General features: G+C 37.8%; 4 protein-coding genes and 1 long non-coding RNA gene across 7 annotated transcripts in view; 3 read left to right on the top strand and 2 right to left on the bottom strand.

Moving 5' to 3' along the window:
• The window catches only part of LOC134203613 (KAT8 regulatory NSL complex subunit 3-like), a 5,056-nt gene extending 578 nt beyond the window's left edge, over positions 1-4,478 (top strand). Inside the window, 6 exon segments of the mRNA XM_062678498.1 lie at positions 56-336; positions 456-1,280; positions 2,001-2,550; positions 2,965-3,403; positions 3,406-3,747; positions 3,750-4,478. Of these exon segments, the coding sequence (XP_062534482.1) occupies positions 62-336; positions 456-1,280; positions 2,001-2,550; positions 2,965-3,403; positions 3,406-3,747; positions 3,750-4,381 (3,063 nt within the window). The 5' untranslated portion in view covers positions 56-61 and the 3' untranslated portion in view covers positions 4,382-4,478.
• Positions 4,479-5,945: 1,467 nt separating this feature from the next.
• Positions 5,946-6,478, top strand: LOC134203616 (uncharacterized). Its single transcript, XR_009977654.1, has 2 exons — positions 5,946-6,082; positions 6,159-6,478. It is a non-coding gene; the product is annotated as an uncharacterized LOC134203616 (long non-coding RNA).
• A 16,548-nt stretch (positions 6,479-23,026) lies between these two features.
• LOC134203612 (ATP synthase subunit s, mitochondrial-like) lies at positions 23,027-23,918 on the bottom strand. Of its 3 annotated transcripts, none has more exons than XM_062678494.1 (2): positions 23,842-23,918; positions 23,027-23,752 (listed from the first exon to the last, which is right to left on the bottom strand). In XM_062678494.1, exon 2 carries the CDS (start codon positions 23,736-23,738, stop codon positions 23,136-23,138), a length of 603 nt encoding a protein of 200 aa, XP_062534478.1. In that variant the 5' UTR covers positions 23,739-23,752; positions 23,842-23,918; the 3' UTR covers positions 23,027-23,135. The 3 variants fall into 3 exon arrangements, with proteins under 3 accessions (XP_062534478.1, XP_062534480.1, XP_062534481.1); XM_062678496.1 differs by having other exon boundaries at positions 23,846-23,907; XM_062678497.1 differs by having other exon boundaries at positions 23,838-23,855.
• A 304-nt stretch (positions 23,919-24,222) lies between these two features.
• Positions 24,223-27,276, top strand: LOC134203614 (polyphosphoinositide phosphatase-like). Its single transcript, XM_062678499.1, is given in 7 exon segments — positions 24,223-24,413; positions 24,481-25,042; positions 25,045-25,077; positions 25,080-26,075; positions 26,251-26,842; positions 26,907-26,964; positions 26,966-27,276. Coding segments are annotated over 7 exon segments (2,577 nt in total). The 5' UTR covers positions 24,223-24,341; the 3' UTR covers positions 27,230-27,276.
• Positions 27,277-50,333: 23,057 nt separating this feature from the next.
• On the bottom strand, positions 50,334-122,469 carry LOC134203615 (synaptic vesicular amine transporter-like). The gene is given in 9 exon segments (XM_062678500.1): positions 50,334-50,697; positions 50,699-50,885; positions 52,101-52,297; positions 52,383-52,978; positions 61,708-61,766; positions 61,915-62,053; positions 70,357-70,506; positions 122,224-122,319; positions 122,322-122,469. Coding segments are annotated over 9 exon segments (1,701 nt in total). The 3' UTR covers positions 50,334-50,568.
• Positions 122,470-144,179: the final 21,710 nt, after the last annotated feature.

Below are 144,179 nucleotides of genomic sequence, written 5' to 3'. Positions count from 1 at the left end.
TATACAGGTAGAAGGTCATATTTAAGAATATACTTATATATTTTTAATTCTATAGCCAACAATGGAACACAGTTATTCGCGAGATTTGCGTCCCCCGATGGAAAACAGTCAGACGGCGTCGACAAGGGCGCTAATGGTGCACAGGCCACCACAGTGTCCAGCCTGTCACACACACGGTCATGACGAACGAATTGACCTGGAGGAATCGTACAATCCACCGATTCCTTCATACAACGAGGAGAGCGCCAAGATCGCTATGATGGAGAGCGAGAATGTCACGCAGATGGTGCGCAATCTCAACTCCGAGGACATTGACTGGGAGGAGAAGATCAATAAGTAAGCATAGCCATTGTTAATGCCACAGTAAGAAGTCGGAAGTACATTTGATAGGAAATTATTATCTAGGGGAATTCTAATACTAACAGTAATAACCCAGACCTAATTTTGTCTTTCAGGCTTGGTTGGTCCATACAACAAATTCGTTTGTTCAGTAAAATAACAAAGCTACTTGATATGGATCGGTTGGCGCGATTAACAATCGCTGACAAACAGCACGAACCGGTCCACCGGCGAATGGTTATTGATAAATCCGTGGGGCGTTTACGACAGGCCCTGTCTAGTGTAACCTGGGATCCTCGATTGACGCAGTGGATTCACGGATTGCTAGTGGAAAGCTTGCCTCCGAGCTACCTGGCCGCTTACATTGATATTCTGCAGACTTTGAAGGCGAAGCTGCCCAATCTAGTGGACAAGATGATTTTTGGAAGACCGATAAACATGCATCAGGAGCTGCTTGGTCCGGTACTCAAGAAACCCTGGGAACCGATCGTCGCCCACAAGAACAGAAAACTTCCAGGTCAGCCGTACATCGTGGTGGTGCCATCGGGACCGAATATGACCTCACCGAGCACTCGGCTGCAGAAGTGGTACTCACTTTTTGCAACTATGGCGTCCGTTATTCCAATCACGATGCCACCGCAGGGGAATGCCGTGTTGAAGCAATCGATTCAGAATGTGTCGGAACAGATGGTTGCGGTGACACGCACCAAGATACAGGAAGTTAGGCAAGAAGCGCCCAATAGGCCTATAATTTTGGTGGGATTCAACGCTGGGGCAGCATTGGCCATTCAGATTGGTCTGGTTGAGGCGGTCAGCTGTATTGTGTGCCTCGGGTTCGCCTACAATACAGTGAATGGAACCAGAGGCGCACCGGATGATCACATTACGGACATTACAGCTCCGGTGTTGTTCGTTATCGGACAGATGTCGGCGAGGTCGAGGTAATTGTAAATTGTAGTGTTTTGTTACATTTAATGAACTTGATCAAGTGGCAATTAGTTTGGACGCGGTTTGTATCGTGACGTGGAGAGAATTAACAATTCATTCAGTTTATCAATTCATCAATGCATGACCCGTAATAAGCGTGCTTCACATCATAGCTCAATTCATTACACCGGTATGCTGTACATTTGTCACTGCATAACTGGAGTTTTGTTTTGTTTTGCTTTTTTGTTACATATGTCGGTTTGAGTTCCTATATGTTAAAGCGACGTATGTAACGTATGTGTGAGACTTTAAATTCAATTTATCTCAAATTTCTATATACGTCGATTCGTAAAAAAAAAAAAAATTTAAGAATTTTAAGAACTTGAATCAGTCAAATCGATGTGTATTAGAGAGTCGTCCGTGATTGTCTTGTTGTATTAAAAACCTCGTTTTTGTTCACTTTTGTTACATACGTCGTTATGAAAAATACGCCTATAATGCTAAATTTGCCAGAATAATAAATCTGTTGCTCAAGATTCAAGGAGAATATAAATCTCAATGTTGATCGCGACGATCGATCAAAGTCTATCAGTTGTTGGAATATTTTAAAAGAACAGAACTAAACTTCTAAACAAGACTAATATTTCGTGAAGATTGTGAATAGAATACCCAAACACTCAAATATCATACAACATGATTGATACCATTAAAAAAACAAATGTTCTTTATTACAGCCAAGAAGAAATCGAATTGCTTCGCGAACGAATGATCGCACAAACCTCGCTGGTAGTGGTCGGATCTGCCGACGACTGCCTACGGGTGTGTAAGTCCAAACGCAAAATCGAAGGCGTAACTCAATCGATGGTGGACAACATGGTGATGGATGAGGTGGCCGAATTCGCAACCAATAGCTTGCTGAATCCCCCAAGACCCAAGCAAACCATCAAGGACCCCAACGGACAGAAGTCCAATCTGCTATTGTCTAACAATAGCAGTAACTTGGCCGCCACTGGCGGGCCACCGCCAATTTCGTCGGTTGGAGGAGCACCGAAAGCCCCTCCGCTTCCGGTTACTGGTGGTTACATTCGGAAAAGAAAGATGAGTCAGTCCGCTGATGGCAACGATCCATCGAAAGCAGCACGATTCAATAAACAGCCGCCACAAGCGACTCAACGAAAAACTACCAAAACTCAAAAACAATCGCGAGCAGAAAAGTTGTTACTGCAGCAGAATCAGCAAGCATTGGATGCTGCTATTCAAAGTATTCTACCATCAACGGACAAGGTGAGACTTATTATCTGTCAGAATGTCGGTGCTTTTTTTTCATATTATTTGTTTTAATTCTATTTTTTCATATTTGCATTTTTTAAGTTTTTTGTTTGTTATTTAATTTTCACTGCTTAAAGTATGTCTTTTATATTATTTACATAGTTTTCATTTACTAGTTAGTTTCTTAAACTTCCTTTTGTTTTATCCTATTAAAATGAATCGAAGTTTGGATTTGAATTTTCCAAGTTTTTGGAAAACCAATTAAATGAAAAATGTATAGGCGCCAAGAGATATTAAACAGATTATTTGCAATACGAAGTTTATATTTTCATAAATAGTTTAGATATTTACTTTTAGAGATTTTGCTAAAAACTTTTAAATGAAAATATTTTTACATTATCAATCATTAAAAAATGATATTTGTTCCAGCCATCCCCTGTACCCAATGCGAGTAAACCTCCACCGCACATGACTAATTATCAGGTTAGCAGCGGAAATAATTTGGAACTTCGTAGTTCGCAAGTCGTGTCCGGCATGGGCAACTCCCCCATTGTATTACCCATGCTGAAGCGAGAAGGTTCAACCCATACACAGCCGCCAATTCCGGCTACAACCCCAGCAGCTTCATCCACTCCTGAGATTAAAGTGATTCCCGCCAATCAGTTCATTCAATTGAAACCATCAGGATCTACGCAAAAGTTTGTAACCCTGAAGTCATCGTCAAAGCCAGTCGTGTCGGTGATTCCGAAGCCACCAACGCCTTTGGCTCCCGGTCCATTGGTGAAGCAAACAACACTCCAATCTCCAATCGTGTCCCAGCAGCATTCATTCAGCCCTACCAAATTTACTATTGTTCGAAGTCCTGTCGGTGTGCCAATGACTCCACGACCCCAACAACCATACCCATAAAAACGTTAAAATCGCCGCCAACCCCAGATCTATCAAATACGAGCATTTTCGATATGCCTATAGTATTTGCCGACAGTGAAGGCAATATTCAAGAGAGTTCGCCGCAAAAACCGATCGACACAATTAAAACGCCACCCAACATTATAACCATCGGACCAGTAGTGGGCAATCATCCCCAAATTGTGAAAACGGAAACCATGAACCGCCTCATCACACTACAACCTTCGATGAAACCCAATAAGGTTGTTGTCATCAACAAAGGAAACATGAAACAAGTTCCACCAAACTTGCTATCATCCGTTACCTCAACAAATCAACCTCCATCACCCCGACTGGAGTGAAGTTCGCCAAAGTGGTTATCTCCAACCCACTCAATAAGGCTACAACTTCTACGACACCCACCACAACCATTCTCCCCCAGAAACTTACCCAAATCCTGCCCAACCAAAAAATAGAAATCATAAACAACACCGTTGTTAAGTCGGCCCCAATCACCACCACTACCACATCCCAGCAGCAAAAGTTCCAACCAGTCATCTTGAACGTGGATCCCACCAAGACCACCACAATGAAGAATTTCGTCCGGGTTGGCGAAACACAGATCCGACCGATAACCGGCACTTCGAACGTGTCCATTCCCGCCAAGATCCCCACCTCGGGTACGAGTGTAACCACGACCAGTCCTGCTGCCCAACTGGGACCCGGGATTCCCGGCACGAACAAAATTCTCATCAAAACGAACTCCCTAGTCCAGTTCGCCAACCGGAAACCGACCATCCTGAATCGCAGCATCACGGTTCGGAAGGTCAACATTTTGCCTCAGTCCCAGGCAAGCAGTGGAGTCAACCCGGTAGCGGTCGGAAACTCTGTTGTGATTTCATCTGCACCCAAGCCGGTTACCAGCGTGCAGCAACAACAACAACCAAGGGCGCCATGAAGTGCAAACTATGCAAACATAGAGGATATAAGTTTTATCATGTGAGAAGTTTATTGATTGTTTTATGGAATAAAACACAGAATATCAAGTATGGTAAGTACCGTTTATAAATGTATTCGATTGTCAAAGTGAACAACAACCATAATATATTGACAGTAATTTAACTAGAACGATTATATTATGAACCACTATAAATCTAGAGTGCTTTGAGAATAGGTCGTATGTGCAAAAGAGAGCCTCTCTTCGGTTACATTCTCTTTCGATTATTACAAAGCTATACACAAATTTATGTTGGATTTTTTGGCAGATATCTAAAGATAATAACTTTGTCTAGCGTGCTAAAGTGAAAATGTAGCAGAAAATGCTAAACTTGCCGATCTATTGGCGAAAGAGAGCGTGAACAAAGAGAATCTCTCTTTTGCACATACGACCTATTCTCAAAGCAATCTAGAAATATGAATGCCTTAGACGATCCCCACCGGTGTGTATCCAAATGAGTGTCTAGTATAAGAACAAATTGCGTTCATATTTTATTTACGCACTTGTTCTCGCACCGGTTGTTTCTATCAAGGTTGTTGAAGTGCAATCATGTTCCGCACCGGTGGTGAATATCCGCGGTTGCTATAACAAACACGGAATAAAAAAATCAGAAAATATATTTATAAATATTTATTATTCTCAAATTTCAGAATACGAGATATCTAACCTATCACGTAATTTCACGTAATAGCGCCGTCAAGCGGTTATATTTCGAACTATACTTGCTTTCGTCATGATGGTTTAGACCACCCGAACAACTTTGTAGAAGACAGAAAAAATCTAAAAATGTCAGAATTCGAGATATCTAACCTATCACGTAATTTCATACACACTAGCGCCGCCAATCAGTTGAAATCCAAACTAAACTGACCACCATCACAATGGTTTTGATGATAAATAACCGAACAATTTTTCAGAAGACGGCAAATTTTTCATTTATGAGTTACTTTATTTTTCCGTGTGATGGTTTGGCAACGGTTGGAGCGGGTCGCTAAATTTGCCAACTCGCTATTCACCGAAGGTTGCGTTTACATTTCCCAAACCCGTTTACCAACGACCGGTGCGAGTTCGCGTCATGATAGAGGTTGCTATTTTGGCTTTATTCACGCACTGGTGGGGATCGTCTTATCGACGACGTATGTCTGTAGGTTAGTTATTATTCGTCCAAAATACCCCTATATACATTCTACCTACTATTGTGAACTACGTAAGGCTTTCAGCAACACAAAAAATACCATAGGAAATAGAATAAAACATATCTAGACTGCTTTTTGAATAGGTCGTATGTACCAAAATAAGACAATTTGAGTTGATTACATCATTCAATAGAGAATTTACAGTTGATTTTGTGTAATAAAAATTATTTCGATATTTTAATAATTTTTGAAAATATTATTCCGAAATGATTCGACGTATCCGACGAACCCTTACGAACGACGAAAATCGATTATTCGACCTCTTGTCACAAAAAGCCTTTTCAACTAAAAATGATTAAATTTGAAATTCAGTGCATACGACCTTCTGTCAAAAAAGGTCGCATGTACTGAAAGTGTCAAAATAAAAATAAATGCACATAAGACTCTTTGTGGTCAGCCTATAAATTTGAATGTTAGCTTAATTTTAAGTTATTTTTGTACTTAAGTGTATGGAATACCATGTGAGGTAAGTAAATCTAACTCTAAGTGAATTCTTCGCTCTTTTCTATCAATATTTCCAAGATTTTTTTTTAAATTTTCAGGTGCTGCGTATCGGTTGAGTATTTTATGTGCTCGTTCCAAATGTAATGAAGGTATATGCTAATCTATACGATTCCACTCCGTCTTCGTGTTGGCCTACAAACAGACCACTGGATACTAGATGTAGATTCCATCAGATAATCCCGATTTATGGAACGAGAATGTCTAGTGAACTTCGAAAAGCTTTTGTTCCCTGCTTGCTTATCAGATGGACATAGACAATGTTCCGAAATTCTTTGAATTGGATACTCTCGTCGTCATGGACATTTGATGACATCATGGGTATAGTATCCGAGGCCGCCGAATCGGCCATGACAATTACCTACGATACCGTAAAGAAAAAATGACTGTTCGTCACTAAAATCGTCACAAGCAACTACAGGCAGTGGCGTAGCTATTGGGGTGGTTTTGGACATAAAACTCCCCCAAAGACAACATTTTCAGAACAATTTTTTTTTTCGAAAAGAAAAATGTTTGGATAGCCCCCCCCCCCCTCCCGACCAATTTTCTGGCTACGAAACTGACTACAGGATACTATTAGTATAATATCATGGTGTACATCGTGAAATAAAATGTTATAGAAATGGTGTATGAATGTGAAAATAAATATATAATATATGTATATAATGAGGATTAATGTATTTTTTTTTATACCACGATGATTCAGCCAACGTTCCTAAACTATTTACTGTATTGCTTCAATGTGTATGTATCTGAGTTGAAAACACATGTCTCGTAAACGTGACTTTATGACATACATCGTCAAATAAAGGTTTTGAATAATGAATAAGGTAAATCCAAGGGTAAATCTTGTTGAGCGGAGTTATCTATGAATCTGATTAGATACGTAGGTTTATTCGATAAATCACATATAACATTAATGTAATTCAATGGGAGAGAAAATCTTATATCATTAAATAAACGGCATAATGTTAGATATACATTAAGCATTTTGAGAGCTTTTAGGCATAGGATTGCCAATCAGAGGATTGTAAGTTTGATTCTCAGTCCGGTCTAAAATATTTTCGGATGAGAGACGACTTCCTTGACCTACGTGTATTGTATACATAGTACGAGCCACACAGCAACAAAGTCATGTATAATAGTAGGCATAGAATATCCTTCGCTTAATAACTGTAAATGTTGATGTAAAAGTGTAAAAGCAGACCATGTTCCAAATGGAATGTAGAGCCATTGAAGACGAAGAATTCAAAATTGGGTGTAATAATTTAAACTGTAGACTATCATCATGTGTATAAATACCACGAATTACAATGGATCGGATGGGGCCCTCCTTAGCCGTGCGGTAAGACGCGCGGCTACAAAGCAAGACCATGCTGAGGGTGGCTGGGTTCGATTCCCGTTGCCGGTTTAGACAATGCTCGGATTGGAAATTGTCTCGACTAATAATAAAAGTATCATCGTGTCAGCCTCATGATATACGAATGCACAAATGGTAACCTGGCTTAGAAACCTCGCAGTTAATAACTGTGGAAGTGCTTAATGAACACTAAGCTGCGAGGCGGCTCTGTCCCAGTGTGGGATGTAATGCCAATAAGAAGAAGAAGACAATGGATCGGCAACAAAAGTAGCAGGATATCACCGTTAGTTCGTACACTTTGTGTTTAATACTACTTATTTCGTCAATGGTCTGCAGCATTCCGTTCAAAACTTTATATTAAGGACTTGGGCTAAGGACAGGCATTCGTATCATGGTAGAGGATAACAGAACATAATTTCAAAGCTATCTTTGTTAAATACAATATTGTACGTTTATTTGCTAGGTGGACACGGTCGGTTAGAGCCGTTCCACCAAGTGTTCGTTAAAGTAGTCGCTGCGACTGTAATATTGAAGAATTGATTTCATTTGATTAAATATTTGTAATCATTAAAATTAAGTTTTATAAGACATTAACATTGCCGTTCCCCTCGATTTTTTGCGCTTACTCTGAGTAGCCGTAAAAGTAATGGGAAAAATCTTGATAGCGAGTAAATCCACAATAGTTGGCATTGTATTAAAATTTAAAGTTGTATACCGTAGTACGAATACCAGAGATCATATGTATTAAGCTTCAGAGCGACAATGCTGGGCAATGCGGGGCAATGTAGTGCCAATAAATGTTGTTCCGGTTATTCGATTAAATTTGTAAAGGCTAGTTATATAAAAAAGAATAATTTATTGCTACTAAATAATGCATATTTACACGTGATTGCATTAGTGAATTTCAGTTAAATCAAGCAGATCAGTATTCAATGTCTTGCTGGTAGGGGCTGGTAATATTGTGGTGTACCACTGATCACACAATCTTGCATGTTTTTCTCCTCCAGGTGTAAGTAAGGCAACATGCCTATTTTATTTTTTATTATTCCGGAATTATTGGGTAGATGCTATTCAGGTGCGTTCTAATCTCGGCTCTAATTGGGAAGAGCCTGAAACAAAAAGCAAAAAAAAGGTCACTGAAGTTATATAGTCAGAAGATACTAAGATATACATTCACGTCTAATGGGTCTCAGATTCACACTATTTGAATATATACTTATACAAACCTCCATTATAATAGCTTAACTAGGAACACATTCGAAATTGTAAATGTTGTCCAAAAAATACTAGATTTAATTCAAAAACATTTTTTAAAATCACTTCACATGACATGGGTCGTATGTAAAATAACACCCACCAACCGGTCATATCTAACAGGTCGCATGAACAAGGAAGTTGACAGAATGACGGAACATACTAGTCGAAAGTAACATGGTGACCGATTTTAGGTCGCAGCGATTAGGTCGAATGTTCGCATGAAATCGTGAAAATGACTTAAAATAGTATTTATCCTAAAAATTAAGTATTTAGCAGTAAGAGCTACTGATTCTGAAATACAATCCAAAATTATAATTTTTATCAAATTTATGACGTGATATTTGAATGCTTTTGATGCTTTTGTGTAAAATAGCAATTGATTTTATTTTGGGAAACTTTGAACATCGATTACTCTGTTTCATGAAAATGACACATAGGACCTATTCAAAAAGCAGTCTAGATATATTCTAATGCTAAATAATATAGGTTTGATTCAGCGGAAAATATTGGCAGTCAGCAGCTCTACCTCGAAGAAACAATTGTGATTATTGAATGTCTAAACATATTCTTTGTGTTTCCAAAAATGTATCTTTGTCAAATATAACAAACCCTCAACTTGGCGGATACTCACACCTCACACGGATCAGATGACTTGATGAAAGTTCTCCAGACACCAGAACACTTGGACGAGTTTTACGGACAATTAATTTTATGTGAATTCGACGGGTTTGGTTTCGTTCCAATCGATTTGTAAGGCCTTGAAGAATATTCACTTTCTCAAAACTTGATACTCAATTTGAGGAGACCGGTAAACAAGTATTCTCTACGTCTGAGAGAGTCCGCCCATTCGAAACGAATAAGGCATTTTATGAGACGTTTCGCGGTGGCCCGTTTATTTACTTCTAATGTTTTGTTTTGGTATGATTCTGCGTGAACATTCCGTTAGGTCCGAACACAAAATAATGTTTGTAACGTTTTACTTTTCATTCGTGTTTTCTTCAGCATTTCATGCTTAGAATGCAATTATATGAATTATCTAACGATACATTTTAAGAATCATATGAAAAACTATGTTCTAAAACCCTGGTAGACGAAAAGTAAAACAGGCAGAATTGATGATGGGACCCATCGGAATGTTCGGCGCGAAATTACCAAACAAACGGGCTCCCACTAATTGTCAAAGTAGATAAACACGAGAAAAGCAGCTGTTTCGATCTGTCTCATAAAATGCCTTATTGTTTGCCAAGTTCTTTTTTATAGTATAGGAAAGTTTGCCTGTGTCTGCATTATTGAACTGCCTATGATCACATAGTTGACGTATAAGCCAAAATGACTAAAACACACTTTTTTGCGGATATGGTCATAAGTCATATGCTCCATGCAAAAATATTCATGTCTTGTTCGGAAACATTCGAGTTATGGCGATAATTGTTTTTGGAAAAACGGTCATTTGATCGCATAAGTTGACGTACCTCCATTACCTGCTGCAATATGGAGCAAAAACCTGTCTCATATTTTTTCGACATACACAATCCACTAATTAAGCACAACATACACTCAAAATATTATTCATGTTCAATTTATTAGCAAAAACATATAGATTTTTTCCATAATGGTTTTCATTTGATTATTATTTCAGAATCATATAGATTATGTTTATTATATTAATCATATAACTTTTATATAAAATAAATATATAAATTGAGAGCAATGTTTGTTCCAATCATATACCAATTCAATAAATTTTATCTTATTTGACTTTTAAAACCATATAAATTTCCAATAAAATTTATAAGCACATCTGAAATACCATTCAAAAAAATAAAATTGTTACTCCAGTTATCACAATATATATCAAATGTTCCAGATTCATTATGTTGTTTCGAAAACAACATTCTGAATTTAGTCCACTTGATATAGATTGCGCGAAAACAGAAGCAAATCTATTTCTAAGTTAAAAACCCAAATTAATCCACCTAGCGGTGACGATGCCTTTCTCGATTAAATCAAGATATACTGAAAGTGGTAACTTCGTTTTTTTCCAATTCCTATCGACCAAAAATGTTGGCAATTTAGTTTTCTGTAAAATAAGCATAATACATTATGTCATAATCAAGTTATGACGATCGTGAAATTTTCTTTCATCCATTTTTGACAGAGAATTTATATCAAAATTATTTCAAGTAGGGGAACAGACGGCTTTGGCAGGTTTTGTTCTATTATTGGCAGGGGGGGTTTTATCGACCGAATTTTATGAAATTTGGCCACAATATTCTTTGATATGCAAAAAATGTTTGGGCCAAATTTGAGCATAATCAGTCATAAAAAACCCCCCTGCCAATAATAGAACAAAACCTGCCAAAGCCGTCATTACCCCTACTTCTATAAAAGGTTCGATTTCGGAGTGAAATGTAAACGAACATTTTGAAAATTAAGCCAATAATTCTCAAGGCCGACTTAAATATGACGTCAAATACATTTAAGATTATTCAACCAACGACACCCCCACCCCCTTCGCCAAGGCCACGATGCCATTTTTGAACGATTCCTAAATATAAATAGAAGACAAACAAAACCGAATACATAATATAATATGGAAATAAGGAGATGTATAAAACAAAAACTATATTCAAATTTGCCCTTGAAATCACCCAAACTTCATCATAACTCCACACCACCCAAACCAAACAGCATGTTGAAGCATCAATGAAACCCCTCTTTTCCCCTTACAATGTATGACACAAAACAAACGCAAACATCACCATGGCCACGAGCGTATGAACCAGCAGTGAATCGTACCGTTATCGAGTGCACACTCTGAAAAATCTTCACGTCATATTTACCTGAAAACAAATGTGATTCTCATCCACCCGACTTTTCACGTAAGAGTGACCTGAATGACAAGTAACCTGAACAAAATTTAGTTTCCTTGAGTTACGTGATTTATCCGGTGACTCTAACTGGATCTTCCAGTAGTAATGACGTGAAGTTTGAAAGTAGTTACGTGTTTGATCAGGTGAACCTGACGTGATTTGTACGTACTGGTTACGTGAAATTTTAGTGAAAGCTACAAGACAGCAGGTAACCACTACATGTTTTGAAATGTATTGCAATAAAGTGATTTTGGAATGAATGAAAAAATGGACAAGGACTGCCCATAAAAGAGAATCTTTTTCGCGTTGTTGATGCATTGATACAGGGCATGCCGTCATTTTGTCATTGCGCTTTGGAGTTATCGCAATGATAATTATCAATGAGAATCGCCAAGAATTTGAAACCAGCTGCTTGCTCGAAAATTGCTAATATTACCGCTGTTAATTAACCAAAAGTAGTGGAACCTAGACTATAAACTTTATACTAACGCGACCAGAAAACTGTAGCTGTAGCCTTCTCTTTCACATAATTTTTCAACGAATCTAATAAATTTTATCCAACCTCCATTGCTTTTTTTCCAAAGAGGAGAAATGCAGGCACGGAAAATATCCGCCTAGATGCACCTGAAATATCACTTACCTTCGCCCGCGAAGCCTCATTATGTTTAGGTTATGTATCATTCATTCTTGTTTACAATGCCGGTTCTGCAATCACACTAACACAATCTCACTTAAATTGTTTACGTGGATATACAGTCATATTCACCAAGATTTTTAGTAAAAGTTACGTGGATTTCAGGTGAGCATTACTAACGTCACGTAACAATCGTCGTTTGTTCAAGACAGATCAGTTACGTGATTTTTCACGTGAATATGACGTGATGATTTTTTAGAGTGCAATTTCTGTTGCCAACGATGAAACTGTGTTGGTGCGAATAAAAGATATTTTAGTTACTAGATAAAGATTGTCGCTGTCGTCGCTGTCCGGAACATCTTTTGCTGGCGAGGATAGGGGAGCTAAATGTCAAAGATGGAAAATCCATACGATTTGACAGGTATGTACCACACATGTTTCGGACAGCAGAACAAAGGGAACAGTAGCGACAATCTTTATCTAGTAACTAAAATATCTTTTGTGCGAATGCTCCGATAAAGTACCTATACCGTCGTGAGGGGCTTCTTTTGACTCCGGGGGCTACTTTGGATTTTTGATTTTTTGAAAAAAATAAATGGAAAAAATACCAAATTTGAAACAGAAAGTTGCCATCCAACTATCAACAAGACACCCGATTGGTGATAATGACAATTTTATAGTTATTTTCGTTGTAATTATTGTTTTAAATCTCGTTTAACTTTTCAAAAGGACCTAAGTATCATTTTATTCATGAATTAATTTGAATAGCGTTATCAATAGAACAACATGAAAGCCTTTGATTTCAGTGCTCAAATTAATTCATTAAAAAATGTTACTTTGGTCCTTTTGAAAAGTTAAGCGAGAAATGTCCAAAGTAGCCCCTGATTTGTCAAAAGAAGCCCCGCACGACGGTAATGGCAATAATCATCATCGAGTCGGCTCTCAGCCTAAAAGCGCGTGCGTTGTTCGTCGATTAGTTTTCGTGTTCAACACGTTCCACATTGCAAGCTTTGAAAAGCTTTGCTCGTTGCGTTAGCGTTATCGATATTGCCGTAGCGAGGATTCTAACCCATCGAGCGAACGTAATTTATATTACAGCATGGTAGCTGCTCAATGCTCGTAGTCCCGATTATATGGGAAAAAATGGAAAACTGCCTAAACCATTTTCCTTCTCAGCTGCGAACGCATTAATCAATCTTGATGAAATTAAATAGCATGTAATTAGAAGAGTGGCTCTGCGGAATGCAACTTGTTGCGATAAAATCAGTTAAGTCTAAGTACATGAAAATCGTGTGAGTTTTTGAGGTTGAAAAAGTGACCATACAGACACACAAACATACACACACAGACATCATCTCGATTCATAAAAGTGAGTCGAATGGTATAAGAAACTTTACTATCAGATGTTTCTGTAAAAAGTTCGTTTTCAGAGTGAAATGATAGCCTTTCGGTACAACTTTGTTGTACGAGAAAGGCAAAAACAAGTTTTAAAAATACGCTTATCCATGTATTATGCTATAACTTATTTCACTTATGTAGGTACAATTATCTCTTATCCTAGTTATCTATATTAAAACATGATTTATTACGGAAGTAAAAATGACCATCAATATTGTATAACATAACAGGTAGAACATTAAAAGAATCAATTGGAATGAGCTCAACGATCCGAATACTTTCAATTGCCTCATATGCCAAGTAGTGATTGTCAAACATCCCAGTTCTCCAAGCTCGAACAACCAAGTAACAAATATCGCTGTGTTTTACAACATCGCTTTTTCGATCATATCTTTTCCTTCTACGGTAGCTTCCAAGAGCGTAAGAAGAGTGCTTGCTGAAAATACGCTGCTCTGTCTTGCTACATCTAGCTTTGCCACCGGCTTGACTTCCGTATCAGATTCTGTCACCGAAGAAATAGGAGCGACAGGTACTGTAGCCTGCGGAAGGGATTGAGAATGTTTACCGAGATGAAACACCAGCCTGCACTGAACATTCGCCGTTTTCCGCAGATGTTAGCTTGGGACCTTCTGCCGTCTGTTTATCTTTCGAACAAGAATCCGATGGGAAATTGTAACATTCTGCGAGTTCTTCTGAGACACCAGCTACTGTAAACTCGCCGCTTTCCGCAACTGGAGGCACATAAACTTCTGCAGGCTGAGCTGAGTGAGAACATGTATCAACAATTTCGACAACTTCCGCGTTGGCCGGTAATTCCTCCGGTGTTTCGTTGTTTATCACTCTTAATCCGGTGACAGGTATGGATTGAGGTAGAGGTGCCAAATATGCACTAGCGGTTAACGGTTTCGGAACTGTTTGCACAACATACAATTTCTGTAAAAGTAACACCAAATTAATTATATATATGAATATAAATATTTTCGGAAATATTTCACATTTCGCTTCTTCCAACCGTCAATAATATCGAATAGTATCGTCAACTGGGGGGAAGATGATCATTTTTAAGACAAAACATGCAATAACAATGTGTGTTTACATTTTAAATCGAAACAAATATTTTCAAAACATGTACTGCTATACGTTGCAATAATCAACAACTTTAGTTTTCTGAAATGCGTTCGCATTTATTAAAATAAATTAAATTATCACACATTTTTTGAGTAATCTGGTTTGGGGTGAAGTTGATCAAGACAGCTGTACTAAAATCATTATGACCTAGTAGTCAAAATACACTAGGTTATTTGTATAAATGTTGAAATTTATTACGTAAAGAAGTCAACAAAGTCAATATTTGAAACGAAAATAGCGTCATTTATGACTATCTCTCTCTTTCTTCCACAAATTACATTTTCATGATTATAATCGAATAACTCGGATTTCTACCTAGCGGTAACATTACTTGAACGGAGAATATTGTTGACTACCGTTTCATAAAAAAATTTGGCACTTTTGACTGACACATCAAATGATCATCTTCACCTCAATGATCATCTTCCCCCCAGTTGACGGTACTTCATACTTCCATTGAACTGATGTTGTTTCCAATTTGTTTTTAAAATCTTCGAACGATATAGATACCAACTCATACAGAGTGATCCCACATTCTAGAATAACGAACATTAAAGTAATGAATTGGGATTAATATAAAACATGAATTACCTCTGAACACCTCAAGTAAATCGTCAGGAAATCTTAAATCCGCTAGCAAGTTTAGCGCACTGGCTGCCATCTTGATTCTGTGTACACTACAATATTTGCACATTGGGCAATCATATAAAATTTATCTGATTATAAAATGAATCAAAGCATAGGATTTATCAGATAACATCAATTAGAGATTCAAATCTTTCTCATAATGTTATCTTTTAGTTCTTAATCAAGTATCTGATAGGTGTTATTGGACTCAAATAGAATTGATTAAATAGATATCATGAGATGGGTATTATATTTATCATATAAATTTAATCATATTTATTGGTTCAGTGTAGGTTTTTGTTTTACTTTGTCGTATTTATGTTATCGAATGATAACAAAATGGCAATCATTTAGTTTAGGTTACTGCAACTAACGCTATAACTTCGTTACTAGTGGAATTCTAACAATGAACCATTAGGCAGAGTTGTAGAAAAACCTTTGCAATAGAAGTCCACCATATAACACATTTTGAAATTTGGCTTCTGGAATGAATTATTGACAAACTACTAAATGATCGAACGCTTATTACTAAATGATCGATAACATCCTTGGTCCACAAGTCATCATCCATCTGATTGACCCATCTTGCCCGCTACGCACCATACTTTTTTTGTACCCGTTGGATCGTTGTTGTTGGGCCCTTTAGGAGTTTTTCTAGCACGCGTTTTTTTGGTTATGCGAGCTCAAAACTGTAAGTTTTATTTTAGTTAATTTAGGTTTTACAATAATTTTTTTCTTATAAATTCAATTACTCACATTGATCACCTAGTTTTAAATTCAGCTTTACCCAGGATGATTTCACCGATTTCAACAATAGGGCTATTGAACGTATCTTTTAATTTCTACGAGAACTTTAACTCTGCCCTTTTCGTCGTCAAAAAGATGGTTTGAGGAAAAAAGATGATATGTTGAGGAATAATGACATTGACATGTCTATCAACGCTTGACAGCCGACAGTCAATTTGACAGTCAACCGCCAGTCTCCTGAGAGTCTCCGGTCGTTCTGGAATCTGGAGGGGAGGTTGAGTGACGCCTTGCGAGCTCAGTAGCAAAAAATGGTTTGGCGTGAGAGCCTCCTGAGTCTCCGCTTCGAGTGGCACGAACGTCATTGGTCTAGAGTTCACTATTCCTTCTGCCTCGGTCATCAACGTAAGAAGAGAATCGTCGTCCGGATCTCGGTTGGTTGTCAGGGCGGAAAAGGCTTTTTTAATGGACCTGATGAGCTTCTCCCACGATCCGCCCATGTGGGGAGCGGATGGCGGGTTAAACACCCACTTGGTGGTCACATTGGTGAACACCTCGGAGAGTTGTTGATTCATTTGAATATCTGCTGTTGCAACTCACGGCTGGCACCAAGGAAGTTGGTACCGTTGTCGCTCCGGATCTCTAGCGGAGCACCCCTTCGTACCACGAACCGCCGAACTGCCATTTATACGTCAGGTATTGCAGAAATGCCGCGAATACAACGTGCCCACACATCATCTATTTATCGACTTCAAAGCCGCATATGATACAATCGATCGGGACCAGCTATGGCAGCTAATGCACGAAAACGGATTTCCGGATAAACTGATACGGTTGATCAAGGCGACGATGGATCTGGTGATGTACGTAGTTCGAGTTTCAGGGGCATTCTCGAGTCCCTTGAAAACGCGTAGAGGGTTACCGCAAGGTGATGGTCTTTCGTGTCTGCTATTCAACATCGCTTAGGAAGGGGTAAAACGAAGAGCAGGGATTGACACGAGTGGTACGATTTTCTCGAAGTCCATCCAGTTATTGGTTTCGCCGACGACATTGATATCATGCCACGTAACTTTGAGAGGATGGAGGAAGCATACATCAGACTGAAAAGCGAAGCTAAACGGATTGGACTAGTCATCAACACGTCGAAGACGAAGTACATGATAGGAACAGGCTCAAGAGAGGTCAATGTAAGCCACCCACCACGAGTTTCTATCGGTGGTGACGAAATCGAGGTGGTTGAAGAATTCGTGTACTTGGGCTCACTGGTGACCGCCGATAACGATACCAGCAGAGAAATTCGAAAACGCATAGTGGCTGGAAATCGTACGTACTTTGGACTCCGTAAGACGCTCCGATCGAATAGAGTTCGCCGCCGTACCAAACTGACTATCTACAAAACGCTCATAAGACCGGTAGTTCTCTACGGACACGAGACCTGGACGATGCTCGTGGAGGACCAACGCGCACTGGGAGTTTTCGAAAGGAAAGTGCTGCGTACCATCTATGGTGCGGTGCAGATGGCGGACGGTACGTGGAGGAGGCGAATGAATCACGAGTTGCATCAGCTGTTGGGAGAACCATCCATCGTTAACACCCGAAAATCGGACTACTGCGGTGGTCCGGGAACGTAGCCAGAATTTCGGACAGTAATCCGGTGAAAATGGTTCTCGACAACGATCCGAGGGGAGCAAGAAGGCGAGGTGCACAGCGGGCAAGGTGGATCTATCAGGTGGAGGACGATTTGCGGACCCTCCGCAGACTGCGTGGTTGGCCAAGTGCAGCCATGGACCGAGCTGAATGGAGAAGACTTTTATGTGCAGCACAGGCCACTCCGGCCTTAGTCTGATAATAAATAAATAAAATTTTGTTCGGAAAATCATTGAAAACAACGTCTATTTATCCCATTGCTTAGTTTCTACGCATAATTGTCTCGCGGTGTTTAAATTCATCATTATGGCGGATTTTGCTATTTTATGGAGCAACACGCATTGAAATAGCATTCTCTGTCAGATCTTCCAATCTTAGCCTGTCCCACTGGTTTAATGGGGGCAGTTTGTACAATACTCATTCTAAGGTGCCTGCCAGAGTAGACGCGTCTACGCGATGCGGCGCGAAAATTGCACACAAAGGAATAACAATCAATAATAAGGAGCTGTCAAATCGTATGGACGCTTCGCTTCGCTTCGCACTTCGCGTCTACTCTGGCCGCACCCTAAGCGACATAATAATTTCAACCACGTGGTTGGGTCGCTTCCATAGGTAAAGCATGTGGAGACATATGTCAATCGCAGTAGTCAATCACGAAATCATGCACTGAACGGGGCTGATATCCCTAGAAACCACAAAACAAGTGCTCTATTTCTCGGCATAACTGTCCCACCAAACTATTTTAACGATCGTTGTCGCAAATTCTATTTGTGGGTGAAAAATAAGAATGATTTCAATGAATCGACTGCTTTGAGCGTGCTTACAGCGGCATACTAGGAGTTAACTTTCTGAAATCAGTATGGCGAAAGGCATCTAAGGTTCGATTTCTCCAAATTAAGCACTTTAATCGAAAAAATATTTGGTAGGCGTAGTAGCGGACATCATCCCTCATAACCGGTACCAAATAGTTTTTCATGAAAAGTTCCTAATTTTGAGAAAAACAGCGTTAGATGTCTTTCGCCATACAAATTTCTGGCGGTTAACTCTTGCTGGCTATTTTGTGCATATACTATAGCGCCTGGATGTGGCTGCGGCGGGTAGAAAATCAGCCATTGCCAATAATTCATTAAATGAAGTCTTCTGAATGGCTCTGTGATGTAATAATCTTATATTTTATTCAGGTTATACGTCAGCAATGAAAATTAGGGTTTAATTTCATATGCCATTTTCTCATTTGTCCTTTTTTGAATTTGGTACAAGCATGCGTAGAACGGCAGTAATAGTTATATAAAAGCATTGGGAAATATCAATTTGTGCTGAAAAACGTGTAATTTAGGCTTCAAACCTAGAATTATGTAACTACGAAATTATTAGCATTAGCATTAGCATTGAGCATTTCGCACAATTTCGTAGGTGGTACAAGCCTGGACTATTGTATTAGAGTAGCATCACTTTCATCCGTTACACCACAGATATTGATTTGGGGCTAATCACTATCTCTTAGATGGAAGCAATAGTCGAGATCTGTCCTGGCCACGTCTTTGCGAATGCTGAGGAAGGGGAGGGATGGTTATTTGGACATCTACTTAAGAAAAATGCAGAGAAATCTACGACCTCTCATAGGTGCCACAGGAGGTTTTGGATTTGTTAGTGTTGAAGGTTATAACAGTAGGAATCGTTTTGCTAAAACGTGAAACAAAGAAAGAACTGAGATAGAAATACAAAGTAGGAAAGGGACGAGCCTGGAATTGAACCCACGATCTCCTGCTTATAAGGCAGAAGCGGTAGCAACTAGACCACCGAGCTCGTCTCTTTAAATTATTTATTTATTTATCATCAGACTAAGGCCGGAGTGGCCTGTGCTGCACATAAAAGACTCCTCCATTCAGCTCGGTCCATGGCTGCACTTCGCCAACCACGCAGTCTGCGGAGGGTCCGCAAGTCGTCCTCCACCTGATCGATCCACCTTGCCCGCTGTGCACCTCACCTTCTTGTTCCCGTCGGATCGTTGTCGAGAACCATTTTCACCGGATTACTGTCCGACATTCTGGCTACGTGCCCGGCCCACCGTCTTCCGATTTTCGCGGTGTGAACGATGGATTGTTCTCCCAACAGCTGATGCAACTCGTGGTTCATTCGCCTCCTCCACGTACCGTCCGCCATCTGCACCCCACCATAGATGGTATGCATCACTTTACTTTCGAAAACTCCCAGTGCGCGTTGGTCCTCCACGAGCAACGTCCAGGTCTCGTGTCCGTAGAGAACTAACGGTCTTATAAGCGTTTTGTAGATAGTCAGTTTGGTCTCCGAAGCGTCTTGCGGAGTCCAAAGTACGTACGATTTCCAGCCACTATGTGTCTCCGAATTTCTCTGCTGGTATCGTTATCGGCGGTCACCAGTGAGCCCAAGTACACGAATTCTTCAACCACCTCGATTTCGTCACCACCGATAGAAACTGGTGGTGGGTGGCTTACATTGACCTCTCTTGAGCCTCTTCCTATCATGTACTTCGTCTTCGACGTGTTGATGACTAGTCCAATCCGTTTAGCTTCGCTTTTCAGTCTGATGTAGGCTTCCTCCATCCTCTCAAAGTTACGTGCCATGATATCAATGTCGTCGGCGAAACCAAATAACTGGACGGACTTCGTGAAAATCGATCACCCGATCCATCGTCGCCTTAATCAACCGTATCAGTTTATCCGGAAATCCGTTTTCGTGCATTAGCTGCCATAGCTGGTCCCGATCGATTGTATCATATGCGGCTTTGAAGTCGATAAATAGATGATGTGTGGGCACGTTGTATTCGCGGCATTTCTGCAATACCTGACGTATGGCGAACACCTGGTCTGTGGTAGAGCGTTCACCCATAAATCCCGCCTGGTACTGCCCCACGAACTCTCTTGCAATTGGTGTTAGTCGGCGGCATAAAATTTGGGAGAGTACCTTGTAGGCGGCGTTCAGCAATGTGATTGCGCGGTAGTTGCTACAATCCAGCTTATCGCCCTTTTTGTAGATGGGACACACGACACCTTCCATCCACTCCTGCGGCAGAACCTCATCCTCCCAAACCTTGGTAATCACCCAGTGCAGCGCTCTAGCCAGTGCTTCACCACCGTGTTTAAACAGTTCTCCTGGTAGTTGGTCAACTCCAGGGGCTTTGTTGTTTTTCAGCCGGCCGATCTCCTGCTGGATTTCCTGGAGATTCGGAGCCGGAAGTCGCATGTCCTGCACGCGTGCTCCTAGGTTCATTACCATACCGCCACCCTTGTCTGCCATATCGCCATTCAGGTGCTCTTCGTAGTGCTGCCGCCACCTTTGGATCACCTCACGCTCGTTCGTAAGATGGTTCCCGTTTATGTCCTTACACATATCGGGCTGTGGCACGTGGCCCTTACGTGAACGGTTCAACTTCTCATAGAACTTTCGTGCGTTATTAGCGCGGTACAGTTCCTCCGTCTCGTCACGGTCTCGATCTTCCAGCTGGCACTTTTTCCTCCGGAAAATCGAGTTTTGTCTGTTCCGCGCCCGTTTGTATCGTGCCTCGTTCGCCCTCGTGCGGTGTTGTAGCAATCTCGCCCATGCTGCATTCTTCTCCTCAACTAACTGCTCACATTCGCCGTCATACCAGTCGTTTCTCTGATCCGGAGCCACCGTGCCTAGTGCAGCGGTTGCGGTGCTTCCAATGGCGGATCGAATATCTCTCCAGCCATCTTCAAGAGATGATGCGCCTAGCTGCTCTTCCGTTGGGAGTGCCACTTCCAGCTGCTGCGCGTAGTCTTGGGCTAGTCTACCGTCTTGTAGCCGCCCAATGTTAAGCCGCGGCGGACGACTCCGACGCGTGTTGATCACCGTCGAGAGTTTTGAGCGCAGACATACTGCGACGAGGTAGTGGTCGGATTCAATATTCGCACTGCGGTAAGTGCGAACGTTCGTGATATCGGAGAAGAATTTACCGTCGATTAGAACGTGGTCGATTTGGTTTTCCGTTACTTGATTAGGTGATTTCCATGTGGCCTTGTGGATATTCTTACGGGGGAAGAAAGTGCTTCGGACTACCATTCCGCGGGAGGCTGCAAAGTTTATGCATCGTTGGCCGTTGTCGTTCGATACGGTATGCAGACTATCCGGTCCGATGACCGGTCTATACATTTCCTCCTTCCTACCTGAGCGTTCATGTCACCGATGACGATTTTGACGTCCCGCAGTGGGCATCCATCGTATGTCTGCTCCAGCTGCGCATAGAACGCTTCTTTCTCGTCGTCGGATCTCCCTTCGTGTGGGCAGTGCACGTTGATGATGCTATAGTTGAAGAAACGGCCTTTTATCCTCAGCTTGCACATCCTTGCGTTGATTGGCTGCCACCCAATCACGCGTTGGCGCATCTTTCCCAGCACTATGAAGCCGGTTCCCAGCTCGTTGGTGGTGCCACAGCTTTGGTAGAAGGTAGCCGCTCGATGCCCGCTTTTCCACACTTTCTATCCTGTCCAGCAGATTTCCTGCAGCGCTACGACATCGAAGTTGCGGGGATGTAATTCATCGTAGATTATCCTGTCGCAACCTGCGAAGCCTAGCGACTTGCAGTTCCATGTTCCAAGCTTCCAATCGTGATCCTTTATTCGTCGCCTAGGTCGTTGTCGATTGTATCGAGTCGTATTATCTTCTATGTCGTTCGTAATCGTTGTTTTTAAAGGCGGCTTATTGGGCCTGCGCAAACCTCCTGTCTCGTCGGAGGGCCGTCGTGTCAGGGCTGTTTAGCGTCCCACCTAACACCAGGACTTGGGCTTGTGCGCTTTGAGTGGCACACGGTCGCGACCGGTCGCTTTGGCGGAGCCTACTTGCGGATACATGCAGCTTTTATAGAGGTTTAACAGGGCCCACTGTCAAACCCCACCACATCCTAGGCAGGCGCCACAACTCGCAGATGGCCTGGGGAGGGATCGTCAAGTCCTTGGACATAGTCCCTGCTGCCCCTCTTTAAATTATGTAACTACGGAATTATAAGAAAATTCGAATTTCAACTAAACCATTTCAAAATCAATGTTTTAAGAACAAGTAAGGTTGTGAAAGTGCTTTTTTCAGTTAGATAACATTTTTACATTATTTTTAACCATCCCTCGTAATAATAATGTGAATATAATGCTTACTTAAGTCATAATCAACGTTGGCTGTCTTGCCCCATTTTTCCCTACGCTTCAAAAATAGTTTGTTCAAACCATTACAAGAAATAAATTATTGTTTAGTAGGAAAAAAAAAGTTTTATTGAGTACCTATAACATTTTTTGTTGCTTCTCGAAATGACTAGACAATGATGTAGTTAAGGCAAATCCAAATATTTTAGTTTATAATTATTTCACGGTTTCAGATCCATGTTACATTCTGGAAGAGCTTTTCTCAATTCCTCTTCAACTTTTTGAATATTTTTTACATATGGCAAGTTATGTGTACTCAGTTGTTTCAATTTTTTCAAGTCCCTCAAAGCAAGCAAGCCATAATCAGTTACGTTCTTGCAATTTGAGACTTCAAGCACTTCCAGCGTTTGGGCAACGAAGCGAAGCTTGGTCAGGGCCTGATCCTCCAGGTAGACACAATTATGCAGCCTAATCTTTCTAAGGCGGGTCAGGTTCTTGAGGTGATCGAATCCAATGTGCATAATCCCGGAATCTGTTCCATCGAACTCTTCGATCAACACCGGAACATTTTCGTTTGGCAGTAGGTTGTAGTTGACTTGCTCGTGTTGTACGTTAACAAACTTTGCTCTGGCGCCGTTTCGTAATAGCCATTCAGCGCATAAACGGTCCGGGCCGACCGCTTTGAGTCGGGCAGTGTCCACCCGATTGAACATCATGTTAATCCATCCCCATAAGTTTCGATTGGATATTACGGCTGTTGGGGGTGTACGAATCGTCCCGGTATACGTTGAAGCAATGCCTCGAAGGGTTTGAAGTTTCAGCATTTTTGCACAGAATACTGGGTAAACAAATTAATAAAAAATATGAGACTCAGAAAAATATAAAGCTGATGATATCAAAAAATTAATTCACACAAGGACTACCAACCAACCCGAAACCGGTGAATATTTTTCGTTTTTTGTTGTTTTCTGTTGATGGTATCAAAAAATCGTCATCGTGTCATCGTCTGTTGTTCAGATGATTAACACAATAAAGTAAACTTAATGAAATTGGCAAAAAAAAAATCGCTTTTTATGTTGCAAAAGCTCAATGCAACATGTAGACTTGTTTATAAACAATATATTTAATAATAATTGAAGCAAATAAATTAAAATTATTCACTGGAACCAAGCCATTGAATCATCTACCTAACCTTTATTTTAATCTAAACTTACTAAAAAAGCCACTTCAATTTGGAGCACTCCAAATGCATTTTTTTTTCTGTGTATCATCAGTCTGGACAATGTAAACAAAATTGTAGAATCCAACTACAGCTTATCAATCGTTATCGTACATCGTACATTGTTGTTAGATTGTTGTCATTGTTCTTGTTGTAAAAGTAATGCATTTTAGGAGTTTATATTAAAATTACAAGGGGTAATAGTGAAATGGATCCTAACATAAAATTCTATCCTTTGATTAGTTCTATTCAAAAAGTGGCTTTGTTTGAAACCAAATCGGTGAGTATTTTTTCCAAAAGTAAACTGTGTTGCTAAACCGATCGCTAATAGATTTGTCAATTTACAGAAACTTTATCTGATTGGAAGTAATGGCCAGGAGACTCGCTTTCGGTTGTTGGAAATTGATCGCCGGTCACCGGAACTTTCGATTCACGAAAATGCCAACGAACTGGAAAAGAGCGATATTCGCAAGTTCGTCCAATCGAGATCGTTCATACGCTCTATCAGTGCCTACGGTGTGCTGGGATTCATAAAGTTTTTGGAAGGTTACTATCTGATTCTTGTCACTAAGAGGACGCGCTGTGCCTTCATTGGGAAGCACATTATTTACACGATCAAAGACACTGCGATGATTCGGGTCAATGAAGCCCCGGTAGGAAAGCAGATACATCCATTGGAGCAGCGGTATGTGAAGATGTTCAACAGCGTAGATCTGAAGAGCAATTTCTACTTTAGCTACAGTTACGATCTAACACGTAGTTTGCAGTACAACGTCTCGGCACCAAAGTTTGTAGGAAGTCGGAGCGATATTGAACTAGATGAGCCTTTATTGTGGAAGAATAGTTCCGGAGAGAAGACTACCTACGCATTTCGGGGTGTGTCTCGTGCCAGATTTGTTTGGAATACTTATCTTTGAAGCCAATGGATGGAATATTGCATAAAGATTGAAGCTAGAAGTTATACACGGGTTCATCAGTCAATCCAGCATCAGCATATTCGGCCGACCAATATACGTATGCTTGATTGCTAGGAGAAGTACCCGATTCGCTGGTACAAGATTCCTGAAGCGAGGTTCTAATTATTTTGGGGACGTTGCCAACGAGGTAGAAACGGAACAAATAGTTCTAGATGGAACAAGGATGTGTAGCTTCACACAGTTGCGGGGATCCGTTCCTTCTCATTGGTCTCAAGACGTTAGCAAAATGGTCCCCAAACCCCAAATAGCACTTGATCTTTCGGATCCGTACGGGGAGACGTCAGGGAAGCACTATCAACGGCTGATGTTCCATTATGGTGCACCGATAATCATACTCAATCTTGTTAAAAAGCGTGAAAAGCGTCGACATGAGGGTGTTCTTAGTGCTGAGATGCTGGGCAGTGTGGATTATCTCAACCAATTTCTTCCGCCACAGTATCGCATAAAGTATATTGACTTTGATATGGCCCGAAAAAGCAGAGGCAAGGGTAGCGTTATGGAAAGTTTAGCAAAATACGCAGAAAGCGTAATTCAACAAACAGGAATGTTCTTCCTGGATGAAGAAGTTAGTACACAGCAAACGGGACTAGTGAGAGTAAACTGCGTCGACTGTCTGGATCGTACAAATACAGCGCAGTTTGCCATCGGCAAATGTGTTCTCGCTCATCAGCTATACGATTTAGGTTTTCTAAAGGAGAAGAAGTTGGAGTTTGAATCTGACTGCGTTACCATGCTGGAGAATCTGTACGAGGATCATGGTGACACACTGGCTCTGCAATACGGTGGTTCCCAGCTGGTCCATAGGATTAAAACTTACCGTAAGACAGCGGCTTGGGCTTCCCAGGGAAACGACATCATACAGACCATAAGTCGATACTGTAGTAACACGTTCAGCGACACGGAGAAGCAACATAGTATTAACCTGTTTTTGGGCTACTACATTCCTTCGGAATCAGAAGTTAACAGTACGTATCAAGAACCATGAACCATGCCCTTCAAAGAAGATATGCAAGAATTTTCATTTCTTTATCGACTTTGTTAGCCTGCATTAGACGGCCAACTTTACAAAACGAATCATTGAACTAGAGATGTAGTATGTTATATTTAAATCTCATTCAATCTCTTATTACTTTTTTCCAGAATCAACACACATATGGGATTTGGAGACAGATTTCTACATTCACAACTCGCGTGTCGATATAATTCGTGAAATTTCCTCAGAACCACTCACACAATGGGTTCGGCCCTTCGTCATGAAACATTTACCCTACTCCACTAGCGATAACAATCGTGTCGTCAACGAGCTCATCAAAATCCACTCAACCGACGCTGAAATAATCGATTATTACTCCAACTTCTACTACGGATTCAAAATAACTACGTTCGAAGAGAACATTGCATACCAGTTGTCACTGCTGGCTCGAAACTTTGTCCCAACTTTCCGAACTAATTTTAGTCCGTTTGAACCTGTCAGAAGGGGCGAAAGTGCTACTCTTAAAAACCCTTCCTTGACTGGACAGTCATCGACTAGCTCTACCAACAGTTCATCTTCCAGTTTAGACGAAGCTTCCGACTCAGATGAAGATGACCGCAGCCTTCGCAATACCGCTCAAAATAGTAGTACAAACAGCAGCAGAGCGGAGGATCCGGTCACTATCAGTAGCATGTTTCCGATGACCGGAGACGTCTATGGGTTTGAAATCAAAGCCCCAAAGAAAACGGACATGATCAAGTACTCAACATAAAAACGTTACATTTAAGATACCTAAGTTTTTACCAATTCCTTATCATTTCAGGTATCATAAATACGTTCAAATGAATCGAATTTACAATCCACAAAATTATACCGGATTGAAAAAGTGACCCGAATCAATCGCAGTACCAGCAGCCATATTCGTTAGCACACTTGGCAGCGGATGGAATTGTTATACAGAATAATGAAATAAATTTCCGGAGAGATGTAACTCGATCCTCGGAAGTGCAGGAAGACATACCGATTCCTACGGTGAAACCCGAAAGCGTTGCCATCTATGAGAAATATTGCCAAATGAATCGGACTATCATGGATCATAAGGAAGTCGATCCAATTATTCAAAAGTATGTAGATGCTTTCCAATAAATTATCGCACAAACGTATATAATAAAATATCAAGGTTAATCCACATTGCACTGTTTAAAACTACGAGTTTCATTGTTGAATTCATGATAATTTCAAAACGTAGGTATTGTTTGTTTTGTTTTATTTTTGGAAACGTTTAAAAAAATATCAAATTACTCTTTTTCGCGCACTGTGTCTTTAGAAAAATTACAATCCATTCAAACTCTCCTACAACTTTCAAATAGTAAAAATTCTAATATATAACCCTTTCGTTTCTACCCATTTATATAAACAGTTCTAGCGAATAGTTTATAAGTCGACTATTTAGTCAAAGTTTTTACTCGTTTGTCGATAACTCATTAACGGAGATGAATATTGTAACGGGTTGTGGGGTGGACCAGTTGGTAAATGCTAACCCGCGGAGCTAACCTGAGGCACGATGGGATACGTTACCCACCAAATTAAATATTTTCCCTTAAATTAGAAAAAATACGCCAAAAATTTACCCACCAAAGAAAGTTCCAGAAGAATTCATTAAGGAATTTTCTAGTGTTTTTCTAAAAGAATTTCAGATGGAATTCCTTAGAGAATTTCTGAAGGAATTTCTTAATAAATTCTTGGAAGTATGTCCAAAAGATTTTTTTGGAGGAATTTGAGAATATCGGAAATTTCTTTAGAAGCTTCTTCGAAAATTCTTTCAGGGTTTCCCACCAAATTAAAAAAAAAGTTTCGAAATTCCTTAAAATAATCTTAGAGTTTCAGAAAGAATTCAGGGGGAAATTCGAAAGAATTCCTGAAGTAATCACCAAGGATGCTAATTACTAAGGAGACATTTTAAAAGATTTTCTAAAAAATTTCTTTAGGAATTTTAGGAAATATTTTTTTTTAAATTCTTTATTAAAGAGAATTTCAGCGCAAGACTTGTTCATGGGATCTGTACGAGGAGATACGAGGAGTACGAGGAGATGGAGTTCGTTCGAATCGCGCCGGGGATTAAGACAAGGTGATGGACTTTCGTGCCTGTTGTTCAACATTGCGCTAGAAGCTGTCATGCGGAGAGCCGGGTGTAACAGCGGAGTACGGTTCAACAGATCAAGTCAATTTATTTGTTTCGCAGATTACATGGATATTGTCGGCTGAACATTTGCAAAGGTGGCAGAACTGTACACCCACCTGAAACGGGAAGCAACAAAAGTTGGACTGGTGTGGTGGTGAATGCATCGTAGACAAAGTACATGCTTGTGGGCGGAACCGAGCGCGACAGGCCCGCCTTGGAAGCAGTGTTACGATAGACGGGGATACTTTAGAGGCGGTCGAGGAATTCGTCTACCTTGGATCCTTGCTAACGGCTGATAACAATGTTAGTCGTGAAATACGAAGGCGCATCATCTGTGGAAGTCGGGCATACTACGGGCTCCAGAAGAAACTGCGGTCAAAAAAGATACACCACCGCAACAAATGTGTCATGTACAAGACGCTGGTGAGACCGGTTGTCCTCTACGGACATGAAACATGAACAATGCTCGAGGAGGACTTGCAAGAACTCGGAGTATTCGAGAGACGGGTGCTTAGGACATCTTTGGCGGTGTGCAAGAAGACGGTGTGTGGCGGCGAAGAATGAATCACGAGCTCGCCCAGCTCTACGACTGTTGATACATGTAATCGGAGTCAAAGCTACCATTGGTTCTATAGAGTACCACCCTAGCAACCTATTGATTAGAACTAAATAGAAAATTTGTTCATTCCATTACCAATAGTCCCGTTTTCCGGGACTGGATATGAAAATTGGAAATTTCGCGTGGAGAGATATCTGAAGTCCGTTGAGCTATTACGGAGAAAAAGAAAAAATTGGATGGCTCCGCGGAAATAACGCGCAGTGAGCAATCCCCGCAAGGAAGAAGTGTAACAAAGAATGCGTTGATTTCAATTCTTGTTTTGAAAATCCGTGTTTGACAAGTTGATTGTTCTGCAGTTGAACATTGTTGAATTATTGTTCCTAGGAGGTTTGGCGTGAAGTTCGGAAAGCTTTGCGTTTGGAGCTTGTAATCCAGCATAAGGGTTACCGATGTACAGCAATTAGCAAATATCAAATTGATCAACCAATACGCTATCGGAGCTGGCTGCATTGAAATATGTCTAATCCGTATGCAAATTTTTCTCATTTTAGAATAATTATTAACAAGAATAAACAAATTGGTTTAACCTGAGATATCATAACAGCATTATTCTTCCAAATAACCTCTTTTACCTCTCTACCTTTCAAATCTAAAAAGCCCCAAAAACACAGTGAAGAGGCAGTGTAACTAGTTCATAATATATATTTCCCTCCTGTCGATCCATAAGATTGTAATTCTTATTCCTAGGACGATATGACATGCGTACCGAATAGAGTAAAGATAGCATCGTGTTAGCCTCATTATAAACAAAATGCAAAATGGTAATTTGCTTAAAAATCGCAGGGTTAATAACTGTGGAAGAGCTTAATGAACACTAAGCTGCAAGGCGGTAATGTCCTAGTAGGGACAGAGGATTTGAACTATTTTCGATAGTAGAAGCGATTGAGTTAATGTTTAGCATTTTCTAAATTATTCGCTTTCGGTCAACTTCGTGCAGTTATTTCACTGAATGACACATTGAAAGTAAACAATGTTACGATAGTTGGGCATAGCTGTCTTTGATCATTTACTAGGAAAATATCCGCTCAATGCGGTTTGAATTTTCCACTAATCCAAATTTTTCTTGCAACGCGTAATATTAGATGCAACAATTATGGACCCACCAGTAGCTGCGGATGAACTAGCAAAGTTTCAAAAAATGGATAACAAGTCAGCGAACGTAATGATTTCCTTCATTCATGATGACCTTCTGGATCTAATACGCGAGAAAACTACGGCAAAGGAAATCTGGACCGTTCTGGAGAATGTGTATGCCAAAAAGTCGGTGTCCTCTCAAACGTTTGTCCGGAAGCAGCTCGCAAGGCTCAAGATGGCAGAAGGATCATTGATCAAGGATCATTTGAAGGTGTTCGATGAGCTGGTGAGACAACTCAAGTCAGCTGGCGCGAAGTTGGAAGAAGCAGATATGGTCTCTCAACTATTTGTGACATTGCCAGAATCCTACGACCCACTAGTGACAGCGTTGGAGAATCTCGGAGAAAAACAGTTAACTCTGGATGTTGTACGTGAGCGATTGATGGCAGAAGAACTGAAGAAGTCCGATAGAATGGTGGATACGGGTAAAGAGAAACCTGCAGCCTTCGCCGGATTCAAACAGAAGCCACGGAAGTTTAACGGTAAATGCAACAGATGCCAGAAGAAGGGCCATATGGCGAAAGACTGTCGTGTCAAGTTGCATGGAGAAGCCAACGTTGCCACGGATAACAAAGCCGTTGCATTCATGGTTGGAAGAAAAACAACAAAGGATACCCGTAGTATAATAACATTCAAGCTAGATTCCGGGGCAAGTCACCATATACCCAAGTACCCAGAAGTTTCTTTAAGAGTACGTTTTTCGCTTAAGCAGCTCAGTGAAGCTGATTAAGCGCGTACTCTTAAAAGAACTTTTGGTTACTTGGGTAGCTAATGAGAAGAAAGTATTCAAGTCATTAGAGAAACTGGAGCAACCTGTCGTTATTGGTGTGCCGAGGAATGACCAGTCAATGACCGCATGGTATAAAGGTACTATTTGCGGTGTTAACCATCAAGGTGTGGCTATGACAATTTACGACGTGCTGTTTGTGCCGAATTTACGTGCAAACTTGCCATCGGTGAAGCGTATGACCAAGGCTGGTGTGATGGTGAGTTTTGGACCAAAATTTGGAGAAATAAAGCACGATAACTCGGTGATTGCAAAGTACCCGCTAAGAGGCGATTTCCACGAGCTCGATGTTTTCTTCTCTGTTGATGGATTTGGAAACTCGCGCTCTTGAAATTCGATATGGTCACAGGTATTTCAAAGTTGAATGGTAAGCTGGAAATGTGCGATGCTTGTGTTTTTGGGAAGCAATGCCGTGAACCATTCAACGGCACCAGACCTCGCACCCTTCGTCCTTTGAAAAAAAAAATCCATTCTGATGATTGCGGTCCTATCACTCCTGTAGGCTGGGATGGTTCGCGGTATTTCGTCTCATTTGTAGATGATTTTACGCATTTTGCTAGGCCAAGTCCGAGGTTTTCAAGAAGTTTCGCTGTTATGAGGCAATGGCACCTGCAGCAATGGGTCATGCCATATCCAAACTCACGGTTGATCAAGGCCGCGAATATTGTTCCAATGATCAAAAGGAATACTATGAAGAAAAAGGCATTCAAGTTGAAACAATAGCCACATATACACCTCAGCAGAATGGAGTAGCCGAGAGATTGAATCGGACGATAATTGAAAAGGTGCGTTCGATGCTGGTCGAGTCAAGTGTCCCAAAGTCTTTGTGGGGCGAAGCGGTACTTGCTTCCGTCTATCTAATTAATATAAGTCCAACACATGCTATTGTTGATCGTAAAACCCCTGCCGCATTGTGGAAGAAAGAAACAAAAACCGGATTTGGCAAAGCTTTGGGTGTTTGGATGCAAAGCTTATGCATGGATACCGTCGCAGCAAAGGAGAAACTGGATGCGAAGAGCAGAGCGGCAGTGATGGTTGGCTATGCGCCAAATGGCTACCGTTTATGGAACATCGAGTCTAGACAGCTGTTCATATCCAGAGATGTGAAGTTTGATGAATTCTCTTTTCCGTTCGCTAACCAGAAGCAACCGGCGACTCCTTTGATTGTGGTTCCGTACCGTTACCGTTGCCCGGCTATCGCTTTAACCTGTTGCCAGGTTAGATTTCGGTCGACTTCTTTTATTTCTTTATTGAGGCTTCGCCGCCATGAGCCTCTGGGTCTGCCTCTGCTGCGATATCCCGCTGGGTTCCAGTCTAATGCTTGTTTACAGATTTCGTTTCCGCCCCTACGTGGAGTGTGGCCGACCCAGCCCCACTTCCGATCCCGAACTTCTGTCTCTGGCGACAACAACGGCCTCTGGTGACAAAAACGATGGAGCTCGTTGTTTGAGATCCAGTTGTGAGGCCACCAGGCCCGAATTATATACCGCAGGCATCTGTTAATGAACACCTGCAGCCGTTGAGTGTTCTCCACTGATACACATCATGTTTCGTTAGCGTATAACAGCACAGATTTCACGTTAGAGTTGAAATTTCGTATTTTGCGTTCACTTATCTGCCTGTTTTTCCAGATATTTCTTAAACTCGCAAAAGGCAGCCCTTGCTTTCTTGATCCGTGCGCCTATGTCGATCTTGGTACCGCCGTCTGACGCCATTTGGCTACCAAGATATTGGAAGCTTTCAACATTCTCCACTGGTTGCCCGGCTACTGTGAAACTGGAAGGAGTCACCGTGTTTACATCCAACGATTTGGTTTTGTTGACGTTGATGACTAAACCTGCCAAAGAGGAGCGCTCGGCAAGGTCGTTGAGCTTACTCTGCATATCAGAGCGCCGTTGCGCGAGGAGTGCAAACATCATCCGTCAATTCGAAGTCATTTAGGTGCTCCATGGTTATAGGCTGCCATAACAGCCCGCGGTTTGGTTCACGGTCAATCGCATCTACCAGAATCTCGTCGATTACGATGAGGAACAGTAACGGTGATAGAATACATCCTTGCCTCACACCAGCTACGACCCGGAAAGGGTCGGACAGGACCCCATTGTGCAGCACTCTACACGAAAAGGCCTCGTACTGTGCTTCGATGAGGGCCGATGATTTTCTCAGGAACCTCCTTGCGTCTCGGGGCGCCCCACATATTCTGGTGTTTGAGAGGGTCGAAGGTTTTTTCGTAGTAAATAAATACCAAGTAAAGGGACTCTTGAATTCGTTGACCTGCTCCAGAATGATGCGGAGCGTGACAATATAGTCCACACAGGATCTTCCGGCACGGAATCTGGCTTGCTCCCTAACAACCCTGCACTTGAATTCATTTTGAGGTTAAAATGGTTATCCGACATACTTTTATGTTATCTAAGGGCTTCCGCAAGCCCAGGCCCTAGGATCTAGAACAAAGACAGCGTCCTCATTCCTCATTCAATTTCCGCTTTGGCGCAGCCATGCACAATTCACCACACTAACCATCGGAAAGTAGACAAAAATAGATTTTAATACATACATAATATCAGATCTTTCGAATCTTTCCCAAAAAGTTTAGCCAAATTTCTTTTACCCATACATATTTGTTCGGGAGACACTTTACGGAATGAAATTCAACAAGACACCAAAATTTAATTTACAAGCTACAATCAAAACATTTTGAACTGAGCAGCCGCCTCTCCACATCTCAATATTGAAGGGACTATCGAGATAGGAAGAGATCGAGGAATGGAATGAAAAGTGAGATGGATACTAGATCCAAAAAAAGCTCGTTGCTATGAAAAATGACAACAAATCAAATGTTGTTTCATGTTGTTAACGTGTTTGTTATTGTCCAAAGATGGTCTAGTAGCCCAAAAATTTGAACATATCGACATAAGGAGAGTAAATCCTGAACAAAATGTGATCAGAGCACATCGAGATAGGGAGGTTATCGAGATGTAGAAAGCTTAAATATATGTAGATTGAAGGGACTGAGAAAACCATCGACATAGGGAGAGATATCGACATGTAGAACATCGAGATGTAAAGAGTCGACTGTAATTTAGAACTAATATATATGTTAAATTAAAAAAATATGGGCTTCACGAAAATCACGAAAAAAAAATTGAGGTTTTGTCCGGCTTTCCGCCACTGTGCCCCGGTCCAATCCCGTTCGTACATCGCAAGCACAGACATTAAAATCAAGCAACTTGCGAGTTTGGCTTCAATCTTCGCGTCGCATAGCACGTTGCGTTTACTCTGGCTTGCCCCTTAGGTGAAAATTAGGCGAAAACCTACATTGCCTTCACATTAGAATCATATGTTACATCATATACGATCTTGTGTTGACTGGGAAGACGCATGATTAAAAGCAAATCGGTACATTTTACATAAGAAAGGAAGAAGAACCTTTTCAGGACCACCATTTTACACAGAAGAAGATTAGATTTTCCTCAAAAAAAAAACATTATTGAGGGGGTCCACACTATGGGTGGATTAGATCATTCAAGAATTGTGTCATCCAAACAATTACTCATGTCGGGTAAATTTCACCAACAACTTTATTTAGTGTTCCCCTTTTTTGCTTGCAGATTGTACATACATGTTTGTTTTCTTTGTTATCATCTTAAATTTCGATAATATATCAATAACATTTTATAGCCAGTTTCATTACGTGTTGTTTCTCATACACTTGATTTTGTTAGCTTCGTACATCTATCACTTCGTTTTATGTTGTGTGTTTATTTTTCATACCGTATATTATCATTGTAAAACTTGCATTACGACTTGTATACAATTATTGTTTCTTGATTATTGTAGTAGATTTTGTCTATCCGATATAGTTTATTTTTTCTCATTTGTATTTGTATGCTTGTAGATTTCATATGTAAATATTTTGGTCATAGTTCAGCTACTTATTCTAAAACATCGTTTTTTTTTTCATTTCCTGTTCACGCACCCGATTACTATTTTGTGGATACTAACACATAAATGGTTGCATTTCCTCCTTTCGTGTTGCTGCCTATTGTTTGGCAATTTTTACAATAAACATGAGTATGTAAAGCTTTGTTCAAAGGTTCTCTATCATACCAAAATATCATTATGATTATATGATAAACTACTTGCTATAGAGTAGATTTCAGGTCGGGAAGCTTTCGCCCTATGGTTTTTGTGTTTCGTTTCCGTTTTTTGGTTTATTAGCCTCTTTTTGGGTTTATTCATTATACAATCAGACACGCATGTACTTACTAGTGTTGGCAACCTATCGTATGAACCAATAGTTTGTGTGGGCTATAAATAGTCATTTTGATTACACTACTTTAATAAATATTAGGCTAGTGTTATGGTTAAGCGTGTTAATGATTTTGTGTTGTTTAGTGAGATGTATATTTCTAATTTCTACTAATTCCTTGATGTGTGACCCCATACCAGCCTCTGAGTAAGTACAATTGAAGGTTTTCTGCTGCACAAACGCCAGGAAAATGAAAGATTTTGTAGTCTATCAACGGTTTAGATAGAATTTCACATGATGATTCTCATTATTCCAATTGCTTCGTGTCCCGTTCCGTTTTCCGGTTCGGTAACATTTTTAGCCGAAGATAGTAATACAGAATTGTAATGTTTTTATATTGATTCCAGGAAACGTACAGTAGTTATTGTCTAATTCACAATAACACGGCGCGAGTAAGTCCGAATTTTTCTACATTTCCGTACGATGGATCAGCAAAGCTTCATCTTTGACGCGTTACACTTAGGCTCGATTATATTATGCAACAGACAGGGTACTATTGACGAGTACTCGAATAAAGTGTAAGAGAAATTAGTTATAGTTGGATTCAACTTAGGGTAGAGTTCTGTAAATTTCCTGTACAACGCATTTTGATTGAGTCAGCAATTCATGATTGTATATTGAATGATGATAGTTTTTAAAGTAGACTATAAGTTGGTTTCTGTAGATTGTTCCGTATTAAGCCCACATTCAGTGCTAATATAGTTTTGTCTCTTCATAGAATACTTTTGTAATACCTTAGGTGCTAACATCAATTTCCTACACAGTCCATGCTGATATTGTACTTTACACATGTACAAATTCTAGCTTTTCGCAACGGTTCTCCTGCCTTAATAGGAAGTTCCAATTTAAAATGGTTCTGGTCTGGTCCCATTCGAGACGATGAAATTAAAGTGTCTTTGCTATCGCTAGAACCTATAAGAATTTCGTGTCGTATTGCTATGGATACTTGTTTACTTCCTCTATAGAATCATAAACGGAAACAATCATTGCTGTATATCTATTCGAGTGGACGATAGACAGCGAAATTCGCAGCCATTCGAATTTCGCATGAATATCCTCCGAAATGAAAAAACTGGAAACTTTTAGCGCAGATATTTGTTTTGTCTTATACTTTATGTTTTTTAATTCTTATCAGTTTAACTTATCATGTTGCTCAAAGATTGAATACAACCAACTTGCAGCAAGATGTGCTGCTCCGAATGCCAATTGGTAGATTGGCAAGTTTCCTGCACATAATAGATATATTTTTACGTTTTTAGATGATGAATAACTTTATTTTCAGTTAGTATTAATTCAGTGTCCCAATGATAGTGCCTGAACTAAAATTGCAGGATACACGATAGACATGATAAGACGATCCGTGATTGTACAAAAGGGTATGATCATCGTTTCCTGGTTATTTTTGAATAAAATATTCCCATTCTTTGTCAGATTATCCGGTTTATGTTCACAACAATCATGGTGCAGTAATGATAACAATAGTAGCTTTAAAATAGTACGGATGAATCAGGCTTAATTTGTTTAAAGTATTGGACAACGTTTACATTAAATGTTCTAAAATTGATTTTGTCCCTAGCGGTGAGTGCAGTGCAGTGCCATTTAAATCAGGGATCAGGTTTTCCTTTATAATAAGAGCTGTTTTTGGTATTTAAGTGTCCAAATTGTACTCACAGAGAAACATAATTATTTTCCAAGGTATTTGCGGGGTTATTGCACAGTTGTCGATTTCAGTGTTTACCCAATAATAATGCATATATGGAAGCAATCATTATAAGAGTAATCAGAATAATTTACGAAAGATCCCATTGCATTCGGCTCGGAAATAGAAATCACGAAATATGGTGAAATCTGAAAAACTAAAATTAAAATGTGTTTGAGAATTCTGCATGGGCAGATCACAGCGCGCAATCTCCCCTACTATTTATGCAGAGCAACCTCTGTTGGGTCAGCTAGTCTTTATATCTATTTATCTCTATATACAAAAAAAATGAGTTTGCATTTCCTTTGAGGCAATATACCTAACTTACGAACGGGTTGACCGATTCGGTGGGATCCGCAGTGTTTGTATATATGTAAAGATAAAACATTTTGCTGGGAAAGTTGAGCAATTTCATGAGTTCTGAAGAAAACCATCGAACGGAAATCAATCTAGAATGCGACGCTGCAATCTACCTACTAAACGATTGACATGTCGAAAAAATATAGGACAGGTTAATCTAATCTGTATATATAAAAATAAAAAAATGGTCTGCGTTCGTATACTCACAACATGCAAACGGATGGATGGATTTACGTCATTCCTTTAGGAAATCTGTTGCATACAATCTCCGTCTGGAATTCGTGAACAAAATAGACCAATACAATTCAACAATTCTTTTTGCTCTCATCGGAAAACCTGAATTATTTTTCCTTATTTTTGGGTTTCTGCAGTTATCATTTCAGTTTTAATATAATGGTATTCATTATAAAGATAATTTTACAAAATTGAAAAAAAAAATCATTGTAGCGTCCTCAAAATTCATCACAGTTATTGAATCTATTATGTATCTCGGCATTTGATGAAGTTAATTTATGAATATCTGTTTGAACAGCTCCTGAGAGCATGCTTCGTTCGTGGTTTAGACTTATTTCCGTGGTGCACAGGAAAAAGATGTACGCAGCAGAATATGCGGAATGAATCACGAGGTCTCTGGAACCGAGTATCCGAGTAAGAATACTACGTGTGAAGCATTTCACGCAAAATGTTGGGAACGTAAAGCACAACCAGAGAGTACTTTTCACAACCTGTAGAACCAAGAATGATGTTTTGTTTTTTATATACATCGGCCATAGTGTTGTGTCTTTCAGGAAACGTTTGAAAATACTATTCTCGTAAAAAGTCTCAATTCTGCTCTTGGTACGTTGAACGTTAAATCATCGATATTAAATAGTTTTCCAGAAAACCAAAAGTAAAGTACTGAAATATACTTACTTGATACTCCATTGGACTCATTTTAACTAGACGTAATACCCACGTTCTGCGCTCAAAGTTCGTATAAAGATTGATAACAGAAAGCACGATTCAAATCCAACGTTATCATTGAGTCATGAAGCATCGTTCGGTACGGCACGCAATTGTTCTGCATACCTCATCGGCTAGGCTCGTTCGGTTTCAAAGGGAGCTTCGAATGCATTTTATTTTCTATATGAATAAATATATTAGAACACAAACATGTTAATACACAATAAAATATTTCGGGAAAAAAACACAACCATAGCCTAGACATCATTCACAAGAAATATATTTGAATATATATAAAAAATCGGTATAAATGAATACAAAAGAAAATGGATAAAAGTTTTGTTTCGTAAACATTTCTACAAATCAATATTGATGCTTAATTACATTACCGTTTGTTAAAAAACAATCAAAGCTCCCCTGGAAACCGATTGACTTGCGAGTTCGCAGGGAGTAATTCTATATTTTTGATTAAATTTTTGTTTTGTTTGAGCTTCAATTTTCGTCTCCACTAATTCCGGCGGAATAGAGATTTTCCTCTCGGTTTTAGTACCATTTACAGTTTATGTATAGATGTGATAGTGATAAGTTACAGAGTATTCCTTTTCTCCATTTTCATGATCATTTTTCAGCTGCATCCACAATTTGCCTAAATTTACTCATTCTATAGTAATCTTTATCAGTGCTCTATTCAACAAGTGTGGTGCTGGTACATACTAGCGATAGCTATCCAACAATATTTTTTCTGGATAATACCACATCATTCAAAATATTTACTTAATACGTTAAAATCACTTGAGCTCATATGTACTTTTCTCACATAAACCGAGGGCGTACTGCATCTCCCTCCCTCTCAAAACTTCTCCAGCATGAATCTGGCCTCATCCTTCATTGTAAGAAGCGCGTTGTTCGAAATTGGTTCTCCGGGGTTCATTGACTAGCGTATTTCGGAATACTTCAGTGTCTGTAGTAGCTAATCCATACTTACTCATCGTCGTCCTCGTTTTGGTATGTCACGTAACGCACCGATGATCGCTCTCCAACTATCAGAGACTGGAAATTGGAAATAAAGGGGTTGCTTGTTAGATGAAATGGATTACTATGGAACGTCCATCAATCAGGAAACGCTTATATGGCAGTGGGGTTTACGAGAAGTGTAAGGATGCTTCGCTTCAAGTGTGCCAAGGAGAAGTGGTGGGGTTAAAAATGGCGAATATTTGCATGACGTAATGAATGAATCTTGGGGCCCTCCTTAGCCGCGGTAAAACGCGCGGCTACAAAAGCAAGACCATGCTGAGGGTGGCTGGGTTCGATTCCGGTGCCGGTCTAGGCAATTTTCGGATTGGAAATTGTCTCGACTTCCCTGGGCATACAAGTATCATCGTGTTAGCCTCATGATATACGAATGCAGAAATGGTAACTTGGCTTAGAAACCTCGTAGTTAATAACTGTGGATGTGCTTAATGGAACACTAAGCTGTGAGGCGGCAATGTCCCAGTGGGGGATGTAATGCTAACGAAGAAGAAGAAGAATGAATGAATCTTCTTTTATAATTATTTGTTGTAAACGTACACGCAAAAAAAACAAACCTGAAAATTATTATATAAAATCTTGGCATATATGATTCTGTAAGCTCTTTACAGATATTATATTAAAATAATACAAATCTGTGAGATTTCAATAGGGGAAATGACGGCTTTGGCAGGTTTGGTTCTATTTTTGTCAGGGGGGTTTTCAATAACTAATTGTGCTCAAATTTAGCCTAAACATTTTTTGCATATCAAAGAATAATGTGGCCAAATTTCATAAAATTTTGTCAACAAAAACCCCCCTGACAATCATAGAACAAAACCTGCCAAAACCGTAATTTCGTTTACAACAATTGTATTAAAATATTCCGAAATGGTATATGCCAAATTATTATATAGTTTCAGTAAGGTTCTTATGCAGAACTGTATTAAAATCTGCCATCCGCTGCACAGTGGTGCGTTTGGCGAAAATCGTGAATTGTAATGAAAATGTAGTTCCAATTTTACCACAGGTGGCTCTGCAAAATGTAACTTCTTTAATAAACGATTTTAAATATTGTGTCTTTGGCAAAGTTGTAGTGTAATTTATTATGAATTTTATTGCTGAAGACACCGAGTGTCCATCTATCATCGTTTTTGAAATACGGGCGTTTTTATGGACAGTCCCTAAAAAACAGAATTCTAAAGATATTATCGAAACTAACAGCACAGACAACCAGACATAACACTTGTGAAATTGTCATCGTTCACTGATTTACTGGTCAATTTAAATAATTATTAGTTGGTCAATTGCTCACTCGTGGGACGCGCATCGGATTTGCTACACGGAGAAACAAGTTTACTCATTATTGGGTAGAGTAGAGTGGGGCAAGAGTGCGCGTGGGGTAAGAGTACGTTTTCGATTTTTGAAGTAATTAAAAGATAAACTAGCAGCACTGCATCAGTTTGACAGGTATTCAGCCAACTATTATCATGTGTAATTGTAAACGATTTGAATAAACAACAAGAGAGATATGGAGTTAGATAACTTTTGGTAATTTTGCTAAAAATAATTGGGTTTCCGCAACTAGTATTTCATTACCATTTATACGTCTCAATCAGGTGAACATTATACCATTTCGATAACCTATTGTATAGAGTACTTTATGGTACAGAACACCAATCCGGTTGGTTTTCCAAGAAGTCAAAACCATTACTTGAATAATTTTTTGGGAATGTGGGTAAAAGTACGCAGGAACAGGTGGGGCAAGAGTACGCATATGAATCTTCAAGTTATGATGTCAAACCCGTATCTCCGGCCGAAATAAGAGTTCTTCCAAAGCGTAAAGATCCACAACTAAGAAAAAAAGGACATAATTCGAAATTATCACAAGTTTTTAGGATAGGTTGAAGTAATTCGGTGTTAGAAAGGATTTAGCGAACAAAGCACTGAAGCGAAATAATGAAATTGTATTAGGACTTGTTGTACACCTAAACATAGTACGAAAACACAATTTCATCTAAATGATAATTTCATTTAATCAAAAGAAACATTCATAAACTACGCAACGTTTGGCTGGGAGGGGTTGCGAGATGTGTGGAGATCCATATAATTTTTAGAGGATTCATACAAACAGTGTAAGATAGGGGGAGGGGTTATGAAATAGCCAAATTTTACGTTACGTGATTGGTGGACTTTCTTTAAGGAAAATGCCTTTGTATACGCCACACGAAACCTGATATATATTTTTACCTCTGTAGTTTTTTGTATATATAAAAAACAATGGTTTTTCGTATGAAATTGCACATTTTTAGGACCCCCTCCCCCTTTAAGAGTTACGTAATCTTTAAACATTCCCTAATGTATGCTCACCAAACATCAATTAAATGTTATTAACTCTTATTTGTGTTAATATATAGGGTAGGATGGGGCAAGATGGGTCATCTAAAGCGAAGCATCAATGCCTCAGAACAAAAACATTTTAATTTAGCTTTTCAACGTGGATCTATAAGAATAGCTCATAATCTGTAAGCCAGCTGTATGAAATAACAAAAATTCTACTTTTTATTTCATTTTGAGTCATTAAAGTAGAAGTCTATTTTTCTGTCAATCAAAAAATGCCGGGGCAAGATGGGTCAAACAGCGGGGCAAGATGGGTCACCTTTAAATTCTGCAATTAATATTGTTTTCATTCACAATATTTAATTACACACAGATAGATGAGTTTAATGCCAATGATGTTATTGAATAAAAAAGGATTTTAAAGCCTCGGATTAAGAAATGGCACTACATTTAAAAATGTCTGTAATTTCTTATGAAAACAAGCCGTCCGAGTATTGCTTTTTTAAAGAAAAAAAAATACATTTTTAATTAACAAATTAACGTCATTATGCTCAAAAGTAACCTTGAAATGATTACATCAGCAATAAAAAATATGTTTTGAATACGAACTATGTCCTTTAGTATGTGCTGACCCATCTTGCCCCATTTGCAAGTTCGTGTTAGAATGTCTAATTTTCGATCAAATTTATTTATTTCAATGTAGTTAGTACAACATCGCCTACATTACTTATAATACTTTCACTATATTACTAAAAATGTTTTAATTTTAAATTGCTCGACGAGATTACACGTTTTATAGAAAATGTGTTTCGCATAAGAAACAATGCTGAAAAATAATTTACCTTGTCATACACTACCAAAATGAAATTTTATCATCAAATCGCGTGACAATAAAGTAGAAACAAATTATTCCTCCTACAAAGTTATAATCTCCACATTGAAATGTATACGATGCTTAAAAACGGCCCTGACCCATCTTACCCCGTGACCCATCTTGCCCCGCCTAACCCTACTTAAAGCACATGATTGGATAAATGCGTACTCTTACCCCACCCGATGCGCACTTTTACCCCACCGGTGGGGTAAGAGTGCGTTTTTCACTTGTCTTGCAATAAGGGTTCCACTAAAATGAATCTTAATAATTTCAATATGTTTTCCACTGGGCAACATAAAGGAAGAGTATATGAATCATCGACACTGATTTGATATGCAGAAGCTTGCTTCATAAGGGCCACATGATCGATTGAAAACTAAGTGCGTACTCTTGCCCCACTCTACTCTACTATTTATTTGCTATCTCTTTCTCTTTGCTGAAAAACTTACCCATTTTGGGAGAATAAGGGTATCTACTCATTTAAATGAGTAAATCCACTTATTCTCTCAAAATTGGTAAATTTATCAGCGAAGAGAAAAAGATAGAAAAGAAAAAGTACCCATTATTGAGTAAACGATTTTTACCGGGTAGAGTATGACACCACCGCCATCTGGTTCGTGATTTGCTCAACTTAGTGAAAACAACAGATGCCGTTAGTGTGTGAACGACGATGAATTTGATGATCGAATGTTCAATGTTCAACAGTTTCAGGTCAATAGATTGTTCCAAGGATGTTAACGATCATTCAGTAATTTGCGTTCGATCATTTAGTAGTTTGTCAATTACACATTCCAGAAGCTGAATTTCGCAATATGTTGTATGGTGGACTTCTAGTGCAAAGGTTTTTCTAGAACTCTGCCTAATGGTTCGTTGTTAGTATCCACTAGTAACGGAGTTATAGCTATAGTTTCAGTAACTTAGACTAAATGATAACAAAATTCCAATCATTTAGTTTAAATTACTGCAACTAGCGCTCTAACTCCGTTATTAGTTGAATTTTAATAACGAACCATTAGGCAAAGTTGTAGAAAAACCTTCGCACTAGAAGTCCACCATATAACGTATTTTGAAATTCAGCTTCTGGACTGTGTTATTGATAAACTACTAAATAATCGAACGCAAATTACTGAATGATCGTTAACATCCTTGGATTGTTCTACAAAAATGTATATATAATCAAAATAGACCATTTTCTGGAAGATACCAGGAATGTTTTTTGCAAATATGACTTGTTATCGGCGGTTTAAGGTCGAAAATAGTGATATTTGAAGACTTCTTAAACAACAGAGGGGCAAATTGGGGCAAGGAAATCCCCACAGGATTTAAAATATCTGGTCTGTAGTTTCATATGCGTAAAATTATGTCTGTCTCCACGTGTATCCAAACAAGTATTTCTAAATTTTGTAAATCGACATTTTCAACTGATATTTATATAATAATTGAGATTTTACCACGCTGTTGAATGTTAATGTCAAAAGAAGTGCAGCGTGATGCTATTTTTCACACAATGCAAATCTGAAGTCATACGCTAGTAGCGTATGGCCGACTCCTTGTCGGCCATACGCTACTAGCACGGCATACAAAAAACAAGGCAGGCTCAACACGCATGTAAACATTCAGTTTGAATGTAAATATGTGACGCAAGTACTATCTTCGCACAAGCAGAACCGAGACGGTGCTCTACAGTCTCAGCATGCTTGCTTTTGTACTCTAACATGTGGCTATAAAATATGCGTCACTCTTGAAGTGTCATTTTTCTAACGAACCTACCTTGTTGTTTGTATACCGTGCGCTACTAGCAACACGAACACGAAAGGCCGACTCCTTGTCGCTGAAAGCGATGTCTGCTACGATGCGCATAAATCAGGGACGTATGGAGGGGTGCATGAATACTATGCGTTATAAAAAGTTATAAAGCACCCTCTCACAGAAACTTAGAATTTTTGCGGAGGATTGTTCAAAATGTAAAAAAAAATTGGATTTCAATGGAAAATTGTTCGAAATTATTGAATTTCGACGGGAAATTCTACAATTCGTTCGATTACAGCGACCAATTAAGTGTCATGTAATGATATTGCGCTACCAAACGGCTTATACTCACCACCGGTATTTTGCTCGGGAACGAAAACATGTTGCACTTATTGAACGACTAGTGTATTGTCCATAAGAAATTCTTGGGAAATTCCATTGGCCTGAAGCAACATGCGGCCAAACTGGTAATTTGTCCGAAAAAGTCGTTTACCCTAACAGGTCGTTTGGTCGAATAGGTCATCAGCCCGAAAATGCCGTTTGGCTGAAATGGTCGTTTGACAGAGCGGGTGATTTAGAAATTTCGTAACCTCTCTACTTTTTAAGTCGATGTCCGAAACTGTTATCAGGTCGGATACTTGCTCGATGGTTGTTGCAAACTATTGAAGATCGTGCTTGTTTCGGGCGGAACAAAGCGCAATACATGCGCATAATCCACCGAGCACCAGATAGATAATTTATGATTTTCGCGACGACTGAAACACGCACTGTACTTACTTGCTCGATGGCCACTGCAAATTGCATGCCGAACTATGGCCGAAAAAATCGATCACCGAATAGATCATTTGACCGAAAATGCCGTGTGGTAAGAATGGTTATTTGGCTCGAAAATGTCCTTCCTACAAAACGACCCTTTCGGCCAAGCGACATTTTCTTTAAAATGACCAATTCGGCTAAACGCCTTTTTGGCAAAATGATCAATTCAATCGAATGACACTTTTGAAAGAAGGTTGCAGAAAGGGCATTTTTGGTCAATTGATCTATATAACGACTTTACATACTCATGTAATAGCAGGCATAGAAAAGCTTTTTAATTAATCACTGAGGAAATGCTAATAGAATATTACGTTGAAAAGCAGGCCAAGCTTCAGTTGGAATTGAATCAAAGAAGAAAAATTGGCCATTTCGCCAAACGGTTATTACCCGTTCAGTCCGAGGTTTAGTCAGTGACATTTGGCCGTGTGACCCGTTGGACCAAATGACATTTTTGGCCAAATGACCAAAACTATTTTGGCTATAGCCAGACCAGACGATTTGTCAGTGCAAACGGCTTTTTCGGCCAAATTACCAGTTCCGCTGTCTGTCGCTTTCGGTCAATTGAATTTCCCAAGAATTTCTTATCGAAAATAGAAAGAATTTTCTGAAGAAATAAAAAAAAAATCTGTAAATATTCCGAGCATTCTCCGTTGTTTTAAAGTTGGCTATGCCAAACTAGCCATCTAATGATGAACTTACTTCTGCGAAAAATCACAATAAAGGATTTGAACCAATAACAAAATCAGTTTTCAATTAGCTCTCATCGACAGCAGAAATAGTTTTCAATTTGATGTCACAGTAAGATTTGTCTGATATACATTTTGTTATTTTAACCGTTAAAACGACCAAAAGGATATCATCCTGAGTTATCAAAATTAGGCGATTTCACAACAACAAAATAAGTTATCGATTTGCTCTCAAGCTTTGCTCGGGAAGCTATTCAGCCAACCCTTTTTATTCAGCATGAAAACATAATGAGATCAGATAGAAAACATATTTTGATTTTGACATCAAATTCAAATCATACTTGCCATTTTATAGATTTGAAATCATAATTTGTTTTCAAATATGAATCATCATGATTGATACATATACATATTTTGATCTCGTTTTGCTGTAGATTGCTAAATTGAATAAGGGGCCCACGGTTGATTCATTAATTTCTCGCTTAACCTGAATGTTCACAGCTTTTTAAATACCACCTGAATTTTCTTTGATTTGTTGTGTATTTTTTCGTGAGGTTGACTCACAGTTTCAACGACGCTAATGCTACGTTTGGACAAGGCAAGTGAATTGAGCAAGTAGCTTGAATCGAACGCGAACTGAACGTGTAAAGACCTTAATTCAATTCACTTGAACGAAAAGAAAGTTGAACATGTTGAACTTTTGGCAAGTCAATTGAATTCAACTGAGTTGTTCAATTCACTTGCCCTGTCAAAACGTAGCATAAAGGTATTAATCGACTAAAACGCATGAAATTGTATGGAGTTTTCATGGAATTCATTGGTATCTTGTCGAAAATTTCTCTGGAGTTTCAACGTGATGTGGTAGGATCTATCAGGCAATTACACGGAAATTCCACTGAATCTTCGGAATTTCCAGTGAAAATTTTGCAGACTTCTTCAAATTTGAATCGGCGTGGCGTGCCAAATTTTAAACGGCGGCGCGCCGATCACTGATGAGTATTTCAGCCCAAATCCTGGCCAAAAGTAAAACAAAATTTTAGATATCTCCATATTATTTTTCGTTTTTGAACTCTCAGTAATATTAATATGCCATGGGATTTTTTAAACAATATTGTTTACTTGTAAGCTGGTTGTCAAAATTTCATCATAACTTCAATGCTAGTTTTATCGCAAATGTGTATTAACAATTTTCACGCTTTATCATGTTTTCTTGATTTTTAAAGATTTTTAAGATGAATATAAATATAGGTATCAATAATAAGGGTATTTAAAACTTTTTCAAGCATTATTCGATCTGAAACCTTTTTCAGGTTATCTATAATCATGATATTCATTGTTAGCTTTATTCTACCTTTTTACAATAATATGTTTTAGAAAATAAAACTTTTGATTAGGTTCCAAGCCAGTCCAATCAACAAAATTGTCAGCGTTGGAAAGATTGGAGTTTTCTGAATAAGCTCCATAAAAAACATTTCACGCATACTCACGCAATCGTGACTTATTTTAAATTTAATTCAGTGAAGTTTGCTTAAAAATGCTAGAAAAAATCATGGTTTTGAGTGTTAAACCTCACATAAATTATGTTTCGCTTCCAAAGAAGAGTGAGACTGTGATGAACACACCGATCCATAAAAGCATACGCATTTGCCGGATGTTAAGATTATTAAGAAACATAGCGGTTGATTTGCATTTTGGATTTATTAGATCAGTTCCATTTGATATTACAAAATATTATCCAGGGACTTTAACATGATTCGATGACAAATTTATATTGTTGAAGTAAACAAACAAAGTACATCTTTTCAGAAAATTTATTAAGTAATAATCAAATAATGAAGATTAACATAAGGAAGATCATACTCACGGACGAAGCCATATGTGGGCACCATTCGTTGCAAGCACGCTGTAGTTCTCAAAGACAGCGTTCTTGCGCCAAGTGGTCCACTACCAAAAAACAATAACTGACGCCGCCAGTCATATTTCACTGCTAGATGAATGTAAGCAGCATAAAAACAAAAAATATACTTTACTGTTTCTATTGAATGCACATACAGACGACAAAATGATTGACATACTTTTGGCCACGCTTTTATACTGCGTACTCCTATGTGCGATGCAAAAATGTCGGTGGCGGCGGCATGCCAAAAATTGTCGGCGGCGGCGGCGTGGCGCGGCGGCGCACACCTCTAGATGCAGCATATATGGATCTGAAAGCCGCTTTCGATACTGTGGACCATGAAATTCTACTTGCTAAGCTGAATTTACTCGGCATCTCATCAACGGCTGTCGATTGGTTTAGGTCATATTTGCAGAATCGTTCGGTGCGTGTGAAAATTGGCACGTCAGAATCAGAAGTTTTCGCAAACAAATCGGGAGTACCTCAAACCTCAAGGCAGCAATCTACGTAAAAGATATTTTAGTTACTAGATAAAGATTGTCGCTGTCGTCGCTGTCCGGAACATCTTTTGCTGGCGAGGATAGGGGATCTAAATGTCAAAGAAGGAAAAATACATATGATTTGACAGTTTAGTACCACACATGTTTCGGACAGCAGAGCAAAGGGAACCGAAGCGACAATCTTTATCTAGTAACTAAAATATCTTTTATCTGGGCCCTCTACTATTCTCGTATCTTTATTAATGATATTTTCATGATGTTGTTACAAGGCTGCCGTCTTTTCTACGCAGACGATTCCAAAATCTATTACGTTATAAAAAAAAACCTGACAGACTGCAACGAACTGCAAAATATGTTGTGTTTTTTCGCGGACTGGTGCTCAAGAAATCTTATGAACTTGAGTATAGAAAAATGCAACATCATTTCATATCACCGGAAAAACGCACCAATCATCTTCGACTATGTCCTGTGTGGACGATCACTCACTCGCGTTCTGCACATTTAGGGTCTTGGCGTTATCCTGGATAGCGGACTGACATACAGACCTCACTACGATGACATTGTAGCCCGAGCTAATCGTCAATTGGGTTTTATTTTCAAAATTGCCGGCGAATTCCGTGATCCGTTATGCTTTAGATCACTGTACTGTTCCCTTGTGCGATCAATACTGGAATCATCCGCTGTTGTTTGGTGCCCTTTCCAGACCACATGGATCGCTAGAATCGAAGCCGTTCAACGGAAGTTTCTACCAGCAGCACTACTGTCGCAGTTAAATCTATATGCACCTGAAAGACCTCTTCGTCAACGTCTATTTTTGCTTCTAGAACCACAGACTAGCAACTATGCATTACGCGAACCAATTAGATCCATCAGTCGCCGCTTCAACGAATTCTTCGATATTTTTGACTTTAATTTATCAGTTGACGTGTTTTGTCATCGGTTACTAGACTCTTTTCATACCGCTGACCGTAACCAATTAGTTTAACTAGCATTCATTTAGACATTCATTGTCAGTTGAATTATTTTAATAAATAAACAAATAAACAAATAGCTACAAAATTTATGAGTTTATCTTTCGAACGATATGTAAACTTTGTAATTCTGTTGTAATCAGACTCGTAAGTTTTTCTTAACATCCACAGAAGGTTAAATATCTTCAATCTATAGGGGATTTAGACAAAATCAGACACTAGTACTTTGACAGTCAGTTTAGCACAGACTACATGTGATTTTTAGAATAGTCCACAGAATTTGGTAGAATAGAAGAATAAAAGTTTGATCATTTTGAACAATATCCGAGGTATAGGGGAGAGTATATTAAATGAGACACTTGGCGGAGCACTATACGAGCTCTTCTTCTAATTCTCCTCATGATACCACAACAGTCATCATGATTACTAACAATTTTCTTTTTTATTGGTGGGTGGGATCTGATACATTTCAAGATTTTTTTAGGTAATAAGGGAGATCAGTCAAAATCAGACACTAACCATGCATCAACCAGTTGGGCTTAGACACTGTTCGATCCTCTAGAGTGTTTCACAACGATCAGTAGCTTTTTTGACAATCTCGTGTTTTCCATTTGTGTGGCAATAGTGGCAATACCATATCTTCAATATATAGGGGAGTTTATGCAAAATAAGACACTTTATAGTGTTCAAACGAAAATTTGAAGCTACCATACACTATTAACGATGACGATGTCATACAAAACATTGCTTCGTGTAACATGCTCGCAAGATAATGGTTGAGGAGTTGAGCGATGGATTTTTCAGAAATATGTTCAAGTTGTTACGTCTGTTTGTCTGTGCTATTAAGTTCATTTCGATAGTAAAACCAATGTTTAAAACGGCATTAACCCTCAATGTGACCTTATGAATTGAAAGATACTCAATTTATAGGGGAAATTGGTCAAAAAGGGGCACTTCCCACACATTTTCGTCAAAGGGGTCACCACTGTCAGATTCTACGGATTTTTGTGATTTTTTTATGGGTATTACCCTCGATGTACAGGCCTTGGTTGAATTGCGTCCGTTTTTTATCCCGATTTTGCACACTGTGCAGCAGTGGCGTTTTAATCATTTTCGGGGGTGTATGGTCGAGATTTTAAAACAGCTTTGCGTAACATGTAAAACCTCAAGGTTATGTAGAACTTATCAGCTCAGCACAAAAGAGCAGAGCAGCACAGAAATATGTTTATTCATATCGTCACTCTTATGTGTTCGGTACTTGTGGAAGCATTTAGAACAAAAAATAGGTTGAAATGCGGTATACCAAATATCCGGATCGAATAAATTGAATCATAATAGGAAACTCGAAGTAATAAATTAAAAACATAATCAAAATAAAAATGTTAAATTATAACTTTTATTTTCGATGTTTAAAACAATCAAAATTCTCACAATTAATTAAACCTAATTATAATCTATGAGAAGGCACTGCTTTGTAAGGCACATGGTTTTTCTTATGTAAATAATACCTAGAAATTTAAGTTGTCAATTGGAATGCCTTTAGAAACAACATACTTAAACATAAGTCAGATAAAAAAAAAGATCCAAAATACATAAATTAAAATTAGCGTTAAAGCTTTGTCGTGTAGTTTTCCTGAGGAGCATTGCCAATTGGCGTTGCCGGCCGCGTTTGCGTCAGATCCTGAGTGCTATTTGGTTCGTTCGGTGGGGCGGTTCCACCGTTGCGCTCTCCACCACCCCATTATGGTCTGTATCGCTTGTTTGCCATTGTCCAGCGTGAGGCCACCGTTCTCGATGCCGCTTACCTTCTTTTCCTCCTTGGTCGGTGGCGCCCGTAGCAGTGTCAGTAATGGCGCGTACAGGAAGCACAGAATTGCAATTCCCACCAACATCCACTCGAAACCGATGGTGTTTACCAAGGTACCACTAGTGGCGGAGCGTTCCAAATGCAGGATCAGGGAACGGAGTGTTTGTGTTGCCGGCAAAAGGGGAGAAAACAAATAGATTCGTAGGTTAAAATGGGTTAAACGTCGTGGTAATATAGGAATAATGTTGGATAATTTTATGATTCATACTATATTATTAATATCAATAGACTTCTTAATTTTCGTATATATGCAGTTGTTAACAATCTATAACATTTCATCAATATATTTAACTGACAATTTCGGCAAATAAATGCTCTTAGTGTGGGAAACAAGACAACAACAATGTTTATAATGCTTTTAAAATGATTTACCGAATCTTGACAAAAAGTACTGTTTGGCACAACAAAGATATTAAAAGTGGAAAAGAATATTGATCTACGAAATTCTACTTGTTTTGACTATATATTAGTATATTTCATTTGCATTGCTAATGCATCGTAATAAGAAATCCTTCTAGCGAGTAGCGAATCAAAGAATTTTCATTATGTCAAGTTACAGAACATTTTATTGCAAGTACACGTCTTAACATTATTCCTAGATTTCAAAATATGCACAAATATATATTCAATAAAATATAATTTCACAAAAATTTTTTTTTGCAAAAATATATAAATGTTTAATTGAAAACATAAATCAATTTATTACCTACTACACCCAGGTTTTTTTACACGGTTGGAATATCACCTGAATTTTCTTTGATTTTTTGTGAATTTTTTCGTGGGGTTAACTCATTGTTTCATTGACGCTGAAGGTCTTAAACGACTAAAAACAAACCGTGTAAAAAAAAAACTGGGTGTATATAAAATCTGAAGTTGGAGAATATTTAACAAACATTAAAACTTCTAAAATAAAATTATTCATGATGAAGAGAACATTCTGCTCTTGAAATAAATCCATTTTAGTTTTACGATTTATATTTCAATACTACTTTTACTGTTTTAGTATTAGATTCAAACACCGTTGCGACACGACCAAGTGCTATTGTATTTTGGAGTATTTCTTTTTAATTTGATATTTATGTGCACCCTCTATCAAATGTTTGCGACACATCCTATTACGTGTGGAATGGGGTTTTCCTAATGTTGACATAGGATAGCCGAGGTCGACCAACATTTGTTAGCATAGGCAAGGTGAAATAAATCGAGAGAGGGAGGATGAAGTGGACATTTGATTGATAATGATGTATGTCGGTGAGAACAGATTTTTTGCTTACCTCAGAGCGGGTCCGATTGCAAAGCCTAAGCAGAAAGCCACATCTCCGATGGCGTAGACACTGCCGTACACGGCCGAGTGGCGAATATCCACCAAGTAACCCAACTCCGGCATCATGCATGAGTCCACCATACCGATGGCGAACCCGAGACCTGCATTCGGGATGATTAGATGGTGGATCGAGGTGGCCATTGGTATCTTAGGAAGTACAAGAAGAAGGCATTTCAGTGTTAATCACCATTTGTATATGATTTTATGAGATGTTCCGCCAACCAATACTTACACACAGCAGGCACAGACCAATGATAACCAGACCTAGAAGCGCGGCAAGCCACCGTCCAATACGGTGACCCAGTGGTCCAAAGAGATTCGTTCCTATTAGATAACTGATTGATGCTGGCAAGAAGGTCACGCCTTGTTCCCACCGGCTAGCACCCATGTTATCCATCATCCAAATGGGCAATGACGGTTCCAACATGGCAATGCCCATATTGGCAAAGGTGATCGCTCCGGCCGCCACAATAATGTACGGATCCATAACCAACTGTTTCAACGAAGGTGGATCGGATTCCTCAATTACGACCGAAGGTTGCATCATCACCAGCTGCAGGAGTCCATCTCCAAGAGCCAGGGCAGACAACACCAGGAACGGAGCCGACTTTCCAACAAACTCATACATTATTCCTCCGAACGGAGGACCAATTAGTACGCCTAAAGCTAATCCACCTAACGCTATACCCATGGCGTTGCCACGTTCTTTGTCGTCGGTGTATCGATCGGCCAGCATTCCCATGCCGGACACGGACGAACAGGACGAACCTATACCCTGCAATGCTCTAGCCAGGAATAGAACGGGATACGTTCTACCGAATGCAAAAACTGGAAAGATTTAGAAAAATAGATTACTCTCCTCACCCCTAGATTTTTTTTATTCTTCAGAGATTTTCAGCTATTGGCTGGTTAACCTCTAGCGAAAATTGAGATTTCGGGAATATACCGTAATGCGGGAGCAAATGAATCAGTTTTGAATCGAAAGACTTTTTTGAACATTAGCGTAGCCAGGAGTGCCAACTATTTAAAATCTACAGAATAGTAATTTAGGGAACTTCTTATTCTTATTAACATTACATTCCTCAAAACGAATTAAGTACTGTCCATTTAATTCCACCAGTTAATTTTCGTTATCTTTGTAGCGTACTTTGTAGTGTTTTGTATTACTTTTATGACATAATGGACTTGATAGAGTAAATCCGGGTGAGATGCCACACCTTTTTAAAAATCGAAATTTCTTCAAAACAAACCGTTAAATTGGAACTCTAATTATTATTTTTGATAGTTCATGGATCAAACTACATAGTGTAGAAGTCATTTGCAAAACTAAAAGAATCGGACTGCACTATTTACATTAAAAAAAAACTATGGGCTCAGAAGTTATGGCCAAAATATATTTTTTTATACGCAAAACGCGTGCAAAAAGCTCACTTATTTTTCGGGCACTTATCCTTAACCGATTCTTTCGCGACAGGTTGCATTCGATGATCAATCAAGTCCTGAACGATGTATCCATGCATTGCTTAACATCCCAACAGGTCCATTGAGCCGATAGAATTTCACTCAACGCTTTTACAAGCTACTACAGGCCTTTATGGTTCTTCAAACAGGTCTGGGGTTCAGAATGTTCAACGTTCGTTCTCCAGGCCTGAACATTCAACGTTTCACAAGTTACAATAGGCCCTCCATGATTCGATGTTCTACGACTCGATATCGACTCGTGGAAGTAAATGATGCCATACTAAAAATATTTTCTCGTTACTCTCATGGTTCTTTCGAACGATTTTCCAAGGAACTTCTATTCCAGATGTATGCTTAAGTCAATGGTCCTTTCATTAGTGACTCATTGAGGATTGACTCTATTATATACCGTTTTTGGAGCTCGGATCATGTGATCTATCCAATGAACCAACTTATGAATAGTGTATTATATGATATCCCAGTAGGTCCATTGAGTTGATATGACTGCAATCAATCACATTCATGCAGATATGCTTATTGAACCAGATTGGGTGCATACCAACGATGAGGACATTGCCAAAGCCTTGATTGATCTGAAAGATTCCGTGGGCTGAACTTCAGAACGTTTTGAAGTACCTTGAACATCTCGTATTCACGAAAATTGGGTTTTCATCATTCGTATATGCTTATTGAACCAGATTGGGTGTATACCGGCGATGAGGACTGAAGTCCAGAACATTTTGGAATACCATGAGCATCTCGTATTCATGAAAATTGGGTTTGCATCATGCGTGTATGCTTATTGAACCGGATTGAGTGTACACCGACGATAATGACATTGCCAAAGCATTAATTCATCCAGTAGGTACCGTGGGTTGAACTCGAGAACGATTTGGAGTACCTTGAGTATTTTGTAATCCTGAAAATGAATCACTGGTATAACGATCAGGATGGCTTAAGTTGTCCAAGTATTCAGATCTATCAAAAAATGTGATTTAGGATTCGAACATGTCAGATTCATTTGCATGCTCTCAGAAGCGAAATCTGCCCAAGGTTTCGGATATCTGGGTCTTCAAGGTATAGTCAAACTTAACCCCCGATATTTTTCCAGCAAAGCCAACATTCTTGTGAACAGTTTTGCTGAAGAAAGTGGGGCCTATCTTTCTTCTGTGATTTAACACAGCCAATCTAAAAAGCTATATGAAAATATATTTCCGGAATATTGCGTTCAATAAATGAATTATTCCTCTAAAGCATATGTTTGCCTTTCAATATGCCACAAGATACCAAGATACCACCTATAATATGCCTGGCCCTTCGAAATGTTGTACAATGCTGTTGATCGCATTTATGTGGAAATTAATTACTCCAAATAACTCAGTTTTTAGTGCGCAATTAAGTCTTCGACCTATGACTCGATGAAAGAAAGAGATATGGAAACAGTTCAACTCTTGGTATTCTTATTTCCATATAAAATATTTCAATGCGCTTTTTAGTCGATTCGGGTAAATGTTACATTCGGAATTGAATCAATTAGTGCGCGATTATCAAGCAACACGATATATACCAGCATGCCGTTTGTAGCGCCGCATGCCTACCACGAAGATAGTGGCGTCTCAAATAAGCAAATAGTTTTTTTTTTGTGTCTTTATTTAGGAGACTTTTAGCCCGAGAAGCAAATAGTTAGTAGGATCTTTGGTAACATAAATGTCGATAACATTTATAACACTTTCATACGTTACTTTAAATTTATTATTACAAAGGATTAATAACAATCTTCGCATGGCAGCTGCGCTTGAAGAATAATGGTAGGGGAAAGTGGGGCAAGATCGCCATATGGAGCAAGACAGCCAACGTTGATTATGACTTAGGTGAGCATTATATTCACATTATTATTGCAAGGGATAGTTAACGCACTTTGACAACCTTACTTGTTCTTGAAATATTGGTTTTAAGACGGTTTAGTTGAAATTCGAATTTTCTTATAATTTTGTTGTTACATAATTTAAGGTTTGAAGCCAAAATTACTCATTTTTCAGCACAAATTGATATTTACCAAAGCTTTCATATAACTATAGCCTATCTACAATAATAATTTGAGGAGATTTACAGTAATTATCATCGATAGAATTTGAATCTTTGGATGTACGTCGACTTGGGGCGGTATTGCCAACTGTATTAGGAACAAGGTCATCTCCAGGATTAAGAGTCGCCTAACCCTTATAGCCTATTCAGATTGGGCAATTTATGACTTTGTTAAGTGAGAGGGTATCCAATTATTACGAGGTGTTCAGACTGCAGCAAGATAATATATCTTGACGTTTCCATGTTTCCTCATTTGCACGCTAATACAGGGTTGAATTCAAGGGAAGTTTTAAAATTTAATTTGCGAAATCAAGCATTTGTGTGGCGACAATCGAACATTTTTTTCTGAACAAAGTTTCTACGAAAAAAAAAATATAAAAAAAATATGAAAAGGGATTTTCGAAGAATATTTGAAGCTCTCATTAAGGATAATGAGCGAAGCTACATTCATTAGTTGGGTGCGCCGTTCTTCGGGGAATCAGACTATTCCTCAATTTATTTTTAAGTTTAAAAAGTATTTTGATTCTGTACTATGATCGAACGGAGATTTGATAGAAAAATTTAGATACTTTTAGAATTCTCACAAATAAATAAAAAAAGGACGATAGGACCAATTTTCAAGAAATATTATCGAATTAAAATGTACTTCAACCAGTCACTCCATGAATGAAGGGCAACTCAGCAATTTAATTTTTTCAAAAATGGAAACTGAACCATTGCGTTCTACTCGACAATCAATGATACAGCTTCTAACAAAATCGAATCGTGTGAATGTGATATAATTTAAACTGGATTTTGGATGAATTAATGCATTACCAATCCATGTTTTATTTAAGGTTATTATTCTACTTTATATATACATCCAATTCAAATCCTACAGTTGTCCCACGTGAAAAATGTTGAAATCTAAAGTATATTAAGCCATTCAAGGAGCAGAATTGAAACAATTTATGAAATCATGTTTATTCATCAAATATATTCGTTTTACAACCATTCCTACCTTTTAAATTGTCTTCCGCATTGGCCCTTGAACTTTGAAAATTTATTCGATTTGTTCTAGAGAGCATCTGTTTTTTAAACAATTCATGTCGAATAAGTGGAGAATAAATAATTATCATCATTATTTTTCATCATATAAAATGCTTTCCACAAAACCATCACATTCCGAGTTATTCTTCAGCGCTCAGAAGATTCTAATAGCCTATTCAGATTGGGCTATTTATGACTTTGTTAAGTGAGAGGGTATCCAATTATTACGAGGTGTTCAGACTGCAGCAAGATAATATATCTTGACGTTTCCATGTTTCCTCAATTGCACGCTAATACAGGGTTGAATTCAAGGAGAGTTTTAAAATTTAATTTGCGAAATCAAGCATTTGTGTGGCGACAATCGAACATTTTTTTCTGAACAAAGTTTCTAGGAAAAAAAATATAAAAAAAAATATGAAAAGGGAATTCTCACAAATAAATAAAAAAAGGACGATTGGACCAATTTTCAAGAAATATTATCGAACTAAAATGTATTTCCACCAGTATCTCCATGTATGAAGGGCAACTCAGCAATTTATTTTTTTTTAAATGGAAACTGAATCATTGCGTTCTACTCGACAACCAATGATACAGCTTCTAACAAAATCGAATCGTGTGAATGTGATATAATTTAAACTGGATTTTGGATGAATTAATGCATTACCAATCCATGTTTTATTTAAGGTTATTCTACTTTATATATACATCCCATTCAAATCGTACAGTTGTCCCACGTGAAAAATGTTGAAATCCAAAGTATATTAAGCCATTCAAGGAGCAGAATTGAAACAATTTATGAAATCATGTTTATTCATCAAATATATTCGTTTTACAACCATTCCTACGTTTTAAATTGTCTTCCGCATTGGCCCTTGAACTTTGAAAATTTATTCGATTTGTTCTATTAAATCTAGGTTTAAGTTAAATACTTTATGTTAATTCTAGAGAGCATCTGTTTTTTAAACAATTCATGTTGAATAAGTGGAGAATAAATAATTATCATCATTATTTTTCATCATATAAAATGCTTTCCACAAAACCATCACAATCCGAGTTATTCTTCAGCGCTCAGAAGATTTTCATCTAACATGCATTCGACCCTGCTGCGACAGAAAGAGCATGACTGTCAACTACGAAACGAAATGAAAACAGAGAGAATTTCTTCTCTGGCAAAGAGAGCGTGACGCTTTTCAGTTTTGTTTTGTTGAATTTCTCCCTGCATCCCAGCTAGAACGAAAGCTCTCTCGTAATAATTGTTCGTAATAAATTCTTTTTAGGGGGTATCTTTTGACAAAATGTATGGAATATTACGTAAATAATGACATCATAAAGCGTATTTACCCTGAAACGCCAATTATTATGTCATTAATAGCGTAATCTGAATAGGCTATAACATGCATTCGACCCTGCTGCGACAGAAAGAGCATTACTGTCAACTACGAAACGAAATGAAAACAGAGAGAATTTTCTCTCTGGCAAAGAGAGCGTGACGCTTGTCAGTTTTGTTTTGTTGAATTTCTCCCTGCATCCCAGTTAGAACGAAAGCTCTCTCGTAATAATTGTTCGTAATAAATTCTTTATGTCTCTTTTTAGCGGGTATCTTTTGACAGCGCAAAATGTATGGAATATTACGTAAATAATGACATCATAAAGCGTATTTAAGTACCCTGAAACGCCAATTATTATGTCATTAATGGCGTAATCTGAATAGGCTATTAAATGCATTTAAAAAATCATCAAAATATTTTCTGCCTGAATCAGAGATGATTTAAACAACGGATATGGTTTTAATCGTGATAATTAGTTTTAGGCAAATTCAGATATTGTCGTAGAGCCAGTTGTCAACAAATCAACACGACATTTTCAAGCGAAACATCATTTGAACATAATCCCTAGAAGTGCAAGGAATGTGTCACCCGATTCTAAATAAATTCAGCACACTTTTAATATAATTTTTGGTCCTCGCTCGTCTTGTCCCGAGAGGGTGGCCAATTCGCCCCATATGATAAATATAGGCATCATAAAACACTTTTTTAAAACCAGTTTATAAGATACTCAAACGTCATTAATCAACGTTTATTGATACTTATGTCAAAGGCAGGTCAAAGGTGTTTCATGGACAAATCAGTAGAATTCGAAGGAGTATCACTATTCTACAAAGATTACCGCTTAGAGTGGCCGTCTTGCCCCACTTTCCCCTACCAATGAAGTCTCCGTTCTTTGATGACAATTTGGTTGCACGGTTAAAGCTAACGTCGTGCGCGTCATCGACGATGTGTCGAGTAGCAATGAAGACACTATAACTCGTCGCTACTGTGGCATTTCGTGCTGCGACGATGACTATTGTCTGCATTGCTCCCATCCCCTCTATAATCGTTTCCTTAAGATAGACAATACGTGTTACAAATTTGACTTTAATCGACCCAAACGTTTCAAAGTTACACAAAATCTTCGAATCATAAATACTCCTCCCTCCCAGTGTTTCAAGAGCATCATTCTACTCTCAGATTTAAAACAGCATGCATTGATTTCATCCTTATTTTTAAGATTTTTACAAATCTCAATTTTTATAAATCTCAGCATGCAAGATTTATTCTGGGATTTAATCATAGGGATTCAATCTCTGCGTTCGTGTACCTGTCAATCTAAGTGCTTCTCAACCTTTAATCACTGGATAAAATTTGATAAACGACTGATCAACAACACAGAGGTTGCATTCGCTTGTTCTAATCAACATTCCAATAATAATTAAGAAAGGCTGCGTTGAATTTGGTTATAGGTCCACAGAAATTCGCCAATTTAATTTCCACCATTTAAAAAGGTATCACCATTTAAACGGATCCCACGAAGGATTCAACCAATAGCTAAACCAGCTTTTCCTTTTATGGCAGTAAAAGCCGATTTACATAAGGTGTATAGCAAAAATGGCGTTTTATTCGATTAAAGTTACCTAAGTTAAAGCCAAAACGACTTGAAGTATCACAAAGTCTAGAAAGTCTTTCATTTGTCTTAATAATAGAAAACGCTCAAGTGAATCAGCAAAGGACTGGCAATCTGATTATTGAAGAACACAGAATATATGAAATAGAACAAACGTTTCGGCTTTCTCGTATATTTAGATTTTTTATTAAATTTAATTTATTTGATATTATGAAATCATGAGGAATAGCAATGGGACAGATTTCAGATAGACAATTTCAGAGTATTTTGGAAAAATGGGGTCTTGTTGTTGATGTTTCCAGCTGTTTTTTGGTGCAGGGAGATGTAGCCAAACTGTTCCACGACATTACTGTTTTGAGAACCGCACTCGCTTGATGGCTAGTTTTTGATTGGCTGAAGATTAGTGATTGTTCTGTATAGGGCTCAAACCAATAACCGTAGAATTTGGTCTAAAAATTGTACAGCACAAAATAAGTTATAACACTGTAAGTATCAGACCAGGGCTATTCCTTAAATATTTGGGAGCACGTGGATGCGGCTTGTCCTTATTTTGAAAGGGAAAACAAAATTTAAAGTTAATGAATATTAGATGAAGTGGAAGAAAACTATCAAACTTACTTTTTTACAAGGCCATAGGTAGAACAACAATGACGTTCAAATCACTCGGAAGACTAGATTTCCCACAGATAAGGCTAGAGGACAAGGATTGAATCCCAGGATTCAATCATCCCTTGTGATTTATAGAAAAGCAATGCTTGCCAGGATTGGGATCAATTGCGGGAGTAAGATTAGTTTCGATCTCATTTTTTGAATCCCAGCAGCTCCTAGAGTGAAATTTTTTGAAGACTGCTCCCTCCCTTGTCTTATGACACTCTTACCCAGTCTAATATCGTCTTCCTTGCACAGAGAATATGTGTTCCAAATTTGGTGGAAATCGGTCAAAACAAGGGGTTTGGAAGTTGCACTGAATTGATCGATAACTAAATATGATCCCTCCCTCACACTCTACTCATTTCCCAATGACCTACCCACCACACCTTGAATCGTCTTCTTGGGACAGAGAATATATGTTTCAAATTTGGTGGAAGTCGGTGAAGAGGTTCAGAAGTTAAACTGATTTGTTCGTTTTCTAAGGATAGAGAATTGTGTTCCTGAGAATTATTTATCAGTGATAGCCTAATTTTCAGTACTTTAGTACTTTAGTAATATTACAGTTTCAGTTATATTTCTTGTCCGAGTTATGCCTTTTATAACTGTCCAAGGACCAAGATTTGAAACAAGAAATACATGTACATGCAATATAAGTGCAATCATGTGTTTTTTTGGGTGGTTCCAAAAGATATTACAGTCTTCACACTATTATGGGTCAGCTAAAGATCTATTTATTAAATCAAATAGCAATCTTCGTTCCAAATTATCATTATTTTTCTACTCTGCAACCCCATGCATTTCATTTGCATGTATATTGTTTAGTCCAATGCGGATTTTACCCTAAAACTTTATATCATTGTTGTAAAAAGCCCAATTACTCGAAGAACTAGAAAGCACAAAATGGATCACTTTTCTTTAGGCTCGATACACTTCTTCCATTCGCTCGATACTTGAAGGCAAATAATATTTAATCCATTTTTATTCATTCAAGAACAATATTATCTAAACAAGCTTATCTCACTCCAGTTAATATCACGAAAATCGAATGATATCAGGAAGCTGATTGACTCATAATTATGTGCAAAATCGCATCGTGTCACAATTATGAGTCAGTATGTGTTTGTTTACAAATGAAAAGTGCTGAAAATTTATTCTATCCTGAATATAAATTGTAGCTGTTTTAGCTATTATCAGATTGGTATCATAAGAAGAAGTAATTATGTGATTCTAAAATGCATTATGGTTTAAGTATGATTAGTTTGCCAGTTTCAGCTCTTTCTTCATCAAAGTGACTAATAATTGTATGTGATCCATGATTGTGGGGGACTGTACTATTGCGTTAAATTTGTTCCCGGATTACAGCATTTTTTATATTTTGAAGTTGTACTTACTTAATGTAGAAATGAACATAATAACGAACCCAGTGAACATGGGAATACTATAACCTATCCTGAAAAAAAAGAATTGCATTTAAAGTTTGAAGTACAGCTTTAGTTATACAGTTTTTTTTTATCAAATTTGTATTTATGTAAGCATAAAATCTTAGACATTGTTGTTCGATACTTTTCAAATGTGTTTAATAATCGACAATTTCTTACTTATGCGTTAATGGACCGACTATGGGGTTGGCAAGTAGCTGGACGAAAGCTTTCGATGCAAACATAAGGCCAACTTCAACCGTTTCCTCCACCAGCTCCTTGTGACGTTCCTCTCGTTCTGCATGCCAACTTGCGTTATCTGAATGATAAGTGAATGTTGAAAAAAAAAAAATACTAAATTAATATTTCAACATTGGATTTCATATACTACGGTGTGATATTTAGATTTGTTAACAAAGTCTACTTCTTCAAAGACTCCACATTCCAACTGGAACTGCTTTTCAATTTAGTGATCATTAGCATTTCCATTATTAATTACGAAAGCTTTTCTATGAACGCCAATTGTATGAATTTGTATCTTGTATCACATAGAAAGAGTAATAGGGGTAGTGGTGTGTGTCGGTCCAGAATTCGTCGGCGGTTGCGTGTATCAGCGTGGCATCATTTTATTGCATGCCGAGACATTTTTAAAGATTTTTCCTGTTTTTTTTTAATTTGATGAAATATGAAAAATATCCCAGGCTTTTTAAATACAATTCTTTGTAATTTTTTAACAAATTTTTCGGAATCTCCTTGTCATTTTTTCGGGATTTATTCGACAAAGTCTTAAATCTTGTCTCGGACAATTCTTTCGTAAAAATATCCTTGGCAAATTCTTCGGAATTTTCTTGGGAAAATCGAGAAAAATTTCTCAGAAAAGATTCATTCAAATTTCCTCAGCAAATTCTTCCAACCCTCGATTGTTTCAGCAACCCGACAAATTCTTTCCTCGATTGTTTCGTACAAATATACTTATAGAAAATTCATCGACTAATTTTTCAAAACTTTATCAACATATTCTTCCCAATTTCCTCGTGAATTTCTTCGGAATATCCTTGCGAAATTCTTCGAGATATCTACGGAAAAACCACGACACATTTTTCGAAATTTCCTCAGCGAATTATTGGAAATTTCCTCGGAATTTTCCCGGGGAATTCTTTGGCATTCTCTGTCCGAAACTGGCAAATTGTTTGGAATTTCCTTGGAAAATTCTTTTCATCAAACATCACAGTTTCTTCTGAAATTCGCCCGACATTTTTTTTTGAGAAATTTTCTTCTGGGATTCCTTCGGAATTTCCTTCGACAATGTTCTTCGTAAATTCTTCAAAGTTTCTCCGGAAATTATTTGAAATTTCCTCGAGAATTTTTTTGAAACTTCGTCCGGAAATTTTTCGGGATTATTTTATCAAATTTCTCTCAAAATTATCAAAATTCTCTCGAAAAAAATCTATGGAATTCCCTCGACAGATTTTTAGAAATTTGGAATTCTTCAAAATTTCCTTGGTAAATTGTTTGAAATTTTCTCAGCAAATTCTTCGGATGTTTTTCGTAATATTCTTTGATTTTTCTTTGGGAAATTTGCCGGAACAGCCTCAGAAGACACAACACAGTTTCTTTTGAAAATCCTACAGAATAGCCTCAGAAAATTCTTCGATTTTTTTTTTACCGAAACTATTCGGGAGATTTTTTGGAATTGTCGTTGTGTAACAATTCTTATGTGTAACAATTCTAATGTGTAACAATTCTAACTCAATGGATCGAACTACCTAAGTGAGGGTTTAAAAATGTATATAAGTTTACGATTATGATTTTTTTAATACAATACGATGAATTATATGATTAAGATTAATGATTAATGATTAAATGCAAAACAATTATGAATATAAATATTTAATGATGAATAAATGTAAAATTGTATGATTAACAGAGGCGTCGTGTCCGCATATGCAACCTGTGCACTGCACAGGTGGCAATTTTATTCCCAACATTTGAACTCTCGATAGATTTCTTGTCTTTATAATCCAAACATATATTTGAATTATGTGCCTTTGGTGGATGCTTTATGCAAATTTGACAATTAGATACATAAAAGGAAACTATGCATGGATTTTTATAGGCCTTATACTGTGTTTTAAGTGTAATATTAGAAAATAAAATTTCGAATAGAAATATTGTGTTTATTATGCAGTCGAAGAAAAGTCCAACCCCGTACTGCTTACCGTTTTTAATTAAATTGCTTTTAGAATTTTTGAGAAGAGTTTTAAAAACTTCTCCGTATGGTTTCCCGTGGAGATTTTTTCGATTATCATCTTTCTGCTTCTTCTTCTTCTTCGTGCAACATCAAAGCGCCAATCGAGAACCGGTTCAAACAGCGCATGCGCGACTCGGTGAAGAGACCGCGATCGGAACAAAATCGAAAGAGAAGAGTAAAGCGCGCGCATTTCTGCTCCTTCAAAGCGTTCCATGACGAAAGTTTCGGTTTGAATAAAGACCGCGTAGCAAAAGCGCTTTGATAGATAGGGTTTCTTACCCCATTCCCGGCCTAACATGCGTACGACTGCATTATTTAATTGATATTTATGACAAGGAGCAACTTTTCCTGAATTCTGTAGGCCGTGTAATACTGCAATGGGGTTCACCTTTGTAGAAAAAATAACTGTTCTTGCTAAACATTGATTGAAAAGCTTTTATTTGATTTAAATTAACAACGTGAGGCATTCATTTCAGTCACAGCGATAGCTTTTCCGTCATACCCCAAGTCTCTTCGGCATACGCAATATTTCACTCATTCTCTCAACATCTTACCTTCAATCTCTCTCTCTCTCTCTCCACGACAATTTTTTTGGTGACAACCGAAGATGGGCTTACCTCCAGCGTCATATACTAGTGGTAAATACTCATGAAACGAGATTGAGGGTTTTGTTCAAGCAGCTTCTCGAAGTTGTTAATGACCAATGGATTGAGAACCTCACAACGGATGAGGAACCGGAGCGATAATTCCGCGAAACGATCTGTCAGAGGCAGTACTCCCGCAAGTGTTTTAGCCGCGGACTGGAAGCAGAAACTACCGTATTCGAGAACCGACAGAATGGTTGTTCGGTACAACGTGATAAGATCTTCGGGATGCGCTCCCCACCAAGTTTCCGTTATCGTTCGCATGAAGTTGATTCTTTTCTGGCATTTCTGTGTCAGATACACAATGTGCCTCCCGAAGGTACATTTAGAGTCGAACCAGACCCCGAGGTATTTAGAAGACATGCTATGAGTGATTGCCTTACCCATCAGTTGGAGCGAAAACTTTGCCGGCTTATGTTTTTTTGAAAAGATAACCATCTCAGTTTTCTCCGGAGAGAGTTCCACGACAATGTGATGCCAGATGGTATTATTCATAATAATTTTTATTTGTTCAAGAAGATATATTCGCTTACCAAAATTCCTTCCAAACCATAAAAAAATTTTTTTCACTTTTTGAAATCGAAATAATCATAAATAATATGACAACGTCAACGTATTAGTCATCCCATTAACGATGAAGGATTATTTTCATACTAAAAAAAGGCTCCTGGCCTTTTGGCAGCACTGGGCAACTAGAGGTTCTTGGGCCGAGGTGATTTTTTGCTCGGTTTGAGGATACAAATGTATTCTAATATGTTTAAATAAGTTCTAGTGAAACGAAATATTAGGAAGAATTGAAGCGCGTGTGTTTAGAATTATGGTGTGGTGATTAACAGCTTCAAGTAATGGTTGTATCGAGCACTGTGCGAATTTCAGGTAGGTGTTTATTCGATGATACCGTTTTGTAAAAGCGGAAAGATTCACTCAGGCTTAGTATTGTTGCAACGATGAGCGAATGTTTGATATCTACATTTTTATTTTCAATAGTTGGATCAATTAGGAGTAAGTAATTGGTTGAAAAATATTGAGTATTATTGCGAAATAAGTAGGAGACATTTTTAAAGTTATCAATCATAATCCTACGACTTCCAAACAGTCTAAATCACAAGTTTTATGTGCAGTGAGCCGGTAATCGGGTCCATAGGCCCAAGTAGTGATTTTTACCCTATTTGATATTGCATGAGATGGCCTGTTTACATATCCACTAATCCTGGCCGACAATGTACTGTCCGATAATACTAGCGCGACAATTTTAACATTAGCATTAGCAGGCCTGGTAGCGAGTCACTTTTTAGTGACTTGGTCACTATTTTGAGTCTAGTCACTAAAAAGTCACTATTTGCATCCAAAAGTCACTAAAGTCACTATTTTTCGAAAAATGGTCACTAAAGTCACTTTTTTTGCATTGCCTATTTAAAAAAAAAATCGAAATAAAAATCATTTGTATTATTATTATCAACAAAATCAAATGTGGATTTGGTAGCAATATATAAAATTTGAGCAATATGCTCCAAAGCAGTTCCAAGTTTTTTTAAATCTTTATTAGAGTGAAGCAGTTCCAAATGTGTTGAGAAAATCGTGAGGTTATTTCCGGTTCATGTCGACTATGATCTTTTTCTTCACGAATGGAATTTATTAAAATGAGAAAGGTTGACCTCAATATAGAGAACATAATAAAGGAGTATTGGAACTAGAACCATTTCTGTTGGTGAACGGTTATACTCTCCGGTGGCGAAGGAAAAAATGCTTGATTAATGGTGAATTAATTGGACGGTTTTTTAAAATCCAAAATAAAACAACAAACTAATTAGATTTAAAAGATTATTTGGACACCTATTTTTTATGAACTTTAATACTAAAGTCTGCCATTTGAAAATTATAGCGTATTAGAATTTCTGGATATCTAATTAGAGACAATTGGGCTTATTCTACGAGTCGAGTGACGTGAGGTGAGTCGATTTTAGCAATTCTCACGTGAGGTGACCATGTTATTCAAATGGGGCTATACGACTCTTCTCACGTCATTCGAGCAATCTCACGTCACTCCACTCGTAGAATAAGTTTTATAGGACTTACAAAGTTTTCCTCAGAATGCCACGTCGAGTTCAAAATCTCAAAAACTTGTGTTCGATCGTATATCGAATCTGCAACTGTAGTGCTATCGGCCTTGGGCCCTTTCACTGATCTATTTCATTGTCACCAGTTTTATCTTTTGTATGTAGTTATAAGCACAACGTAGGATAAGTCAGACGTATGTACCAATTGTTCACTGTTCACAAATCAATAAAGATGTGATAATTAATGTGTTATTACTACCGTACGGAATGGTCGAACCTTCTTTCCTACTACTTGCGCGATCAACTAGATTTAAATTTGTTATTAAACCACGGTTTAATAACAGGTAAAATCGAATTTTTAGAACTTCATTCTGATTTTCATTTTAATTTCTTTATATTTTTCAAACAAATGATTCTACCAAATATTTAAAAGCTTTATGAGTACAGATAGTTCACCGTCTAGGAAACAATTAGATTTTGTTTATATCATTATTTTGCTTTAGTGACCAACGATGACGAAAAGGTGTTAAGAAAATTATTTTGAGCTTTTTAGTGGAATGTCTTCACTTGTCATAAGACGAGTTTGTACAATCCCACTTAATTCCACCACTTAATTGTATCTTGACAGATACGTATTTCGACCACAACAGTATGGTCGAAATACGTATCTGTCAAGATACAATTAAGTGGTGGAATTAAATGGGATTGTAAAAACTCGTCTTATGACAAACGAAAAAGTGGTTATACGGTTACACGTTCCCGTGACGCCGGGTAGATACCTTCTCGTAGTGTGTTACTTAATATGACGCCATGATACCATGGTCACATGGCTAGCAGCCGGCTGATCCAACGAATACCATCTTCAATAACCAAATTCGTGGTACTTATGAAAGTGTCGCAGTCACTGACTTCTTGCTTCCATCCTCTCCCTCCTTACGATGAAGATGGGCGTGGCCAGTAGTAGTAATCTTCATGCTTTTGTTGTTTTAGCCTTTTCTTGTTTTCTGACAGCATTTTAGAAAAGGATTTCAAAAATAAAACACTAGTTTGCAATCTACGAATTATATCATAATAATGTTAATGCAACTTGTAGCTCTATTCCCGGTTTAATACTTCATACATAAGTCACTATTTGGTCACTTTTTCTGCAATTGAAAGTCACTATTTGGTCACTTTTTCGTCATCGTTGGTCACTAAAGTCACTATTTTGAACGGCATTCATCGCTACCAGCCCTGCATTAGCAATTCGCACAAATTCATGGAATTGGTACAAGCAGAGATGCATCTGAACACGAGAACGCGTGTTCGTGTTCAAAAAGTTCTGAACACTGCACACTGTTCAAGAGCACTATCCTAACTTAGCAACTTGTATCCTAGGAAAACAAACTCAAGCTACGGCATGCTACTATCCGTCACCTCAGATATTGATTTGGGACTAATAACTATCTCTTAGATGGAAGCATTGCACTCTCCAATAGTCGAGATCTGTCCTGGCCACGTCCTTGCGAATGCTGGGGAAGGGGAAGGATGGTTAGTTGGACACCTACTTAAGAAAGATGCAGAGAACTACGACCTCTCATAGGTGCCACGGGAGGTTTTGGGATTGTGTGGAAGGTTATAACAGTAGGAATCGTTTTGGTAGAACGTGAAACACAGAAAGAACTAAGATAGAAAGACAAAGTAGGAAAGGGACGAGCCTGGAATTGAACCCGCGACCTCCTGCTTATAAGGCAGAAGCGGTAGCCACTAGACCACCGAGCTCGTCTACTAGCGCGGCATTAGCTCAATGTGAACAAAAATTGTCATCTGCTAAAAAGTTTGGCAATAAAGTCTATTCACAGAGAACAGACATGGATGCTCGAACAAAATTTCTTTAAAAAGGTGTGTAAAGATTCAAATCGCACCTCAGCGCCGCCAACGTAGGCTGCCCGACATACAAACTCAATTTCACTAAGCGATGGTGTTGGCTTTCATTATCTAACCCAAGATGGTGCTATCACCTAGTGACGATTCGGAATGAACACTAGCGCTAAAAAGTAAAACACCGCAAACTTTCATCATATTTATCAGCACATTAGCACCGCATAACGACATACTTTAAAATGGCCAGTGTAAAGTTTTACACAACTGCCTGAATGAAGATGAACGTCTGTTCTCTGTGGTCTATTCACAGATACGCTAATTACATTCGACTATCCGACAATATTAACATAATGTAAACAGACATTTTTTAATCTTCTGATGAAAATCTTTATCGTCGCAGAATTAGCGAGTTTGATATGGATCAACATTTTCAAAGAAATTTATTTCTGAAGGTTTGGTTTCGAGAAATCCAATATATTTAGTCAGAGCTATTCGTATAGCATGTGGACAACTTAGGAGGTAGAGGGGGTACGATAAATGTCAATGATCCACACAAATTTGTGAAAAAATGTATTAGCAAATGTCCATGCTGATGGACGGAAAACTGTTCGACATCTGTCCAATCCAGAATATTGATCACAGAAATAAATTGTAAAAAGAATTATAAATTGAGAAGAGTTAAAGCTATAAACTTCATTGTTCTCTTTATTGTACAGATTTTGTTTTCCTGATATGACATGTTAATTTCAAAATATTATTAGTAACTTTACATGATTAATATATTCCAATTTCCTTTTCTCTATTTAAAACTATGTCTCATTTTACAAAATAACTCAATTTAGAATTGAAAATGCCAGCTCAAAAATTTCCGAATAAATATTTGTCTTATTTGTCATATTGGTAACGATTCTGATGATAGTAATTTTTAATTTGACGAACTATCACTTTTAAGCTTAGTTTAGTTTGAGTTAATTCAGAAAATGAGAAGTAGAACCTGTTAGCAAAATTAAAATAAGCAAACATATTGAGAAACGCGTTGGAAAATGAATCATTTATCATTGCAGGTCCCTTTTATGTGTTTTTCTCGAAATATTAAAATAGTGCACAGGTTGCAGAATTGATCACGCGACGCCTCTGATGATTAACAAAGTTTTTTTTTTAATGGGCCTGGGTGACCGGATGGTGGTGTAAAATGATGTATTTTATATGAAATAATGGTGAATAATTTTATATGAAATAATGGTTGTGTGTTAATGTTAACGGATCAAACCGAAATCTGACGTGTGAGTTGACAGATTCGCAAATCGGTAAATTTAAATGAAAATGAAGGGATTTTGCTCAATCTTTTCATTACAGCTCGATAATGAATAACTGTTATTATATTGTAATGGTAGCATTCGTTCAGAAATGTCCCACAAAAGATTATTTGAGTGATTTTATGAGACAGGCCATTTTGCCTTGTGCGTTCTACACTGTTCTCCACTACTTATATTGTAAGGTATAAGTTCGCTTCGATATTTTCAGTGTGAATACAGCGTGGAGGCGCGTGGTGCATCATAGGTCAACATAGTGACGATATATGGCCTTGCAAAACCGTTAGATATTTCTCTAAATTTAAGGATAAATTACTTTTTCTCCCTTCCTATCATTTCTATTTGAATCTAGTTTTGTTAAATACACATCAAATACAATGAAGATTAGGAATTGCCGAAAGGCAGTTTTGCCCTCTGAGAGAATCATGCCCTTATTTGGATCAAAACGAATATACACTGTCAGACATACAGCAATAAAAACTTCGCCGACTTACCATAACCAGGAGTGGTGATGTCAATCCCATTGTACGGAGTAGTGGTTTCTTTCTCACACGGTGAAAGCGTCGTCGGTGGTGTTTTAGGAAAGCTAGCTAGAGGGGCATCGGGGTGTCTGATGTCGTACAGGAATTCCGGAATGATTGGCACTGAAAGTATGGAAATAAAGAAGGGAATATTTAATTTCTAAAGTCTTCATTGGTATAATTTATGGAAAATGCTGGAGTTGCAACCTCCTCTCATGCGAGACTCAGACAGAGATGAGAAATAACAAGATCCCTTAGTGTGAAATTGGAAAAACATTGCCGTTTATCGTCTGTCGGTGTCACTAAATTTCCTGTGGTCCGTTTTCCCCACCCGGCATGCACTACTCAGGAAATTGGATGTGACACCGTATAATGGGGGAGAGAATAAATGTTGATTATTCAGTCAGTCTTTTCTGGCCAGGAGCCTACGACTGATGCCGTGAACGAGCGATGCAACAGGATTATTCATCTTCAGTATCTACCTAATTGGATTATATAAGTTTAAACGAAAATTGAAATTTAACCGTCAATCAATGTTTCTTTCAGTATGGCTACGAAACTTTTCCTTTAGGCTTTCAATACATAGAGAGTACATAGATAGTTGTAATTGGTTGTTGGATGAACAACATTGATTGAAGTTTCATCAATTTAATGAGAAAACATTATTAAAACTCTTCAACTATTTATGGCTCTCCTTTATGGGCCCTCCTTAGCCGTACGGTAAGATGCGCGGCTACAAAGCAAGACCATGCTGAGGGTGGCTGGGTTAGATTCCCGGTGCCGGTCTAGACAAATTTCGGATTGGAAATTGTCTCGACTTCCCTGGGCATAAAAGTATCATCGTGTTAGCCTCATGATATACGAATGCAGAAATGGTAACCTTACCTTAGAAACCTCGTAGTTAATAACTGTGGAAGTGCTTTATGAACACTAAGCTGCGAGACGGCAATGTCCAGTGGGGGATGTAATACCAATAAAGAAGAAGAAAAAGAACTATTTATGGCTAAATTAAAGTCTGTATTTTCCAAGCTTGTTTTCAATGTTTTTCATTAAATAATTCACTCTTTATTTGGCACCACAATCATTATCAATTAAATTACCCCGTTAACCACTAGACATACATCTTCGAAGTTATTCATAAAAAAATGAATGATTTTATCGGTATAACTAAATTATTCCCAAAAATGATACAAATCTTAATGAATCGTTATCGCAATTCATGTAAAGTATGATATCAACGCAATGATATATTTTGACAAAGTATTTCGAAGATGAACATCGCTACATCTTTACCACTAATAAATTGCAATAGCGATATGAATATTATTGATATATTTTAACAACGAATTTTACTGTTGAACACCGCAGCACCTTTATCGCTTTTTAGTTCATCGATTTAAAGCGTTGGATACCAAAACATTGATGGATATTTTGGTGTTTGTTTGCATCAATTTCCGATTAAGCAAATAAATAGAAAATAATAAAAACCCCCGAAATTTCTATTCTACTTTAAAAAAATATATTTGTGGCGGCATCATCTTCTTCTTCTTCTTATTGGCATTACATCCCCACACTGGGACAGAGCCGCCTCGCAGATTAGTGTTCATTCAGCACTTCCACAGTTATTAACTGCGAGGTTTCTAAGCCAGGTTACCATTTTTGCATTCGTATATCATGAGGCTAACACGATGATACTTTTATGCCCAAGGAAGTCGAGACAATTTCCAATCCGAAAATTGTCTAGACCGGCACCGGGAATCGAACCCAGCCACTCTCAGAATGGTCTTGCTAAGGCGGGCATTAATTGATATCGATATTTTCACCCAAACAAACCCTTTTTTTGTGACATTTATTGTAACGTTTTGTATTAAAACTCGTATGCAACCCGATCAGAGAAAGTCATACTTGCCAGATCGTTGCATTAGGTGGTTATACAACAAGGCCACAAATCGCCCATTTTAAAGACCAGTATTTTTCCAACAGCACGAAATAACAGAGCCACAACACGCATAGAAGGTAAAACAATAGTAGATGATTTGCTCACTTGTGTTGAACAATCGACTTAAAAACATTGTACAAAAATTATTATGTCAAAAATGGGCGTTTGAATTTGGGAGTAGAAAATCTTGTGGTGAAATACATTTTTCACGAATGCCTTCCAAAGACATTTGGGGCTTTTCAACGCGCATGTTTTGCTATAAGAACATCGTCTGTATCTTTTTCCGTTGTCATGTTCCATCATGATATCCCTAGCAGCACACATATTACACATAGGTTACTGCAACTCATATGTGACCAGATTTAGTTACAATCAAGTTGCTGCAACCAGATTTGCCTGACTTGTGCTGCTCGGGATATTCGGCCAAATGACATTCGAGAATCAGCCTTTTCATTCAATTTACCTGTTCGGGCATATGATCCTTATAACCGAATGTCGCTTTAGGCCAAATGCCCTTTTCGGTCAATCGTTTAATTCTGTCAAATAGAGATTCTTCTTGAACAATTTCACGAGGAATTTCCGAAGATTTTATTATGGGCAATACAAAGAAATTCCAGTAGATACTTATCCAAATAAATTTCTTCTAAACTTCCAAAAAATGCCGAACAGTTTCGTGAAATTTAAATATTTGAGTTAAAAATTCTGAATACTTTCGTAGAAATGCTGGGGAATTCCGAAGAATTTCATAAAGCTATAAGTGAGAGGAAATCTCGTGAAAATTCCAGTGAGTTTTCGGCATAAATTCCAAATAATGCCCTTTACAAATTCCAATCATTTGTAATTGAAAACTCTGAGCAATTTTCCTTGGAAATCGACCTCTCCCAAAAATAAATATCTTGTATTATCTGTGTCTGAAACTCGATTTAGCATATGCACAACATGTTATAGATTTAGTTCGGAAAAGGTATTGGAGGGTAGCCACTTCCTTCGGTGGGGTTTGATCACACAAAACCAGTACGCTAGACAGGTGCTTTCCCAACTAAGCTAAGGTGGGATCAAACCCTACCGAAGGGAATGGTTACCCTCCAATACCTTTTCCGAACTAAACCTATCACATGTTGTGCATATGTTAAATCGAGTACAGTAATTAATTTCCACTGCGGGTGGCTTAATACTTGGAACATGTGCAATTAAATTTGAAATGAAATATCTTGTATTGTTGAATTAGTGATATTTTTGGCTTTTTAAGGTCAACTTTCCCAAAGAACGTGGGCTTCGTAGCGACGTCAATCGTCTTAACGCATGTGCTACGAAGTGTGGATTCGATTCCCGCCCCGGTAAGAAGAAAACTTTTCGTGATCGAAAAATTCTCCACTGGTCCACTAGATGTTATGTAGTCTTGTCCGTTGTCTCATGCTAGGTGTTAAGTGTTCAGTCTGAACGACCCCTAGTCGAAGACGGTGTTCCTGTTTTTTTTTATTTAATGCGATATTTAAAAAAAATCGTGGTTTTGAAACCGAAGGAGCCGAGGAATCATTTTTGCTTCTAACAATGGCCAGGAACTTACACTTGATTTGCTAAACAAAGGACTACCAAGATTGTTTCATACCAAAAGTCGTCGCCGTTGTATTAGTTCTCGATCTTTGGCTGGAATATTAGATTGTATAGAAAACCGCAAATCTGAACTGATGGTTAAACATTTTATTTTCATAAAGTACGAAATGGATTAAATGAAGTAAATCAACATACCCTTATTTACTACACCAATGCCATACTGTGAATACTCCTATTAGTAACCTGCAGTCCAACTTTACCTTCCACAGGATATAGGCTAGGTGTGTTTAACCTATACGACGAAGGTAAAACGGCGAAGGGTATAAAATGTCCAGAGGGCAGTTGCAGTAGTAATTGGGGCTTGTTGCGAAATTAAGTGAAAATCGATTGCTATTTAAACGAATTCTCTCGATACTTGTTATCCCTATCGTCAACTTGCACTCCAGGGTTCTAACTAACAACCAAAGCAGTTATAGCACGCTGGTTTTGCCTATGCCACTGCCTTTTCTGGTTAGCATCAGCTCATAGCATGTACGTATATTATACGCTCTGCCGGCGATAGCACCACCATCACCGACCAGGATTCGCAAGGTGCCTGAGAAGGTGACAAAACAGTGAAAGAGGCAAATAAGCTTGATAGCGACATAAAGCGAACAATTTGTGATCTAATAAATTTCGCACTGATTCAATTATGTATCCATTTCCTTCCCGGGTTGGAATGGTGTAAGGAGGTTTCGACAAAAAAAAATATGGATGGAATTTCCAACTTCATCGATATCAGCGTTATTGTAGTCACTATATATTGATTATCACATTTGGTAGTAGGGTGACAATGTGAACAGGAGTTTCGTCAATATAGGAAATGAGTGATTTGAAACTTTGATGAAGCAATTGTTCCCGTGAACTCCATATGGCGTAGGCTTTTTTTCATGAAAGTGAAACTTGTTCGCCCGTAGCGTTGCAGTGTAAGCTGCTATTTCGATAGCAACACATGAAAAACACTATACCGGGTCCGGCATTTCAGCTACGTGCTCGACCCACCGCAGTCGTCCGTTGTTTGCAGTATAGACGACGGATTGTTCCCCAAACAAATTCTGACGATTCAATTAATGTGAAACGCCTATTTTTCGGGTGTTAGTCACCTGACATGGTCATTTATTTACAATGTTCTGAAAAACTCAGATGTGAATATGTACATTATGTGGAAGAATTTGATTTGAAAAATATTTTGGAGGTAACCACTTTCCTTAGATGGTGCTCGTACCCACGACTCTCAGTACGCAAGACTGGTGCTGTTAACTTACTAAGCTACGAAGGACTTCCGTCGGCTTTCGCAACTAAGCGGCTGCTGAATGACCCATTCTTCATAAGCAAATATACTGATCAAGTAGAGGTTGGGCTATTTGCCAGTCGGTCGTCAACCACCACTTCTGGCCACTTCCGAAAAAACCCGAAACTTGAAGGAACTTGAACTTGTGCATAAACATCAAATAAGTATTTTGGAAAGTAAGTCAAACTCTGACTAAGTGATCATAGTCATACTTGATTTTCACAGGATATAAAAACTTTTCATGAAAACAACTTTATGGAAATAAAAGATTTTTATATAAATCTAAAAGAAATTATCAAATTGCTATACACATTTCTATGTTTTATCCTGAAAAATTAAAATGTTACATGAAATGTCAGAATTATGACTATTCCATAATCTATCAAGGGGTTGTCCAGAAACCACGTGGTTATATATGGGGAGGGGGTTTGGAAAATAACCACAATAAGCAACATGGGGGGAGGGGGGATTAGCTCTCGAACCACGTGTTTTTTTACACGAAAAGCTTTTGGTGAATTACAATAGGGGTGTGAAAAATAGAAATCAATTTATCAATAAACGCAAAGCGCATCTTAGGCCCGATGTCCACGTAGCGTCTTTTCAACTCAGCGTTGAAAAGACGCAGATGTGCATCGAGAAAAAGCGGTAACGCAACGGTCGCCACCCTGATGCATAACTGCGTTATTTGACCATCGGGCCTTAGATCCTGTTTCCCTTAAAAAAATAAACGAAAAAATAGGTTGCGATTCAGTCTCACAAAAAAATTTGGAAGGGAAAAATGGAAAAATATTTTTACAAAAAACTCCGCCGCGCCACGCCACCGCCGTTTTGGCATCACGCCGCCGACATTTTTGCATCAGCGCACAGCAGCTGAGCGATTCCAAGCAACAGCATCAAAATTTAAGAAAATTTTTAATTCATGATTTTCTATTGAGTTGAAACTTTGCACAGTTTTTCAATTTCATCTAAATCGTCATTTTTCGATATCAAATCTTCATATTGAGTCACGACTAACTTTTCAAAAGGGTGTATGTGAAAATGGTTCAAAAATATTTAAAAAGCTGCACAGCAAAAACGGAATGTTCGATTGTTATGATTTTTTCAGCAAAGTTAGACAACTAAATGGTGATTCTTAAGAAAATGTGCACAGCAAAAAAAATTTTTTGCCTTTAAAAATATCATTTTGTCACAAAACTCAAATATCTCAAAACCCTATCTTTTTTCGAACGTAATTTTTAGGGAAAACGGTCCATTATATTAGCTATCTACCATAAAAATTTGGTGATGGTAAACTAATAAACAAAAAAGTTATGACATTTCAAACATTTTCACAATTTTTAAAATATCGAACACTTTTGAATTATTATCAGCACAGTTTGAGTATAGTTTTGCTTTAATTTTATTTTCCGACAATGGAATGAAACAGTGAAATTTTTGGGTTCCTTGGATCGTTTTCGCGTTATTAAATTGCTCGCTGAGCTCTGAAGCCTTTATTTCGTACTCTTCAGTAGTAGTAAAACAAAATGATAATTTGGTTAAATCTTTTTCTTTTCTACGATTTGCCCAATCAAAAGTTCTTTCGCAGTTTTAATTGGATGCTCACGTTCTTTGGCTAAACTTGCTCTTGTGGCCATGCGCTTTATTGTTCCTCCAATAGCATCACAAGGACCTTTGCCATGTGATGTAGCAAAAAATGCCATTCTGCATCAATTCCGTACATTGATTTAAATTGACATAGGCTCGAAAATTCTTACGATTTTTGTACTGCGACGCTGCTCCATCAGACATGAAATATATCTTTTGACTTCTTTATGCTTATCAACGCGTAAAAGTTAATCATTTTTCAATGAACAAGTTTACGGATACTGAATCGTGTCTTAAATCTTCGGAAATTATAATAAAACTTAAGTGTTCAATTTGCGTACTTCCATTAAAATAAATAACGAATGGATGAATTGTAGCTTGTTGTACGTTCCAGTGATGGGACTGCACTTCATCTTGCAATACAAAGCTGTAATTTTCAGAAAAATCACAAATGACTAAAAATTCACCATTTTGTAATGTATTTTTCGTATTCTTTAAAAGCTGGATTGTTCTGTTTTAATGAATTCGTGTGGTATTAAACTTTCTAATTTCAAGCAAAAATATGACACAAACTCATCTACAGGTTTTACAATAGTTTCTATGTCACACCTATCCGTGGTCACCCATTGCTCAAATGATAACTGATCAATATATTTTTCTTCAAACTCAGCGAATAAAGTATTTTCCAATGATGAAGAATCTGGACAATCCGAACAAGATCGTAGATAGCAATTTGATGTTGTATTTTCACACAAAAGACTACCAGTTAACATTTTAATATCCTTTGTTAAATTGATTCTTTTCAAACTATGTAAAAAAAGATTAATATTCTCATGGGTTGTGCACACACACACATTATGTGTTCCTGAATTGGAAAAGAAGCTTACATTGCCTTGGCCGAAGGCTTGCAAATGAGGAAAAACCTATTTTAATATTATCGTGAATTTCCTTGAAGCGTGTGTACGCTTCTTTCAAAGTCGTCATCATTAATCGTTTTGGATTGCTTGACGCTTTCCATCTTTTTTACTGATACATAATCTTTTGACCAGGCATAGCTCGACTTACTTCATCATCTTCAAAATATTGAACTACTATTTCTTTTGTCTCATCTGTTAATGCAGTACTAGACCTAGTATTTTTGGTTGAAAGACAGTTATTCTTCAATTGTTTTGCCTCTTTACTGTATTTCTATTGGTTTTGAACTCATCAATGGCATCCTGAATAGACCACGAACTTGACAGCATCGACAAAATCAATAATTTTTCTTACCTTGTCGTGGCTGCATTCGAGAACCATCCCTTCATATTTATAATTACCTCATCGTAGTCTGTATTTTCCACAACATCAGGTCCTAATTTGAAGAGGTTTCTTCGTACAGCTTCGTTTATTTCACGGTATTTTTTCTCCGGGTAATAAACGTAGTCCATCTTACTCCATTTAATCGGAGTCACTTTTATCCCAGCTATGCCCTCGTTAAAGCGTTCGATGTTGACCTTTTGGATACACTCATCTTTTGGATACACGATTGATTTGTTGAAACAGATTTCGCTGATGGTACGGTGGCAAGGCTCTCAGCACTTAATACTTCTGGTAATTCCTCAGTTGTTGTCGATACATCTGGCAATTCCTCAGTTGCTGTCGTTTTCGAACTTCCTGCGCTCTGCTCAACCGATGATATACAGATTGCTCTTTTGTCAACGTTTAGACGGCAGGACGTGCAAATGCGTAAATTTGTATTCAATGTGGACATTGGAGCATAACCAGTCGCTTTCAGTTTATCTATGGTGCTTTCGGTGAGATTTCGTAACTCTTTTGAACACTTTTTTCCATCAAACGGCCTACAACAGTTGAGAAAGCGGCTACTCATGTTGTTCGTAATATTTCAATAAACAAAATCACTTTTAAGTTTTTACTGACTAGTTTGGTGTCATTTGCTTGACTGAAGAAAAAATTACTATAAGATCTTTAACAACCTTAGTAGTAGTATTTTTTTGCTTTTTCGTGAGCATTGTCATGGTATGTACCTATCATGCATTTGTTGTTGTTGAAGATACCCGTTTCCTCCCGATCATAAAGTCTATTCTCTAAGAGGTATATTTTTTGCAGGTAAACTATAGACGTACACGTGTATATAAACCTTTGATTTTGCAGCTTTTGTCTTAAAAATAACATTTCTGATATGTTTCTATCAACGTTATTATCAACAGGTTTCAACACTATTAAAAGAATTTTTCGCCAGTCACGTGTAATGAAAATTATGACACTATCAATACTTTTGATCACAACACTGGATCGTGTCTAAGTTTCTTATAGATGCTATGAATAATTAAATCAAAATATCATGAAAACAACTTGTTTAAATCACGTCCCTTAACAATAAAATCTGCATCAAACTGCAATTCTCGAAATAACTTACACAGAAAAAAATTTTTTTTACTAAATGTGAAAATTGTGAAATGTTTGAAATGTCATAACTTTTTGTTTATTAGTTTACCATCACCAATTTTTATGGTAGATAGCTAATATAATGGACCGTTTTCCTAAAAAATTACGTTCGAAAAAGATAGGGTTTTGAGATATTTGAGTTTTTGTGACAAAATGATATTTTTGAAGGCAAAAAATTTTCTTAAGAACCACCGTTTAGTTGTCTAACTTTGATGAAAAAATCATAACAATCTAACATTCCTTGCTTACTGTGCAGCTTTTTAAAGATCTTTGAAGCATGTCCACATACCCCCTTATGATAAGTTAGTAGTGACTCAGTATAAAAATTTGATATCGTAAAATGCCGATTAAAATGAAATTGAAAACTGTGCAGAGTTTCAAATATTTTCGAAATGGTCGCGCAGGATCGACTGACATGCCCCTGTGGAATGCCTCAGCTACAATTTGAAAAATGTTCGTGTTTTGACGTAGAATTACGTCCTTCGGTAAGATAGGGGGGTCATTCCACAGTTTAAAATTTGGGACCGTCACGAAAAGACATGTCAGGAAGTACGAGCCAATAACACAGCCGTTTTTTAACGGATTCTGGAGATTTTGGTATGAGTCGATCAGTAAACTCTCTAAGATTCTATACAACTATTGTAAACAATTGATTGAATGCATTTGGCTATTGAAAAATTTAATATAGTCAGGTAATATTGTACCAAACTTGGTAGTTTTGTACTTCCTGGACCGTATTTGAACCGATTGGAACCGGTAAACGGTTTTACCATGTACCGGTTCAAGCCACAATTTAGGAAAATAAGCAAACCCCATCAGCGGCGTATCAAACTTCATGATTTCAAAAGTTATGACATTCCGTGGTAGTTTTGTACTTCCTGAACCGTATTTGAACCGATTGGAACAGGTAAACGGTTTTATCATGTGCCGGTTCAAGGGACAATTTCGGAAAATAAGCAAACCCCATCATGCGGCGTATCAAACTTCATGATTTCAAATGTAATGGCATTCTATAGTTGTTTTGTACTTCTTGGACCGTATTTGAACCGGTAAACGGTTTTACCATGTACCGGTTCAAGTGACAATTTTGGAAAATAACCAAACCCCATCATGCGGCGTATCAAACTTCATGATTTCACAAGTGATGGCATTCCATGGTTTTACCATGAACCGGTTCAATGGGCAATTTTGAAAAAAAAGCAAACCACATCATGCGGCGTATCAAGCTTCATGATATCACAAGTTATGGCATTCTATGGTAGTTTTGTACTTCCTGGACCGTATTTGAACTGATTGCAACCGGTAAACGGTTTTACTATGAAACGGTTCAAAGGACAATTTTAGAAAATAAGCAAACCCCATCATGCGGCGTATGAAACTTCATGATTTCATAAGTTATGGCATTCCATGGTAGTTTTTCACTTCCTGGGCCGTATTTGAACCGATTACATGCGGTAAACGGTTTTACCACAGACAAACAGACATAACACATGGAACATTCACTCATCAAATTCATCGTCGTACAAACACCTTAGTTGGGTTTCAATCGGTTCAAATACGGTCCAGGAAGTACAAAACTACCATGGAATGCCATTACTTTTGAAATCATGAAGTTTGATACGCCGCATGACAATAACCATGGGTTCGGTTATTGTCCAAAATTGTCCCTTGAACCGGCACATGGTAAAACCGTTTACCGGTTCCAATCGGTTCAAATATGGTCCAGAAAGTACAAAAGTACCATAGAATACCATAACTTTTGAAATTATGAAGTTTGACGGGTCGCATGATGGTATTCGCCTTTTTCCGTAAAGTGATCCCGTAACAGGTTTCGGCGAAACGTTCGGAATCAGGAATACATGCCATATTTTGGACAGAACAAATTTCTGATCAATTTCGGCTTAGTTTATGCGTTGTTTCCAATCAAAATATCTAAAATAATCATTTCCGAAGTATGCGTTCTGGCATACGGCTAGAAGCTAACACACTTTTTAAATCCGGAATAACTCCGGTATCAAGTAGCCAGTCCTAAAAATCCATAGAGCCCTGAAAATTGAATGAATTCCGCTTCTTTTGGTGAAAGTTGCGAAAAAAAAATGTCGAAAGACAAAAAAGTTACAGCCAAAAAGATTTTTATTTTCGTTTTCAAAGGGGGGTTGGTAACGGAAGGGTTAAAAACTTTAACATTACTTTATACAATACTAATGAAGTGGTGGAATTCCGAATGATTTTTGAACAATTCTCGCGGAAATTAAACAGAATCTCTGAAAAATTTTGCTTGGAAATTTTGCTTGGAAATTTTGCTACAAAATGTTAATGAAAAAACAAAACAATCTCCAGTGTAAATTCTGAAAAATTCATCTTAAACTCCGAAAAAAATCCATGGGAATTCTGTCTGAAAATTCAAAGCAGGTCCGTGGGAAATGCATATAATTTTCGGTGGAAAAAATTGTTCACTTTTTCTTATTTTTTTTTGTCATTCCAATGAATTCCCAATCTTCACGAGAAATTCTTCATTTCCAAGAAAAGTTTTTCGAAAATTTTAAGGAGTACACTTCAAAAATTTCAGCACGCCTTGCGAGCAAAGGCGTAGGATTGCCAATCCGTTGCTGTCTAGGATGTTTTCGGGTGAGAAACATTCTCGAGACACTAGGTATAGTGTATCCATCGTACTTGCTGCACAAGATACATAGTCATGCCATAGCTGGCATACAAAAGGTTTCAATTTCTAACTGAGGAAATGCTAATAGAATATACTAAGTTGAAAAGCAGACCAACTTCCAGTTGCCATAGAAGAAGGAGAAGACTTCTAAATTTTCAAGAGAAATTCTTCTGAATTCCCAAGAGATTTTAAACAGCAATGTCACATGAAACACTTGGGAATTTCTGTTGATTTTAAACAGAAATGCATAGGAATTTTGAAATGAAAATTTTGGAAAATATTGGAAGGTAAACTAATTTGAAGATTCTGAAAACAATACTGGAATTTCTACAGAAATGCTACTCAAAGAAACAACAGTAGGAGTTTTTTTTTGCATTTCTTTGATTTCATATTAACTTTGTGATTCCTAAACTGGACTCTGACAAACTTTTGGTTGTATGAACTCCTATTGGAAAATTTAATTCTTCTTCAGATGCTTCGCTGAGGTTAATATATCTTAAGAATTTTCAGTACCTCCAGAGTTAAGTTTTTTTACTTCAAAAAAACACTTGGTATTAGGGGGAGGGGGGTCTGCCAAATGATCACGATAAACCACATGCCTCCCCCCATGTGGGTGTTGAAAATCTTCAAAAATATAATCACGTGGTTTCTGGATGGCCTCTTCGACAAGTGTATAGGACAGGCTAGAATATACCTTGTGATTATTTTTTCCTCAAACCCTATTCACCCTTCGTTATAACCTGAACATCAACATTTCATTAAAAGAAAATATATATTTTCCCCTTGGCAGGTACTTATGAACTAGAAAATAGTTTATCTTGATTATAATCCAATTAACTGATAAGTCTGTGCTAATTGTAAACTAAGCTGACCTCTCAAGATCATCCACTACAGACCAGATCCGTCCCAAAAGGAGGAGTTATTCCATTTGAAAGCGTCACCCGCATCATGTCTCCCTTGAAACAAGTCGTCGTTATAATTACAGCATGATAATTTAAATGGAAAAAATTAGCTGGAAAATTAACCAGCATCTCCGACGGTGACATCATCCCATTCTATGCACATCAGAAGTGGAGCAGAACATCATCGTCACTTGGATTTGCCGGGTTGGTTGGTCCTGTCGGTTACTCGTCGTTGTCGTTTTGGTTTTCCATTGGCTCTGTGCAGCTTGTCGACCATGGTATTAACTTTGCATGATGCGGGAAAACAGCAAACGATATCCTGTTATCGCAAGACTTGTTGCTTCTGTTTTATATGGGGGAATGAGGAACAAAAGGAGAAGGATAATAAAACAATTTGCCAACTCATTTGCAGTAGGTTCGTTACACACGGTTGAGGAGTAAATTCATCATGATATGATCTGTTGAACCAGTAGAAACAGACTTAGTATAATTTAGGTATCTACACACTTAAATTTGGTACCGAATCTCGAAGAATATCTTACTATCGTGATTTGCACAGACGATTGCTGTATAACTTATGTCATTTGAGCGTTTTGCCTTTCTCGTACAACTAAGTTGTACCGAAAGGCTATCATTTCACTCCGAAAACGAACTTTTTATAGAAGCCTTTGAGACCCATAGTATTATATACCAATCGACTCAGCTCGACGAGCTGAGCACATGTCTGTCTGTCCGTGTGTATGTGTGTGTGTATGTGTGTGTATGTGTGTGCACAAAAGCTTAATCCTTAACCGATTTTCTCGCAACAAGATTTATTCGACAGGGGACAAAGCCTAGTTGATCACTATTGAATTTTATAACGATCGGTCATTGCGTTTAAAAGTTATGAAGAAAATGGTACATCGGACCATATCAACCCCATATAAGGTTGGTGTCTTAACTAAATGCGAGAAAGGCACTACCAACGCTAGGTGGATTAATCTGGGTTTTTTCTCTTGTCATAAGACGAGTTAGTACTACCCCTTGATTTCCATAACATGCTGGTAGCTTTACAGATACGTATCCTCAACAATAAGACCGTCTTAAGTGTCTCTTACTTGACTCGACTTGACTTGAGTCAAGTACAAGCCACTGATGACCTTACTGTTGAGGTCAGAAGACGTATTTGTAAAGTTACAATCAAGTGGTGGAACTATATGGAATAGTACTAACTCGTCTCATTACAAGTGATGACTTGCCACTAAAAGGTTCTTGGTAATTTTCTTATCAAAATAGTGCGTGTTTTGTCAAACATTTGAGTTAACGCAAAAATCAATAAGATTATCAACAATTTCGGAAAACTTCGTATTGTTAATCAACGTTCCTAATATTTCATATCATAAGTTATTAAGTAAAAACATTCTTTTCGTCGGGCTAATTGAAAAAAAAAATGTGAGCGTAAGTTATTGCAAAATCATTGTAGTTGATGCTCTGAGTAAAGAGTTTTTCACGAGTGTTGAATTGATAATTTTATCATTTGTTTGCTGAAAAAATGTTACCCAAAACATCATTAATTCAAAACTGCAAAAATAATATCGTAACTAAACAACACAACCGAAGTCGGTGGATAAAACTTATAAGCAGTCACATTCTTTCTATTCCAAAAAGTTTCAATCATGTTTTTAAATTTTCGAAGAAGTCTTGAAGTTTCTAATAGTTTCTGCTGTTCCATAAAATTGTTGAAATTTTTCTGGAAGTACGTTATTATTTCTGCTAGTTCAGGGAGGCTCAGAGAATTTCTGAAATTTTATAATAGTTGACAGACCGACAGGTGAATTAAACAAAAGTTGCATATCGAAACGAGGATTTAGCCAAATAGCTTAGCTTAGACTGACTATACTTGTCAATGGTATCTTCTCCGTGACTTATCAGAACGCTACGATCCAAGTGAATAAAAGTTGAGATTTACCACCTATTCTAGATATACAAGTTTCAGAGCGCTCAAATATAGATCAATAATGGCGCCAGTCAGTTCGGAAAGGAGAGAAATGTTAGTGTGTAGTTTTTTATGCTACTAGAGACCGAGAATACCTCTTCCAAGTATAGATCAAGAATTCACTTGGAAAATTGATGTAGTTTATGCCACATTATGTGATGTATTCTCCAGTAGACCTCCTGCTTATAAGGCAGAAGCGGTAGTCAATAGACTGCCGAGCTCATCTCCGGAAGTTAAACTAAACATAAGATATGTAAATACGAACTACACCCAACCGGCTGTTGTTAGATTTTCTAACAATTCTGAATAAGAATCTACCAAAACATGTATAAGAACTGGGCATATGCGAAATTATTAGATTCTTATAAAAAAAATGTAAGAAAAGCTACAAAATTGTTAGATTCTTATACATAATTGTTGGAAAATCTAACAACCGCCGGTTGGGTGTAGTTTATAATGATTGTAGCAATTTCGGATGTGTGACAGCAAGTCTTTGAGGAAATTTGGAGTATAATTATTTTTAAGATTTCTAAAAACCCGTAAATAGTACTGAACACTCTGCAAAATTTTTGGACGATTATAAGCTTTACTGGTAGACCATAGCGATGTGGTAATTGACTTTTCCAGTCAAAAGTTGCATCTCGTTTCATTGTCTCAATCGTTTCTTAGGCTTGTTTAAGGTCAGCTTTCCTAAGGAACCCATATTTTTTTAACTCTAACTTTAACTTTAACCTCTAACAATTTCAAAAATCTAAAACAAAAGCCGAAAAAGTGTTTTTACAATTCCTGATCATAATACCTGGTTAACAGTTAGCGTTTGAGTGATAAAACGGCCTACTTTTCCATACCCATAACATGGGTGCTTTAATGAACATTATGCAACTCAAATGGGTTGCATAAAATCCATTAAAGCACTCATTTGGGTGCTATAATGGAAAACCAGCATTAGAACAATAGTTACATGACCACATTTAGCTAAATTGGCTTGGGTGAGTGTTCAAATAGTGTATTCTCTGTGTCACGTAATAAATGAAATAATTTGATGGACATGACATCAAATTCTCCAAAGGCAGGTTTATCTATCGCCTTATGGTCTGTCGAGCACACAATGGGGCACGATAACATGGAATCTGTTTGTTTTCTGCAGCAACATGATTTTTTGGCAAGATTGGTCATGTTAAGTGAATAAAATTGTACCATTTTGGTACAGATTTATCATATTTAAGCCCATTTTTCGTCATTGCAAAAAATAGCGTGTGCAACTCGTTGCAAAACTCGATTTTGTTTGAAATTTTAAAAAATACTTAGAGGCCACAAAAAATATGGGTCAACTTCGGACCTTAAATAAAATAAACAATTGATTGAGAGAATAAAAAAATGTTGACGGGAAAGATCAAATTTAAACCATTAAATATTAAAAACAAATACAGAAATCCATAACCATAATCTGATAGGACCTCCGGAAAGTCCTTGAAATTCAGTTTTTGTCCTACCCACGTCTCGGAACGTGACCGCGCCTTTGATTGATGTTCTGTCAATATTTCTATTAGATGATGGTTCATTGAATAACGGCTCGTTAACGTTCGATTGGGTTTTTCTTAAAACGTCATGCTTTTTTGCATACTCTTGAAACTTCTTTGAGATATTATTGACGAACTTAAAGTATATCTATTTAATGGGTGGTACATGATTATACATTAAATATAGAATCATTTGTCAATAAAAAGGTTTTAGAGACTTAAAGCAGAATTTCTAAAAAAAATACATTTTATTGACAAATACAAAAAAGAATTGAACTATGTTCGATACTGTGACCATTTTTACAGTATTGTAACAATATGCTTTACTACTATAGGAGCTTTCCTCCTCCTATAACGGAAATCTTTTGCCTTCTTCACATTTCAAGATACGTCTATTATCAAGCTAATTCGTCATTCCCATGACAAGTGTGAAAGGAAAGAGTTCCGCTGTGAACACGACGACGCGTTAATTTGCTGTTCATCTTAGTCAGCCAATCAGTTAATAGCCCACTGGGACATTGCTTTCTTGCTTCTCCGAAATCCCCCCTAGCATGAAAGGACCGCAACAGAAGGAATAGAACAGAGCTTACTATTACACCCGATCCTAATAACGGTACGAAGGGAGCCACTTCCTCAATTTCCACACCGTTGAGCATCTGCTGGTTCCATTTCCGTTACGACTACCGGCTGAGGCAGCGGCGGCGGCAACGACGATACATCGCATTGTCACATTTTCACCATTCCCATCCATTAATGCTTCCTTAATCGGAAAATTATGTTCCCTGTGCTGTGCTTTCACATCAAAAGTAAAGCGCCAGTGCTGTCCGACGTGGAATGCTCCAGGGAAAATTTCCTCTTTTTTTCATTTTCGCATCCACTCACCACGTTCAGTGACGGTGGATTGAAGATGTAGGTATTAGAACCAATCGTTTGCAATACTTTTTGACTCTTCTAGAGGTCAGACAATTTTTATTCTTTCCTGTCAATGACGATTTGAACTGACCTCCAGATGTGTCAAAATTTACGCTGATCGATTGATTTCAACATCCTCGCAAACCGCTAATATAGAACGGTTTCTATTTTAGGGTGATTATTTTAATCAGTTCTCTTAAAATATTAGGATAATATCTATAGATATATGAAGGCATCATATCTACTGCCAAACTTCATGTGACCGGAGTAAATTGCGACAAAATGATTGAATTCAATGAATCTCAAATTATCGTATTTTAGATTGGGTAGAAATAAACTTACCTCTTAAAAGGACAAAATTGGTAACTTAATTTAACCATTCAACATAGTCTTCAGCCGTACATCAAAAGCTAGTTACTAGAAAGATCTAAAACATGTTCTGAGAATAAAAATGTGTGCCCTAATTAATTGGTATTTCCTAAACCTTAACTGCGTTCCTGTGCAAGTTTGTGGTCCATAGCTCTGTCGTTGGTAATAAGTGGTTGTAATTCCTACAAGAGCGCCAGCCAAAGTTAACTTTTTCTGCGCCCACCGTTTCACTCGTGGGACAAGGTACAATCATTTATTTTATTTTCATTCCTTGCAACTGTTACAATCATTTTTAATATCCTCATTCCATGCAACCGATGCTTAACGTTCCACCGACGAATGATAAAAATGAGATGCAACCACGGTAACCAATCCTTTTCCCGGTTCAATATATTAATCTCGAGTTTTTTTATTCTTCTCTACGTTGAATCTCTTATTAACATTCCTGATTATAGTACGCAACACAATTAGGGGAAAACTGTTCCAGCATCCTTCTTATCTTGGTATCGGCAATTTTATGTTTCAAATCCTATATTCCGAGAAATCGAATTCTAGTTAACATATAATTGTATGCAAAGTTAATAAAGTGGATGTTGTTTACTTTTTGGCTAAATAGCTTCCTTTAGACAAGCTGGATAGTGAAATACGCCCGATTTATCTCTAACATGATATTGCCGGCTGGCACGGCAAATGCCTTGTAAAGCGTACCATTGGTACTTCGCGTACTTGCTCCTCTCCGGAGGTGCAACTTTTACTGAGCGTCTATTCTCCATGTTAGGAGCGGCTCACAACAACGTCTGTTTTCCATGTTAGGGTCGGCTGATCATCGTCTGAGTGCCAGATAGGGACTCTAAGTTAAACTGTGCACCATGGTCCACCAGGAGGAATAGTCCTTTGGAAATTCAGGCCCTGCAAGCCAGCCTTTGGAAAAACTTAGGCAGCTGCAACGAATAATCAAAAAGGGAGTACGGACCGGAACAATCGGTGAAGACCACTGCGAGCAAATCTCTCAACTTCATCGGGAGCACACGCATACTCGCCCATGTGCTCAAGGATCGTGGATTCGCCATCGTAGCGCCGCAGGAGGTTTGTTGGAAGGAATCAATGGTGCGAACATTCAGAGGTAATCATACCATCTAGGGTAAAATGCCCAATAGTGGACCCCCTAGTAGCGGAAATTTGCTCTTCCTGTCATAAGGCTTAGAAATTTCCAACATATTAACTCTGCTTGATACACGCAAAAAAAAGCGTTCCCGAATTCGTGAACTAGCAAAAATACACCGTGATTTAATTCATGGATTCGGGAACACCAGTCACGTTTTCCAGAACGTTCCAGAAAACGTGACTTTTTTCCCGAATCCGTGGCTGCTGTTCACGAAATAATACACCGTGAACTTGTTAGTTCACGAATTCATGAACGCTTTTTTTTTGCGTGTATCTAACAACAAGCTCTGCATCCCCTCTTCACGATACATACATAAAACACACAAATGCACGACGTTATTCGTCGAAATTAACATTTTAATGTTTAACTGAATTCGCCCTATAGTAGACCCCCTGGGGGTCCATAATAGGAAATTGCTTCCCTATAGTCGACACTTCATTTGATTTTCATGTCCCGTTTCGGAACGTTCTTCTTCCCTATTATGGACCCCCCAAAATATTCCTTTAATGGACACTCTCGTGTTTATTTTTTATAGCATTGTAAAAAATCATCTAATTTGACTTTCCATAGCCACTATTGGTCACTTTACCCTACCAGAGCTGCGGTAACACACACGAGCAGGGAACTGCTTTCCTAGTGATGGTCGATATACAAAAGGCGCGTGGTGGTCGATCAATGAGAGAATGTGCAGGTTGAGGATCAAAGGCCGGTTTTTCAACTTTAGCATAATCAACGTCCATAGCCCACACTCCGGAAGCACTGATGATGATAAGGGCGCATTCTACGCGCAGCTGGAATGTGAGTACGACAGCTGCCTAAGCCACGACGTCATCATCATCATAGCGGATTTGAACGCTCAAGTTAGTCAAGGGAAGGAGTTTAGATTGACTATTGGATAGTTCAGCGCCCACCGGATGACGAACGAAAACGGCCTACGACTAATTGATTTCGCCGCCTCAAAGAATATGGCATTCGCAGCACCTACTTCCAACGCAGTCTTCCGTATCGGTACACCTGGAGAGCACCACTGCAGACAGAATCACAAATCGACCACGTCACTTCTCCGATATTGTCTTTATTGTCTTTATTATTGTTGCAACAACAGGTTACATTTGGCCCCAATGATGTAGAGTATTTGAAAAAAGTGAACATTAAAATATGGTGTCAAGGGATAATACAAAATAGATATAAAACATTTACACAAGCATAGTCATTGTCTTCGTCTGTTTATGTCTGCGAAGAACGATAAAAATCTTCGGCGTAACATGCTCCGTGTGGCGTGGAAATCGAAGAGTGATGCGACTCTGTTGAAGACACGCTGTAGGCCACATATAACTCCATACATGCCATAATTTGTACGACGAAAGGGCAGCCTCAACATATGGCTGTTACGAAGCATGCGTGGCTGGACGTTCAGGTCTATTTGTTCCGACATAGCTCCACAGTCGATTCGTCCCTGCAGGGTATCGGCGATCATAATGGCTTTGTCGACATCTCTCCTTGAACGAAGTAGCTCACACGGAAGAAATAAACTACCCAATAGTGAGTTTAATTCACCCAACCTCGAACATCCGTACGGGAAGCCAAAATTGAGTAAGTAGGGTCGAAGTAGTTTGCCGTTACTCCCATGTTAAAAAAGTACCCAACGGAAAATTTATTTACCCAAATGTAAGTTTAATTCACTCAATTTCGATCTCAGGTAATAAAACTCAAATTAATTGGCTTCCCGTATTGAACTGGCTTCGTTGGATTGTTTGGCTCTTTTGGTTTTGACAACAAAAGAAAGAGTGGATGAAATAGAAGAGAAAAAATAACTCAAAAGTAAGTTTAAAAATACTCAATTTTGGGTACTTTTTTTCTTCCGTGCAAGTTGATCGGCTTTCGTAACTCGGTAGGCGAAACGGATCCAGCCAAGTTAGTCTACGAAGCGCGAATCGAAGGAAACGGCGTTGAACAGATTCGGTTCTCTCCGCACCGTTGTTGTAAGACGGACTCCAGACAACATAACAGTACTCTAGAGTCGAGCGAGTCTAGGATCATGCCGAGGTCCTTCACATGGCTCACTCGCTCTATTTCTGTACCAAGAAGGCTGTAGTTGCAAACGATGGGCTGTTTTTTTTTCGTGAAAACGTTATGACAGAACACTTGGCCGGGTTTACCACCATTCGGTTTAGAGAGCACCAATCCACGAAGCGATCTAGTTGACGTTGTAAGAGCTGACAATCGGATGAATGAAACCAGTTCAGCAGACTGCCGCTGACTCCGAATCGGTCCAGTTTTGCAATGGCTAATGAGTGATTAATTTTATCGAAAGCTGCAGAGAGGTCAGTATGAATAACATCCGTTTGAGACAGTTCTGTTAGACGTTCTGTTCTGACGTAGGACGTGAGGCACAGTCAATTGGTGGAAGCGATCGACAGTAAATCCGTGCTGATCACCACTAAGAAGTGGCTTACAGTGTGAAAGCAGTGGTTCCATAATGACGAGTTCGAACAGCTTTGAGACGGCACACAATGACGTAATCCCTCGATAGTTGTTCACATCACGTTTGTCTCCCTTTTTGTGGACTGGGAACATTAGTGCAAACTTCCAGCAGAAGGGGAAAAATACCATTGATGATCGAAGATCTGAACAAGAAAAGAAGCCCGGATTCCTTGCGCTGTTCGTTGACGTAATTCCAGAAGGATTTTGGTTTAGATTTGAATTTGAGCTCAAGATTTCGTTGGTACCGTGCAAAGCTTTGCCGACATGCTCGTTGGTATTCATGATTAAGCCTCACATAATGGTTTCTTAGAGGTAGCGTTCGATGTTTTGAGAAAATTCTAAAAGCTGCTCTCTTAGTGGACTTCATTTTTCGTAGTTCAGTCGAGAACCATGGAGGGTGCGATCCTTTCTGCGATCTCTTTGGCACGTGTCGGTCAATTACATACGCCAGGATGTGCGAGAAAGTTAGAGCGGAGCTTTCAACGTTGTTGGGGTCAATTTCGATGATAAAATGGTGAACAGTGTAGTTTGTGTCTGCCGTGCAGTTATTAATTAAATAATTTACGTGTGAAAAGTGCATAGTGCCGCAGAAAATTTTATTTCCTCGTGTGCCCATTAGTGCAGTGCAACGGAATAACTAGGAGACAACTTGTTTCTATTAGTTATTCTAATTGAAATTGATTTGTCTGCCCCAGCAACAGCTGGCGGCCGGTGAATTGTTGCGCTTTTTATTGTCTCTTTGTGCTTTGTTTTGTGTTGTTTGCATGCACCGAGAGGTGACTGTGTGTAGGCTTCATTAGGATGGTTGAGTGTAATGAATGTGGAATGGGGATTGTGGCTAGCGATCTGCCGATGAAGTATTCTAGTTGTAGGTGCACTAAAGTATTTCATTACAAGTGCACTTCTATGACCAAACCGTTGGCTAAGCTGGTCACGGAGAACGTGAATGTTGTATTTAAGTGCGATGATTGTTTATCAAGCCAAACTTGTGGCGAGCAAAATGTACCGATTTCGAATTCCATAATGTGCGAAGAGGAGTTGAAGAAGATTGCTTCTCTCTCTGACTCAATCGGTGGTATTCGAGATCACATTTCTGCTCAAGTAAACAACGCGTTATTGGACGGTATGGAACAGTTGGGGAAAAATGTAAATTGCACATTGGAGAAGGCAATTGTTGGATTTCGGGAATTAGTAACTAAAGAGTTGGAAAATATGAAGAACTCATTTTCTCAATTTGATTCGCGTAAGAGAGTAGCTGCAATGGATGTGATTCAAGGTACATCAATGTTGGCTCCGGAGCCAAATCAGATTCCCAGAGGTAAAAAACGCAAAGTGCAGGAAGACGTAACCGATGCGTCTGATAATGTCTTTATTGAGCAAGTTAGTTTCGCGGATGTAGTCAAAAATAGCACTGGGAATAAGAGTAACGTTAAGAAGAATAGACAGAAAAGTTCAACCGCAAATGATGAGAAGGTTGTTCGTAAGACTCGTCCCGTCATTGTGATCAAACCAAAAGAGTCCAACCAGAGTAGCGATGTTACTCGGAAATTTTTGAATACTAAATTAGATCCAAAAACACACAAGATCAGTAACTTTAGGAACGGGAAAGACGGCTCTATTATTGCTGAGTGTGCAACTGGCTACAATGTCAATGTTGTGAAAGATGGCATTCAAAGCGATTTGGGCGAAAGTTATAATGCTGTTGTTCCCTCATCGGTGCCTAGACTTAAAGTGATGGGCATGTGCGATATGTTTTCCTCCGATGAATTCATTCAGATTTTGAAAATCAGAATGAGGACATCGCAATAAATGATGTAAAAGTAGTAAGAATGTACGAAAACCCACGTTTTAAGTACAACAAGTACAACGTTGTAATAGAGGTAGACAAAGCTACCCATAGCTGTTTGTTGACCGCGAAAAAAGTTAATATAAGGTTTGATCGGTGCCTAGTTGTTCCCGAGATTAGTGTCTTGAGGTGTTTTCAATGTGGAGAATTTGGGCACATGAGTACGGAGTGCAAAAATAGCATTGCGTGCTCAAAGTGCAGCGATCGTCACAAGACATCCGAATGCACATCAACTGTATTGAGATGTGTAAATTGTGTAAACATGAATAAAGACCGTAAAATGGACTTGGACGTTAACCATGGAGCGTTTAGCACTGAATGTAAAGTTTATAAAAGATTGTTTGATCGAAAAAAAAGCAGCTTACATTTCAATGAATAGCAACCAAGTTCCAGAAGTAATGTGAACAATTTTGATATTCTATATTTTAATATTGCTGGTTTATCTACAAATTACATTGCACTACGTGAGATTGTAGAAAATAAACGTCCATTTTTAGTATTTTTATCAGAAACTCATATTGTTGACATAGAAGCATTTGATCAATATAGCATCCCGGGATATAGTGTAGCTGCTTGTTTATCACATTCGAGACACACTGGCGGTGTTGCTATTTATGTCAAAGAGTCGGTTCAATACAAGCTTCAAATGAACGAAGTTTGTGATGGGAATTGGTTCTTGGGCATTACAGTTGTATGTGGCATGACGATGGGCAATTATGGTGTTTTGTATCATTCTCCCAGTTCAAGTGACCAGCGATTTATTGAAATTTTAGAAAACTGGATGGAGATATTTATAGATAATAGTAAATTAAATATACTTGCTGGAGATTTTAATATAAATTGGTGTGACGACCATAATTCGAATCATTTGAAAAGACTTGCTGATTTCTTAAATTTAAAACAAAAGTGCTTGATTATACACGTATTTCCCGACACAGTAGAACGTTAATTGATCATGTTTATTCCAACTTTGATACAGTTAGTACTAGAACTCATATTGACTTGAAAATAACCGATCATGAAACAATAGTAATCAATATTGATGATAATAGTAGTAGCGATTGCGATTTAGTAAAATTGAAGTGCTGGAGGAAATACTCAAAACAATCAATTACAAATCTTGTTGAAAGAAACGTGGATTTTCAAACTAGTTCCGGGACATTAGAACATAAATCAGTTGTTTTAACCGACGTTTTGAAAACCTGTACCAATCAATTAGTAGAACAAAATGTGCATGTAAATAATTCAAACAGCTGGTACAATTTAGATCTTCTGCGTCTCAAACGTAAAAGAGATAAATTGTATAAGAAATTTTGTAGAAGCAATAATCAAAATCATTGGAATAAGTATCAGGTTGCATGTGGAACAAATATTTTCAATCTTGAGAGCGTACTCGATGCGAATATATTCAGAGGAAAATTTATCAGCATCAAAACAACAGCAAAGAGTTATGGAAAATTTTGAAATCACTTTTGAAACCTAGTACAAGTAAACCGCGGTCCATAACTTTTGATGGCACATTAGAACAATCAGAACAAAGAGTTGCAGATAAGTTTAATGAATATTTTGTTAACAGCGTTTCATCAATTAATCAATCAATTGAATTGGTTGATGAACCTGACGAAATAAAACAGCCGATTAATGTTAATTGCTTTTTTGATGGCTTTCGCCCTATAACGTTGGAAGAACTTAGAATTATTTGCTTTTCTATGGGAAAAACGGCTGGCGTAGATAACGTAAATGCAAAAGTGATACAAGATTGCTTCGATGTCATCGGAAACAACCTGCTGGACCTGATTAATGAATCATTGCAAACGGGGCACGTGCCACGCGTTTGGAAGGAATCATTAGTGATTCCTATTCAAAAGTTGCTGGGACGATTAAAGCCGAAGAGTTTCGTCCCATCAATATGTTGCACACATTAGAGAAAATTTTAGAACTTGTTGTTAAAGGCCAGCTGATAACTTACTTGAATAATAATAGCTTGCTGATACCAGAACAATCAGGATATCGAGAAGGCCATTCTTGTGAAACTGCATTGAATTTGGTATTGGCGAAGTGGAAAGAAAGCATGGAGCGTAAAGATACGATTGTTGCTGTGTTTTTGGATCTAAAACGCGCTTTCGAAACAATTTCTAGGCCCTTGTTGTTGAGAACAATCAAGCGCTTTGGAATTTCGGGTTCTGCATATAAATGGTTTGAAAGCTATTTGTCTGATAGAACCCAAAGGACTGTTTTTAATGATTTTGTGTCGAGCCCCGTGGAGAACACACTCGGAGTGCCACAGGGGAGTGTATTAGGGCCCATTCTATTTATTATGTACATAAATGATATGCGACGAGTTTTACGATTTTGTGATGTTAACCTTTTTGCTGATGATACCGTAATATTCATTGCAGCTAAGAACCTAGATGAAGCCGTTTCGCGCTTAAATGAAGATTTGCGTTCTTTAAGTAGATGGTTGAAGTACAAACAATTAAAATTGAATATAAGTAAAACTAAATTTATGTTGATTTCGTGAAACCGTATAGATGTAGATGTCTCTGTAAAAATCAAAAAATCAATGATGAGACAATTGATCGCGTATGCGAGATTAAATATCTTGGCGTGATTATTGATGACAAGCTCAAATTTGACACACATATTGACAATGTTATCAAGAAAATGCCAAGAAGTGTGGAATTCTCTGTCAATTGAAAAACGACTTAACTATTGCCTGCAAAATACAATTGTATAAATCGATCATCTCTCCTCATTTGGACTTTTGCTCTTCTATCTTGTTCCTAGCTAATGAAACGCAAATATCGAGATTACAGCGTTTACAAAATAAAGTAATGCGTTTGATTTTAAGATGTAATAGATTCACTTCTTCTACTTTTTTATTAAGTGCCCTGCAGTGGCTATCTGTGAAGCAGAGAATAGTATATTTGACAATGGTGTTCATTTTTAAAGTAGTTAACGGTTTGCTGCCTCGATATTTGTGTGATCGAATTGAAAGAGGAAGTGATATTCATAGCTATAACACTAGAAACGCGGAAGAATTAAGAACACCCTATTTTTTGAACGGAGCTTCACAAAACTCTTTGTTTTTCAAAGGAATAAATGTTTTCAATTCGATGCCTACACATATAAAACGTGCAACAACACTTACGCAATTTAAGAGACAATGTATTTCACACGTCAAAGCTGCTTTTTGAACAGCTACCTGATCATTTTTTTTTAGTTTATATACACGTATATTTTGACGAAGTTTTTACGACGGATGATTTAGTATGACCAAATGTTTATTTTCTATTTATTGGGGCACATATAAACTATAACTTTCGCCTCGATGATGATGATGGATTTTATTTTATTGACGTAATGTTAGTTTGAACCTTTTTTGTGTAGTCTACAAAAGTTTGAGTCTCGCGCGCGGAAAACAGGTATAAATGATTTCAAATTTATAATCAATATTGCTTGTTTCGAGCCGATTGAATGATTCCTTGGATAAGTAGTAGCATTCTGGTAGATTGTTTTGTATTCGCGTCTATTGCCGAAACTTCTGATATCGACGGAGCGGTAACACAAGATTTGGCTTCTGTGTTGTCGTGTACATTAAATTTAACGCTGAATGATACTTACGAGTTATTATCTGCTGCTTGTATTATGACTTTATGAAGCGCGTGTCATGGTGAAACTTTTGAAATCTGTGCGAGAGGTATCACAAGTTTTACATTCTTGTTAAACTGTAAGTATCTCTACTGATGTTTACGAAAGTTCGAAGTTGAAATCAACGGCTCATTTTTTCAATTATGTTTTTGCTGTATAGTAATGGACATTTTTTAGGAATTTATATCTGTAAAATAATCGGATCGTTTTTTTTGTAAATCTGATTAAATTGATCTTAATTAAATATCTTAACGATAACTCGTCCAGCTCAAACCTTTGTAGGGGAATGTGGCGGGACCATCATCATCATCATCATCATAGCATTTCCAACGCATGTAATCAAATCATAGGACTGTAAGGCAGGTTCTCCCGATAGAATTTTATAGCAAAATGTTGACATTGTGAAGTAATAATGCAAAAATGGCTGGAGGGTCCACTATTGGTTGGGGGTCCACTATTGGTCACTTTACCCTACCAGAGCTGCGGTAACACACACGAGCAGGGAACTGCTTTCCTAGTGATGGTCGATATACAAAAGGCGCGTGGTGGTCGATCAATGAGAGAATGTGCAGGTTGAGGATCAAAGGCCGGTTTTTCAACTTTAGCATAATCAACGTCCATAGCCCACACTCCGGAAGCACTGATGATGATAAGGGCGTATTCTACGCGCAGCTGGAACGTGAGTACGACAGCTGCCTAAGCCACGACGTCATCATCATCATAGCGGATTTGAACGCTCAAGTTAGTCAAGGGAAGGAGTTTAGATTGACTATTGATAGTTCAGCGCCCACCGGATGACGAACGAAAACGGCCTACGACTAATTGATTTCGCCGCCTCAAAGAATATGGCATTCGCAGCACCTACTTCCAACGCAGTCTTCCGTATCGGTACACCTGGAGAGCACCACTGCAGACAGAATCACAAATCGACCACGTCACTTCTCCGATATTGTCTTTATTGTCTTTATTATTGTTGCACCAACAGGCTACATTTGGCCCCAATGATGTAAAGTATTTGAAAAAAAAAGTGAACATTAAAAGATGGTGTCAAGGGATAATACAAAATAGATATAAAACATTTAAACAAGCATAGTCATTGTCTTCGTCTGTTTATGTCTGCGAAGAACGATAAAAATCTTCGGCGTAACATGCTCCGTGGCGTGGAAATCGAAGAGCGATGCGACTCTGTTGAAGACACGCTGTAGGCCACATATAGCTCCATACATGCCATAATTTGTACGACGAAAGGGCAGCCTCAACATATGGCTGTTACGAAGCATGCGTGGCTGGACGTTCAGGTCTATTTGTTCCGACATAGCTCCACAGTCGATTCGTCCCTGCAGGGTATCGGCGATCATAATGGCTTTGTCGACATCTCTCCTTGAACGAAGTAGCTCCACACGGAAGAAATAAACTACCCAATAGTGAGTTTAATTCACCCAACCTCGAACATCCGTACGGGAAGCCAAAATTGAGTAAGTAGGGTCGAAGTAGTTTGCCGTTACTCCCATGTTAAAAAAGTACCCAACGGAAAATTTATTTACCCAAATGTAAGTTTAATTCACTCAATTTCGACCTCAGGTAATAAAACTCAAATTAATTGGCTTCCCGTATTGAACTGGCTTCGTTGGATTGTTTGGCTCTTTTGGTTTTGACAACAAAAGAAAGAGTGGATGAAATAGAAGAGAAAAAATAACTCAAAAGTAAGTTTAAAAATACTCAATTTTGGGTACTTTTTTTCTTCCGTGCAAGTTGATCAACTAACATCGGCTTTCGTAACTCGGTAGGCGAAACGGATCCAGCCAAGTTAGTCTACGAAGCGCGAATCGAAGGAAACGGCGTTGAACAAATTCGGTTCTTTCCGCACCGTTGTTGTAAGACGGACTCCAGACAACATAACAGTACTCTAGAGTCGAGCGAGTCTAGGATCATGCCGAGGTCCTTCACATGGCTCACTCGCTCTATTTCTGTACCAAGAAGGCTGTAGTTGCAAACGATGGGCTGTTTTTTTTTTCGTGAAAACGTTATGACAGAACACTTGGCCGGGTTTACCACCATTCGGTTTAGAGAGCACCAATCCACGAAGCGATCTAGTTGACGTTGTAAGAGCTGACAATCGGATGAATGAAACCAGTTCAGCAGACTGCCGCTGACTCCAAATCGGTCCAGTTTTGCAATGGCTAATGAGTGATTAATTTTATCGAAAGCTGCAGAGAGGTCAGTATGAATAACATCCGTTTGAGACAGTTCTGTTAGATTTTAAACGTCTGAAATAAAGACAAATAATAATAAGTTCTGTTAGACGTTCTGTTCTGACGTAGGACGTAAGGCACAGTAAATTAATGGAAGATGAGCGACCGACAGTAAATCCGTGCTGATCATCACTAAGAAGTTGGTTACAGTGTGAAAGCAGTGATACCATTATGACGGGCTCGAACAGCTTTGAGACGGCATACAATGATGTAATCCCTTGATAGTTGTTCACATCGCGTTTGTCTCGCTTTTTGTGGACTGGAAACATTAGTACAAACTTCCAGCAGGAGGGGAAAATTCCATTGATGATCGAAGATCTGAACAAGTAAAGAAGCCCGGATTCCTTGCGCTGTTCGTTGACGTAGTTCCAGAAGGATTTTGGTTTAGATTTGAATTTGAGCTCAAGATTTCGTTGGTACCGTGCAAAGCTTTGCCGACATGCTCGTTGGTATTCATGATTAAGCCTCACATAATGGTTTCTTAGAGGTAGCGTTCGATGTTTTGAGAAAATTCTAAAAGCTGCTCTCTTAGTGGACTTCATTTTTCGTAGTTCAGTCGAGAACCATGGAGGGTGCGATCCTTTCTGCGATCTCTTTGGCACGTGTCGGTCAATTACATACGCCAAGATGTGCGAGAAAGTTAGAGCGGAGCTTTCAACGTTGTTGGGGTCCAGAACGGTTAACCAGTCAATGCTGGTAAGCACGTTCGCGATACGTCACCGAAATCAAGGGTGCCTTATCTTGGATGGAAACAAAGCACAGGTCCAATATGCGAAGGTTCTCGTTCGCTACGTTATTAATCTGGGTTAGCCTTGCTACGCTGTAGCTATCAAGGAGTCCAGCGACACCAGTATAATATTGCGAGCGTTCAGGGTCAGAAAGCCACTATGCGAATGTATCCACTGAATGCCAGGCATGTTGAAGTCGCTCAAGATGCAAATCTTGTCAATCGAAGATGCAGTTTCCAATATAGTGAAGACGGACTGACAGTGAGCGTCAATGAGGTGATTATCTCCAACTAGATCCGGGGCGATGTACAGCGCGCACAAAAACAATTTACGGTCGCCCAATTTTAAGGATATCCAGATTTGTTCTAGACAGGCCCAGTTGCAAGAATCTGATAAAGCCAAGCGATAATCATCGATGCTAGAGTTCATTAAATTTCACGACTAGGTTGAGCGGTTCGGGGTCCCCCATGAGGCGGCAGGCAATGCGTTCTGGTAATGGCGACCGGTTTTCAGTAGGCTTGGGCGAGGATCCATTGACGAAAGGCAGCATAAGTGCCTCAACGACACAGGTTCTGATATTATCGACGTCATGACATATCGTGGCGCTAACATCGACTCTGACCACTATCTGGTGATGGCTAAACTGCGCCCAAAACTATCCGTCATCAACAATGATCGATGGTGCAAACATGGTGTTTGTTTCCGATCCGTCAGGTACGAGACGGCGTGGGGCGCAGCGATTTAGGTGAGGTTCAAAACGACTTGGCGAGCGTAGGGCGCATTCGAGGATGGAGAAAAGCGGCCTCGAACCTTGTCTTGTGGCGTCAAACGGTTGATTCAGTGTTATCTGTTTAGGTGTAAACTAAATAAATGAAAATTAAATAAATGATATATTGCCGGCTCAAAACAGTGTCTGACTCTAACCCGTTGCTGAATGCTAATATAATACAAATATATAACAAATAATACGTTGCTGAATGCTAATACAAAAAAATACAAAAAAATCATGATGTGGATATTGTCTTTGACTTCTAGGATTTCTTAACTATAAAACATGCAAACCGAATATTTGATTTCGAGCCATCAAGCGTTGCACGTATCAGTCTAATCCGTTTCGTCGGAGAACCATATTCAGACATTATCTGCCATTTCTTTTCACTGAATTGCACGCTGCTTTGAAATCAATGAACAGAGGGTGTCTCTGCAAGTTGTACTCCCGGAACTTATCCAGGAGTGTTCGCCGACGCAGAACTCCTCGAGCGGTCTCAGTCTGTTAAATAGAATACGCGACAGAATTTTGGACGCCGAGCTCAGAAGGGTGAACTCTCTGGTGATTTGCGCGATCTAGTTTGTGCCCTTTCTATTTATAAATAGATACATGACGGATAGCATATGATGCTATCCAAACAGCCGGTATGCAGTTCTTCGTCTTCCATTATTTTTGAATCGTGTTGTGGATCGATTGATGCAGCTGCTCACTTCCACGTTGGAGAAGCTTGACCAGGATCTCGTCCTTCACAGTAGCTTTACTGTTTTTCAGCTCATTCAGAGCCTTCTTTACCTTATCCAGCGTTGGGGTTCCACAGTTCCTGTTTCTTAATACACCTTCGTTTCCACCGTTCATCAAATCTTCGAAGTGGTCCTTCCACCTGGTTGCCATCAAGTTCCCCTCTCGATCATTGCACATGGTAGGTAGGCACTGGCGCAGTCTTATGCCGCGTGCTATTGACAGTCGCGAAATCATTTACATATCGTTTTCTTCCATGGTTCCCTGCGCTTCATCTCTTGCCGGCTGGCCCAATCAAGCAACGAGCCAATTTTCAGAATAACCACCTGCTGACGGTTTCCTATTGAAAATGGGCCAGTTCGGACTATGGGATCAAAAGTTATGGCCGATTTTCATAAAAAAAAACTAAACAAATTTTACTCAATGCACGAGAAAAGCCCCAAACATTTTTTGCTCAGCTTATCTTAGACTGACTGTACATGTCATTGGTTGCAACTCCGTGATTGATCAGAACTGGTGTAAATTGCACTACGATCGAAATACACGATCTAGCAGCACACAAATATAGATCAATAACGGCGCCGGACAAGTCCTTACATTCAGTTGGGAGAGGAGGGAAATGTTGGTGTGTAGTTATTGTTGCTACTAGATACCGAGAATACCTCTGCATCCCCACAACAGCACGGAAAGGAAATTTTGTTTATTGGGTAGGGTAGAAACACATAAGCATTGATCGAGGATTCACCACGGAAAGTGATATAGTCCATGCCACATTTGTTTTTAATAGGTATGAACCTGGGATTGAACCCACGATCCCCTGCTTGTAAAGCAGAAGCGGTAGTCATTAGACCACTGAACTACGTACAGACCGTCCAAAACAGAACAAAAAAATCCGGATCTCGCAAATGTTCCGCGTCCTGAATAAAACATGTTCAATCACGTACTGATTTATTTACTCACCGACCGCACACGGCATAAATCCGGATTTCTTGACTATTCCGTGTCCTAATACAAACACGTCCAATTTGCGAACTGGTTAATTCAATCACTCTTTTTCTTTTTTTGCTAAAAGTGCTTTAGAGAAAGAATAAACATTATTGTTGTGCCATCCAAATCTCTTTTTTTCTTGAAAAGATTTCGAATAGCTCCCCAATGGCGTTTTTGCTAACGTATTATACTACCCGTTCGATAAACTGCAACGCATTTTAGACGTCAGAAGGTTGTGAGGCGGTGTCAGATGCAATACAAGTGCATCTGATTGTGCAGCTCAATGCAGATGTCATTGACTTCAACATCGTTTTGAAGTTAAGTGACTTGATAACTGCATAACTGTTGCAACTATCGAATTGCAGTTAACGAACATTGCAAACAAATGACTAGCCATTATCACACGTCTACTTTATTTGAATAAGATGTTAAGGATTTGCAATTGAATATGAAACAAGTCAAAATGTGTTCCGCTTCGTTCCAAAAAGCTGAAGGCAGACAAATATTTTGAATGTTCTATACCTAAAAATGACGATTCTTACAGTAAAGAACTAAACATCGCTGGACGCTTAAAGAGTATTGTCATGCATTTACGATCATGATTTGAAAACATTTTTATTCGTTCGACAGCCCATGTCACCGAGTGATAAAATGAATGCACAAATTGCTTCTCCACCTTCTTTCCGATTGAGACACAAATCTTGAAAGCATAATGCAAATAATGTCCCTTGCTGTGCTATCACAAAAGCAACCAAGGCGAAGGACATTAGTTCACGATGGCATTTTTTCATGCTTCCATTCCTTTGTCCGGACGAAAAAGATGATGCTGTAAAATTGCCCTGCTAAGTGAAATGGCATAAAAATTGACGCAACCGGTTGACTGTAATGAAAGACCGGCGAGGTGGAAGTTAGGGCAGAATGCGCCCTTTGACGGGATGTCCGGTTCCTAAGAGGCGTTCTCGCTTGCCTCAAATTGCTGTGTGTTTATGCTAACGCTGTTACGTCCGCATCACCTGTTGGATAAGTTAAATTGATGACAATCAAATACAAATTTGGATAGTAGTTGTAATCGACACTGCGGGAAAAAGCGACACCACTACAAATCTCTGATTTCAGATGATTATCTGACAGAATGTTGACATACTTTGAAAAAAACCAAAAATAGCATCAGTCACCGTTGACGAGATCAGTTATCTAAAATTTTGGTACCGGTGTATAAGCTTATTCGACAATAATTTGTTGATCTTCAGTACACCCAACCGGCGGTTGTTAGTTGGGCATATGTGAAATTGTTAGATTCTTATACAAAAAATGTAAGAAAAGCTTACAATATTGTTAGATTCTTATACAATATTTGTATAAGAATCTAGCAATTTCGCATATGCCCAGTTCTTATACAGGTTTTGGTAGATTCTTATACAGAATTGTTAGAAAATCTAACAACCGCCGGTTGGGTGTATGTAATCCATAATTGAACATTATTCTGTATATGTTGTGGAAAAATAGTTAACTTTTCTAATTATAAACATCCAACTCAGTAGCTCAACATTATTATGTTATCAATTGGGTTAAGTTCGACACCTGCCTTCGAATCACGAAATACCTCTGTTTTACTAGACTCACCATTCGCATAATCTAAATCTAGTATTGGAGAAACGAGGAAATAAGAGCCGGAGAATATAACTAAGTCAGTGATTGATTATGCTATGAATAATAGAGTGGGGCGTCATGGTCATTTTTTCAAATCAATGGTTTTTCGTAGCCATTCTGGGTCCTGAATAACTGTGCAGAATTTGGGACCGATTGGTTGCTTCTTCGCTTTCCGCATCGCGTTTGAAGTTTGTATGGAAATTAGTATGCGAGAACGTATATTTTTGCATTTCTACTTCTAGAGGTTTCAGTTCATCGTAAACCAAATGGCGTTAAAGTATAACCCAAAGGATGCCGAAAAACTTTGTCGAAGAAAGCAAGTTGCTGGATCGTCCACGAAAAAAGTTATAACGCTTTGAAGATTGAGTGCTCAAACCATATCCAAAAAATGGTTTATTCTGCCAGCACTGCCGTACTACGTAGACCAATAATTTAACTGATTGTAATTTCTAAATAATTGATCTTACAGGGATTTAGAGCTAATCCGGTATCATTTCACAAAGAAAAAAATCCGGCGAGAAGGAAGATGGGTTTTGTCCTTCGATAACCTTAGGTTGTCCGGTAGTGCTGGCAGAAACATTGATTTTTTGCATATGGTTTGAACAATCAATTTTCGAAACGTAATAACATTTTTTGTAGAGCTTCCGGCTACATACGTTCTTCGGCAAAGTCTTTCGGCATCTTCCAGACTATATGCTAACGTATTTAGTCACGTGATTGATGGTAAATTGAAGCTGCTAAGAGCAAAAATCTGAAAAAATACGTTTTCCCATACTAATCTCCATGTAAATTTAAAACGCGATGCGGCATGCGAGGTTGCAACCAATCGAGCCCATATTTTACACAGTTGATTGGGGTCCCAAAACGATTAAGAAAAACCTTGATCTCACTTGATCGGATGAAGTTTACGTTTTTTCATACAACTGTGCCCCACTCTAATATATAATCATCATTGGGCGTGACAGGTGTAGAGGTCAATAAGTCATCAATGATAATCGACAGGTCGAATAACAAAAGCGCTAAAAAAGAGCCGTATTTCTTAGGTTTTTGCTCAGTCCGTTCTTTAGTATTGTGCTTTCGTGATCCATTTTCATTCCTTTTAATATGAAGCTTATCACCTGCGAAACTGATTATTTTCATTTCCTGTCAATATTGCACCATACGCAATTAATTTTAAATCGTTGTTATCAACAACTTTTCAAAATAGTACAAATTGATCAACATCATGTAAACATTCATTCTTCTTCTTTTTCTTCTTATTGGCATTACATCCCAACACTGGGACAGAGCCGCCTCGCAGCTTAGCACTTCCACAGTTAATAACCGCGAGGTTTCTAAGCCAGGTTACCATTTTTGAATTCGTATATCATGAGCACGATGATACTTATATTACCACCAAACCGACGTGCCTTCCCATATAAAGTTCTTCAAATTTCTTGGCAATTACTCTCCTTTCATTACCTAGCTCCATCTGTGCGATGGTTTACACAACAGCTCTCACAAAAGGGCGGACAAACTTGGTCATGCACTCTTTAATTTATTTCATCAGCTTCCACATAATAATCAATATTCGATATCATAAATATCAAGAGTTTTATGATAGGATTCGTTAGCCAAATGAAAAACATTCGACTTTTACTTGGTTATTTTTACCTTCATCGCTGTGTAGATTGTTTGAAACGTGCATATAATCCGTGATATAATGTTTACGTCGTTTTACGTTAATGTCAGTAATGACTAGAAGTCAGTAGTTACTACACTCGGAGTAAAACGATTGTAATTTTTTTTTGTCAATTTTGGAATCAGAGAGGCCCGTCGGTTTGCGGTGCTTTTATGCCCAGCGAAGTCGAGACTAGCAACCCTATAATCAGAGACCGGCGGAGTGAAAAACTGTCGAAATGGCAACGTATGGAATTGCATGAAGTCGTGAAAATAATACTGGCATCACTTGAACATTTTGCTTGCATCACAAGTCGAATTGGAACCGCTTTTGACGGTTAAATTGGAAACAATATGGCGTCTTCGCCGATCTCTTATTGTAGTATTTCTAGTCGAGACAATTTCCAATCCGAAAATTGCCTAGACCGGCACCGGGAATCGAACCCAGCCACCCTCAGCATCGTCTTGCTTTGTAGCCGCTCGTCTTACCGCACGGCTAAGGAGGGACCCACATATATTCATATACTTTATATATGTTGCATCCAAACCATTTCAATGCATTGAAGAAACTAAAGAAAATATGATACGCGGTGATGGTTTTAAATATATACAGTTTTGTTCAACCATCATGAATTTCAAACATAAATATTTAATAGATATTTTCATTAAATATTTTCAATTATGTTGTAACTTCATTTGAAATTGTATTGATGTTCGATTCCATTCCGACCTGGTGTTTTCATTCCTAACAGGGTGTCGACCTTACCAAAATCCAGCCAGTTGGGCTCAAGCCCAAATAGACTGTTCGCGTTTTCATCAGAAATCAAATTCTATCGAGGAATATTGCCGTTAGACCTCATGGACTGATGCATAAAGGGCCAAATTATGGTCGTATGAAATTTCTAGACCGGAAAATTGCTTTATAGATTGGGGAGCTGTAAAGTAGTTTGAGGTGTCAGTTTTACGCACTTTTCCCCTACGTGGAACATTCGTGAATTAGGTATTCTAGAAAAGTAGCCCTTACTTTGCACTGAAATCGTCGAATGGTCAATAAACTTTTTTGAATGGCTAGCCTGGTGATCAATCCTAGTGGCAAATTTCAAACTGTACACTGTTTCGATTGCAGCAACTGTAACATGACTACAATCAGTTCTATGCAGGTTACAGAAACCCAAATATAACAAGTTCGTTCAATTCATAATCATTCATTCAAATCATAAAACAGAAAATGTATTGATAACTTTGTAGTGGATAAGATTGACATTAGATGTTGTGATAAAATTATTATAGCAAAATGCCATTATCATCAATTCCTTGAAATCTGCATTTGACGTATGTTCTAATTATATGCACTCATTTATTGAGTAACTCGAATCAACGTGTATTGTGTTAATTTGAGCTCCATGGTAACGCAAAAATGTTTTTGGTTTTCTCGAGGTCGTGTCAGAACGAATCGACGACGGAAGTCAGTTTGCTGAGTATTGTTGCGGCGAACGGTCGAGCTTAGAAACCTCGTCCGGTCACGACAATGGCGCAGCCGGTAGGATTGGATTTGTATTGGATTTGGATGGGATTGAACTTGGATTGGACTTAGATTGGATTTGGATTGGATTTGGATTGAATTTGGATTGGATTTGAATTTAATTTGGATTGGATTTGAATTAGATTTGGATTGGATTTGGATTGGACTTGGATTGGATTTGGATTGATTTTGGATTGGATTTGGATTGGATTTGGATTGAATTTGGATTGGATTTGGATTGAATTTGGATTGGATTTGGATTAGATTTTATTTGGATTGGATTTGGATTGGATTTGGATTAAATTTGGATTGGATTTGGATTGAATTTGGACTGGATTTGGATTAGATTTTATTTGGATTGGATGTGGATTGGATTTGGATTGGATTTGGATTGAATTTGAATTAGATTTGGATTGGATTTGGATTGGATTTGAATTGGATTTGGATTGGATTTGGATTGGATTTGAATTGGATTTGGATTGGATTTGGATTGAATTTGGATTGAATTTGCATTGGATTTGGATTGGATTTGGATTGGATTTGGATTGGATTTGGATTGGATTTGTATTGGATTTGGATTGGTTTGGATTGAATTTAGATTGGTTTGGATTACATTTTATTTGGATTGATTTGGATTGATTAGGATTGGTTTTGGATTGGATTTGAATTGAATTTGGATTGAGTTTGGATTGGTTTTGGATTGAATTTGCATTAGATTTAATTTGGATTGAATTTGATTTGTATTTGGATTGAATTTGGCACATTGGATTTGGATTGGATTTGAATTGAATTTGGATTGAATTTGGATTGGATTTGGATTGGATTTGGATTGGATTTGGATTGGATTTGGATTGGATTTGAATTGGATTTGGATAGGATTTGGATTGAATTTGAATTGGATTTGGATTAGATTTTATTTGGATTGGTTTTGGATTGGATTTGGATTGGATTTGGATTTGGATTGAATTTGGATTGGATTTAGATTAGATTTTATTTGGATTGGATTTGGATTTAATTTTGAATTGGATTTGGATAGGATTTGGATTGGATTTGGATTGGACAGCATTCGGATTGTATTTGGATTGGACAGCATTCGGATTGATTTTGGATTGAATTTGGATTTAATTCGGACAGGATTCGGATTGAATTTGGATGGCATTTGGATTGGATTGTCATATTGTCAATCTAAGATTGATTCATAAGAATTGGTTAATGATGTTTATCTAGGATCAAAGATATTTGCAATAGGGGCATCTCAATAAAATTTGCAATAAATCACCTCAAGAGTAGAGGAGGGGGAGAATGTAGTGGATAAGATTGGCATTAGATGTTGTGATAAAATTATTATAGCAAAATGCCATTATCATCAATTCCTTGAAATCTGCATTTGACATATGTTCTAATTATATGCACTCATTTATTGAGTAACTCGAATCAACGTGTATTGTGTTAATTTGAGCTCCATGGTAACGCAAAAATGTTTTTGGTTTTCTCGAGGTCGTGTCAGAACGAATCGACGACGGAAGTCAGTTTGCTGAGTATTGTTGCGGCGAACGGTCGAGCTTAGAAACCTCGTCCGGTCTTATGGATGTCTTATGGAAACTTATGGATCGATATTTCAATGGCAAAACGTTTTTATGCCCATAGACTGGAATAATGATCCAAAATTTTGCAATACATTTTTATTTGTATGATCATTTGTATGATCATATACATTTATTCAAAGTAGGGGGGTCCCGTAGCGTAGTTGGCTACACGTTCGCCTTATAAGCGAATAGTCATGGGTTCGATTCCCAGCCCCAGTCGCCAGAAGCGCAGTCCATACGGTGACGTTTGGGGAATGCGCCTCACCGATACGGCTGCCTGATGACGACTGACAAAACTGTTCTTCTCGGAGGCATTCCTCCAACGTACTTCGATTAATGGCAACCGAACAAAGCAACGATCACTGGATTCACCACATGGATAAATGAACACAATGGACACACGATGATATGGACTGGCAACGACAACAAAGACCAATTATGGCCATCTAAAAATAGATTCTGTGTGGATTCTGTAGAGCAGAGTACCATAGTAGATCACGGCACAGTAGCGGTTAAGAACTCAGAGTGCCTACCAAATAAATATACGAATAAAAAAAATTATTCAAAGTTATGTACAATGAGGCCTTCTCTTATCATCTTTTGAGGGACTTCACTCATGATGTATCGCTCACCGGGCTAACAATCGAAAAAAGTGTATAGACCATTTGACGCGTTTAGCATTCAAAGTAAGGATTGCCTATTTCAATCTGGGTTTGTGCAACTAAATGTTTTGCCTTCGAGAAATATTAATACAAAAACGTTCTGTTCTCTACGTTCGGCCGCCTGTTATCGCGAGAAAACAATCATTGCCTTCAGCGATGAATTGGGATGATTTATCCACAAAGAGTGCGATTTTCAACCCTAAGGTTGCATACAATTGTAAACTTCCTCCCTCCCTATAGATGTTTCTTAACCGGTCATTACACAATATAAAATATTGGCAATACGCAGTATAAAATATCGAACTGATTTTTTATGAAATTGCAAAAAAATTTGGTCTATCACAACTGACAACGATTTGATTCGAAGTAGTTTAAAAGATGCATTCGCCAAGAAAAGAAATTGGAAAAAAAATCATGAGAGATAAATGGTTTAAATGTTCAATTATCTAAGACGAGTTTAGTATTTTCCATTTAATTCCACTACGTTTTGTTATCTTTTCAGATACGAATTTTGACCTCAACTGTGAGGCCGTCTTCAGTGCCTCGTACTTGACTCGACTTAGTATTAGACACTGAAGAAGGCCTCACAGTTGAGGTCGAAATACGTATCTGAAAAGATAACAAAACGTAGTGGAATAAATGGAAAGTACTGAACTCGTCTTAGACAGTTGAAGACATTCCACTAAAAGAGCTTAAATAATTTTTCAGTATAAATGTTGTCAATATTCTGATCGTGTAAGGGTTGACACTTGTAGCTATCAATGGTTTTTAGGCGCCTAGCCTTGTGATGAAAATCAAAGGATGAAAGAGGATTGTCCCTAGCAATTGATGGTATGAATCAGTTCTAAAGAGAGGCAGCCGCAGTTCTAATCAATCGTAATTGATTTGCCTTTTTCATACACCAAGGTGTACCGGAAAGGCATGTTCACTCCAAAAATAGATATTCGAATGGAGGCCCAGAGGGCCGATTTCAAAGTAGCAATCCACTCAGTTCGAGGAATTGAGGTGCTGTCTGCCTTTGTGTAAGAATGTGCGATTTGCTCGCAACAAGTTGCATTCGATGGCATGTCCTATGCAATTGTTCCGAAAATTGATCGAATAGGACAACAGGATCAAAAGCTATGAACAAAATGCTAGTTTTAAAATTTGTATAGGAAAGAAAACTGATGGCTTCCATGCTCATCCAATTTCCTCGCAACAAGATACATTCGACGAGAATTATTTCACTATAACAGTATCTTTTATACTTTTTATCTCACGAGAAAGTCAATAACAACGATAGGTGGATTGATCACGATTATTCGTTCCAGCGACAACAATCTTTATCGTTAAATTATGAACAAAACCTATATGATATGCATAACTTTTACTTTCCAAACACAAAAAGGAAAGTCAATCATCAAGCAGCAACAAACTGTTGCATGCCAATGGTTCTACGTTTATATTCACCGGATTCCACCCGCACTGGGTATAACAAGGATACATAAGCGCATAGCTGCTATTGCTAGTTGAACACTGCCACTGCTCTAGTGACATCCTCACACTAGTGACGAGTCAACAGTCATTCAACAGTTGGATCACGCCTCGACTATATATTACGCTCTTTTTTCAGTCCTGAGAGTGTTCCCTCGCTGCAAATGCTTTTCTCTATCCCAATGCATCAGCTTTGATTCTTCATGACTTCTGGTAGGGTTGAGGGTTTCATTGTGGTTTGCTGTAAGGCGATAGCAACGCTAAGATGATTTCAATCGATGCTTTTTAAAGCTTAAATGGGTCCAACAGACATTTGAATAGAAAACAAATAATCATTTTTGTTTTCAAGTTCAAGGGACATAAAGACCGATTTGTAAATCAACTGTAGAAGAAAGGTACATATAAGAACTTTGCACTGAAGGTTATTCACAGGAGATTTTTTTCTGTCAATTCGGGCTCATACATTTGATTCGACCATGAAACTGTCCAAATAACAAAGGTTATGACAATAATATCGATATTTGAACAAATGGCATTTGTCGTAGATTCAGATGAAAATTGAAATATGGTAGAGTAAGTGTAGATTTTCATGAAACCAGAAGCGGCAATTTTTTTTATAAAACCAGGCAACCCGTCGATCTTTAAGCATATTAAATATATTCAATATTTAGCATTAGCATTAGCATTGAGCAATTCGCACAAATTCGTAGGTGGTACAAGCCAAGACTATTGTACGAGAGTAGCATCACTTTCATCCGTTACCACAGATAATGATTTGGGACTAATCACTACCTCTTAGATGGAAGCAATGCACTCTCCAATAGTCGAGATCTGTCCTGGCCACGTCCTTGCGAATGCTGAGGAAGGGGAGGGATGGTTAGTTGGACACCTACTTAAGAAAGATGCAGAGAACTCTACGACCTCTCATAGGTGCCACGGGAGGTTTTGGGATTGTGTGGAAGGTTATAACAGTAGGAATTGTTTTGGTAGAACGTGAAACACAGAAAGAACTAAGATAGAAATACAAAGTAGGAAATGGACGAATTTAATACGACGAATACAAAGTAGGAAATGAGATTGAACCCACGACCTCCTGCTTATAAGGCAGAAGCGGTAGCCACTAGACCACCGAGCTCGTCATACTTTTCATGAACTGTGATAACGATTTATTAGAATTTGTTTATTTTTTGTGAAAAATTTAGTGTAAAGAAATACGCTGGTTTAAATGAGATATTGTGGACATTCATCGTCGTTTTTTGCTGTTTGGCGTCAAAACCAAAAGTAAGCAAGCCTATTGAATATATTCAATATTTACCCATAAATTAAAACAGCTCTTATCTATGCACGAAGTAGTGATACAAGGTAAAAACTCAAAGATGCAGTGTTCACTAATCACTAACATTTCTGCAACTATTTTCGGGAAAATTCATGTATTTTCTATATACGAACCGATGCCAACAAAAGTGGTACATAAACCATTTTTTGTCATTTTTGAGTGTTTTTACACAAACGTCCTCTATTTGCAAAGATCTAGTAAAGGAATAACGCTAAAGTGGTTTATAACTACTAAATCTGGAGATATGCACATTAGGGCAGTTCAAATTTCAAAAATGTTCGAAAATTCCAACTCCCATATGTCTATTAGCATCATTATATAAGAGTCCAGGCAAAATTTCAAGCAATTCGATGACCATTTAGGGGCGGCGCGAAGTCAATTTATGTTTATATGGAAATTTGTATGGGGAAAACTTAAAATTTATTCATGTCTCGCTACAATTGTCAAATCGTGATAAATTCAAATAAACATCCCCAACCTCCATTTTTGGAATATATTTGAGCTCAATCAGTGGGTAACTCACTATTTGCAAAGATCTAGTAAAGGAATAACGCTAAAGTGGTTTATAACTACTAAATCTGGAGAGATATGCATTGGGGCAGTTCAAATTTCAAAAATGTTCGAAAATTCCAACTCCATATGTCTATTAGCATCATAATATAAGAGTCCAGGCAAAATTTCAAGCAATTGATGACCATTTAGGGCGCGAAGTCAATTATGTTTATATGGAAATTTGTATGGAGAAAACTTAAATTTATTCATGTCTCGCTACAATTGTCAAATCGTGATAAATTCAAATAAACATCCCCAACCTCCATTTTTGGAATCTATTTGAGCTCAATCAGTGGGTAACTCATTAATTTTGATTTATATTTCCACTGCTACGTTGAGGCTAATTACACCATTTTTGACATTTTTCTCATATTCACACTGTCAATAGAACCGTTCAATCCACTCACAACTAATGCGTTATCCCGAGGTCTCATTTATATAGATTTCAAAAAGGGAGATTGGGGATGTTTATTTGAATTCATCACGATTTGACAGTTGTAGCGAAACTTGAATAAATTTCAAGTTTTTCCCATACAAATTTCCATATAAACATAAATTGACTTCGCGCCACCCCTAAACGGCCACCGAATTGCCTGAAATTTTGCCAGGACTCCTATATTATCAAAATGATGCTAATAGACATATGGGAGTTGGAATTTTCGAACAATTTTTGAAATTTGAACTGCCCTAATGCACATTTTATGTTCTAGTATATATCACAATGACCATTTCGTTACCAGAAAAAGTGGTGCATGTGCAGATTTTAACCCAGAATAATGGATTACTGTAGTTTTAAATGATTTTATAAATGTATATGTAACACTTTTACTGGCAACGATATCCGATTTCTGTTGCATTTTGTTCCCATTGATAGTGGTACATGTGCATTTTGTTCCAATAAACTTGAAATTTGTCAAGAAACTTTACATATTTCTCACTACTACCTTTAGGCACATCAGTCATGCAGGGCTGTTAGCTGGTCACTTTTTAGTGACTTGCTCACTATTTTTTGTTTAGTCACTAAACAGTCACCGATTGCACCGATCGTATTGGGTTTTCTTACTACTCGTCTCAATATTGTATTTTGACAATTTTTTATCTTTTCTCCTGAAACTTACTAACTTTTGACGTAGGACTTACGTCTTTCTTTACTATACTGGGTGTCATTTAGATTTTTGGAAATCGAGAACGTTACGCTGGAAGGGAAGATTTTGAACGTTACTAGCGCCTTTATCTTTCGATGGATTTATAAGATTTATATATCAATCGATTCGGACACTCTCCATCATTTTGCCTATTTCATTGAAACTTGAGATTAACGATAAGCTATTGACGATAATAATTAACGATAAGCTATTGAAAATTTCAATTTTTGCAAAGCCAGTAAAAATTTCATATGTAACCAATCCCGTGCATTCCTAACACGGACATCAGAATGCGGTATGTCACGGACCTTCGGGTCTACCGGAAGATTTTCTTTGTGTATAAAAGAAGCAGTGCCTGCCGTGTGCGAGTCATTACAATTTGTGACAGCAGCGCGTAATGACGTACTTTTTGCTCGCGCATTTTTCGTTTCGTTCGTTCGTTCGCTGTTTACCTACACAGCGACAGCATGCAGTCACCAGCGGTAGAACTACCGGTGGGTCTGCGAATATGCATGAAAGAAGTGGGCGCATTTTTGTCATTCTGTGCTTGATGATGGTCGGATGCAGTGGTTGTCGGTTGCGATGGATGCAATCGCCCATCGCATCGCTCGGAGTTCACGGCTAGAGGCTGGGGCAGCAAGGGCAGCGGTGGTGGATGAAGAAGAATAAAATTAGACAGATTTGGTCTGCTCATCCAGGTGATTGGTTTCATAATCCACATGATCCCGGGATGGGTACGAGTCATGTCATATGTCTGGGGGCCGTCCAGAAACCACGTGGTCATATATGGGGGGAGGGGGGGGGTCTGGAAAATGACCACGATAAGCCACATGGGGGGAGGGGGTGTTGCTCTCGAACCACGTGGTTTTTTTACACGAAAAACTTTTGGTGAATAAATAATAGCGGTTTAAAAATACAAAGCATTAAAATTTAATGATTTAATCATTAAACGCAAGCGAGATGATGCCACGTAGCGTCTTTTCAACTCAGCGTTAAAAGACGTAGGTGTGCATCGGGAAAAACCAGTAACGCAGCGTCAGGCGCAACGCCGATGCATATCTACGTTATTGGACCATTTTAGCCTTTGATCCTATTTCCATATAAAAAATAACGAAAAACAGGTTGCGATTCAGTCTCAATTTCACAAACAAAATTTGGAAAGGAAAAATAATTTTAAAAAATTTCGCACGCCACCACCGCAGATGGTTTTTGGCATCACGCCGCCGACACTTTTGCATCAGCGGTCTGCAACTACAATTTTGAAAATTGTTCATGTTTTTACAAAATGTACAATGAGAGTTCATGTTTTTACGAAATGTAGGCAATGAACTGTGTATAACAAGTTTTCAACAGTTCCTGACGATATTCAATTTTCAATAGTTTAACGCCTTTATTTAATTGTTTCTAATGATTGTGCAAAATCTTAAACAGTTTGTTGATCGATTGACAAAAAAATCATCAAAATCGGATGAGTTATTAGTACATACTTCCTGACCAATTTTCGTGACGGTCTTAAATTTGATTCTGCAGAATGATCAACACCCCCCTATATTACGTCAAAATTTCCATTGGAAATTTAGAAGAATTTCCTTTGTAGATTCATTAATGTTGCCCAGGATTTTGAAAATAAATTTTAGAGATTCTGTAAAAAAGTCAGCTGAATTTTTTCTAATTTATACTGGGAATTCTTCGGAATTTGATGTTTATTAGAATTTCAACGTGAATATGCATTTCGGATCCTTCTACGGATTCTTCTAGTTCTTTAAAATTTCTACCGAACATTTTCGGAACTCTTCCATAATTTCGGAAAAAAATGTCGTTGAAAATTCTAAAGATTTTTCCGTTGAGACTCCGAAGAATTTCTTGTCAATATTCTGAAGGGTTCCTTGCAACTCCAGAATAATTATTCTTGAAAATTCAGAAGATCTTGGAATTTAAAATTAATCCAACAATAAATGTAGTAATAATTTAGGCTTAAGAAGCCTAGGTTAAATAATAGTGTTATAATAACGATTGAAATTCATTTCCAAAACAAATCTCAACCCTTTCAAGACGGATGGGTCATATAGGCCCAGCTTTTTAGATTGTCTATAAAATCACAAAGAGAGCTAGGCCACCATTTTCTTCAGCAAAATTGTTCATCTAGATAATGGCTTTTACAGAAAAAATATGGGAGCTCAAATTTGACTGACCTGGAAACTCAGATATCTGGAGACCTTGGGAAGATTTCGATTCTAAGAGCATGCAAATGAAGTTGAAATGTTTGAATCGTAAACCACATTGTTTCATCCTTCTGAATACTTAGATAAGATGGGTCATCCTGAACGTTAAGCCAGTGATTAATATTCAGGAATACGAGATGCTCAAGGTAATCCAAAACGTTCTCGAGTTCAGCCCACGATATCTATCAGCAATGTCTTCATCATCGGTATATACCTAATCCGATGCAATAAGCATATGATCCTAATTTCCATTAACATGATATCCAAGAGACAAGGTACCCAAAATTGAGTCAACATCAAGTTTGCACAATGACAATGAGGTTTGTTCGTTCAAACTTTTTATAGGGCTCTAGAAGCACTGGGTTTGAGAGATGAACCAGCTCTGGACTGAAAATCTATTTAATAAAGAAAAAAGTAGAAATTTTACATAATAAAATAAATTTACAATAAAAAAATCAGGACATGAGTATTGAATAGATATAAAATTTTTATGCAAAACAGTAAACAGTTGAAAATTTTCCACAAAACAATAATAAATTAACACTTGTAAAAGCAAAAATTGCAATTATAAAATAATAATTTTCCACACAGAAATGTTCCATGAAAAAAATAACAAAATGTTCATGAATAAATCAATATTAGCAATAAACAATTACAAATGTTTTCAGAAAAAAAATATTCTTTTCCACAAAAAATATTTTTTTCCACAAAATATCTATATAATAAAAATGAGTTGAGATTTCCTTCCTGACGATTTAACTCGCGATCGGGTTGACCGATATGCAAGATTTTTCCCTAATCGATTCGTTTTGGGATCCGCAAAAATAAGAAAATTTACATTGAGAAAATACTAAAAAGCAATCAAATTGATAACATTTTCCATGAACTTCAAACGCTTCCAAAGAAGAGGTTATCCACTGAAAAATGCTCAATTTATATATTATTTTATATTCTTTCATGGAAAATATCCTTTTTTTAATGCTCTTTATTGATTTTTTCGTGGAAAGGTTTTAATTTTTGGTAAAAAAAAATATTTATTTTGTGGAAAATTTTGTAACTATTTATTGCTAATACTGATTTATTTATGGAATGATTGTATTTTTTTTCCGTGAAACATTTCGATTTCTTTATGGAAATTTTTTTTTCATAGTTGCAATTTTTAGTTTTCAAAGTGTTAATTTATTTTTGTTTTGTGGAAAATTCTTAATTGTTTATGAAAATTTTGCATTATTTGTAGAAAAATTAATATTTTTTTATTGTTCATAGGACCATGATTTCTTTTATTGAAATTTCTAATTGTTATGGAAAATTTTTAAAATTTTTAAGCAGGGTTTCTAATTCAGACGATATCGTATTAGAACATCGACTCATGGAAGGTCTATTGTAGGTTGTAAGTAATAAATGAAATCGCATCGGCTCAATGGACCTGCTTGGATGCTTAGCGATGTACGGATACATCGTTCAGAACTTGGTTGATCGGGTCGTTTCAAAACTCCGTAATATCATCTCTCATGATTACATCAATATTTGTGAATATATTCTCAACTTAGGACATTTTGTTTCTTGGCATGATTTTGATACTTTCAAGGATATGTACTTCAGAGCAGTTTGGCCTATGACACCCGAAAAAAATACGACTTTTCAGTTCTTACTATACTAGTTTTGGCAAGATCGAGTGGAAAACCCTAAATATGTACGTTAAAGCCATGTAAAAAATCGTCCTGAAAGGGTTAAATAGCAAAATATAACAATAAATTCTAGAATACCAAAAGGAACCCAAAGATATTGAAGACTGTAGATATAAAATGAAAACTAGCATTCAATGCCAAAAAATTAAAAAATATAGGAATAATTTGGAAAGTTTCTAAGCCATTAGAAATTTTTATAACATATTCGCGAGTCCACATTTTTTCGTATCCTTATGCATCGAAGGTGTGCGAGTTCTAGATATCCTAATACCTGATACAGATTACAACATGATAACATCATCAAAATGTTAGAATTCATAAAAATTTATAATTTCCATGCTGGGTTTAGTTTGATTTTGAATCAGTTGAAATTTCTATTTTTGTTCATCTTCAAAATTGATCGGGTTAACCATATGTTTTAGTTATATAAGTTTTTTTTTAATTTTTTGGTTTTTGAAAAAACCACGTGGTCATAGGGGGGGAGGGGGGGGGGTCTGCCAAATGACCACGATAAGCCACATGGGGGGAGGGGGGGTTAAAAATCTTCAAAAATATGACCACGTGGTTTCTGGACGGCCCCCTGACCATATGTCAAGTTGTGCTTGGTACTAAACGACACGTACATTAAAACATGGTTATACTTTAACAGTTCTAGTTCCACAGTAAAAAAAAATCAACTACACAGATGAAAATAAAAATTTGATTAAAATAATTACTTTCATTTATTTGCAGAAGGCATTAGCAATTAATGATTCACAATCAGCAATAGTGTTAATATCCATTTTAGATTATAAAATTTGGCTGTATTACATGTAAATGTTTAAAAAAAATCCGCAAAAAAATAATATCCTGAAGAATATTTAAATAAACTATCTCATTCTTTGTTTTTCATTTTCTGAGAAATTGTATTATTAAACTTGACGTACACTCGGAGTTTGGAATCAAGACATAAATAATTTTTCGTTGATGTATTAGCAGTCCCTCTTCTATTTTAGTAGGGTTACTGCTCCTTGACTTGTTTCTTATTGTTGTGATTTTTTTCATCAGTAAGCACGCATGTTAGCAAAAAGAAGCAATGAAATTGAATGTTGGAAATATTTATTTATTTTAATACTACTTCATAACAACATAAGTAATCTACTAATGATTTTCAAAGTATATGTTGCTACCTATGCACTATCTTATTTTAACACCAATGAACCTAATTATTCCCTGGCAAAAATCTGTTTGAGAGCGTTTTTAAACCTAGTTAGGCTTTTATCTTTTCTGCAACTAGGCGGTGTGTTATTCCAGTTTTGTATTGCACGATGACGAAATGAATTTTTCAAATAATTTGAATTACTTCTAGGAACAGTTAATAAGCAAGTGCGAGCAGATCGTGCATATGTAAAAAAATCACGTAAATTGGGGAACTCTGCAGAATCTTATGAGTTTGAATGCATATTCTCAATTTAAGATGGTTGGCATAACTACATCCGAGTATCTTGTTCCTGTAGCCAGAAATATGATCATATTCCCTAAGATCGAAAGCATATCTGGTGACTGCGTTGAAAGCTTGACTCATTTTTTTTTGGTTTTTTTTTTCGATACAAGTCCGAAGAGGACATCACCATAGTCGAATAAAGGAACTATGAGCGACCTAGTCAGTTGAACTCTAATGTGTTGTGGCGTGCAATGTCTCAGCACAGCAAGATAATAAAGAATGCTATATATTCTGCTACATACAGAATTGGTTTGAGCTACCCAGTTTAAGTTACAATCCATAATTATTCCAAGATTTTTAACTACGTTTGTGTATTCAATGACATTATTTCCAACAATTATCAATGGTGTATTTTGCACATTGGTACATTAGACGATCGATTGGGTTTTTCTTAGCATTTAGAATCAACCCATTTTGGCTACACTTATAATTCTGATAGTTATAATTTCTGATATTTCTTCAGGATAGTCTGATACGTATAATTGACAGTCATCTGCATAAAGACGGAATTGACAAAACGATAAAGCACTTGGTAAGTCATTGATAAACATTGAAAAGAGAAGTGGACCTAGAATAGATCCATGGTACACCTGCAAAGGAGTGGAGATTATATCTGACTGCACGTTGTTAAAATCAACATATATCAGATAAGTAGGATCGTATTAAATTTACCGAATACGTGTCCATCTTCAAGCTTTGCCTTAGTTTGCTACAGAGTAAACGATGGTCAATTTTGAATCAAAAGCTTTGCTAAGGGTCCAATAAAACCATAACAGATCATTTTGTTATCTAAAGCTTCTCTAATATCATTTTCTATCTTAATGAGGGCAGTTTCTGTACTACATGTTTTCCGATAACCTGACTGAAGGTGGCATAATAAATTATTCTGCTGCTTCGATATAATCGGCTAAAAATTTTTTGAAGGAACACAAAGTATGTTTATTGGACGATAATCTTTTTCAGTTAAGGGACTATCAATCTTGCCAATTGGAATGATTTTCGCTATTTTCCAATCCATGGGAAGTTGTAATGCAGCAGTTAAATATATCAGTAATGTATGGTAGAATTACACATAAAGATCCTTTTAAAATATTCAATGGAAAGAGGTCTACCCCAACAGCATCACAGGAAGATAATAGAAATTCCGACAGGGCAACATCATCGTTCGTTATACCGCATGAAGGAGAAATTGGCATGCGGTTTCAACAGTGTCTTCATTTTGATTAAATGTAGAAGGAACGAAGTGAGATACAAAGAAACTGTTCAACATTCTTGCTGTAACGTCTCCTCCACCTACCCTGGTGTTGGTTTGTTTCAACATATACTTTGAAAATCATTACTAGATTACTTATGTTGTTATGAAGTAGTATTAAAATAAATAAATATTTCCAACATTCAAATTGGTGCTGTATTTCTTTGTTTGGAAAACGGGATAGTTCCCCTAAAATAGCACATTTTGCCCGAGTTTGAAAATTTATTAAATAGAATTTTTAAACTTCGTAAAAAAGGCTTAATAGTTAGAAACAAAGCAATTCTAATTATGTATTTAAAACTTCTGGAAAGAAAACTAATATTATTTCCAGAAGTTTTGAATAAACAAATTGCCAATAATTCTCACAGCATGGAAGTTGTCGTTTTACAATATCAATACTATAATCAAACTCCATAGATCCAAAAGTTAGAAGTTGAATGTAAATACGTTACGTTTATAGTCCTACGTCTACTCGCGGTTATGTTGAAAATATTACCCATTGCTCGTTTTTTTATATAGAAACACAGAAGAGCAAAAGACGAATCGAATTGTGCAGATTGGTCAGTCCGTTCGTGAGTTATATTGCCTCCAAGGGAATGCAAACTCAATTTTATATATAGATCTTTATATCCAGTCCAGTCCAGTAGAATCCGGAATCATTCATTCCGGAATCAGAAAGTTAATTCGCTGCAAAATTATTTTACAGCCGTATGTCTACCAAAGCTCCCACTTTCTGTGGTGTAAATTTCATGGTGTTTCGTGCAGCGAGTCAAAAAATATTCCAGATGGAAGGCGATAGGAGAGAAAAACCCAACCAGCGGATGGCAGATTTTAATACAGTTCTGCATAAGAACCTTGCAGAACCTGTATAATAATTGGGCATGTACAAAATCTGTATTATTTTAATACAATATTTGTATAAAAAGCTTACAGAATTGTATATGCCCAGATTTTATAAAATAATTGTCAGATTTGTTTTTTGGGTGTATATTCTTTAATAAGTTAAGCTTCAGCCTCGGGCTGAAAGTCTCGATAATAAAGACAAAAAAAAGCTACAAAGTTAAGCTTTTGCTACAAATCTGTGACACCAAGGCTGACACAATTCAGCAGTTTTTATAATCAAATCCATTGATTCTGATACAATGAATATTGGTAGGATGAAAAGATGAACGGTTACCCTATTAAGACCACAGAAGGTCACGATTATATGCCACCCAGAAAGTGTGCAAATGTGGGCAGATGGACTGAATGGCAATCCTATGGGCCACGGTTCTCGACAACTTCGTTCGGTTCTTACATGTATTGCCTTGTAGTCATCCTAGGTCTCAAGGACGAGAAGAGGATTATAATCCTCGGCGATGATGATATTCTCGTTGGAGCGAGAAAACATCAAGCGGAGAGGTGCAAAGAGGTTGTTGGATTCCATTATTTGCATTGTGTGGAGAAGAAAAAGGAATATCAAAAGACCGAAGTCGTCCAAGTTACACTACGAGTGAGAGAGAGTGGGGTGGGGAGTGGGGAGGGAAATGGAAAGCATGGTTCTGCATGAGAATTACGGATGAAAAGCGCCTTAGAAGGAAATTCGTCATTGTCGCGCGCTTTGTGGTTCTCGCTGCAACTTGTTGCACTCTTTTCCGGTGTGTCGGAAATGGATTGCAGGAAACTTTGAAAGCAAGCTAACGTTTTATGAATTCATGATTAAATAATGGAACCGCGTTTTTATGTATGAATTTCCATCGAAGAGAAAAGTTTCAAGGGTTCAGTAAACTGTTGAAGGAGGGTTGGTACTTGTACTTACCAACGACGGTCAGCAGCATATTGTCGAGCAGCAGCGCAATGGCAACGATGACGAGCACCAGGCGCCTGGAACCACGCCATCGCAAGATGCTGGCGCTAGCGATCCCCATGATCCCGGTGGAGGCGTTTGCTACCTTGGTGGCGGCGGTTTCGGTGGCAAAGTTGTCGACGACGTGGTACTGTTGTAGTTGTTATTAGCCGCAAGCGGTGGGTCCTTGGCACGTTTCCCCGGGTCCGTTGTTTGCATTGCAACTCATACTGAGAGCCCTATTGACTGTATATATAATCGGTGAGTGTGTGCGTGGCCATTTTAGGCAGCGGAAGAATGCCGGATACGGGTAGCATTTTTCAAACCGGAACGGGGTGATTCCATGGGAAAGAGATTGAAATCAAAAAGAGGATTTATTTTCATTCGTTCTGAGAGTGTACGGTTGGACTGTAGAGTTATACGCGAAGGGTATTATCTTTGATGGTATCTATTTCGTGGGACTATAAAACGTGCTCAGCATCGGGAGCTGTAGCTGCGATGGTGGATAGAGCTAATAAATATTGCAGTAAAGCTGTAGGTCTGCACGAGGCTTCAGCCATAAGCAACACAACAATTGAAATATCTTGCATCATATTTCATGATTTCCCAAGGTGAAATGTTTTCCCAAGAGTATCCCTCATAAAATCAGTGTTTACCATCCTAGGTGTTGGCAGGAATTTTTGTGATCCGGTGAAATATAGCCACGGAAGAGTTCATATTTCACTGTGATGTGTTGATAAGCTTATATTTCCTTTTCTTTCATAGTAATAACTTATCGGAAAATAATTTACTTTTAAATACATGTTACATGTATGAGAGTGGAAATGAACCTTTGCAAATTAGATCTTTGAAAGATTTTATACATGTTGGCTCTATTCAAATGTTTAAAAAAAAAAACAATATTTGCTTTTAGACCCGTTAGAGACCAATTTTAAATCTACCTTTCGCTTTTAGAAACAAGATTCTCAAAAAGCAAGATGTAAGAAAAAGGGAAAACCAACATTTTAGCTTTACTGCGTTGCAGCTTGCATAAAAATCAATCAGAGATTTTGACGCCCAAATAGAAGTACATTTGAAGTGGAAGTTTGTATGGGGAAACTAAGTCCTCTCTCAAACACAGTAAAACAATCTGCGCTTCAAATTACCATTTCGTAGACTACGCCCTGTTTTCAAAACTAAAATAAAATTCCTGTAAAATAAACCATGATGTTATGTATGTGTTAAAATCACATTATATTTTTTAGTTAACACTGGAAGTAGATTTACAAGGAACTATGCATTTTCCGCTAAACCCACCGAACGTCTAAGGGTGCGGCCAGAGTAGACGCGAAGAGCGATGCGAAGCGAAGCGTCCATACGATTTGACAGCTCCTTATTTTTGATTGTTATTCCCTTGCGTACAATTTTCGCGCGGCGTCGCGTAGACGCGTCTACTCTGGCAGGCACCTAATGAAAGCAAAATAAAAGTTGTTTTGAATACTAAGTCTCTCTTCCTAGAATTATCGAAAAAAATAGTGCCTCTTTTTATAAAAAAAAAAATTCCGGAATATTGACATTAAATGTTGTACAAAGTTGTAGTGCAGCTTGTTCCAATCAAATTCACTAAATTTATTTTTCCTATAGCTGATTTATATCAATTTTACCTACTGGGATTACGGTGTCTCAAAATTTCGATTTTTCAGACGAATCTTATTCATGTGTCGTTTAGAGCTCTAAAATAATGTAACTTTTGGCGTGTAAACATGGTCTTTTTCCGATAAAAAATTATAATCGTTTTTCATTGGAAAATAGGTCAAAAGTTTTTATATATTACTAGCTGACCCGGCGAACTTTGTCTCGCCAAAAATTGATCAATTTTTTGCGTCCACATTTTTTTACCGTGCTGTGCCCTTATTCCAATCAGCGCCTAATTCCGTTCACGCAAGACTAAATAAATAATGAAGATTTTTTGTATAAAAATAACAGAAACATATGTTTGTATTTTTCTATGGCTATGTATGCATGAAATTAAATGAAAAGCAGCGTCATTTTTAGCGATTAAGAATGAACATTTCAACAAAATTTGTTGGTCGTCACTACAGGCGCCATTTTGACTGTTTTCATTAACCCACTTGCTAAGAACGTCTGTCATAATACTTAAGCATTTTTATGCTAAAATTTGCCCTGAATTTGAAAAAAGCAGCATAAATAGTTTTAACAGGTAACATTATAGTGTATTACCTAATCGTTGTCTGTATTTTACCGTTATAAAATGCAAAAAAGTGAAAATATCTTGACCGAAATAAGGGTACATCTAAATCAACTCGTTCCTTATTCCGTTCTATGAGTCTGGAGGTTGGATTCCGAAAATTCCATTCTTTATAATATAAGCTATGGGTAAGAAAAGGTACATCGTACATTAATGAAGCCATATGAATGATGAACTTTAGAAATTCTATCCTGCAAGCAGTCAGACCGAAAGGAACTCTACACAACCCGTTTTAACTCATGCCGGAAAAAGACGTGCTTTTTTATCAGTCGATGTAGGAATGACGAATTATCCAGTCAACAATGGTGAAAAAAGGCTTGGAAGAATGCGTAAGGCGAAGTTTCAAACAGCGCAACCCATTTTATTGCAGCGTTCTTGTTCTTAAAGCTTTATCCGGATATGTCTTGGCGAGTTTCGAGCCCACTACAAAATACTGCCGTCGCTGAGCTACAAATAAGATTATGTTTCACCGAAATCAAGTGTGAATACTTTGTAGATAAAAGGTACATTGTTTTAAAGAATACTGAACAAATAAGTTAAATTTAGAATGAAACAACGAAATGACAACAAGTCCAAACAAACAGAGACATTGTTTTTCAAGATTCAGTTCAAAATAAAGGCCTAAATTACGGTAAAAATTGAATTAAGTGTAAAAATTACGTTGAGGATAAAGTGGAAAACATTGATAGTGAATCGTATCTGTCCTTATCTGTGGTACCTCATGTTACTGGGCAGCTAGCATTAATATTCATGTTGAACTCGAATGGTAAGTGAAACAAATCAAAAAGCAGCCAGTTGAGCTGTACTATGGAAATATCATTCATTGTATTTTAAATTTTTAAGGCAAAAACATATAATGAATATACAATATACTAAATATGCAAAACCTAATAATGAATGAAAAGATGAATTTGTGAGAAAAATTATGTCTGATATTAATATCTCCAAGAAATCAAATGTATTTCGGGTGATTGGAATAAGGAACACGAAAGAACGGAATTAGGAATAATGCCATTTTAGATGATTGGAATTAGGACCACAGACTTGCTCAAGTTTGCTTTCACTATTGGAAACTAAGTCTATGAATGCATCGCAACAAATTTTTTTTTTCAGTTATAGGAGGAAATACGGCTTTGGCAGGTATTGTTCTATTATTGGCAGGGGGGTTTTTGTCGAACAAATTTTATGAAATTTGGCCACAATATTCTTTGATATGCAGTTCAGTCATAAAAAACCCCCTGGCAATAATAGAACAAAACCTGCCAAAGCCGTCATTTCCCCTATTTAGAAAATGACACTATGTAGCGAAATTGCAACTTAAAAATACTAAACGGCTATTTTTTAGAGTTTTTAGGGCCCTCCTTAGTCGTGCGGTAAGACGCGCAGCTACAAAGCAAGACCATGCGCTGAGTTCGATTCCCGGTGCCGGTCTAGGCAATTTTTTGATTGGAAATTGTCTCGACTTCCCTGAGCATAAAAATACTATCGTATTAGCCTCATAATATACGAATGCAAAAATGGTAACCTGGCTTAGAATCCAAATAATAACTGTGGAAGTGCTTAATGAACACTAAGCTGCGAGGCTTAGAATGATATCTGTCGTTTCTGTAACATGGAACGTGAAACCTCGGAACATCTGCTTTGCAGTTGTGATGCGTTGTACAAGGGTAGATCTAAATTTCTAAATAGTGGCTTTATTCAACCAGGAGATATTTGGACTGCAAATCCTGGAAAGGTAGTGGGTTTTATTAACTCAATTATACCGGACTGGGAAAATACGCGTCTTAGGTTGTTTACTTGACAAATGGTGATCAACCTAGAAGATGCGAATAGTTAATAGTAATCAGGGGTATACCACAAAAGTTCAACTCAATGGACGCAGTTCTACGCCCCAACAAAAAAAAAAGCTGCGAGGCGGCTCTGGCCCAGTGTAGGGATGTAATGCCAATAAGAAGAAGATGAAGAAAAAGAAGAAGACATAGCTCATTATCTTAGGTGAACGGAAAAAGGGCACAGCACGGTACATTCTTTGTTATGATGATGATCATATGGATGATTAAAATTTTACAATTCCATGCAAATTGTACGAAAAACCATTTCAGTGAAAAGATTCAGTTTTGATTTTCAAAGCATTCCAATTTCATCATAACATTTTTCCTCGTAAAAAGAAGAAGAAAACGAATATAAATTAGCGAAGATTTGGCTGTCTATTTTTGAGTGATGCGCGGTCGTACAAATGCCAACTTTGTTTTATATATATAGAAGAAGAAGATACACAGCATTCGAAAGAGCAACTCATATAAGGGAGACCGGACTTGTTGGCCAAGTAGCTTTTGTGAAAAGGTTTTTGAATGCAGTTGGCGACATCTATCTATATACATCTATACTATCTCAGGTGTTTTGTGTTATTGTTGAATTTTTGTTATTGTAAAGCAGTGTTTGTTACACGAATCAATTTACATTCCGATTTCCAAAAATATGATACGCGAGAAAGAGTTTTTTTTCAAAGCTTTATTTATGTGTTTTTTAACGTTACCTTAAGTTCAACACGGCGGGAAAGAGTATTCAAAACCTAACAAAATGCTGTAACCGTTTCCAGGGTATCGTTATTTTTGTGTTCGTAAATCGTAGTTGCTCTCGGAAACATTCATTGGAGTAGGTTAGCTGAATTTTGTGTTGACTGGTTGAACGAGTTGTAGTAAATGCCAATCGACACAAATTTTGACTTTCCGGAAAAGAAAATGATATCAAACGTAACTGTACGCAGACGGAGGAAAAATAATGTGCGAGAGTTTAAAAAACGTCACTAAAAATTAAAAAACTGAAAAGTAATGAGTTTAAATGTTTTTCACGTTGGAAAACGTCTTACGTCAAATCAGAATCAAAAATTGGAGATCGTTACGAGTTTATGTAAGATTTTGAACGTTAAGGCGGCTTTATCCTTTGAAGTTTTTTTGCGATTTATTTATCAATCCACGCGGAAACTCTCCAGCAATTTGTCAATTTCGTTGAAGCTTTCGATTATTTACGATAAAATATTGAAAATTTCAATTCTTGACAAACCCAGTAAAAGTTTCAGAACCAATACCAGTCATGCATTCTCAATCAGATTGATGTAAATTACATGTCTTTTTGTACACTGCTTCTCCTAGTTCCGTACAGCGACTCACCGGAAGTGTCTTTAGCTCACGCCTAACAGAAAAGTTTGTTCTCGTTTGTTCGTTCGTTTTCTATGCTGTTGCACACGCGTTGGCTTTCTTCTCTACCGGTCCCGTTATGAGAGAGTCAGTGGCCAAAGAGTTCTCGTCATTGCCACTTAATGACGCCAACATTCCGCCGAAGATACGTAAGAAGTATCGATCGCAGCTGCTGCAGGTGCAACTAGAGGGGAAGGAGAAGTGCCTGCCGGTTTTCATCAAGGGCAACCCACCGGATCTGCACCCAAAGCTCCGGCAACTGATTGCCAAGAACCTAAACTGCTAATTCCGGCTTTGCAGTGAAGGTGTTAAGTTTATGCCATAAAACAAGGATCAGCACAAGTCTGTCGTGGAGTTCATTCCGGTGCACAAGTATGAGTACTACACTCATAACCTCTCCACGGGCTTCACGATTAAGATTAGAAGGAGCTCAGTTACGTTTATTAGTTACGACCTCAAGCCTGTGGTCATCCACAAAATCGCTCGTCTCGACAAGACGAGAAATGACCGGAATCAGCTGTATTTGGTCCACCTCGAGCACGATTCCATCGCTTGGAAGGACCTGAAGCTCATAGGCACAATAAATTACACAGTCGTTGGCTGAGAGCGATGCTGGCCCGTGCACCAATTATTTCAGTTTCGGACATGGCACCCGGAATTGTTAGTTTGGCACCCAATCCTCCAACCGTTACAAGCACACAAGCGACTGGCAGCGGCAGCTACGTCTGCTCAAGCTCCATCCTCCGTTAGTTACTCCAGCGCCTGGCCCACGCTTTTTCATCCCAGATTCCGTCCAGCCGGAGAACGAAAGTTTCCCGGAAGAAACTGTTCCGCCCTTCACCCCAGAGAAACTGATGCCGATCTTCTCGCCACTCGGTTGCGTAGTTGCAAAACTCAATTCGGCCAGGTATTCAACTCTTGGTATGTTTATCATCGAAACTGGCTGGCTGCTAGGATGAGCCTGGTAAACTGGAACGCTTGTTCGCTCCTGTTCGCTCAAGAGCAAAACTATCGAACTGAAGAATTTCCTTGAGGAGAAGGAAATAGACGTGGTGTTCATCAGCAAAACGCACCTAAGACCGGATTCGAACGTCAATATCTCGGACTTTCGCATCGTGCAATTCGACCAGTCGACAAGGGGAGATGGTGTGGTCATCACTCTTCGCTATAATATAACGCGGAGACAAGATCAGATTTTTTTTGCCGGTGACCTGAGCGCGAAGCATCAAGCCTGGGGAAACAGCCGCTGCAATCGTAACGGTGCCATCTGGAGCAACGACATAGAAGAAGGCCACTACATGATCCTGAGCCCGGATTCCCTCATTTGGCTGAGTCGGTTCGGAGTCCATGCAACAATAGACCTGTACATAACCAACATGAGCGATCACATCTCGCAGCCGGTTGTCTAATAGGAGCTCAGCTCGGATCACTATCCGGTGGTGGCGGAAGTGGGCTCCCCGGTTAATTCTCATCAGCAGTCCTAGCGCAACCAACATCGAGTCGACTGGGGTCAGTTCCAAAGTTGTGTCGACGACAACATGGACAATGACCAGCATCATCCGGCCACACCGGAGGAAATCGATGAACAGCTACACGCCATCCAAGAGGCGCTGGAACAAGCCCGTGAAATTCACGTCCCAACGGATCGGTAGGTAAGCAACACCCTGGACAATGATATACTCCTAAAAGATTTGATCCGTTTACTAATTGTCACTCGAAAGCAGTACCAACGTACTGGGCACGTTGCAATCGCTTGACAAAAATCATCCAGGTCAAAATGGTAGACCTCAGAAACAGTGTTTCAAGAGCATCATTCTACTCTCAGATTTAAAACAGCATGCATTGATTTCATCCTTATTTTTAAGATTTTTACAAATCTCAATTTTTATAAATCTCAGCATGCAAGATTTATTCTGGGATTTAATCATAGGGATTCAATCTCTGCGTTCGTGTACCTGTCAATCTAAGTGCTTCTCAACCTTTAATCACTGGATAAAATTTGATAAACGACTGATCAACAAACACAGAGGTTGCATTCGATTGTTCTAATCAACATTCCAATAATAATTAAAAAGGCTGCGTTGAATTTGGTTATGGGTCCACATAAATTCGCCAATTTAATTTCCAACATTTAAAAAGGTATCACCATTTAAACGGGATCCCACAGAAGGATTCTTAACCTAACAGCTAATGACCAGCTTTTCTTTATGGTAACGTAAAAGCCGATTTACATAAAGTTGTATAACCAAAAATGGCGTTTTATTCAGATTAAAGTTACCTAAGTTAAAGAAAGCCAAAAACGACTTGAAAGTATCCACAAAGTCTAAAGAAAGTATTTCCATTTGTCTCTGGCAATAATAGAAAACGCTCAAGTGAACCAAGCAAAGGACTGGCAATCTGATTATTGAAGAAACACAGAATATATGAAATAGAAACAAATGTTTCGGCTTTTCCTACATATTAAGATTTTTATTAGAATTTAATTTTATTTGATATTATGAAATCGCATGAGGAATAGCAATGGGACCCAGATTTCAGATAGACAATTTCAGAGTATTTTGGAAAAAATAGGGTCTTGTTGATTGATTTTCCAGATGTTTTTGGTGCAGGAGATGCTTAATGCCAAACTGTTCCAACGACATTACTGTTTTGAGAACCGCACTCGCTTGATGGCTACTAGTTTTTGACTGGTTGGAGATTAATAGTGATTGTTCTGTATAAGAGGTCAAACCATTAACCGTAGAATTTGGTCTAAAATTGTACAGCACAAAAATAAGATTTATAACACAGTAGAAAGTATCCAGATCAGGGCTAATACCTTAATATTTGGGAGCACGTGGATGCGGCTTTGTGCTTATTTTTGAAAGGGAAAACAAAATTTAAAAGTTAATGAAATATTAGATGGAAAGTGGAAGAAAACTATCAAACTTACTTTTTAGCAAGGCCATAGGTAGGGGAACAACAGTGACGTCCAAATCACTCGGAAGAACTAGATTTCCCACAGATAAGGTTAGAAGGGACAAAGGATTGAATCCAGGATTTGGATCATCGCCCCCTTTAATGATATATAGAAAAGCCAATGTTTGCCAGGATTGGGATCGGCAATTGCAGGGAGTAAGATTAGTTTCGATCTCATTTTTTTTTTGAATCCCAGCAGCTCTCAGAGGTGAGATTTTTTTTGAAGATCTGTCAGAAATAGTGATTTTCCAAATAAGATCCGCGCTCTCCCAGACTGTGCTAAGCCGTTCCGGGAATGGGCATGAGCATGAGCATTATGACCGGACAATTCGAAGTTGCTACTCCGTGATTGACTGAACTTGCGAAATTGTACAAAGAACACGTTAAATGGGGGTTGGGATTAGCTAACCATTCTCAATGTACATGTTTCGGGAGCTCAAATATTTAAAATCAATAACGGCGTCGGTCGGATTGTTAGTTCGACTCTCGTTGCTACCTGAGAGAGAGAGAAGCCAGCTCACTGACAGATCGTTTATTTACTGTGTCTTCTTCTTGGTAACGTGTGTTAACCGTGGAAACTCAACAAATCAAAGTAACATTTCATAACGTCGGAAGCAACATTTTTCACTCCAATAAAAACTTGTTCGAATTAGCTGTTTTTAATGGTTATGAACTTTCTAACGTGGAATGAAACCGATTTCTCATAATACGGGATCATTCACATGTATAATTACTGGTTCAATTCACTGCAGTAGATAAAAGAAAAGTTGCGAACATAAATTGTCAAATAAATAATTTTGGTTATGACTATTTCAAGTTGCATCGCAGTGTTTACTTTTTCGGCTCGCAGTGACTGGTTCGCGGTGACATTAGGATGAACGAATTCTCTCTCTCAGGTTGCTACTAGAGACCGAGTATACCTCTGCATCCCCTCGATTGTCTTGGGATAGGATATCGTTTTAGTTACAAAGGATAATTTATCTTATTTCAGTTCGGCAAGCGATGCGATCTATGGGATGGGAAATAACACTTATACGCTGTCTAGCGACGAGTAAAAAGTTAAAACATGCACGCCCGGTGGCAACTAAGGAGAATCACGTTTTGGACGACCGAACGGAAGCGCACCACTCTGTACTCACTTGCTTGATGACTACTGCAAACTATTGAAGATCGCACTTGTTTCGATCGGAGCAGAACGCAATACATGCGCATAAGCCACCGACCACAAGATAGATATTTTATTATTTTTGCGATGACTAAAACACGAACTGCACTTACTTGCTCGATGGCTATTGCAAACTCTGTGCTAAGCCGTTCTGAAAATTAACCAAAATTCTAAGATCCAAGCCTCGGCCCATTCCATCTCCTGCAGAGAAGGTCGCTGAAATAGGTCGTCACTTTGTCAGCTCACAGCCTTAGACATCGTCAGAAGAAGTCCACATAGAAGCAGCCGTTAACAAGCATGCCCAACAACAACATCCATCTTACTCCCAACAACTTCTCGAAGGAGTTGAAGATCTCAGTTGGCGAATTGTCGGCCTATATCAAATCATCGAAAACCATGAAGGCCCCAGGCTTCGACGGCATCCTGAATCTTGAATTCAGAAAAGGAAGAAGATTGTTGAAGCTATTAGAACATGACAGGACAATGATGATCCAAACAAAAAACAGAACATCGCATAACGGAGCGCTTCGCTCAAAAGCTGGCTCACAAAAACTGTGATTTTTTTTAAAAAATGCCTATTGGGCATTGGAATGAGCTTTTTTGACCAACCAGCGTATGAGCTAGCATAGGATGTGCTAAGTAGTCAGTCAAAATTGTACCGATTTGCTGTCACAATCGTACCAAGGTTGCTGATTGGTTGAAAATGACAATCGATTACTTCGATTGGTGGCGGCGCGTTTTTCGTAGGGAGCATGTTGTTATGGGCCAAACACAATTGATGAATCCCATGAGAAAACTGTCAAAACGCACGCAAACGTATCAATTGTGTTTGGCCCATTAGTTTGGCCGTGTTGCAGGTTTTAAAAGTTGATATTAAGCAAAATACGTAAATATTTGAGTTCCAGTTTTTTTTTGGTAAAAAATAAATTTATATTGAACTGCAAACGCCATATTAATTATTCTCAGGGGATATAAAGGTTTAAAACTATTGATTTTAAGCGTTACGATTCACCATTCTGTCATTTTCGATCTCAAAGTCATATTTACATTAACGAAAACTTCTCTCTGTTAGTTTTTCGCTTCTCTTACATAAATAATGGATGGAACGGAAAGAAAAACATCAAGTTTTGATACATGATATTTGGAAAATTTTGTACCGTATTACTTTGGGTGCACTGGGGACCACCTCGTCAGAGCAACCGATTAGAAACAACAAGGCAATCTCAATTGAGTTGTCACATCCTATCCTAGCGTATGAGTGGAGTATAAATCTTGAATATCAAAATGGTCAAGGAATTATAATCAATTTTAACCTGGTGAATGATCATACGGAGCGAGGTATTAAGCTCATGCAAGATAAAAATATGGATGTGAGTAAAAAATAAACGATTTCCAGGACTGGCAACTAAACACAGAAAACTTTCGAAAGAAGCTACCTAACAAAAAAAGAAACTACGTAATTCCGTTAGCAATCCGAAGTAACTTTGTTTTTGTAGATCCCTTTGCACCACTGTAACCATTTATAGGAATATTGTGGCAACACAAATAAATGGAGTAACTGCAACTACATTTATTTTTTTTGATTAATATTTATCTTACAAAAATCATAATGAATGCAAATCACACCATGTAATATTAGTTATTAACAAAAAAAATCATGTATGATGACACGTCGTGGTTGCTGACAGCCATTACTGATGAGCAGCATATTAAAAGCTATGGTGCGTACCCTAGAGCAGCGTGCTCGTCGCTGTACGAAGGATGACATATACTTCTAATGCTTCAAGTCCGTTAAGGGACCACATACCGTCCACGAACCGGTCTGAAGATTTTAAGGGTAAAATAAACGACGGCCTACTCCATAGTCTACAAAGGTTTGATCAGAGCGCTTGTGACAAAACCCCAACGAGGCCATGACAGAGGTTTTTTTTTAAATAGTTTATCGCAAATCAGAGAACTTTCAATGGTTTATCGCAAATAATCGAAATTTTCAATAAAATTGACAAATTCCTGGAGAGTTTCCGGGTCGATTGATATATAAATCGCTAAAATCCATCGATGGATAAGGAGGCTTTTAATGTTCAAAATCGGTCTCCAATTTTAGATTCTGATTTGACACCCGTACCGTCTGGTAAGACGTCCTGTTTCACTGTAATTCTTAAATACATCCAAATGCTGAAGCTTTTTGCCTTTCTCGTATACTAAGTATACGTAAAGGCTATAATTTCACTCAAAACCAAACTTTTGATAGAAGGCTCGGAGACATAGTGTTATATACCAATCGACTCAGCTCGACGAATTGAGGTGATGTCTGTTTGTGTAGCCTGTATGTATGTATGTATGTGTGTATGTGTGTGTATTTGTACAAATTCTTTGTAGACACACTTTTTGGAACTTAGCATTACCTGATTTACTCGCAACAAGTTGCATTCGACGGGAATGCGGTCCAATTGTTTGCTATTGAAAATTGGCCTTGATCGGACATTGCATTTCCCTGGAATTATTGAAAATCATTGTTTTTTTTCCCAAGGTCGCCCTTTGGAAAAAAAAAGAATTTCAAAATGGAAAAAAAAATTTTTTTTTCAAGAATGGTGGAAATGCATAGTAATTAATGCAAAAACATGCAAAATGATAGAAAATATGCGATCTATCCCCCTAAAGTGCTTTGTTGACCTTTCCTATGTGATTTTTTCAGTACATTTTACGATGCACGAGAAAGGCACCATCGCCGCTAGGTGGATTAATCTGGGTTTTCCTCAATGAACTCATAAGATTTTGTACATGTCCTTAACTAACATTTTTCTTCCTGCAATCTATCCCAACAAAAAAACTAATTTTAATGTCTCAGTCGATTATTTAACTTAATTTGTCAACTTACCCGAAGAAACCATATTTTTTGACGCCTCTAACTATTACAAAAATCTGAAACAAAAAATCAAAAAAGTGCTGCTGTGTGAACCGGCCTGAACAATGAGATTGATGCTCTCCCAAAATCTAACAAATATAAGTACAAATTAGATTTTAGCGTTTTTCTCATTTTTTTTTATCTTGGTTTTCTACTATTGAAGCGACAAAACAGAAAGTTTTTTGGAAAGTTTACCTGTATTAATCGGGTAGTTAAAAACCAATACGAAATTTGACGCATTATAGGCCAAAACAACATTTTATGTTCCGTAATGATCAATTCCGAAGCTCGTGTTTTCATTCCATCGGCCGCAATTCTGGTGTTTTTGGGGTTATAGGCACAAAATTGGATTACTAACATCTTTTTATAAGATGTGGAATATGGGGGTGAATGCACAAGATTTATTTGATCACGTCCTGTTCCTGCGGCTGTATTTTCGAAACTATTGGAAATTTCGTAATGAAACTCACGCAGTGTGAATAACACATGTAGAAGCTGTCTTCATTAAAATCAGCCCAGGAGGCGAACGAAATGTTATCGACTTTTGAAAGTGATGCAATTTGATTCCGTACACCCTTTAAATAACTCCTCGTAACTCTGCACGTTTTTCACACAATATCTATATAAGAAGTTTTCATTTTTTGTATACCCCAAGTAACCAACAAGCATTAATTATTGCATGTAATCGATCACAAATGCTAATTGCATTAGATTGATTTTAACGATGTTAAGATACATTTCTCGCTTAACTTTTCAAAAGGACCTAAGTAACATTTTTTTCATGAATTAATTTGAATAGCGCAATCAACAGAACAACAACATGAAAAGCTTATTAATTTGCAATATTCAAATTAATTCATGAAAAACAATGTTACTTAGGTCCTTTTGAAAAGTTAAGCGAGATTTATTCATCAACTTTCAGGCAACGATACACTATAGTTTAGTAGGGTATCTGTGGTATCTGTTCCAATATCAATAACAATAAGGCAATGCGCATATGAAATGCATTTATTTCTCACCCAATAATCAAGAAACATGAGAATAATTATGCTCGGTTCACGTCATTTTTCATTGAAAACAATTTGATAACTTCAAAAATGAAATTGTTTTCGATATAGAGGTGAGCCAGCCAAGGGCTGAAAACCTCTTAAATAAAGACGATGATAATAATAATAATAATATCTTTTCGATATAATTTATTTTACAAACATAAGAGTTGAATTTCACAATGAAAGGTCATTTAAGCATTTTTGAAATAAAAATCTAGGTCGGCAACCCTCTTGCAAGATGCTGCAAAGCCATGTAAATATACGGACAAAGAATAATTTAGACGTTGTTCGAAATAAAACCTATATCAAACTATAGGAAATCGCGTTGGTATTTCAAATATGATTATATTTTTAGTAAAAATGTGATGTATTTCTATGTGTTGTGAAGTGAATTTTGAAAGAGGATACATTTGTTTTAGCTTGAAATTGAGTGGAAAACAACGGCGTGAAATGAGATGCTAAGTAGGTAAATCAGAGCAGTGTACCATCGTAAACTTTATAGCTCAGAGGTAGGAAAATGAAAAATAAATGTGTTTTATAATTTTTGTTTTAATAATTTGAGTCTTGTGAACTAAAACATTACTTCAAAACGGAATTCCTAAATAATTTTCCAAACATTGGAGAAAGGTGGTCTATTTATTATTGTGTACATACGATGATGGTAGAAATTGTAATCTAAATTGGTTTTTATTTGGTTTTATCGACGGTTGGGATTAATATACGGGCTGTTATTAATATGGGAATACCCTATTAAGAATTATTTATTTCAACATGTAATTATTTCGGTTGTAAAAGGACCTTTTTCCACTTTTAGCCAACTTTAATGGCTGTATTATTTACAAGCATATATAGCATCATGGTAACTAGGGACGTATCTGACAATGTTGTGTATGCCATAATTTTATGCAGGATTGTAAAAATTACCGTAAAGTATTTTTATCACCCAACATACTTTCGGTGTATAGAGTATCATTTTTGCGATATATACAATATACAAAATGTTGGCATCAACAGCCTTTTGAATAATAACAGTAAAAGTGCATCCGGAATATTAAGTTTGAAAGTCCGTTGTAATCTAATTGCCATAAATTTTAAGTAGTAGAAAAATGTCTGGGTAACATGTGATGTGGTATAAAAAATAAATTAAAAATACATTTAAAACGGTTTTTGACTTCTTTGACCTTGCTACACTCATGTATGAGAACTTCGGCCTCATTAGTCACCCTAGACCCATTTGAATAACGGTACATGAGATTCCAATTTAAGCTCGTACAAAGTTATCACAATAGTCCTAATAAATATATACGCAATATCTTACATTCTACAAAAAATAGATATATTTCCATATATAAACAGTCACTCCCCATATTGCAGTTGACCTTCAAGATGGATGTGCGTGATCGTCTTAGCAGCTAAATCTTCCGATAGTAGACCCCACCTCATCATATCTGTATGCATATTCATGAGCGATGATCGTGCACTACATGATATGTCTCGGCTTCCCAATTCTGTGCAAAGGTGACAACCATAGAAATTGTATTTCTTCGCTCAATTGTTCCGCTTTGAACTAAACGTCCACTGTATAGCTATGAACACTGACATCTAGAAACGTAGTGGAGAGGAGAAACTAATCTTAATTGACGTAAACAGTGAGGATGTTTTATAGAATTTCATTACCACCCATGTATGAAGCTCCATGTACATAGACGGCTGAATGATAGTGCATCATAACAAATCCACGGGCCGCTTTTTGTGAGTTAAGTAATGCATTGTTGTCATTTGTGATATTGCAACGCCAAAGATGCAAAACGATTTACCTTACAGCTAACCGTAATTAGAACGCATGCGGAATCAATTACTTATGCTATTATGTATGCCCATAATCAGACTGAACCTCTAGTTCAACAAATATCTAGACTGTGCCCTAACGTATCAAGTATTTGCGTAATTGCACCGTTATTTACGTTTTGCTCATTAACTAATAAATTCGAAATATTTATCACATAGATATTAAAACGCACAGTTTCTGTTCGATTCATTCCACAGAAATGTGTGTACTGTTTAATCATTTCGGTTTCAATCAACATCGATCGGCAATTGTTCATACCTGCGTTGTTGATGTGCAAATGCACCAACTATCACTAGCTGATCGTTGTGGGGCGGCCTGTATTTGAACGAATCCCATTGAGAGAGTGGAACCTCAAGATCATGGCGTAACCGAATCGCGTGGCGAAGCGTTTACGTGATGAATTGAATAGTTTGGACCGCGTATCGCAGCTATGTTGGCTAAAGAAATTTTTCATCGTGTTGCTTGATAGTAAACTTTGCGGCAACTGAAATGAAGTAATTATAGCTTTGAATGGTGACTAGAATGGCGTGTTGAAAGTAATAATTACTTTTGTTATGATATATAACGATTTTTATTTTTTCATGAACTATCCAACGTAACTGGGCATCCGGGTTAGATTATCTCAAAAGAGTTTAAGAACTACAATGAATTTCAATTGGTACTGATCTGGAAGAGCGCCAGAAATATTGTTTCATTTTTGTTGACAATTCATCTTTCACTTGGAACATTTTCGCTCCTCACTGCTTACACTTGTCCATAGTACTATTAACTTCGGGTCTACAGTCAGAATTGTGAGCAAAGGCGTAGGATTGTAAATCCGGAGATGGCGAGTTCGATTATCAGTCCCGGCCTAGGATATTTTTTGGTGGGAAACATTCTTGGCACACTGGGCATAATGTATTCATTGGCCATATAAAAAACATACTCATGTAAATTGGCGGGCACAGAAAAGTTTTTAATTAATGACTGTGGGAATGCTAATAGAACACTAAGTTGAAAATCAGGCCAAGCTCCAGTTGAAATGTAGAGCCACTGAAGAAGAGGAAGTAATAGTATTTACAACCGCGATATTTCTGAGACCAAGTTACTTTTTTTTGCCATCGTAGTATCAAGAGGTTTACGCGATTTAGTAGTACTCATGATGAAAATATGAGTCGAAAAATCGACCAAATTTTCAAACTGAAAAAAATCCCATACCGGATTGGGAATCGAACCAAGTCACATGGTCAGGCCTTTGTAGCAGCGCATCTCACCACTAGAATGAACAAGGTTATCAACATATTTTTAATGTTAATAAAATAAAGCAACTTGGCAGGAGTAGATGTACTATATTTTTGACACTGTGTTATATTTCGCCACCTTGGAATGATTTTTTAATGATTTTTGTGCAATATTTTACCTCTCTTTTTATTTAACAATCCTTCATACAGACTCAGTAAGCAGCCATACGATAGCTAAAAATACTCTTATTATTAATCATTGATTTCTGATGAAAAATGCAACTGAAAATAGTAAACAGCTAAAATAATTACTTTTACTGGTAATGTAATCAATAAAACTAATGTAAATGCAGATTATGTAATTGTTTTCTCAATGTAATTATGCGTTGATAATCATGCACATAAACAGAGCATGAATTAAACCGTATAAATTCATCATCTTACCATTAATACTACACAGATAGAAAAATCCACTGAAATTTACGCTAAAAATCATGCACATAAATGGAACGCCATTATTAGCGTAATTCCATACGGGATATAGCCTAAATGTATACAATATTCGACGTGAATCGTCAATATTGCATGCAAGTTGTAAGCAATCTTGTTAGCAAGAGGACAATATCAGCGTAGAATAGCGTAAATTTTCGCATGTCAAGTTTTACGCGCTGTTTATTTTTCATTACTTTTTTCTGTGTACACTGTATTGAAAATAATACTTTATTCGCCCTATTTCGCCATTTATAAATCATTAAGTTTACATGATATTATGTGAACCGAAACAAAAGATGATTACGCTTGACGATCTCGGTAGAATGTAAACAAAACAAACAATTCCATCAAGGCAGCTGCAAATGCAGCGGGAAACCTTCTTTTTCGACCACCGTCATAATAAAGTGAAGATTTTCCATTACGACTATAGTCCATCCATGATGCTGCATTTTTTCATTGGTGCACTTCATCAGGCGTTAACTTAAATCACTAGAAAAACTTCAAATTGTTGCACTTCATCCAGTCAGATATTTTCCCTTGACGATGCGCTTACTCAGAGCATGTAAATTTACATTACCTAGCCAGAACATGATCACGACAGTATCGAGCATGTTTAATTCGCCATAACTCAGAACCTGTTACTCTTTGGGCAACGTTGGTTTCAAGAAGTGAAGACGGTAGAGTGGTATCAGAACGGGATATCACTCTGCGGACCTGCGTTCGATTCTCATGTTTAATGTGACCAGATAAACTTTGTGTGAGCGCGGGACAAAAAAAGTTCATAGCCTAATATGTTTGCGTAATACGCTTAAATCAAATCTTCCAATTTTTTATTTGTCACCAAGGTTTAGTTTGCTAACTATTCGATGAACTTCAACTCATTTTAGAAGTCAAAGCTTTCTTCAAACGTTAAATGTGCAGCTCCATGTAGCTGTCATTGAGTTTCGTATTATTTTGAAGTTTAGCGGTTCCCTGTCCGATAACTGAAAAAATGTTGCAACTATCGAATTGCAGTTAAAAAGCATTGCAGTTAAATGACTTTCAGCTGTTGGACGTCTAGTGTATAGAATTTTGCAAGAATATTAATTTTTGTAGCAATGATATCGAATTTCGAAAATTATTTTCAGAATAATCTAAGCAACTCTTTCTAAAATATCAAACAAAAGTAGATATTGTGATTATGAATAAATTAGACATTTTTTAAAGTCTATTCTGGTTGAAGCTTCTGCCTTCAGGAATATGGGCCACGGTTTTTGTTCCAATTTATTTTCAAACAGGTGAAACTGAATAAATATCTTCAGAAAATAAAAAAATCCCGTCAAATTTCAGATAGTTGGAGAATCCGGCCAATTTTCCAGAAATTTGAGGCGACATTGAGCACAATATTCATATTTTTAGATCACTTTTTAGCATCAAGTTATTCAGCGTAACTGTGGGATCTATTACTACAAACAAACAAACGTAACAGCTTTAACGTTTTCCTGAAAAATCCATCGCCCAACTCCTCTACCACCATCTTGCGAGCATGTTACACGAATCAATGTTTCGTATGACATTGTCACCAGAAGGCGCTGGAGTGAAATTTCAAAAGCTCGAATAGTACACCCTACTGTCATCGCCTAACTCTCGGCTGATAAACATGGTGGCTTCTAACATGGTGCTGGATGTAAGCGCTTGTTGAGCCCCGGTTACAATTCAATATTTTGAAATTAAAACAGTCGATTAGATTTTCTATGATGGCGTAATCGGCATGTTGTGCGATTGTTGAATGAATTCTCTTACAATTATCATTGTGCACGTGATTTTCGATGCCCGAAAAAATGTGTTCCGCTTTGATGTTGCGTAGAAGAAGCGAAAGATAGTCAATCAACTTTACAATACGGTCGCGGACCAGACACACGAACAAACATTGATTATCATCTTTCTGCTTTACCTCTATCATAATATCAGTGACCAATCCTCATATAGCAAAATGCATTGATCTCTCAGGCGGTATAATCAAGAAACTGGAGCCCAAATTGGGAAGAACGCTCAGCTCACGTAACCCACTGAGAACAATGGTGGTGGCAACTTCCAGAACTGACATTATTATCATTTTAGAGTTTTTATCTAAAAAACTGTCATCTTACACGCCATGTACCTATTTCATAACATTTCAAAAACCAGTTAATCCTATGCTTGTGCCTACTATCGTAATACTGTTTCAACAACATAAAATTACACACACTATTACTTGTGTGTGCCGTAAGAATATGATTGCAGTGATACCGTATTCGTCAATGTTTGGTATTTGAGGTTGAAATATAATTACCACAAATTGCAGTTTTTGTTGTTGTTTTTTCAACTTATTAGTATAATTTTATGTTTTGTAATCAATGTTTTTTTCGATATATGGCTTATTGTACAACCAGAAGAGTTGAATTTCTGGGTGAAAGTTCATTTCAAACTCGAATGTTGATTCTAAACCTCTAAGTTCATGGCAAACCTCAGTAATGCAAGCCATTCAAATTGATCGTTGGAATACGGGACATGGTGAATTTAAACGTTTTTTCTGGTGTACGTCTGTTTGTCTATTTATTCTGAGATATCGCGCTGAACATCAACACTGTAGGTCGTCTTTGTGCCTTCGGTGCCAGAAAGTGAATTTTTGGAATACATTTCGTATTTGACGCGAAATCGGCAATGGGGAAGTAACAACGCCGTTAAAACAGACAATCTGCTGGTAGCAATCGAGCAGTGCATCCAAATTTCGGATTCAATGAGGTGGTAAGGTGAAAATTTCATCACTGTTAGACTACTAATCATTCAAACTAAGTACGGAGATATCTTTTCACTTGCACTTCGTTCCTTTTCCTCTTGAATAATCTTCCTAAACATTCACCAATGTTTTCCATAAATTGTGCAAATTCGATGTGAGAAATTGTAATTACATTGATTTTTATCGGTTTTAACTACGGCTACCCATGAGATTGATATACGGGCTGTTATGTAACTGGAACAGATGCCTATTTACAATCTTTAATATTGTATCAGAAAATAACGCTCATAGTGAAATAATAGCTTGTGAAAATGCTGGAGCCAGAAGCATAGCTGTATGTGTCATCCGGCTGAAGTAACTGCTTACAGATAGAAACGCCTCTGGTTGTAGAATCGCACTCAATGAAATTCAAATTGACCGTTGATAACATAAGGGTCGATTTTGATTTTTCTAGTAATACGACTGTTTTGTCTGTGCTATTACTATAGATATCCAACATCAACACTGAAGAGGTCGTCTTCCTTGCACCGCTAAATTTTTCAGAAATATTTTTGGGACATTTCATGTAACGAGATCGAAAAGCAATTATCTTGCAAGGAATACATGGAAAACAAAATCTGCTTACAGATTCCCAGGAGTCAGTGTTGTCCCTAAACTCAAGTACAAGAAATTCTACTCTTTGATTTTACTCCATCTAGTTGATTTTATAGTTTTACTTCAAATGAGTTCAACAAGCCAGAGGATATTTGAATTTGCTGGTAATAAAGCGCACCTTACTGGCAATAAATGCGTGCCAGATCCTAGGAGCGTTCAGACTACTGCTTGAAACAGAGATCTGAAAACATAATGAGAGCATGTAAAACACATTTTGATTGTGACCGTGATTGAAATCATAATTTGTTTTCAAATATGATTAAATCATGTTTGATTACATATTTTGATCTAAACGCCGCATTTCTAAATTGTATGATCTGACATCAAACTAGGTACTTTATACATTATCGAAACCAATATCAAAATAAGTTTTGATTCTATTCTGCTCATCGACAGCAGGAATAGTTTTATGTCACAGTAAGGTTTTTATGCTATGCGTTTTGTTATTTAAACCGTTAAAACGACCAAAAAGATATCAAATTAAGTAATCATAATCGGGGATATCACAACATCGAAACAAGTTATCGATTTGCTCTCAAACTTTGCTCGGGTGAAAATACACTCCAGTGTAGGACAACACTGCCCAGAGTATAAGGCTTGGATGAAACAAACTGTAGAGATAATTTAGTCTGAGTCACAGGAGCACATTTTATTCTTGATTTCTATAATAATGTATTCCATTTTTCTGTATTTCGCGGGACATAATCTAGGAATAAGTTGAATGCGGGACGTTTCGCGGGACGCTGTTTAGCGCGGGACAAATAATGATAATGCGGGACTGGTCTGGACGTCTGGTCACATTACTCATGTTAAACGTTTTTTATTTATATAGCATAAAATAGAACATGTAAATTTAAAACAACACATAGATTTGAGATGATATAAATAAATAAAATTAATAAAATGAATTATGAAATTTCTATCGTTTATCATTACTCCAATTATGTGCATGATGTTTGTTATAAATGTGCATGATTCGTTCAGATGGTGTAGTCTCGATGCCAGAAACCATTTTTGTCCGATTGAAGAACCAAGGGTAAAATAAACAACTACCGGAAAACTAATCGAACCCTCAAACTTAGGACCAATACACATACACAACCTTAAGCACTATTAATAAAATTCAATTACTAATGCTAATATATAAAATAGTTCATGATATTATTTCAAATTAGTTAAATAAAAGGTTGTGAAATATAGCACAGCAAATTTGATGATTTTGATTATCGCCACTGGCGAAATTCCTTTGATTGTTTTGAAAACTAAGCATGTATTAATTTTTACCACCGCTGCAATAATGCGTCGTACATGCTATGCTAAGTCAAAAAATATGAGCGGGCAACAAGCGTTACCTAAGCTCCGGGCGTTAATGGATTCAATATAAGTTTGAATCATCCGTTTGAACGGAGCAACAACGGGGTGGCGACTATTATA

The sequence above is a fragment of the Armigeres subalbatus genome, unplaced genomic scaffold (genome assembly GCF_024139115.2).
Source record: "Armigeres subalbatus isolate Guangzhou_Male unplaced genomic scaffold, GZ_Asu_2 Contig1992, whole genome shotgun sequence".
Lineage (NCBI taxonomy): Eukaryota > Metazoa > Arthropoda > Insecta > Diptera > Culicidae > Armigeres > Armigeres subalbatus.
Note: the sequence above shows the minus strand (reverse complement) of the source record. Positions and strands in the feature narration are given on the sequence as shown.

What these genes read in the sequence shown, in the direction of transcription:
- LOC134203612 (XM_062678494.1), bottom strand. Translation starts at nt 23,738, where the DNA reads ATGCTGAAACTTCAAACCCTTCGAGGCATTGCTTCAACGTATACCGGG.